This window comes from Miniopterus natalensis, chromosome 13, assembly GCF_054644295.1.
Source record: "Miniopterus natalensis isolate mMinNat1 chromosome 13, mMinNat1.hap1, whole genome shotgun sequence".
Classification (NCBI taxonomy): domain Eukaryota; kingdom Metazoa; phylum Chordata; class Mammalia; order Chiroptera; family Miniopteridae; genus Miniopterus; species Miniopterus natalensis.
In genome coordinates, this window is record NC_142093.1 from 58,208,195 (window position 1) to 58,343,993 (window position 135,799).

At 47.5% G+C, this 135,799-nt stretch overlaps 1 protein-coding gene across 1 annotated transcript; it reads right to left on the minus strand.

Moving 5' to 3' along the window:
- Window positions 1-7,067: 7,067 nt before the first annotated feature.
- LOC148091711 (protein Daple-like) lies at window positions 7,068-65,323 on the minus strand. Its single transcript, XM_087823775.1, is given in 34 exon segments — window positions 7,068-7,146; window positions 7,148-7,277; window positions 7,280-7,378; window positions 7,381-7,772; window positions 7,774-7,885; window positions 7,888-8,011; window positions 10,403-10,471; window positions 10,474-10,553; window positions 10,556-10,693; window positions 11,353-11,424; window positions 13,525-13,587; window positions 15,443-15,547; window positions 15,751-15,938; window positions 22,658-22,747; window positions 24,807-24,946; window positions 25,722-25,929; window positions 26,029-26,139; window positions 26,368-26,538; window positions 28,394-28,537; window positions 31,381-32,030; window positions 33,369-33,506; window positions 37,987-38,165; window positions 41,265-41,409; window positions 42,051-42,197; window positions 50,006-50,164; window positions 50,478-50,559; window positions 51,284-51,468; window positions 51,909-52,049; window positions 53,285-53,368; window positions 54,174-54,232; window positions 59,001-59,070; window positions 62,061-62,169; window positions 64,406-64,506; window positions 65,264-65,323. Coding segments are annotated over 34 exon segments (4,824 nt in total).
- Between the last annotated feature and the right edge of the window lie 70,476 nt (window positions 65,324-135,799).

The window sequence follows — 135,799 nt, forward strand, 5'->3', positions numbered from 1 at the left end:
AGATGAGTTTGGGGGCGCACATTCAATCTATAGTGCCTCCTCCACTCCACCCCTCATCCTTTCCCCCTCCATCCCCCACTCCTCCCTTAGTCTAAAGTATATTTTTATATCATTATTTTCTGAATCGCATTTGTCTTACTGGGATGCTTGACTGTGGGACTACGCACTTCGTCAGGAAAACTCCACTGGAATATGGTTTTACCCTATGGCCCCAGCAAGACAAATAAATCACATTGGGACAATATAGTCCAACTTCAGCGTGGGCTTTTAACATTTTAACTCCAACACTCCCTCTCACGCTACTTGTTATTCTTGTCTAAGTTGTGTTCTTGATTTTACACTCCCAGTTTCTGTTTTGAAATTTTATATCTGATGCTTGCTTAGATTTTTCTGAGGTTTGACAGAATTAGGTGGGACCCAACAAACAGCATCTGCGTCCCCCAGAAAGTCAGCCAAGACTTTGTGGCGGTCATTAGAGTTCACTACAGACAAGCCGGTGTTGGAGACTGTGCTTGAACAAAGGGACCCCAAACACCCACCTGATCGCACCCCTGCCACCCGGCACCAGCCTCCCATGGGCGCCTTCTCTGAGCCACCTGCAGGAGGACCAGAGAGCCCGGGGCCAAAAGCCCAGGGAGGCAGGAGCCCGGAGCTTCGGCTGCACAGGACGTGTCTCTTTTCAAGCCCCCAGCCAGGCCCATCCCCAAGGGAGCGACTGGAGTGTGAAGGGAGGCCTGGTCTCTCCCCCACGTGGCTGGGCTTGGCAGTGCCCCAGTTCGTCTGGGAAGGGGGCGTTCCTCGGGCAACAGACTTTGAGTTCTAAAACCCAGACAGTCCAGGACAAATGGGGACAAGTCTGTCACCATGGGTGCAGAGCTCCCTCCCTGTGCAGGGGGCATCAGAGATGGGGGAGAGCGTGCCTGTCCTAGCTTCCCCTGCATTTCGTCTTCTAACTTTAGGCTTCTGGAGCCTTAGCCGCACCCTCATCCCCTGGGAGCTCCTGAAAACACCGCCGGGGTGGCCCACTCAGAGGATCTGAATAAATTGGCCTGGGCTGGGGTCTGGGGGTCCGCATGTCTAACAGGTTCCCGGGGATGTGCTCCCTCTGGCCTGGGCTGCGCTCTGAGGACCACTGCTCCAACATAGCGAGAGGTGACACTAACGTCCCCACTGTCCCTGCTCAGGAGCTCTTCAGGGCAGCTCCCCATCCTCGTGAAGCTGATCCCCAACTCTTGCTCATTTTTTTTCCTCCTGGACCTGCAATTTTACCCCTCAGAATGTTCTAGAAGTGTCGGCAGAGTTAAATAATTAAATTTATGAACTAGATATGAAATAATAAAATATAGTAGTAGAAACTGACTCTTGATTTTATTTCCTGCCCCAGATTATGACGTCAGGTCTCTGGAATGTGATTAAATAGCAACAGTGGTTTTCCGATAATGCATGCTCAAAGCTATTCCAATACTAACATTCCAAAGGCAGAGAAGCCTGCAATTCAAATATGTTCATTCCCAGAGACAAGGAATGAAATTGCTGCAGATCCACATTATAAAGTTCAAACTCAAACCCTCTTCCCTGTGAGCTGTCTGAAGGCATCGGGGTGAAAAGGCATCGTCTTCATTTCTCATTTGGCTCCATCTCAGCCAAGGGTCTGTGACGCTGTGAAATTGGGTCCAAGGGGCTCCCAGCACCTGCTGCCTGGACTGCTTCTTGAACTGCCTTCAGGGCCTTCGAGAGGGATTAGTTCAGCCCCTAGGCTCTGATGTCTTCACTTTTGAAAGGGTCAAGGAGCCCCTGGGACTCAGGAAGCACAGCACTGGCCTAGCTCAGCACCTACAAAAGAGAATCCAATTTCCATCCTGTCTCGGTTGGTTCGGGCCGTTGTGACACATACCACAGGTTGGGTGGCTTTTGAACAACAGAAATGTGTTTCTCATGGTTCTGGTGGCTAGAAGTCCAAGGTCAGGCAGAGGTGTGGTCGGGTGAGGCCCCGCTTCCAGGCCGCAGACCTTCCTGGGGTCGTTTTTATAAGAGCACTAACCCCATTCATGAAGCTCCACTGTCTTGACCTGCTGGCCTTCCAAAGGCCCCACCTCCTAATGCCATTGCTTTGGTCATCAGCACTTCAACACAGGAATCTGGGGGGCACCAATGTGCAGACCGCAGCACATTCCGCAAGCAGTAATTCAGGAAAAATTATATACTTAGATTTGCAGACCCCTGCAGAGACCCAGTGATGTTTGGGTGAGAGTGACGTCTGGCTCCTAGCTCTTCTCGATCTCAGGCTCTCCACTGGTGCTTGGAGCCCGTGGTTTAGGATGACACTGCATGGTGCACACAGGAACTAGAGACACACACCATGGCTTCCAGTTCTGCTATCACTCTCTTAAAAATCCTGACTTTTAAACCAAGGGTCTGAACTTTACATGGACTGGGCCACATAGTGGTGTAGTCTGTCGACAGATCACTGAGTGAACAGGCCAAAAAGAGGGTGACCATGCTGGCCAGGGTGGCTGGTCTTGATTACCAAGGAGGATATTTTATTTTGCCATGATACAGTGCAGGCAGAGTGTTTCTGGAACTCAAGGATCATCAGCATGGCTCTCAGTACAGCAAGTCCACTGACCAAAGTTAATAAAAAATTATAGCAACCCCAGTGAGTGCTCACACCCTTGAGAATGATGTCCAGCCCTTGTGGGTGAAGATCAGCCCTGAGCCCACTGGGCTATCACACCCTTGAAACTGAAGACCAGCCCTGGAACTAGTAGGCACTCACACACTTGAGAATGAAGACCAGCCCTGGGACCACTGGGTTTCCACAAACTGGAGAATGAAGACCAGCTGGGGGACCACTGGGCTCTCACGCCCTTGATAATGAAGACCAGCCCTGGGACCATTGAGCTCTCACACCCTTGAGAATGAAGGTTTCGGTCATACCACCTGATCGACAAGCCTTGGCAGCTGAGATGCTTTCAAGAAAATGGAACGGGAATGAGAAGGAAGATAATGGATAAGCCAGGCCTTGCTGCTAGTAGGACGGTCATAGTCACTGTTGGCCTAAAAATAAACGCCTTTCAATGTAAGAAGAAAAAAAAGAATAGCTCTTAGGCAATCACTGCGTCCCAGTTAGGAGACAGAGGCAGTGGGTATTTAGGAGAAAGGGAGCGGGAGCAATGGCGTCAGTAGAAGGAAGACGCCTCTCCCGGTGCAGGTTAACATTCACAGTGATGCTAATTCTAAACGACGTCTTTAATCTTCAGTCCAGTGGTCTTCAGTCCAGTGGTCACAATGCCTGCTTTCTTATCTTTGCAAAGAGTTCTTTGGGACACAGTGTTGCCCTGGGCCCAGTCCAAAGGTGATTTTGCCCTGTTTTAACATTCAGGGTTTTAGGTGTAAGACAGGCAAGGGGATGGCAGCCTTGAAACCATTTGAAAGCATCGGAAATAAGTGACAGCACAGAGGGAAATCCCTGAACCAGAGGAGAGGCGAGGACACTGGCCTTGAACAGTCAGAAATCTGAGGGACGGTTTCAGTTTCCACAGGCCTTGAAATGAGGTATTTAGCCAATTTAACTTACATTTCAAGTAACAGAGCCTCCACCTAATACCAAAGGGTCAAGCAGCAGAATTTGCTCTGTAGCTCAGACCAGGGGAGCTTTGTGGGCCGTCCAGAAAGCGATTTCGTTCATGACACTCCCGTAGGGCAGGTAAGTGCTGAGTGTGCTCCATGGCGGGGATCCGAGTGAAGCCTCTGGCTTTGGCTTTGGAAGATATTTCAGTAGGCCTCACCTACTGGAGCTTTAGAAGCTGAACTGGGGTGTCCCTCTATTTCTGTTGTAGTTATCTTTTCTCCTGTAACACACAGGTAGCTAACCAAAGCTTCTAAAGGGACCTGCCGTTCCCTGCTCTCAGGGTCCAAGCCATGAGATTGCTGTGTGGGGACCAGTGTGGTGGTGGAGGCAGGGCCTCTGGGCTGGTGCAGGCCCCTGAGGTCTGGGTGGGGCGTGGAGGGAGTCGTATGTCCCTCACTGTCAGATTCCTCCTCCTCCTCACCCTCGGTGGTTACTGCTGCCCCCCCCAGCGCCTTGTCTCTTCCCTGCCATCTGAAACCCCCTCAGTTGCCTGCCCCGAACCCCCCACCCGCAAGTATACAGCCCAGTGAGAACAGCCAGTTCAGATCCTTGAAAATACTGGGCACTATCGAGGCTGACTGAAGGGGAATGGGAAAGGCACTCACGGGAGTGTCCTGATGGAAACCCTAAAACAGGCTGAGAACAGAGAGCACATGTCCTATTCCTTAGTGATGTGTGGGAGGAAAGCCAACTTTTGGGATCTGTTCTTTATGTACATGATAATTTGTGTTTCATTTATGCCTGAGTCAAAGCTGCCCTCTGCCCAAATGAATCAGACTTATTTTAATTTATTCCATGATTCCCTTTTCTTCCCAGTCCCATGACTAAGCAGTGCTCTAACCTCAGTCTCTGCCTCACAGTCACCCCAGTTGCTGAGCGTGGTTCCAGTGCTTTAGTTATGTGGACATTGTGACTTACTCACCCTGGAGCCCACTGGGTACAGCAGTGTCAGCTCCTTTGCAGCTTGAAAGTTTAAAGCACCACCTGCCTCAATGTGCTTGGGAATATAGGGTAGATCTTTCTTCCCAAAGTTTCAGCAGGTGCCTGGAGGGGAGATTAAAAATGAGCAGCCAGGCAACAGGCCATGATGGAGGGAAGAAAAGGAGAGATGTCTGGGCCACTGTCCAAGAAACTAGCTTTGATGGAAGCCAGGGTGGGGGACCTGGTTGTTGTTCCTTAGAGAACTGTGTAGGTTTACACATATCTCTGTCTCCAGGAGCTTCTGGCCCCTAGACAAAGGGGACCTGGAGGTGCAGAGCCAGATAATGGCTGTGCATTAACTCCTGACAAGCTCACCTGGGCTCCAGAGCAAAGTGGTACCTCGATCTAGGGAAGGAAAGAGGGAATCATCCTTTACATCTGGCTTAGGCTCTGGGAAGGATCTAGAAGGACTAGTGACTCCAAACACAGTGGGGCATTTGTGAGGTTAGGCCCACCCAGGAGTCCTGTGAAGAGTTCACCAGTTAAGCATGGAGTATACCCAAGGATTTGGCAGGCAGAAGGCTTAAGGTCACCACGTGGGAGTGTTTTCAGGGTCCCAGCTTTGTTAGTTCTTCCATCCATCTGGTCTTTCACCTGGTCTCCATGCATACCCTGGTTTCAGCATGAAGCAGACATCCCTGAGTGGACGGCTGGTAAAACTCACTCTCCTCGCTGAGGCACAGCCTCTGGGCTGGGGTAGCTAGGACTCTGGTGGGAAGAGTTTGCTGCTAATGTGTTTATAGAGTGAATGTATTTCATTCAAATCTGTGTTCCTCTAGGAAGGATTTAAATAAAAACTTAAAAAAAAAAAAAGCCAGCCTGGAGGGGCTCCGTTGGTTGAGCATCGCCCTGTAGTCCTGTGCACCCCAGGGCTGTGGGTTTGATGCCCAGTAAGGGCCCATATGAAGGCAACCGATCGATGTTTCTCTCTCACATCGATGTCTCCTTTCTCAAAATCATCAAAAAAATATGTCCTCAGGTGAGGATCATAAATGTGTGTGTGTGTGTGTGTGTGTGTGAACTTAAGTGTAATAGAACCATGAATGAGCATGTGTGGAAGAGGGGTTTCCTCTTGCCCTGGAATTGCCCACTGTGTCCAGTTATGGACAAAGAGGCACTAAGCGCCAGCCCCTCAGCAATGGGCCTGATCACTCCCTTAGGGCTTCTACATCCTAATCTCCACCCCCAACACTCACACTCAATAGTGGGGGGGGCAGAGTGGGAACCGACAGAGGGGGAGTAGGGTGGGGTCAGCCCTGAAGGGGGCATGGAGGGAGCTGCCTGGAAAGTGGAACCCAGGAGTGAGCTCACGGGACTTTCAATGAATGTTTGTGGGAGGAAGGAGTGAATGGCTGAGCGACTGGCAAGTGTGAGCACTGGAGAGCTGTTCCAGAGGGGTGAGAACCATGAGAGAGGCTGAGAGCTCCAAGGAGTGACTGGCCAGCGGTCAGGTCCTGCAAAAGCCTGCATGGGACACAGCTTGCAGGTGCCGCTGCTCAGTTTGGCTCAAAGCATTCTCGGTGGCAGCTCCTGCTGAGCGGTCGGCTAGGACAGACTGCAGAACCTCGGGAAAGGGGAAAGGAGGCAGGAGGGGACACTTGTACAGAAGAGGTTTGGTGAAGAAGGAAGGGACATGGAGGCAGCAGCTGGACAAAAAACCATTAGAAGATTGGGCCCGGTGAGGATATTTACATGCCTTCCTCCCACCCTCACCTTTGAGCATCTATTCTGAGAGGCCTCCAAGGCCTAAACTCCAGATCTAGCTCTCCCTGGTGGAAGAGCCTTGGAAAAATCCAAAGGATGACTTTAAGCTGAGCTCCTGTTGTGATATAAATCCCGTATCAAAATGGGATTCGACTTACAGGAACTTAAAATAAACACAGGTCCAGAAAAAACCCGCTGCATGGTGAACAGGAAAACCTCACTTTCACATTCTCTGACCTTGTGGCAAAGGGAGCTGTGGATTCCAGGGGCCAGGAGACTGGGGGCTGACGCAGGGAGTCCCAAGAGCCCAGATAACCCGACACCCGTCAACACTGCCATGGATGAGCAGTGAGGACAACTAGGACTCAGTTCCACTCTTTCTCATATTATTACAACCCCACCCTTGTGTCCACCATGAGTAGCTATTTAATACAAACCCCAAAGCACCCCTAAAATCGACCCCATTTCTTTCCCAGCATATGAACTCAAAAGGAAAAAATCTTTATAAAACCGAAACCACCAGGTTTAGTACGTTCAAGAAGAGCACCTTTAGTAAACAGGAAACTGTGTGTCAGGAAGCTGGCCAAATACACACGGGAGCAGGTGAGGCTCCCCGTGGCAAAGTTCAGTGGAACATAACTATAGGGTGTCCCCCCAAAAAGTTTCACAGGTGAGACTCCTGATGGGAGTCCTTTTAGGACACCACGGGCAAACGGAAAGAAGGCCGTCGTCAGAGGGCAGATGGGTGGTTTTAAGGCTCAGGAGCTGCTGGTCCAGGAGAGCGTGGTACACAGCCGTACTCCATACTGTTCCACACTGTATGTTGGTCCACCCGGCTCTGGAGACACCGGCCTGGTGCTCTTTGACTTGTTCCCATGACTGAAGTCCTCAGGGACCCAGCTGGCATGGGGAGCCAAGTGGGGAGGCCTGCCCGGGCTCCTGGCAGGGAGCCCCTCCATGGCCCTGTCATGGACCCATCATGCCAGCTGTAGTAGGTAAAGTCCTGGAGCTGGGAGTTGCTGCCACCACCGCCAGTGGCAATGGCTGGGGCTGTGGTGGATGCTGCGGGGGAGCCAGCCTCTCCTCCTTTGGGGGAGCCAACAAGAAGCACCTCATGTTCAGTGGTCGGCTTCAGGGCCCTGGGCCCTGACAGGAGCTAGCAGTCTCTCCCACAAGTGGGGTTCTCTCCTGGGCTAGGCTGTGGGAGCTGGGGGTGTGGGGCTTTGTGGGTGTGGCTGCTTGTTTCCTTGTGCCCTGAGGTCTCAGAATCCCTGGATTTTCAGGGGGCTCCAGTTTGCAAACCTCTGGCCCACTGGCCAGAAGTAGGGTGGCTGAGGCCTGACAGAAGGCCCAGCTCAGCGACACACTCTGGATGGCAGGCATGTGGGAGGTTGGGGGCACTGTGGCCTGCTGGGGTCTGCCCAGAGACAGGCTCTGGCAGGCTGGGCCTGCCTCAGGGGGCACTGGGTAGGGCCTCAGACTCAGCAGGTCTCAAGTTGGGCTTTACATGCTGCTCCAGTTCCAGTAGCTTCCTCTTGGAGGTGCTGACAACCATCTTGATGGTGGGGCTACAGAGCTGGCGGGCATCCCAGCCCCTTCCCTCCTGGCAGGTGGCCCGGGCTGGCCTCGGATGGTTGGGACATCGGCCTTTCTGAAGAGGTAACATAGCAGGTCATCCCGGCAGCTGAGAGTGTCCTACAGAGAAGAGGGGAAGAACTGAGAGGCTGGAGAAAGGCCAGGAGAGTCCTGGTAGAGTCTCATTCACCCAGGACACCCCTGTGCAGGCCATGTGGCCAGGACTGAAGTTTCTGGCTCCTGCTTGGCCTTTCCACACACACTACCCATGGTCAGGATGGTGGGGCTGGGGCCATACACGGATCAGGAAGAAAAGCCAGGCAGCCCCCTAAGTTCACCAGCAAGAAAACAGACCCAGAGAGGGAGAGGACTTTCCACAGACGCTTCCACTGGATGGGACGGTCAGGGCTGGAGCCCTGAGCACAGCAATGGTTTTCATCTGTTCCTCATTCCCACCAAGCAGAGCCTGGAGGAGCCTGGTGGAGGTGTCTCCTGAGGCAGATGGACACCACGAGAAGAGGAAAGGCAGTGAGTGCATGCAGAAGAGGAGTTGGGGTTCACCAAGGATGGAGTCAGACCCCGGCCCGCTGGACCCATGTCTGGGAGCGTCTGTCTGTGGGATGGCTCAGCAGCACAGAACCACCTGCACCTACCAGCAACTCCTGGCCCAGGAAGACATCTGGACGCTCAACTTGACAGAGACACAGTCTGCTGTTTTGCGTGCAGGTTGGGAGTCACATATCCCGGGTTTTTGTACAGTGAGACCTGTGGTCATTAATATCAACAGGTAGCACGTATCAGCTGCTTCCCATGTGCCAGGCACTATGCTAGAAGCCACAGGTGTAATCGTAAGAGAATGAAACCATCCCCCTCCCTCCCCCAAAACCTCATTCAGTTCTCAAAGCACCCTTGCAAGGCTGTACTAGGACAACCTGTAATAGGTAAGGCAATGGAGGTCACAAAGGTCAAGCAGGTCCCACATTGAGAAAGGGACAGATTGAGGACTGGAACCCACAGCTGTCTGACTCTGCAGCCACCTTCCCACCACCCAGCCCCTCTCTGCACATTTCGAAACCTTTGACACCCAGCTTCATGAGTCTGCCCTCTCTGACCACCCAGAGGGCCCATCTCCTCACACCCCTCCCCGCATCAACACTCACGGAGTGGAGGCCTGGCACGGGCACCATTGTGACTTCCACGTCTTCAGGCCTGTTCAGGGAGGGGAGGGCGACAGGTTAGTGGGGTGAGCACAGTGGGGAGATGGAGGGAGGTGGGGGCGGCTCTCAGGGGAGGAGCATACGTTTCCACAACCAGCTCCTGCAGGGAGGATGCTTTGGTCTCATTTAGGCTGAAAAGGACAAGCCATCATCTGGGCACTTGGCAGGAATGCAGATTCTCAGGGAGCCCCCCTCTGCGCTCCTGACTCAGAAACTGCAGGCCGGCCTGGGTCCAGGCAGCCCAGGGGAGTGTGGCTCAGGCCTGCATGTGGGGGCCACGGCTTCAGACCGTGACCTTCCTGAGGGCAGGGCTTTGGTTTTTCTGCAGCTCTGGGCACAGAGTGCTTTGTAGACAGAAACAAATGGAGAGCAGAGACCAGGATACATATTTCCTTTCAGGCCGATGCAGGACCAGGCACAGGGCGAGTCTATGATAAAACTTGCTGATGAGCCGGTTTACTCTGTTGTTTTGAGAGCAGGCATCCCCCGGGCTGCCTACACATAGGACACGCTCCAGAAATACCGACTGAACAGATACTTTGAATTCGCTGTGTCACTGGGCTCTACTAACGCAGGCCACAGAACTTACAGTGTGGCCAGAGAAAGTCCCACTGTGTGTGTTTAAGGGAATGAGACTGTAAGGCACGCATTTCATCCATGGGGTGACCCAGAAGCGGTGACCCCACAGCTCCTGGCCAGAACTGTGTGAGGTGCCCCTGCGGCTGCAGGAAGCTGCCCTGAGCCAGGAGGGTGTCCCCACAGCTGACGGCCGGGGGCAGAGCTGCAGCACAAACCTCAGGGCGCTCGAGCTGTGGCCACCTCTGGCTTGCGCCTTGTTTTTGTATGGCCTGTGAGCTAAGAACAGTTTTACATTTTAAATGATTAAAATATTTACTATCTGGCCCTTTACAGAAAAAATCTGCCAAACTCTGCTGGTGAAGGTTCAGAATAGGTAGGTGTTCAGGGCTCTGCCGCACACCTAGTGGGAGATGCTAACTCTCAAGTGGGTGCTGACCACATCTTCAGGGGAGCTCCAGGGGTGGGCGCACACCCTCCCACCCCCATGTTGGCAACACAGTTCTGTCGCTCACTTCACAGGGGAGGAATCAGTCTCCTGGTCTGGGCTGGCTGACAGCACGCTGTGATTTCCTGGCTAGTGGTTCTGCTCCCCATCTGAGCCAGGCTGCACCACCCCCAGTCCCATCCCTCTCTGTGACTTTGTTGTTAAGGTGCCTACCTCTGGTCCTGGTCCATCTGAGGGAGTGAGGGAGGAGAGTGCTCCCAGGCCTCTCACAGCAGTGGGGGAGCCCTGGTCACTGTCCTCCAGGAACTCCTCCAGGGTGAGCATCTCACTGCTCTGCTCAGGGAGGTACAGGGCTGCACCCAGGCCTGGGGCTGGGCCGCACCCCTCTTCTGGATTCCCTTCTGGAGGAGAGGCAAGTTCCGGGGTGGCGGTACTCATGGCAGCTGAGGGCAGTGCGTCCTGGGGTGTTGGCATCCCGGGGCAGGGTGGCTGTGTCCTTGCTGCGAGTCAGGTCTTCACTGCTGAAGCTCTTGGATCTGCAGTGGAGCTCATCGGAGGAAACTGGGTCAGGGGAGGGGACACAGAGGAACACACTTCAGTCTCCTAATCTCGCTTGCCGGCCTCCAGTGGGCTCTGTGCTGCCTCTGGCTCCCTGAGCACAGAGAGAGCCCTGCCTAGGAACCCAGAGCACACTTCTCCCACGCTGGCACTGTGGGCGTCCAGGGCATTCTGGAATTCTCTAGAATTTACACTGGCATTTAAAAACAAAATAACTTGGGATAAAAGTGGAAAGTTCCTTCTAAAGCTTAATTTATCAACAGCTGTAAGTACCATGCTCATTAGCCTGGGACAGTGCAGACCACTTTCTGCACTAATAAACAAACTTTAAACATCAAAAAGGAATCAAAGTCACTCACTGTGTCCTCTGCGCATCATGTACTGGAACTGCTGGCACTGTCCCCATCCCGAAGCTGAAGTGACTCAGACTCAGAGAATGGGTTGCTTTCCCAGGTGCACAGAGCTGGTCAGTGGAGAAGGGATTTGAACCCAAATCTGTTCAAACCCCCAGGCCTGAGCTTGAAGTTGCGTGATGTGGCCCTATGAATGCAAACGCAACGTGCTTTGAAAAACCTAACTGTATTTTTTATATCATATAAACAATATACACCCAGAACCAAAGATCCAGGTCCGCTGAAAAGCACACAGCAGGCAAGGTGGACTTACCCTCAGGCTAGGAGGGGAACTGTCACTGGTCCAATTCCAGCTGCTCTCTAGGCTACCTGGCCAGGGCACTGAAACGAAATGACAACACTTAACCTACAGGGCTGATGCCAAGTACAGCCCACATTAAACCATCCAATCCGAAAACAACTAATGACCCTGCCCAAGTTCTGGCAAATGGCCTCAGGAAGGACAGATTTTGAGTTGCTCTCGACTCTCCCAGGAGGAGTCCAGCCTCACCTGAGTGGTGGGTACCACACACAGTGGGCTCTCAGGAACAACAACTTCTATGTGTGTGAGGTCTAGGGCTGTGGCCTCAAACAGTTTTGTTAATACAGAAAATCTCACACAAAACTCCAGTATAGACAAAAGGTCTGCTCTGGGGTTGGGGGTTGGGGGGAGCCCACCATTATTACCGCATGGAGCTTTCTGGAACACAGGTGGAGACACCCTGCCTAGACCAGGGCAGTGCCGCCTGGTGAGGGCAGGGGCCAGGACATGGCAGGTCATGCGTCCACGTGTGGACAATGTAGCCTGTGCCGTGCGCAGCCCACTTCCCCTCCGTGGTCCATGGGGGCGGGAACAGGGCCCTCAGGAGGAAAGAAGTCTGCACTCTTCTTGGTTCGCTGCTCTTCAGCTCCTCTCTGTCCCACGTTTACATCTGCCCCAGAGGGGAAAGAAATCAACCTTCACAGTGACGATTTGGGGGAACCAGGCTCACCCTCTGCTCCCTCGGGTCAGAGGGTGAGCACCAGCTGCAGGGAGGGGGCACCGCCCCTGCCAGGGGCAGGCTGTCCCTTCCAGGCCTGCAGACCTCCCCTCCTGGCCCACTTCTCCAGCACACGCAGAATCAGGGGCCTGCCCCAGGTATCATCAGTGTCTGTCCGGCTGCACACGGACAGCTGGGGGACAGGGACACGCTTCATCATCCCTGCTCACATCTTGTGCAGAGCTGAGCTGCACTGAGAACCGGGGACTCACCAGGAGATGCTCTGCTTCCCGGCCCACCAAGCCGTCTGCTCTGGATTGACCGGGTCCACAGGGCACCCAGGTCCCAAGTGCCGGCGGGCCCCGCAAACAGCAGGCCTCTGGAAAACACCTGTTAGCAACGGCGCGTGGGGCTGAGCCCCAAATACTTGGTTTTCCTGAAGCGCATAGAAGCAGAGCAAGTCCCCTCTTTGAGAAGGGAAAGTTTCAACTAAAAAATCCACCTTTCTCTTTGAAAAGGACGTGTCACTGAAAGGCAACCGCGATACAAATCAACGGGATCCGAAAATGCCTGTTTGTCCGAGCCCTTGCTGCAAAGCCCTCTGCTGCCTTCTCCTTTCCTCAGCTGATGAAGCATGAACCTGGCTGCTCGGGAAGCTCACGAGAGGGGAGGCGACTCCTTCGTCCTGTTACCCTCCACCCAGGGCCAGGAGGGAGGGCTCCGTGGTGTCCAGCAGTTTCACCAGAGCCTGCCCTTGCCGGAAGCTGTAAGTGTCTATGTCTGAGTGATCAGTGCCAGCACCATTCACCGCTTCAGGCAATGGAGAGGGCAGGCGATGACGCTCGCTCCTATGCTTACTGTTGATCACTCCAGAAGCTGAGTCCAGTGTGAACTCTCTGAGGCTTTGTTTTAATTAAAAATTTAGCTTCCCACCCTTCTAGGAGTTTGTTTTTCAGAAATTGCAAAAACCCAAAGCAACTTAATTTTTGAGAAGGCTGGTCTAATTCACCATTTCCCTTCTGCAGAAATTGACAACATGCCTAAATCAGATGGCAAGTGTTTCTAACAATTTCTGAGATCAAATTTACAACTTGGAGCTACTCTGGGCAACTAAACTCCAGGTGAGGATAGCGTGACCTCCATGCAATCAGTGCTCTCTGCATGGGTCACATGACCTTTCTTCAAGCAAGGGCAGCCAGAGCCTTAGAAGTAGGGCACTTGGTAGGTAGTGACTTCCCCATCACTGGAGGTATGTAAGCAGAAGCTGCATGCTTAGGCCCATAGGAGGCCAGGGAAGGAGTGTTGAGGAACTGTGGGTCCCCTATTTCCACTTCAGCATAACAGCTCCACTTGCACCTATTTTGTGTGTGGACTTCCACAGAGAACAGCTTGAAGGACAAATCCTATTGACGGAAACAGGTCTGAGAACCCAGGCTGAAGGGCACATGCACCAACTACTCACTGTGCTGCCTGTGGCTGGTGAACTTGAGCTCCAGGGACCACTCACAGAGCTGCCATCTGAATTCTAGCCTATGGTGAAAATAAGGCTGAGTCAGGGGACCTGGACCACCCATGGGGAAACTGGGGTCCTTTGTCAGAGGCCACCTCTGACTCCTGCCCAGCACCTGAGTGGTGGCTGTGTCCAGCGCCTGGAAGAGGGAGACGTGTGGACCCTTAGGACCTGCCTGTGCTCTTGTCTGTACTCTCCCTCCCCCCACTGCTCCTGCTGGGACAGCCTGGCTCTCTGCCTGTGCAATGACTGGGACAGCAAATGGAAGCAGTGTCTGGCCTGAGGATAAAGCAGTAGAAGGAGCTGATACTTAGTACCCTGGGAGCCCCACCAACCGGGAGGGGGGCTGCACCTAAAGCAGAGGCTGTGAAAGCAAAGCTCTCCTGGGGCCTTGTTCTCTTCAGGTGGCTGGAGGAAGCAGAAGGAAAGAATCCACCACCTGAGGGAGGATGCTGGGTCCCTAGAGAGGGAGCCCTGCACCAGCAGCTCCTAACCAGAAACAGACAGAACCCATAGGCCACCAGGCACTGCTCTTTCCCTGGGAAGGACTACACTGCCCTGTGCTGACAGCAGCCCCAGATTTCCTCCAAAATGACACCGGGGTCTCCCCCATTTTGCAGACAGTTCTGCATCCACCTGAGCATGAGAACCATGCTGCCAGGGAATCACAGTGGGCCACACTTTGTTTGCAGTGTGACAGGCCCTCAGACAGGCTCTGCAGGCATATGAACAAGTGTGGGCTCTGGCTCAGGGTGGGATCCCAGTGGAGACAGCCCCTGGGTGAGCCTGGAGGGCCAGGCCTGGAGTCCCACAAGCCGCTGCAAGTCTGAGGGGAGGTCAAGCTGTGCAAGTCAGCTCCTGCTCCAGCCAGGCAGGGTTTCTGAACCACAGAGCCTGGGAGACTGGGGCAGACTACTGACTGCTGACAGTGGACACCTGAGCATGGATGACCAGCCATACATGGCACAGTTTCCTTGACACCCAACAGTAAGGGACTGCCATTCTCAGTGTCTGGTCAGGAGCGCAGGAGGACTGTCTGGTTGCCTGTGCTCACCCAACTCTTCTTCTCCCAGGGGTGCTTCTGATTTGTAAACAGCAGGGACCAGGTCCTGGAGCTAACCTAGGCTTGCCTTGAGGGCAGGGTCCCTATCTTTTCTTGGCTTGTCAAACCAGGGTTCTGCAGGCCATACTTCCAAGAGTCCAGTGGGTGATATCATTATGAAAACTAATATCCCTTCATGTTCTCATCAGTTTCTAACACCCCAGGGGCAATCATTTTCAGCTCTTCCTGCTGTCTTCAGATATTTTCATCTCTAAGTTATAAGCAGAGTGTCTCTTTCAGTTTTAACCTTTATTTTTCCCTTTCTGTTTGCATATTTTAAGTGCTTTTCCCCGACTGTTCCATTTAATAACATCCAGGTGGAGTTCCTGGGAGCATCAGGACAGCGCTGCTCTGCACAGTGTCCTGCTCCAGGCATCTTAAAGCTTTTGTCTCTGACCATGACTCTGTCACCTCTCACACTAGTTTCTCTCTGGTGTTGCAGGTCCTCCTCAGGTGTCTGGGTTCTCTGAACCTTCATGGGCTTCACCTGCCAAGATGGGACTAGACTGTTCTGCTGGGAATTTCTCCACCTACTCAGGTGACTTGAGGAGCATTTGACTATCACATCCTGAGGTGTGAACACTCATGGCTACGGCATCCTAGGAGACGTTCAAGTTGTAAACCCTTCCCTGAGTCCCCCCATTTTTCAGTTTAGGACACCTGCCCTCCACTCTATCAACCGACCTCCAGTTCAGAGATGCTGCTAGGTCTCTTCCCTGGAGAATAAACCTCCAGTGCTGCCTGAGTTTAGCCCAAACTCTGGCTCACCTCCGTTCTGGAGCTCCTTGGTGCCACCAATTCCTGCACGGCGGAGGTGGGTTCTGGGCTTTCCCACTAGGGGCTGAAGACTGGGCCTCCAGATGGTGATGTTATCTGCGCAAAGTCACACAGCTGCAGGCAGAGCTGAGGTCAGGACCTGTGTCTGTGTGACATCAAACCTGTCCACAGCTTAGCCCATCCGCTGACCACCCTTCAGTCTGAGAGACCCCTCCCGCCTCTGGGAGCTGGGGTCTCCAGGAATGACCTAGGGCCCCAGATGCTCATGCATCTTGGTTCTGGAGGGACCTGTGACTCACCTGGGGTGTCGCCTGGTCCCAGGAGATGGGGGTGGAGCTGGAAGGGGTAGTAGTCATGGCTGAGGATGAGCAGGTCTGGGAGCCCAGCTCTGATGGCCGGGGCTTCATGGTGGGGGTAGCCAAGGCCTCCGTGCGGTGAAGGCTGCCTCTGTGCAGGGCCACTGGCTTCGGTATTAGGTCCCTGGGGCCTGGGGCAGAGAAAGACAGTGAGAAATGGGGTCGCAAGATCCCATGCCAAGGCGGGGCTGTCACCCCGAGTCCTGACAGCAGAGGCAGCAGGGCGCACGAACCGCAGGGAGAACAGCTGGGCTGCGCCTCGTGGGCTGTGGTCTGCACAGGAGGCTCAGGCTGCAGGCCTGTGCTGGGGTCCCCGGGAGGCCGGCCTCGGCTCCAAGGATAGATCCCACTGTGAGCCCCAAGCAGCTGGGAGAAAATAAAGGACAAACTCAAGAGGCTCAACAAAACATTGAAAAATCCAACACATTAACCATTGGGCACACCTGCTGTATACCTGTGTGTCACTCGAATCCCTGGATTAAAAGGACCTTGACAGGTAGGTGTCTGCTCAGGACCACGGTCAAGGACCTCAAGGCCCAGAATGTGCACCCTGCCAATAGGCATCCGTTACGATCTGAGAGAGGACTTTGTTGCCACCCAGTAACTTGTCTGAGGCGTCTCCATCTGTGCATGGTGAGACCGATGTCTCCATCTCTGCATGGTGACACCGCCTGCAAAAATGACATTTACCTTGTAGTTGTGCTTTTCTGCCGTCTCTGAATTTCCTACTGTGAACACATACTCTCCTCAAAGTTAAATAAAACCCTATTTTAAAAAAAACATTGAGGGATAAACAAAAAGATCTTCAGTACCGAATATCAGGAAAGGGGACGGGCTCTCCAAGTACAAGTCATAAGTTTCTGCAGGTGGAGTTCCTGGGAGCATCAGGACAGCGCTGTCTGCACAGTGCCCTGTTCCACTCAGCCCATGGCCTGCGGACCCAGAGCCACGCCAAGGTCAGGTTCCTGCCCCTCCCCACCCTCTCCCAGGGACCTGTCCCCGCCCCTCAGCCACTCAGTGTCTGGACTCACTGGGAAGTCTCAAGCACCCAAGTCTCACAACTTGAAATCAGGGGAAAGTTTGGATTTTGAAAGATAACCTTGGTGGGAAGCAAGGCAAGTCTGGTGGAGCGAGTCAGACAGGCGTCCACTGGGTGAAGGTGACACGAGGAGCAGAGGAGAGGCGGAGATGGGCAGAGGCAGCGATGGCAGAGAAACCGCGCACTTCCCACAGCTGCTGGGAGACAGGCGGACAGACAGGTGGACGGAGGACAGGACGCAGGAGCCCAGGAGTCAGAGCAGGTACGTGAGGCCAAGTCAGCGCCACTCGACTGACTTCAACATGGTGTAAGTCATAAAATAAATTTAAGTGGCAGCGAAGAATCGATTGGAGGGAAAATATGTGAGTAATCACAGAGGTGATACAGACATGCCAGAAATTGCGAGATGGCACAAGGATGGTGACAGGAAACACTGCAGGAGCTAGTGGCCCCTGTGGACCGTGTCCCGGCCCTGACGGTGACCACGTGCTGATGCTCTGTCTGTCCACTGCAGCTCTAACACCTGCATCCAAGATGTCAGGGGACCTCAACAGGGTCATACAGTCTCACTCCGGGCTGATCAGTTCTGCATTGCACACGGCCGGGCAGGACATACAAGCCTGCCGGTGGGAGAGAGGGTCAGCGCCTGGCCAGGGGAGTGACTGAGCATGGACATCCCGGCCCGAGGACCTGTGGGTGATGTCCCGAGGCTCCCCTAGCATTGTGCTGCGCTGGAGCACGATCCAGAGGGTGACAGCTCATCTTCTTTGAAATCGGAGTCCACACTGGCTGCTCTCAGCTTGGCTGGGAATTGGGATCAGGAGGAGGGGTCCACTGTGTGTCATCTGGCCTTTAGGTACTGATTTGTCGGTTTTTTTGAATTTCAGAAATGAAGGAGGGGACATGAGAAGACACTGGTAGAGGGAAATATTGGAAATCTCCAGTGTCTGAGGAAGGGAGAGGCTATTAAGAGGAGGCTGGTAGGACAGAAGCCGACCAGAACCGCAGGCGTCTAGAGAAAGCCGGGCGGGCCGCTGGAGGCTTGTCTTTGTCCTTGGGTTTGCCTCTCAGAAAGGGACTCTTTCTGCGCCTTGTTCCTACATTGTCATCCCCTGGATAAGCCAAGAGAGGAAGGAAAAAACACACAAAACGGCAAATAAATGAAATGAATAACAGCAAATGCCACTACATTAGCTAAGTGTGCAGGGAAATCGGAATCCCGTCCAGCCCAAGGGAGAAGGAAACGCCACCCAGGGCAGAGCCAGGGCCAGGGCCCGGGGCCACTGCTGCCCGGGCTCCGTTTAGTGAGTTCACCGGCGTCCCGGAGCCTGTGCTTCACTGAGCAGCGAGGGGAACTCCATGTTCCCCAAGGAGCCGACCCGTTAGGCTATTTCCAGTCCCAATGTGCTGAATTACTGAATGAGAACGCATATAAATTTAGGACCTGACTTTTCCTTCTCATTTGTTTTAATGACAGGCTCCCTGACAATTCAGCTCACACACAACTGGCTCCTGCTCCTGGTACAGACCTTGGAACACTTTGTGATATGTTCCTGGCCTGCTGCAATGAGAGAGTCCACCTGAACCTTTCTCTAAGAATTCTTTTTTTTTTTTTTTAATCCTTACCTGAGGAAATTTTGTTCTATTGATTTCTAGAGAGAGTGGAAGGGAAGGAGGATAAGAGGGGAAGGGAGGGGAGGGGAGGGGAGGGGAGGGGAGGGGAGGGGAGGGGAGGGGAGGGGAGGGGAGGGGAGGGGAGGGGAGGGGAGGGGAGGGGAGGGGAGGAACATCAATGTGAGAGAGACACATCAATTGGGTGCTTCCGGCAAGCACCTTGCCCAGGGACGGAAAACCTGCAATGGTGCATGTGAACTTGACTGGGAATTGAACCCACGATCTTTTGGTCCAAGGGCCCGCACTCTAACCACTGAGCCAAACCTGCCAGAGCCACTAATAATTCTTGTACATTTAAGATAACCTCTCATGGCAAGATGAATTTGAAAATGATGAAAATACCTCCTTCTGATACCAAAACACCCTCAACATTTAGACCCCTACGCATCCTCTAATCCAAACCTACACTTTATGACCTTTAAATCAGTCTTATCAGAGCAGACACTTGGTCTAACTTCCTGAACCTGGTCTCACTTTCTGAACATGCCCAATACATTCAGATAACTGATTTATCCCATTTCTGATTTAGGATTAAAGTCCATGGTGGAACCTCTTGTTTCTTTCTCCACAGCACCCGTGGTGGCCACAGCTCACACCACAGGATAAGGGACAGACTTCAATGCTGATGCCCAGGTCTGTTCAGCATCTTCAGGGACCAAAGCAGCTTTAGCTGCAGGCACTGCCCACAGTGGTTAAGAGTTCAGGCTCCGTAATCTGTCAGACCCATGTTCGGACCCCGGCTCCAGCACATATTCTCTGGGCAAGTGCTTAACCTTGTCAAGAAGGGGACAGTAAGCGTGCCTGCCTCACAGGGCAGTTAGGACTGGAAAATAGATACAGCGCATAAACAAGCTAAAGGGGTGCTGAGCCCAGAGAAAACACCCATTCCATGGCTGCCGTTACTAATATTTACCACTAACCTGCTCACTCATGGATCCAAACAACAGTTTGGCTCAGTCAAGCATTTTTTTCTCTGAAAGTTTTGCTAGCTCAACTAGGCTGCTTTAGTTCACTAGCTCACCTTAGACAATACACAAGTTGAGGCGATAAACATAAAAAAAATTAAGTAGCCAGCATGAAAACCTGAGGCCACAGAACCAGTCTAGATAAAACTAATGCTAGTAAGCTTCAACCTGCAGTGACTGTTTTAACCAGTTCATCTCCTGTAAAGACCAGGAATGCAAGCATTAGTCCCCAAACTGTGTGTTTGTGTGCATGCTTCACTTTTGCATTTTGAGTGACACACCAGGACTTGAAGTGGTGACTGTCATCTAGCAAGGCATGTGCACATGTCACACTCAAGGGGCGGCCTTTGGGCTGCAACGTCGGCCCCTGAAAGTGCACTAGTCTGAGGCATGGGCCTGGTCTTCAGGAAGTCCTAGTGTCCTTCATAACATTTAAATTTCTCAGGGTGCACGTTTGGCAGGTTTATAGGTAAATTATCTATAAAATGATATTTAAAAGCAAATTTCAAAATTAAACCATGTTTAAGGCAATGGCTTTGTTTAATCGATGGTAAGATGCACATTGTTTCCCTAAGCCTTAGCCTCTCTGAAATCAGGACTTAGCTTCGAACATGTCCTGCAGTCACCGTCGGCAAGGTGGCAATTCTGACAAAACAGTCGCTGCCACGACCAACTTATTTTCTTCTCATGTGCGCACAATTGCACAGCTTATAACTGACAGCTTCTTAGATCTGGTGAAATACACCCAGCACATTTCAGAACCTCTGGCAGACTCCGGATGACACCCTCAATGACAAGGTGCCTGCACCCCATGGTGTCAGGACCAGAAGACAGATCAGGTGTGAGAAGAAAACCCGACCTGCTCTTCACTGTGACGACAAGGTCAGAGCCACACACGGCCTTGCTGAAGACCTTGCGTATGTCCATTACGTGTTAAATGCATTGGGATCTCCCTTCAGAAACGCTTATTCTAGGCCTGGCAGACACGAGGAAACCCAAAAACACACACTATGGAGCCTGTCTCTGCGGTAACTTGTGGGCACCAGCTCTGGGTACTCACGTCCCTACCACAGTGCACACCGTGCATGAGGCTTCTCATGCTAAAGTGACTACCTTGCTCTGGGACCGAACTGCCACAACACTGTGGTGGGTTTGTGTTTCCTACTTGGTTGTTAACATACCTAAGGAGCCAGATGTGCCTGCATGGAGCACACCCCCTTCAGGCTCCTATGCACACGTTTGCACCTCCAGCACGCTATCCCATTGGTTCTACCCTGCCCAGGAGGGAGGCCTGGCACCCCCCCTTCACTTCACCTGCAGCCGGGTCAGGCCCTCCTACCTTTTCTTGCGGGCCCGCTGGGGGGGTCTTGCTCTTCTGCCCAGTGTGAGCACGATGGGGTGGCCTCGAGGGGCTCCTGCGGACACGCAGCACTGTCTGGGGGGGACTTTGGTCCTTCTCTGGAACGCTTTTTCTTTGGCTTGATGAACTTGACAAAAGCTTTGGCTTTTGTCCAGCGGGTTTTCCTAGTTAGATGTAGATTTTTAGGTCACAGCCAACCCTGGCCACCCCTCCAATGGTCACTGGGTGCCCTACAGCGAGCTGGGATTTCCATCACCCGCCTGGGAAGTTGGCTGTTAATTAGGGGTTCAGAATGAGGGCCCTCTTTGCCATCACCACAATGATCGTATCTGGGGCTCAGAGGTAGAACCTAATTTGCCGTTAATGAGCACAGACCCAGGATGGGGAGAAGCGTTCATCGTGGCAGAAACCCACGCTAGCCTCTCGGGAGACAGAACCTCAAACACAGCCCCCAGCTCTTGGCTGCCTGTGCCGAGTACAGGACGTGGTTCTGCGCTAATCTAACCCATGTTTGCTCCAAGTTCCCAGCAAAATGCCACTTTCAGGAAGAGCCAGGGACCTTCTCGTTTGCTGCCACGGTTAATAATAAGTGAAATAGGCTGGGATACTCTGCCCATTCCCGGCACTGAGGAATCTGGGTGGGGGAAGAGGCAGGGCAGATTGGGCCGTTTGAATTGAAAACTGTGCCCCTTGCCCATCCAGCGTGGCTCAGTGCTTAGAGAGTCAGCCTGTGCGCCAATGGGTAGTGGGTTCAATTCCCAGTCAAGGGCATGTACCTGGGTTGCAGGTTCAATACCGGGCCCTAGTCAGGGTGCATGGGGAGCAACCAATGGATGTGTCTTTCTCACATCGATGTTTCTCTCCCTCTCTCTCTCCTTCTCACTCTGCCTCCCTCCTTCCCTCCCTTCCACTCTCTCTAAATATCAATGAAAAAAAATCCTCGGGTGAGGATTAAAAATAAATAAAATAAATAAAAACAGTGAATTTAAGGGTAATACATTGCAGCTGACTGGAAATGGAGGTCCTCTGACCTAACAGAACAACCCCATCTGGGTTTGAATCCTGGCTCTGCATGAAACAGCACTGTGTGCACACAAATCACTCTATTTCCTCATCGGTGCCTCGATTCCTGTCAACAGAGGGGTCAGGCAGAGGCTCTGAAATTCTGTGGTTCTGTGACTTCCACAGAGAGGCCTTGCAGGACTCGCAGGGATCGGACTTCAAAGTTGGGCTGGGGCAGAACCGTCTGAAGGACCAGCTCCCGGGGCTCAGGCCCGGGACCAGGGGAAGCCCTGCTGGACAGGGACCGAGCCAGCCCACAACCAGCCTACTGTTCTCTGGAGAAAGGAAGTGTTTGTGGATATCCCTGGGGTCCCATGAATCCAGAAGAATTTAGGTTCAAGGCCAGGAGGTTCCTGTGCCTGAAGATCATGTGTGCTGGTTCAGGTGTCTGACCCAAGCTTCCTTCCCAAAACAGAAACATGGTTTTCTATGTCCTGAAATCTTGAGACAAAACCTGACACTCCTGCTTTAATGGCTCTAAAACCAGAGACCCCTTTCCCCCTTACACAGGCTCATGGCCAGCTGGCATTTGCCATACCCCGTAGGATAGCCATGAGTATGGAGGGTGGAACTGAAAGAAACCCTAAATCCTGTCTGTGCTGGAAGGGACCTGCACACAGGTGACCTGTCATACAGTGGAAGACACGGGCCCATCCACTGGCCACCGCTCCAGGTGGCTACAGCGTCCCCTCCTCGTGAGAGAGCAAGCCCTCTCTTCTGTTTAAGTCACTGGAACTTAAGTCAACTCACTGCTTTGGAGCCGGATCAGAGAACTGATGCGGAGCCATGAATTTATCTTCTATGTTTTCCTTTTGTCTCTCTAAGGCATCTATTTCGTCTCTGTAAATAGAGGTCAAAGAAAAAACAATCTGGCTTTTAAAATAAAACACATGAATTGACCCATCAGTCCAGCCTGGGACCTGGCCCAGAAGAGCCCGTAGTTTTCTGGGGTTCAGGCATCATGGTGCGCATGACCATCACGGTCGCAGAGGTGGGGATGTGTGAATGGAAGCATCAGACATGGTCCAGGAACCCTGACACCTGGAGGAGACCTGCTGGAGCACCTAGGACCAGGCTGTATGTCATCTTAGGAGAGCAAACCCCGGATCACCTGAAACTTCAAGCTTGGAAACCCCGAGGACTCTCAGGCCAAGTCAATTCAGGAAATTATGCACTCAGGGGCAGATACAGGGCTAAGCTGGCATTTGCAGGTGCAGACTTGCAAGACCTTCCATGGTGGGGAGGGGTCTGCCCTCAGTCAGTTAGATGGGCATCAAGGTTACAAAAGTCAGCTTAGCAAAGTCAGACCTCTGACCTCGACCCATTCCAATGTTGGTTTCTGATAACACTCCCACGGAAGCAAACTCAGAGCCTCTCTGGGGCCAGACAGAGGAGGAGAGGAGCAAAGCGGGCCTGGAAGGACCAGGCAGAGTGGCTGGGCTGCCCTGGCTGAGCGCTCAGTGCTGCGTGGGACTGAACTCAGCCCCTGCAAAGGAGCGCTGCTCCCGAGGAGGTGGAACTTCTGGTCATTTTCCCAAAGGATCCAGAAACCCAGGGTGTGAAGCAAAATCTCTTAATATCTAAATGCTGGAAATCAGTTCACATTTTCAAAAACACAGAAAGGACAAAAGAGGGCACCCTGCTCATGAGGAGAGGGCACCTGGCCTTCCTGAGGCAGATGGCCTGCTTTTGTTCTACCCTGTCCCCAAGTGGAGCACGTGGTGATATCCATACAATGCATCCCAGGGGGCTGCTGGCTCCTGTCCTACTCCTGCCTCTTGCAGCTGGTGTGGCCTTGGCAGCTCAGACCCCTGGTTTCCTCGCCTGAAAATGAGTCCTCTGGACCAAGGCAGCTGCTCAGGCTGCTCCGGTCATGAAGCTGCCACAGTCCTGCCTAAACCAAAGGCGTTCCCAGGAGTTCACTGTGGGTGAGCACCCTTGAAAGGTGGTAGCTCGCAAACCACAGGGCCCCTGACCATCGACCCTGCTCTGCTCCCAGCGCCCTTGGCTCCACATCTGCTATTCTCGTCTGTGTTATTCTGCTCCCACAGCCATGCTGCTTGGCCTTATGCTAGAGCGTTTTCCTGTCTGGGTTTGACGGCCTGCCCCCTGCCCCTCTGCCAGCTGCACAAACTCATGGAGGGCAGACACCGCAGCCCTCCCAGGGCTGGGAAACAGTCTGCTCAGAGAGGGCTCAGGAAGCCCTGGCCTCCTGCAGATACCCTCTAATGCAAAACCGTCGCCAGATCATCCCCTTGGGTACCAGGTTCCCTCATGAGTGCCCCCCCACTGGCTAGCCTTCCCCCATCCATGTCAGCAGCAGCACCCAACTCCCACCACCACACTTCCTTCTACGCCCCCATGGAGCCCCTCAACACATGTCAGGTGTGTATGTAGCTCTGCTCACATCCCATCTCCCATTCTGGTTCCTGGCGACCAGGTAATTGGTCCTGTGCACCTTGTAGGGCCTCCGGCAAACCCAGGACCCTGTAGATATTGGCAGAGGGAGGACAGTCACAGCGCACCACAACCCATTGCCCAGCCCATGAAGAAAAAGCGGACATAGGAAGGGCTCAGCCTTCGACCTGAATTCCTTCCCTGGGGGCCTCTCTTTGCTGCTGTCCTATTTTTTAAAGTGAACTTCATTCCAAAAGCAGATCACGAAGCGTCTGGCAGAGGGCAGTGTCTTTGAAAAGCAAAGGCCAATCACCCCACTTGCAGAAACCTAGGACCATCCCAGGGAAAACGAGAGGAGGATGCCGTGGTAGGATGGTCTGTCCCCTCACCCTTGGGATGTGATGCGCCCCAGGGGTTCTCTGCCCTGAATGTCAGGGTCTAGGCTGGAGCTGGAAACCAGGACTCCTCTGTGGACAGGTCCCAGCCCGCCCACACCCCTTACATGTTCTGCTGCTCCTCATGGTACTGAAGTTGATTATCCAACTTCTGCTCCAGAAGCCTCAGGTTCTGGTCCATCATCTGGATCTTTTCCGAGAGGTAGTGATTTTCTTCCTCCAAGTCCCCCTTGAGATCAAACAGCATCTAAAACACAGATCGACAATGTCTCAAACGCCATGCTCCCCATGACTCATGCTGGGAATCTACTTCCAAAGAGGAAGAGAGCCACGTGCACAAAGATGGCCATTTCGGTATTTTCTACGCCAGTCAGAATGACTAATGCGGTCAATGATCTGGGGACGGCCAAGCCTTCTGTCACTGCACCATCCAATCAGGCAGCCGCTGGCAACGCGTGGAGGCCGAGCTCTCAAAATGCAGCCAGTCTGAGCTGAGATGTGCCATTAGGCAAAATATACAACAGATTCTGAGGACTTAACAATTTTAAAAAATAATGTTACATATCTCATCAATATGCTGGTGGCTGGTGTGGTCCACTTGGATGAGGACTGTCCCACGCGCCAAGAGGTCTCAGTTTGATTCCCAAGTCAGGGCACACGCCTGCATTGCAGGCTGGATCCCCAGTAGGGGGACGTGCAGAACTGAGTGAGAGGACCCGGGTCAGCACTGAGCAAAGTGCTCAGCTGGAAGACAGACATGAAGCAGTACTGGGCTGTCTCCATGCACTGCCTGACCCTGCAAAGAGCCACGGCCTGATGAAAGGTGTTTCCTAACACATCCCTGCCAGTCATGGAGTTCGTCCCTTCAAATACTCCTGGCTTCCCCTCGGCCTCTGTGTGACATTCACACAGTCTCTGAGCACAGACCCCAATGAGGGCCCATTCCCACCCGGCCGAGACCAAGGCTGTCAGCCCAGGGAATTCAGCCCGGCGTCCCGAGGCCCACCAGCCCTGGGCCTCACCTCGCATTGTTTGCGGGCCTTGGTGAGCGATGTTTCCGTGTCCTGGTGCTGCTCCTTCAGCTCGTGGTACCGGGCCTGCAAGCGGTCCACCTCCAGCTCTGAGCTGTCCAGGGAGGCTTGCAGCTCTGTGCTGTGGGCACGCAGTTCCTCCTGCTCCCTCCTCTGCTCTTCATACTGGGCCTGGCAGCGGTCCACTTCCAGCTTGGAGCTGTCCAGGGAGGCTTGCAGGTCCTTGTTGAGGGCGCTCAGCTCCTCCTGCTCCCTCCTCTGCTCTTCATACTGAGCCTGCCAGCGGTCCACCTCCAGCTTGGAGCTGTCCAGGGAGGCTTGCAACTCCGTGATGTGGGCGCTCAGCTCCTCCTGCTCCCTCCTCTGCTCTTCATACTGAGCCTGCCAGTGGTCCACCTCCAGCTTGGAGCTGTCCAGGGAGGCTTGCAGCTCTGTGCTGTGGGCACGCAGTTTCTCCTGCTCCCTCCTCTGCTCTTCATACTGGGCCTGCCAGCGGTCCACCTCCAGCTTGGAGCTGTCCAGGGAGGCTTGCAGGTCCTTGTTGTGGGTGCTCAGCTCCTCCTGCTCCCTCCTCTGCTCTTCATACTGAGCCTGCCAGCGGTCCACCTCCAGCTTGGAGCTGTCCAGGGAGGCTTGCAGCTCCATGTTATGGGTGCGCAGCTCCTCCTGTTCCTCCTTCAGCTCCTGGTAGTGGGCCTTCCAGTGCTTTGACTCCAGCTGGGAGCTCTCCAGTGAGGTTTGCAGCTCCTTGTTGTGGCTCTGCAGCTCCTCAAGCTCCTTCTTCAGCTGCTGGTGCCGGATATCAACCCTGGGGATGGAGAGACACAGGGCCAAGGGCTGAGGAGCACTCCCAGGCTCCGTCCCAGCTGTACAACCTTACTCAAAACCACAACCTCTCTGGGCCTCAGTTTTTCTCATGTGTAAATGAAGGTTGAACAAAATCAGCAATTTTCAAACTGTCTGTTGGGGTTCTATAAGGCTGTCCCTGGTGTCCCACTGTTGGCTTGGGGGACAGGACAGGCAGGCTCGGACACCACTTCAACAGAGCGTCACTATTAGCACTCTTTATACTTAAGGCGTTGGCATCCCTGCCTACATGGATAAAGGGTTCTTTTATTAAAACACTTTTAAAAAACACTGAGCCAGAACAATTTTGCTCTAAAACTCTATGCCTATGCCCAGCTCTTCTCCCCAATTCGAAGTCCCTTTCTAATTTCAACTCCTGAGATAAATGAAAGATGAGATTCTGGGTACTATGTAAACCCAGTGAAATTATGGTCATCATCATAATTACCCCACTGGGTTTCCTGGGGGAAGATTTATACCAGAAACTCCAATTACCAGAGGCTCATGGACTCAGTTTGAACACAGATGTGTCCAGTTTGGCCTACACAGTTGTTTTTAATTAATTGGTTTATTAAGATTTAAAAATTTTTAAGTTTCACATCAACATTCAGATGTCTAGCTTCTTGGGGGAAAAAAAGCATAAACAAAAGCCCTTGGCCAGCCTCCCATTTGATGCCTTCATATGGTGTGTGCTCTCCACGAGGGTCTGGACTGTCGCTGACACTTCTCCCCCATGTCCTGGACCTGCCTGGCCACCAGAGGCACCTGAGTTTGCAGCCCTTCAGGACATTCTAAAACAAGGCTGTGGGGAGGAAGGCTTCCTACAGTCATGACTCTGGATTGAGACAGGACCTGGACTCGAAACCTGACTGTATCAACTAGGAGCACTGACCTTGAACAAGTGACTTAATCTCACTGAGCTGTTTCTTCACCTGTTCAAGAGCTCAGTCAATTCCCATGATTCCCAGTATAATGTTCTTTCATCACCGTGAACACAGAATCAGTGTCCACTGAACTTGTTCCCCATGTCCCTGTAAGTCTCAGGGCACACTTGTGTCAACTGAACAAGACATAAAGATGCCTGTGTAACATACTTACAGCAACAGCACTGTGACTCCTGCCTGCATGAGCCTTATCTACCACTCGTGTCCTCCCTGTGAGGCCCGGTGCAGCACTGCACATGGGAGCAACTAGGCAGCACTCAGCACTCCATTTGGGGGCCATTTCAAACAGCAAAATTGCCACCCAAAAGCACAAAATGAGAAAATCATGGCACTAACTGGGCCATGAGCAGGACGCTCATTTGCAGTGTGAGCGCTGGCACAAGGCAGGAGTCAAAGGCCTTGTCGGCCTCAGCTGCAAATGTGCGCATCAGTCAACACCAGTGTCCTGCACTCTGGGCACATCCATGAAAGGCCACAGGTGCCAGTCTGGGGGTTACAAGGACATTTCAGCCAGTAGGTGATTCATACACAGGGATTTCGTGAATGAGGACTGGCTCTCCCTCTCTCCCTCACGGGCCCGATCGCTGGAGTTAGAGGCTGAGGGTGCCCGGGCCCGATGCCATCATCATCATCACCAGTGTGGGAGGTGAGGCTGTCCAAGAACAGACAGGGCACCATCCCAGGTGTCCCTAGTCCTTCCATCCCAGCCACCAGCTGGCGTCCCCTTTTACCTTCTTACCATCCAGCAGTTGACAGGGTTGGTAAAAATATACCATCACCAGAGGACTTTCTGGAGCTTTGCTCAGCGGGTGCTGAGTGAGTTGGTCTGAATGAAACCGTGGCAGACGCTGCTGCGTGGGGCGGGGCAGTTACCTGTCCAGCTCTTCCCGCAGCCTCCGGTTCTCGTCTGTGACGTTGTCGTTGACCCTCTGCTCCAGCTGCAGAGCCTCCCGCTCAGCGCTCAGCAGCTTCTCCAGCTGCCCCAGCGCCGCCCCATGTCTCACCATGTCTTGATGCCTGTGGAGGGAACACACCCACTAGGAACAGACACCCCAGAAGACTGCAGAGCCTCCCAAAAGCAGCTTCTCTCTGCAGCGCTGAGGGGGATGCGGATGGGCTGGGAGTGGGCCTGGGCAGCTGAGAAATGGGAGAATGGCAGTTGGGACAGCCTGGGGCCAGCTCTGGGGGATCTCCTCCAGCTGCGGAGCTGAGCTCTCCTCCTCCCACCTGAGGTGTCTCCATGGTCCCTTCTAGTCCCTGTCACAGCAGCCTCCCTCTGCTAGTCTGCTGAGAACACCACGACTGACCAGAGGCTTGCCTGGTGGGGCCCAAGCAGCTGCCAGGGGCGAGTTGCACATACACATGCACACACACAGACACATCCTGCTCCTCAAGGCACTGCCAATCCAGCCCTTAACCTCCCCCATAACTTCCCTCTCAGTTTGGGGCTTTTATTTTCTTCCTGCCTCAATCTTCATTACAGAACAGTGTCTCTGGAGGGCAGTAGAGCACAAGAGGGAGGCCCTGACCAGCCCTTGGCCAATCCTCTAGTGTCCAGGGACAGCCTGACCCTCCTGCCCGCTGGAACCTCTCATGTCCAGGGAACCTCTTGTGTCCAGGGATGGCTCAGGAAGCTCTCCCCCAGGCTGACCTTCCTGCCTGCTGGAACCTTCCAAGTCCAGGGATGGCTTGGGAGCTCCCCACTTCCAAGGTGCTGACTGAGTCATGTGCAGCCCTCCACCCACCCCCTATCAGCTGTCCTTGTACCATCTGCCTGGAGCCAACACTTGTGGAGACTCAAACTCGGAAACCAGCTCAGGCGGCTGTTTCAAGACAAATGTGCATATGGCCTTTAGCCACGGGCAGAGGCTGCCCCGAGTGGGAGGTGAAAAGTGGGGGTGGGCTCTGCCTGGCTTGCAGGGTGGTGATCTTTCTCATCCAGGCTAACGATTCTGGAAAAACTCATCCCCATTTGACAAAGAGGGCCATGGACCATTAGGGTCCCGACTCCTGCCTCCCAGTTGTGTCTTGGACAAGCACACTGGTCAAGCATATTCCAACCATTAGTAATTGCCCTGCTGCAGGGAAGACACTGAGTGAGTCTTGCTCCCATTGAATCCCTAGTACGGGGTCTGACATCAGCCAGCGTGTGCTGGGGAACGAATGAGTGTCCGTGTTGTGTCAAATGGAATGAATGCAGAGCCATCATCCTTGTCTTCCAGGCACCTGCACCACAAACCTGTAGCCCGGCTGCAGACATACCAAGGGTTCTCTAGCTATCTTTCCAACCAGCGAAACCTGCAGAGTAGCACAGTAGGTCTGCATGTTTTATGGAGCAAGAAGCTACAGGAAAAACAGCAATGAACTCCTCCTTCAGAGCCAGTCAGATTCCACCTGCACAAACCGTCCCGGTCTGAACAGACATTAGGAACACATCATGACACTTACAAATATAACATTAGGTACATCATGACACTGTTATAAATATAACAGGACATTAGGTATATCATGACACTGTTATAAATATGACAGGACATTAAGGATGAGGCCTGTAAGCACCTGGTGAGGGGTGGGCACCACACCAGTTTCCCATCATTAGTCAGCTGGGTGCATTCCCGCCACATCTAGACACAGGACCCACATCCAGTAGATGCTCACTAAGCATCACGTGAACACAGTATGGGTGCGGGAGGAGGAGGAGATGGAGATGCCAAGAGGCTCATGACGCTCATTTTGGCTGGAAGGAGCAGGCCTAATAGGAGCAGACATGCCAGCACCCCTGAAGGATGGAGACCTGGGTGGAAAAGGGGGTGGAAGGTCCCAAAGAGAGTCAACAGGAAGTGCTAGGTAAGTGAATACATGAGTGTCATCACCCCCAGGCTCACGACATCATCAGATGCCCTCACCAGGCTTGGCTGGCTTTGCGGCCTCCCTGGATCCCTGCGAGGGAAACTCCTGCCCTTCAGCTGCTCCCACTAAAGACCCAGCATCTGCTTCGCGTCTTGTGAGGCAGAGTCACAGGAAACACCGTCAGCAGGGACGTCTCACAAGCACAATGTGTGGACGACAGCTCCTTCCTGCACTGCTCCAGGTGTCTGAGGGGATCCCCCGTCTCCCGCCTTTGAGTCCCATGCACATCCACCTCTCCCAGGCTCTGGGTCCTGCTGCACCTTCCCGGGGCCTGGCGCAATCAGGATCTGCCTGGCAGGAGCTCGGGTCATGTTGGCGGACTGCATGCACACAAAGCCCCCATTTGTCAGGAGCACAAAGTTAAGATTTATGCATTTCAACACACATCAGTTTTACCCCAAAGAAAAGGTGCATGGAGGTAGAGAGGAGGTCACAATGAACCGAGAAAGGCAGTGTTGACAAGGACTGAAGCTGGTGATGGCACACAGCGCTTTCACTGCACTATTCTGTGTATTCCTATCTATTCAAAAGTTTTCAAAATTAAAAGTTAAAAAAAAAAAAAAAGCCCAGACTTTGAGACTTTGACAGGGAAGAACAGGCCCGGGAATCTAGGGAAGCACATCACTGCAGACAGGCAGCTCGGTGAACATCCCCCGATATTCTTGGTTTGGAGACAAAAGGAAGAGGGAGTAGGAATCCTCAGGGGAGCAGGGCCCCCAAAGCTGACACGTGGTTTCCCTGAGCTGGGAGTAGTGTGCACACCCTTCCCCCTGGGGACCCTCCTGCCCCTGTCTCCAGCTGCACAAAAGCCACACCGCTGAAGGTGAAGCTCAATGTACTTCTATTCACTGTGAAGCAGCAGGTCCAGAGGAAACTCGAGGGGCCAGAGCGAAGGGGGGACAGGAGCCCAGGGGAGCCCGCCAGTCTGCCTGCCAGCAGCCGGCACGCACCTATCCTTTTGAGACTTGTGCACCAGCTCCAGGGTGCGATGCAGCAGCGTCTTCTGGCGGCTATGCTCGTCCTTGAGGGCCTCGTACTCCCCTGACAGGTGCTCGTGGAGCGAGCCCAGGCACGTGTGCTCCTGCAGCAGGGCCTCATAAGCTGCTGCCAGCTGCGCCTCCTCCTCGGGCCTCCCCAGCTGCTTGGTGGCGAGCTGCTGGGCCTCCGGGCCCTGCTGCAGGGCCTGGCTTTCTGCCTCCAGCTCCCCGAGCTCCTGCTCCTGGGCCTGTGACTTCTGGCTGCTGCTCTCCAGGGTCTGCTGCAGCCTCTGGTTCTCCAGTATCAGGTCCTGGTTCTCACACTCCAGGGCGTCGGTGGCTGTCTTCAGAGAGGAGACCTCCCTGGCCAGCTTCTCCTTCTCCTTCTCCAGCTCCGCCACCTGCTCCACCTGCTCGGTCATCTGCTCCAGGTCCCGGTACAGCTGCTGCTTCACCAACTGCAGCTTGTTGAGGCTGGTGCTGGTCTCTGCCACCGTCTGGTGGAGGTCTCTGCTCCCCTTCTTGATGTCCGTCATGCAGGCCTCACTGGTGACCTGGGACCTCTGCCGCAGAGACCGGACCAGTTCGTTGAGACAAACCCTTATTTGAGCAAGATCATCAATCTGCACGAAAACACAATGAAAAAGACACAGGCAGCTGTGTGAACATATTTCAGGGGTTTGGGTCCAAACTAGGGGACTAAAGTGTAGGCCTGGAAAGACCACGCCACCGTGGCCCCGACAGAAGTTCTAACATTTCCCAGAGGCCTGATATGGACACAAGGTGAAGGGCACGGAGATCCCCACTGAGACAGTTCAAAGTCAAGCACATGCACAACAGCCAGGCTGGTTTAGAAACATAAACTACATCTCCTCCTACTTAACACAGTGAAAGTGATGTCCCTGGGTTCTTTCTATCCTGGTCGGCAGGGGCCCGAGGAGCTGGCCCACCCCTGTGGCCTCTCCTTAAGACCTCTCCCCACAGACATTGCATGTGACCTTCTCTCTGCCTTGAACACACACCGCCCTCCAAGCTCTGGCCTTCAGCAGCACGGGCTCCTCTTCACCCTCCAGGGCTCAGTGTGTGTCAGCTCGTAAGAAAAGCCCTGCACCACTATTCTAAATGTCCTGTACCTCGCAAGGCACTCCCAGGACTCTCGCACATTCCCTTAATAGCACACATCTGAAGTTACCTGGCTTGTCACCTGTCATTCTGACTTCTAAACTGTAAGCCAGATCAGGGTGGGGATTGCGCCTGCCCTGGGATGATACACAGCACCTTGTCAGCACCCTCTTCAGCACCATGAGAGAGGCTGAAACTCAAGTGCTTGATCCTGAGCCTCCCTTGCAGCTAGGGCTAGTCATGTGTTGGGTCTGGCCAATGAGATGTTGATAGAGAGTCCTGGGGAGACCTTCCCTCTGTACCTTCACCCCCTACCTTCTTCCTGCCCATTTTTGGGGGAGGTACAATAGTCTCTGCCAAGACCAGCAGAGCACAGAGAGACAAGCCTGGCTCCTGGTGGCCTCACTGAGATGCTGTCCCACCACTGGACTGCCTACCCTGGGACTTCTTGTGGTGGGAGGCAAATTAGCCCTGGAGGTTTGCCAGGGTGATCAGTGTGACACTGGGCATTTGGAGAAAGTTCATTCTTTGTCCTGTGGGGCTGACCCATAAGCTGCAGGACACTTAGCAGCATCCCTGGCCTCTACCCAGCATAGCCAGGAGCACCTCCTCCCTCCTCCAAGTCATGACTATCAAAAGGAAGATGGCCAGTGTCCCTGGGAAGCAACATCTGCCCCCAGCACCCTGCTGTGGCTGAGAATTGCTGTCTGAGCTGCAGCTGAGTGAGGAAACCAGAGCCCTGTGGGTCACTGATAAATTACCAGGCCATGACAATGGTCCTGGACTCTTCCTCTGGCAGGCAGGGCCTCCAGGGGAGTTGTCTGCTCTGGAGGACCTACCTGTCTGGCCTTGTCAGACTTTAGGATCTCCATGTTGCTGTGCAATCGTTCTCTATCTTCCATCAGCTCCTCGCTGAGGGTCTCCAAATCCTGGCTGCTCTGCTTTTCTCTCTGCAGCTCCATCTGCAGCTCTTCAATCTGCAGAGCCAAAGACCAAGCCCACTGAAGAGTTAGTTTTATGAAGTGAACTGTAATTTAAAGAAATCCCAGTGCTGTCAGCCCCACAGATGCTTTAACAGGCCTTTTCTCAAGGAAAGACCTTCTTCCTGACATTGGGGAGGTCCAACAGCCACTGCCAAGGCCCGAAGAGCAGGGAGAAACAAGCTGGCTCCTGATGGCATCACTGGGCCACCTCCCCACATCAGGCCTTGTTCTGCAGTGACCTTCCCATACCCTTGACCACTTCTTCTCAGCCCACAGATTGCACCTTCAGCTCATGGTAGAGGAAAAGTTCTTGGCCTCCATTGGTCAGCTTCCCTCCCAGCTCACCACTCCTCACTCTCTCTGCTTCCATCTTAGGTCCTGTCTACTAATATCCTTGGAGCCAGGTCACCTGTCCTGGGGCCAGCAGCCACACCCACTGGATATCCTGGAGGTACTCCACCTGGTTGGGGATATTCCTATTCACCCAGCTTCTCGGAGTGGTCCTCTGCCATGTCTCTCCTTCCTCTCACCCTCCAAGTAAATGTGTCCCCAAGGCCTGTCCTCTTTCTACATGTGGCTCCCCCCTCCACAGCCCACTGCCTGCCACAGGCCACACCACCTTCCATCTTGCCTGGACAATGGCCCAGTCCCCAGCCCTGCAAAAAGTTCTTCTGCTGGGACCCACCAGTGCCCAACCTCCCTGAACAGGAACGGCCAAGATCAGCACTTCTCTCACACTGTGCCTGACACCTCAACAACGTGATGGACACAGACTCAGACTCCGGAGGCCAGGGCGGGACCTGAGGTTCCGCTCCCAGGTGAGGCCCATGCTGCTGTCCTTCCCATTGACACCAAACTCATCACCAGCTGGGAGGTGGGAGAAAGGGTTGCTTCCTGCTACCAATGTGACCACTAGTGGGTTTCCATAACTGACACAGGGCCAGCAAGCAACAGGCATCATCAGGAGCCTCTGTCAGTGTGAAGTGCTCAGCACACAGCTCACAGGCCGCAAGTAGGAGGCAACAGCTGATCCCTTGTGAGAGCCCTGTCCCCTCACCCGTCACCAGAGCTTCTGACATAGTCGATTGGGGCTGGGGCCCAAGAATCTGCATGTTGACTTGTGACCCTGATGCTGCGGGTTTAGGGTGACTGCTCTAAATACTGGATCTCCAAAGTCAAAGATGGTTCTCAAAGCCTTTATTACTCCAGACCTCAGGACACCAATTAAAACCTCTTGGGGTCAGTCTCTCAGACCCCGAGTGGCCCAGTGGGCAGCCAGGACCAGGAGCCTACTCTCTTCGCCTGTCTGGAGTGTGGATGGCACAGGTAGCTTTACAAAGCTCCCAGAAAGATGGCTGTTCTAATGTCAGCTCTGCCCTCTTGTCTGGGGGAGGGCCACCCTGCCTTTCTCTCACAGGTAAAGGTTTCTGTCTCCAGACTCCTCTGGAAACAGCAGCCAGGCTCGCTTCTTCCCCGTGAGTGGGGAGGGCCGGGCACACTGGGGCTCCCATTCATGTCCTCACATCTCCCTGTCAGCATACCAAGCCCCCTGCCTCAACTTGGGGACTCTCTGACGGGGGAGCCTCACCCAGCCAGAGCCAATGGCAACATGCGCTACAACATGCCACGTGTCTGAGTCTTTCTCAGAAGTAAAAATGTCCTTCTGGTCGTTCTTCATCATTGCCCCATTTCCTAGCACAAGGCCTGGACTCAGCAGAGAACCAAGCATCTCCTCAGTGGCAGGGCCCATACCTGAGAGTGGCTCTGAGGAGGAAGGCCCTGGACAATTGTCACCAACCATCATTCAGGGAAGGGTACGGGGTCAGAGAAATCGAGTAATTTGTCCAAGCCCCACAGTGAGGATGTGGCTGAGCTCCATTTACAGTGGTGGGCCAACCCCAGCCCTGCTGTCATTCAGCCGGGGCCTGTGGAGTATGCCCCCAACCCCACCTCGCTCACCCTCCACCCCTTCCCTCCCAGAGAAAGAACGTTGCTCCAGCCTTTGTGTATCTGACTGTTGTTGCTTCTGGTCTGAGATGTGGCTGCCCCACGTCACACCCACACTGCTGGCCAGCCCCCCCTTTCTCTCTGTCTGATCCTTTCTGCCCTGCACTGGAGCCTTTGTTGCTGTCTGTCCCCAAAGGACTCCATTCCCCTGGAGAGCTCACTGGCTGAGATGCGAGTGGCCCCACAGGGTTTCTCGTCCCTCCCAAAGCACCGGACTTGGGCTCATGGGGTGAGGCTGTGGTTCCCAGAACCAGCCTATCAGCCCCTGTGCTGCCCTACTGTTCCCACGACAGGCCCCCAAGGGGCTGCCTCTCTTCCTCTGACAACCAGGGATCCTCGTTGAAGAAATGAACTCTTGGGACATCAATGTGGTTAGATGAGGGAGTGGCACCTTCTGTAAGGTCCACAGAAGTGTCCTGAGTTACAGGGAAGGATGCTAACTTCGGGAACTAAGGTTTAGAGACATTCAGACCAAAGTGAGCCTACAACCTGGGTGCCACGCTGAGTGGTGGGAGACCAGAGCTGGCAGCAGAGGGCCAGGGACTCCAGGCTACAGTGTCCTGGCTGACCCTTTTCCCTCCTTCTTGGACAACTCCCAGAGTGGCCATGCTGTCTAGATTTGTCAGAGGCTGTGCCTTCCCTCTCCCAGGAAGGTCAGTGTTGGGCCATGTCACCTGCGGTACTTAGCTGATGGCCGAGAGGCACCACCCACTCCATGTTAAGGGGGACTAGTCACCTGCCAGGCTCGGGGGAGAAAGCACAGCCAGCCCTGCTGGGTCAGGACATATGCAGCCGGGTCCCAAGCGAGCCAAGCAGGAAGGGAAGCCCGCAGGATGGAAGGAGGAGCCCTCCACAGAGCAACGGCCACCTTCCCAGGGCTCCTGGCACCTGGCACAGGGCAGCTCTGGTCTGGGAACTGTGGCCTTGCCTCTCTACCAGGGACTCTGAGCCAAGACATGGCTCCTGAGGGCTGTGGCAGGACCATATGGTGTCCTACTAGGGAACTGATGCAGAGAGGAAGCATGGGTGGGACCCAAGACATGGGGGGCTAAGGAGTCGTGCCAGGGTGACGGCACCCACCACCAGCCCTGCTTGTGCAGAGGAGGGACTGAAGGAGGAGAAGCACCAGCGGCATCTCTCGGGCCTGCGGGCGCTGGGCCACAGGTCACATCACAGGCCTTCTGCAGCAGACCCGGGAGGACCCGCCGAGTCGGAGGTCTCATCTTTCTAACAAAAAATTCTTATTATTTCAGCCGAGGTTGGTCTGCCATTTAGAGACATTTCCCGCGCCAGGCCCACGTGAGCCTAAGAACCCCACACTGTCCAGTGGCTTTCCCTGTGCGGGCTGCACCGAGGGACATGGCATGAGTCAGGCTTCCTACTGTCCCACAGAGAAAGGACAAACTATTTGCCAGCTACTGTGCTGCAAGGCACACAATGCCTCAAGGGGACAAGGAGACTGAGTCATGGAACCCTGGATGTCCCACGGGAGGCCTGGGCAAACCACTCCACAGGAGGGGCTGCCCTGAGCCTCACCCAGAGATAAAGTGCCAGCAGAGCTGGACCCAGGTCTCCTGCCTGTAGCCCGTGTCCTTCCTGCTGCCGATGCAGCTTCAGCAAATGACACTGGCGGGACTCATGGGTAGGTTGGGGCAGACACCCAGACACCTGAAAGCACCAGTCCCACAAGGTGGTCAACAAGAATTCCCTTGCCCTTCCCTCATCCAGAATGTGGTCAAGCTGTGTGCAGAGCCCACAGTGCCGCCCTGCCATCCCCGGTGTGGCTGTAGGAACTGATCCCCTGACCCAGAGTGGCCAGCACAGGAGGCCATCCTAGCCTCTCCCAGCCCTCCTTGCTGTGGCAATGGGGTCCTCCTGACTGTAGGACCAAGCCTGTTCCCCAGATGTCCGTGTTGCACTGTACTGCTGGGGAGACCCGGGGGCTGTCCAGAAAAGAAATGCAGTTAAGCCACCTCCTCCCTCATCCCACCGATGGGAAGGAGAGTGAGCACGGACCTTGTTCACCCGCAGCAGTGCCCCGAAATGGCCCATCAATGATCCCACACTCAGGTGCGCGTCTCCCATCACTACTCCTATCCAACGCCCACCCGGGGCTCTCCAACAGGGCGCTGCTCTCTTTCCATTAACCGCTTACCATGTGCTGGACCCTTCATCTACACTAACTCACACGACCCTCACACCACCTATTAGGTGGGTCCATAGTCAACCCCATTTCACAGATGAAGGCAACAAGGCACACAGAGGTCCATCTTGTCTGGTCACTTGCTGCAGGGACACATCATGATGCCTCCTGACTCTTCTCAGTGATTAATTGCCCTTGTCCCTCTGCTACCCCTGTGGCTGCCCTGGATTCTTCATTTCTCACAGCTGCGCAGCCTCACCAGCACCTGGGGGCTCCACCTGGCCACCTGCTTGCCCGTGGGTTCCAGACACCACCCATGGTTACCTTCTGGCTGAGCTGCTGGTTCTCCCTCTCCAGCTCCTTGCACTTGAGGCTGCTCTTCTGCAGTGCCAGGGACGTGTCTTGCAGCCCCTGGATGGTGCTCTGGAGGCTCTGGCCCTCCTCCAGCTTCAGGATGTGGATGGAGCTGCATTCCTTCAGCTCAAATTCAGACTTCCTGGAGGCTGAAGTTCAAAGTCGTGTCAGAACCCAGATTCCAGGGGCCTCCATTTCCCCTCTCTGCCCCCGGGCTCAAGATAGCCATCAGCCCAAGCCCTAGGCTTGAGGGGTTGGGATGGTCTCCCACAGGTCATCTGGGTACCCCCTCTTTTTCACAGTGTGCTGTTGCGATCAGCACTTGAGGGTTCCTCAGACCAATATGGCCCCCTGCTGGCTCAGCTGATATCTCCCAGGAGGGCGACCCAGAGCTGAGGAGGAAAGCAGGTGACAGTGAAGAAGCCAATGCAAAAGTTCAAGGCCATGGAACTGCTGGAACCACTTTTACCAAGTTCTAACCTGACTGTCAAGTCAAGGATTTCAGGGACTAACAGAGATGGCAAACAGATGTCATTTTCTGTGCCAGCTCTGAGTGGTGGGAGTCTGGGTAACTCAGCTGGGGCGGGGAGGGGCACAATAATTGACCATTATGTCCGCCAGGGGTGGTAGAGGCCATGGGGAACATATGCCCAGTACTTGCCATCCCCATAGAAGGTCCTTTGGACAGAGATTTCATTTTGTAATTTCACAATTACATTGGAAAAGGAATGACATAGTATATCTAAATTGCTTTAAGAGTCCGAAGCAAGATAAAAACATAAGTTAAAGATAGAAAACTTTACTTTGCTTTTAAACAGCTTAAATGCAGAATAGAAAAGGGAGCACAGATCCAAGGAGTATGGGGGTTCTGGGCCCCTTCCTGCCACACCAGGTGCGTGACTTTAGGTAAGTCCCGGGGCTTTTTCATGAAGAAAAAATGAATGTATATGAAAGCCCTCGAAGGAGGGCTCAGGGTTATTCCCTTGCCTGTCCCTCCAGTGCCACATGCTCAGCCCTGGGAGCCTATCACACTGTATTGCTAATAGTGCAGCACCTCCACCTGCTGCTGCTTCACCACCCTAGGGGCTGGGAGAACACAGGGGCGGCTTTCACAGCAGGCACATCAAGCTGGAAACAAAATGCGTGTGCCCAGCAACTCTGGACCATCACAAGGACAAAAGTGTCTGCATCCTGCCCTGTTTTCTCATCTCCCACCAAGGAGAGCAGTGCAGACCCAAAAAGCCAAAACATGCTAAAAACCCCAGCAGCAGGCAGCTCAGCAGTGCAGCAAATGAGCCGTCATGGTCCTGACTGTATCCCAGCGCTGACCACACACAGACACGCACCATCAACACAAGGAGACACGTGAAGGGCTTCGTCCTGACAAGGCTACAAATGATGTTAACCGACTAAAACACCTGTAATCCACATACTGCCGTCATTTGACAGTACCTCTGCAGCATTCACTTTTAAAATAGCATTTTTTAAAACTGTGCTGAAATATATTCATTCAACACAGAGCTCACCGTTTTAACCACTTTTAAACAAGCAGTTCTGGGGCATTAGATACATTCCCACTGTCCTGCAACCATCACCAATGCCCACCCCAAGCTTTTCCATTGTCTCACCCGAAGCTCTGCACTCATGGAAATCATTGTGAAGGTTCTTCAGGTACAACAATGGAATTCACTGCAAGCCTCATTTCCTCTCCCATAAAAGCCAGTGCCTCAGGCTATTATGATGACAGCAGTTTATTGGGAAGACAACCAATGGTTCTTTACTGGGTGCTATGCTCATGAGCACCCCAAGAACCAGGGCAATGGGTTATCTTCTACTAAGGCAAGGCGATAAGAGCAGCCTTCTTTTGTTGGTGCCCGTGGGCCAGGCACAGCGTGTGCTTTGCTGTCTCCTCTCAGAGGATATTCACAGCAACCCTGTAAGGCAGCTTCATTGCCCCTATTTTGCAGATAAGAAAACAGCTTTAAAAGGGGTCGCCTAGCTAACAAGTGGAGGAGCCAGGACTCTAGGCCAGGCCTTTCTGCCTCAAAAAGTCACCATACCACCCACGCAGAAGTACATTCCATTTTGTTCATGAGCTTCCAGTGAAGCAGTAGAAGTGGGAAACACGGAGAATAAATCACTGCCACTGACCTGAGGGGCTCACAAACTACCTTGACCAGTCTGAGTCAGTGAGGCTTTCCAGCCCCACCAGCCACCCTGGTCTCTTACAGAAACACATTGGGTCTGAGATGGTCCCTGCCAGCTGGCACCACCTCTGTGTTCCTCCAAGGGGCAGGGGTCCTCCCGGATGAACCTGAACTCCCAGACCCCGAGGGACTCCCTGTTTTCCTGAGGGACTCCTCGGCCCCAGGACTGCAGCCACATAAACCACAGAAAGAACTAACATCTCACACAGATCAATAGATAGTTCGATGAACTGATTTTAGGTTTGGAACTGATGGGACCCCTGCAAGAGAAGAAATATCCAGCTGTTTTCACCAGCTTTCCCATTATGCTTAGGACTGTTAATCAGAATTGAAAAAGCAGCCCCCTCCCCAAACCAGCCAAGAGCCTTCCTGCTCTGTAAAGTTCTCAAAAAACATTCCTTGCACCCTCAGGTGCATGTTGCTATGTTTGTAACCAGGAACTGGCTATTGTTTGCCAGGCACTGAGGCTTCCTGATGCACTGGCACCCCCCAGCCACCTACCCCTGGCCAACTCAACACCTCCTGTCGGGGGTGTTGGGCAGGGCACAGACACAAGAGGGAGAGAAAGAGGCCTGGGTCCCTTGAGAAGCAGCCACTTAGCAGCCCCTACCCAGGGAGACAGAGAACAGACAGAATCCATCTTGCCCAATTATGCAAATGAACAGAGGAAATAATGCCCAGGGGACATTTACAGTGAAGATTAGTCACCCCTGGGATGTCTCCTGCCCTCCAGAGCTTTCAGTCACCCATGGGTAGATCTGAGACATTCTCTGCAGTCAGCTTGCTGTAGTCTGTGAGCTCCTGGCACTGTCCATATGGGAACTGAGAAATCTGGCAACACTTTGTATTGCATGCCAGACCCTTCATGTTCTCCTGGGGAGAGCTGTGAGGGAACAGTTCTAAACGACCCTTGAATAGAATCCTATGTCCTTGACGTGAGGATGGGCTGACACATAAGACTCAGAGCCAAGGGCTCAGCTCCCTGAATGAGGGAGGCACCACAGCTGGGCTGGCTCCTGGGCACCTGGGGCTGCGGCCTACCCTCCGACAGGGGTGCGTCCTGGGGCAGCTGCTCCAGCGCCCGGCCCAGGTGGGCGGACTCACTCGAGCTCCCCCGCTGAGCAGTCATGAGGACTGTGCTCTCCTCCAGCAGCTCCTCGGTGCGCTTGTTGTGTGCATCTTGGTCCTAATGCAGGAAGAGAGGTGGCGTGAGGATGCAGCCTGGGGCACCCCCTGGACAAGCCCCAGCCCCTGTGCATCCACCCTCATTCCCCCAGATGAAGGGCCTCCGTGCACCTGCTCACTTCCCAAAACACAGCTGCACAGAAATGACTCCTGCAAGGCCCAGCTGTGAGAGTTACAACCACTAAGAGATGTTGAGCCAGGGACCTGGGTGATGAAGACACCTGAGGTCTCTAACTGAGTGGTGTCTGAACAAAGTAGCTACAGCACAGGCCTTAAAGCAAGTAATGTGATGAAGGCAGCTGTGAAGCCCCTGAGCAGGCCTTGGGCCTAACACACTCGGAAAGGCCATGGGACTCACAAACCACAGCTCAGCCCGCATCGCACACACCAGCAGAAACCCTTTTTGCGACACCCATGTATATCCATCCTTACAGAGAAGCAGCACAGCGGTCAAGCCCTATCTGGTTGGGGGACCCAAAGTGGTGCCCACTCAAGCCGCTGAGCTTAGCAAGCGTCTCTCTCAGTCAGCGGGTCAGCATGTCAGCAGCAGCACCAACCCAGTAGCTGAAAATCAGAGCAGGGCACCGCATAACCTGACACTGCCCCAATCTGTGTTACATGGGTCACAACAGCTTGTAATACCAATTCCAGGTCCCGCAGCTTCTGTGTCAGCTTCAAGTTCTTCTCCCCCAGCTGGTAAAGTTCGTCAAGCTGGGCCTCAGCCACAGCCAGCTGCTCCTTCATGATGGACTTGGTGTCCATCAACGTGAAGTTATCTTGTACCAGCCCCTGGTCAGCAAAAACATACACGAAACTGTCAGATTCAAGCCCCTGCTTTGTGATGACAGCATCCTTCCAGGCATCTGGGCCCAAACCAACAACCTAGGGATACAACTGCCACCACAGGAAAAGTCTGTCTCCACTTTTGAGCCCCTGAACCTTTTCCACGAGGCCAAGCCAATGGACCTTCTCTATGAAAAAATCCATGAATCAAGAAGCTATTTAAATCCAGGAAGGAAACACTTCCTCAGTGTCCCCTTTTCGCCAGCCGAGGTGTGAGAGTGCCTGGCATGTGTAACCTCTGTGGTTGGACAAGTGCACCTGCTGACAAGAAGAGGACTTCATTGAACCTGGTTCCTTAACGACAAAGTGGTGGGGCTGAGTTGTTCCCGGGTTTCAGGGCTGAGTGTAGGTCTCTATTCAACATTCACTCCACTGATCTGGGTCCTGGGAAAAAAAGGCTATTCAGACAAGCTTTCGTTCAATACACGGTTCCTATTTGAATATTTTACACACGCCCCTGGGAAACCAACAGCTCTCTGCAGTTTCCTGGAAATGAGGAGTCTGTAAGACACAACAAATAAGTACTACGGGCCTACTATGTGTCAGGCACATGCTGGGTGTGGAACACAAAGACTTGTCCCTTGCAGGCCCCTCACAGGAAGTGTCTGCTGGACTCACTCCTGTCCCAGGTGCCCAGCACATGGGGGAACCATTCAGCTCATTCCTGCACCTCTGCTCCCTAACCCCGGAGAACTGCCTTCACCACTCAGGAAATTAGGGGGACTGAGTCTCCCCTGAACACCTTCACAGTCTGCAAACATGCATACACGGGATCCTGTCCCTTTCTCTCAGTGGGCAGTTTTCTGAGGCTTGCCCCACTCACAGGTTCTAAACTGGGAGTGGTTGGTAGCTCCTGCTTACCCACCACCTGTTCATTTTCCCTGCGTGGGCCAGAATCCAGGGTTCCTGGTAGAGGGGAAACCATGCACCTCACCGTCAGTGGACATGGTTCTGATCAGACCCTGGCAGCAGGAAGGGTTTGGTCATTAGGACTCTGGATTCACCAGAGTACCCTCTCTCTGCCTGTCTCTGGCCCTGCACTAGGCGCTCTCTGTCCCTGCCTCATTCACTCTTCACAACAGCCCTGAGAGGGAGGCAGGGACAGTCACTTCCACCACATGAAGAGGCTGACTTGGGTAAATTAAGGAATAAGCCCCAAGTTACAAAGCCAGCAAGGGATAATGCCGGGGCTTGAACTCAGGCTGCGGAGCTGAAGACCTGTGTACTCTCCACTGCCCTCAGCTGCCTGCAACCCATCTTTAAGAAGCCCACATGGGTAAGAAGCCCCAACTACTCAGCGACGTGAGCTGGAGCACATAGAGGGGCTCCAAGCAGGGAGAAGGCCCAGCTTTCCCTCTTTGACCACTGCTCCCAGCATTCTCACCTTGTGCTCCAGCCAGTCTACCCACCAGTACTCGCACCAACCACCATACTCTCAGGCCCTGACCTCCCATAGCACAGCTTTCCCCTTTAGCCTTACAACTAACTCCTACTCAGCCTTCAAAACCCAGCCAGAGTTGCTCCCTCTGAGAAGTGCTTGCAACTCCTCTCTGTCCCACCCACTGTGTCAGATGCTTGGGCTCCCAGAGTGCCCACTATGAGGCAACACTGAGCGGGCCTGTCCGCCACCCCTCCACCCCCCGCCAGCTAGTCCCACAGGGCAGGACTATTCTGTTCTCGTGGGCCTCCCAGAAGCATTCAATGACACTGTCAGCTGAATCACGCCATGGGGGAGAATCAGAGGTGGCAAGTGAGTTGGGCCCTGGAGGATCTGGAGACAGGCAGGGATGGACAAGTGTCCTGAAGCAGAATGCAACATGGAACAAAATGATTTATAGTTACTATTCAAATATGTCTCAGTTTTCTGGCAGCATCAATCTTCACCATGTATTGGGCAACAGAAACATCTAAACTTGCTTCGCAAACCCCACCACCTCAGAAGTGAGAGACTAGACCCCAAGAAGTGGCCTGAGTCCTAAAGACCTGCAGGAGGGAGGAGCCATACCTCTGGCAACTGCCCACGGCCACTGCCTCCAAGGGCCTGACCCCAACTGAACCAGATGCTAGGCTTGACCTAGCCCAGCGAACAGCTGAGGGGCTACATTTAGGAAGTCACAGGTCAGGCCTGACAGTTGGATCCTGAGTGGCCCAGAGCTCTGATGGTGACTGGGAGTGATGACTGGGAACGTGGGTTGATGGGCTCTGACTCCTGGGTCTGCCATGTGCATGGTTAGCTGTGGGACCTGAAGCAAGTACAGGTCCCTGGACTGTGGATCCCTCCTTCCCACTATGGACATGAAAAAGGGGCTGATGTGTGTAGATATGACGCGACAATGGACGTGAAATGCCCCGCGCTCGGTGCCTGAGGCCCAGCAAACAGGCGGGTTGCCCATTACAATCACTTCCTGTCCCTATAAAACACTCACCAAGCAACCATCTACCAAGCAACAGACAGACCCTCGTTTTCCAGGGGGAGATCAAAGAAACAACTCTCTCCTCACCACGCCCTAGGCCGCAGCACCCAGGGATGTCCAAGGTGTCCACGACAACCGAAAGCCAACCCAGAGGTGTCCTCAGGGGACGGAGATCGCCCCTCACTAAGCTCCACCTGCTCACCGGGTTTGCTGCCATCCATTAAACTTCATAGAAGACTGGCCTGTTTATAGCTTCACCTGTGAGCAGCATGGTGGACTGAACCATAAACCAAAGAGCAGTCCCATCCTGCTCTCACTTCTTAGTGTACCTAATTTTACCTAAATGCCTTAGAAGTGATCAAGAGACAGAGAAACTCAAAGTCCCAAGCGGAACACAAGATCAAGGTGTGTGAACGAGGCTGTGGCCGCCCCTACCCTCGACGAGTACCCTCATTTCTCCTCTCGCTGCACCACCTTTGCCTCCACGACCCCACCCATGTTTGCCTTACTCAGCAAGGCCACAGTCCTGGAGGCAGTCAGATGGGCTTCACTGCCAGGGCCACATCCTTACCAACTGATGTTGAGTAAATTATTAATCCTCAGCTTTCTCATCTGAAAAGGAGAGGTACAGTGGCTGCTGAACCTCATAGAGCCACCAGGAGGCTTCAATGTGATGATGCAGTTAGAGCTTCACACGGTCCCCGCATGTGGAAGCAGCTCCATAAGCTGCTATCACTGCTCATTTTCAAGGCCTCACTGAGTGCCCGCTGTGGGCCAGACCGTGCGTCTGTGAAGGACCGGGGTGTAAATCCTTCTGGCTTTTCAGGTTGTGAGTCTGTTACAACTACTCAACCCTACAGGTGTAGCAAAAGCGGCCAGGCAATATGTGAACAAATGGGCATGGCTGGGTTCCAATAGGCCTTTACTCATAAGATCTGGCGCTGACCGGGTTTCACCCCTGGACTGAGTGTGCAGCTCAGCCATCCCTGAGCTAGACACATGCTGGCACTGAGACTCAAACTCAAGGCCATGAATACACTCTCTTCAAGGAGCTCATGGTGTGCATAGGGACAGGCAGGGAGATGCATCATGACAACGCCACATGGTGACCATGCTTAGAGGTAAGGGGTGAACAGGAAGCGTGAAGCAGGAGGCTGGAGGATGCAGCCTGCAGAGTTTGGCCCACACGCCCGAGCTGGCCTTGCACTGGGGGAGGTGGGGTGGGCGGAGGAGACCTCAGTGGGCACCAGGACACCTGACGGGAACTCACTGTAGCTGGAGCAGAGTACCACTGGGGACCGGAGGAGGGTGAGTACCAGGCAAGGGGAGAGTATGGAGTTTACCTAAGAGCACTGGAGAGATGCCTGAGGAGCTTAGCAAGGCTGCTCCAGTGTGAACAAGAGGAGATGGAGGCAGAGTGGCCAGTCCGGGTATTTGTGGAGCCTCTGCACTAGCGAAACTAAGGCTCCCGGGCAGGCACTGGGCCAATCTGAGCAGAGGACCCGAAGCCAGCGCCGCAGCCACACTCACTCTCCCAACACCTGCCTCGGGCCAGGGGCATGCTGGGAGATGGGGAGGTGGGCTCTGCAGGTGGGGAGCACCTGGACCCATGGGGTGGCACAGGGAGAAAGAAGAACCAAGGTTCACAGGCTCCGGATTAAGTTCCTGGGTGGGTGGGTGGTGACTGCAGCTTAGCAACAGCTCGGCAGGTTTGGGGGAGGGTGACCGTGCATTTCGACAGCTGAGCTTGGGGGGAGGGGTCCAGGCCACACAGAGGTGGGGAAGGGAGGCTGGAAGCGCTCACTGGACATGAGCCCTGATCCTCAAGCCTGGCTGTGGTTGAGAGGGGAGGTGCGGAAAGCCAGAGAGGGCGGGGAAATGCAGGAAGCAGTGGTATCCCTTCCTCCCAACAGGGACAGAGGGGGGCTGATTTAGCTGGGGAGGGACTGGGCAGAATGGGGACGGTTTTGTTTTGTTTCAGTTAAGGATGGGTATGCCTTGGAAATCTTAAGGATGGGACTGAAATCAATAAATATATCTTGAGCACCTTCTATTGAAGATGACAGAGAAGGGTTTAGCTGTTGGAAGCCCAGGGTGCAGTGAGTGACTATGCCTTGGCCGGAGGGTGAGTGGAGCTGGGACCCCATCTCCTAGGGCTAGATGGGCAGGAAGACCAAGCCTACAGAACATCTTCCCTCCCAAACCTGGGCTGTGGGGAGCCGCTGTGGCCCCAGGCACGGAGGTGCTGCATCGGTGAGCCGCAGATGTGCTCTCCTGCTCCCTGACCCAGACCTTGAGGCACCAAGGTGATATTAATTTAGCTTGCGGCCATAAATTCTAGAAAGGCTTATGAGGAAGCTGGCCCTGGCCTGAAGGGTTAAGGGACAGTCAAGCCACATACCAAGCCAAGGACTCGATCCTCCCCAAAAAGTTTCCATTAGAAGCCGAGACAAAGGTAGTTACCAAGGTCTGAGCTCCTGCAGGAGGCAGGATGTTTACTCTGAAAGAACATTCATATGTCCTTAAAGGAATTACTCTATTGGGCAAGGGGAAGGAATGTGGGGGGGGGAGGGGGGTTGCTATTCAGCAAAAACAACAGCGTGGGTGTAAACTGAGCTTGGAAAATAAACTCGGGGCTGCAGCAGTCATGAGAAGCAGTCCTCCCGATCCCATCGTTTTTGTGTCTGTCTTTTCTCCATCCTCACCCCTTCCTCAGGACCGTTCGACTCTGCCGGTGGGCTCCGGCACTGGGCACTGGGGGGATTTCTTAAGAGTGTGTGAACATGCGCTGGCCGGTGTGGTTCAGTGTTCCAGCTTCGGTCTGTGCACCAGAGGATCTTGGGTTCAATTCCCAGTCAAAAACACATACCTGGGTTGCAGGTTCAATCCCCAGTTGGGGCACATGTGGGAGGCAGCCAACTGACGTCTCTCTCTCACATTGCTGTTTCTCTCTCCTTCCCACCCCACCCCCTTCCACTCTCTCTAAAAATCAATGGAAAAAATATTCTCACTGCTCAGGGGTGGATTGACAACAACAAAAACGAGTGTGTGACCACTGTACCCCAGGCCCCATCATTAACCCAGCTCCTAGTTGCCTTGCCAACAACCCGCCCAGCCCCTCCCTGCACGGATCGAATCCAGGGGCCCGCCTCTGTGGACAGGGATTTGCCAGGATAAACTCACTAGAAATAATACCTAAGCTCCCACCTAAGCCACACGATACCAGGTGCGAGGTGCTCAGAGACACCTAGACCACCACTCCTTTCATAGATGGGGACAAGGCTTGCCCAACACCCAGCAAGTGGGGTGACAGCTGGGACTGTGCCCGGCTAAGTCACCGCCTCTGGAAGCAAGCACTCCCCAGGAAACTGTAACTGTTCCAGGGGGGCTGAGACAGGGCCCCCTGGCCCTCACCCTGCTCAGGATGCACCTGGCACCTGCATGTCTGCTCTTTGCTCTCAGGAATTTCAGCCAATGACAAAACATGGGACGAGAGGACCCTCCCAGGCAATCTCTCTCTGTGTCCTCCAGCTTGTGCCCTGGCAGCAGAGGTGGGACAGCTGTTTGCAGAGGGAAGTCAAGGGACCGTGCTGTGCACCCCACTTCCCACTGCGCCTAGGGTTCCCCAGGCTGGGTCGCTCGCTGCTCTAGTTGTTTTAAACTTATGTAAACCAGACTAAGAGCCACACAGAAGCTGCCTGAAGGTTACAAACAAAACAAGGAAATCTGAGCTCATTTTTCTCACCAAAATTAACCTTGACTTGGCCCTGAACCCCGAGTCCTTTTCCTCCCACGTGGTATCGACACCCTCTCCCTTTCATGTGTTTCTCAGTGGCGACCCTGGGCAGGCTCTTGAGCAGGTCCCCGGGCCATCTGTGGCTCCCCTGGGACCTGGAGGAGGGCCCCTGCGTGGTGGGTGTCCACAGACATGAGCCAGCGTGACTGACAATCATGCTCGCTCTCTGCTCTGCTGCCCGTCACAGGGACACTGTCACCATTCCCAAGGAGACAAAGCCTCATAGCTTTTCCCTTTCCTGCTCTCTAGACTGCCAGGCTTTTCATTGCCGAGAGAGGGGTTTTTACTTGACTTGTGTGGTGACCACCAGGCGCCTTGTGTGCGCCAGGCCCCAGCCACGCAGTTGGAGACCCTGTCCCTGCCCTCAGGGCCTCGAGGTTCACACAGGACATCTGGCCAAGCAGGGATGCAGGGAGGGCTGCTGACATCTGCAGGGCTGTGGGGAGCTTGTGCATGGCTCACTACGACTCTCCCACCTGTGGCATTTCCAGGACATGATGTGGGCCATGTCCCAGAGCTTGTCTGTGCTGAGATCTGTGCTCTTGCCACCAGCAGGGCCAGGGGACCATTTCCAGGACAAAGCCGAGAGCTGGCCTCCCACTCCCACTCTGCTCGGGCAAGGCGGATTTGGCACAGCACCCAGGGTGCCTTCTTCACAGGGGAAGGGCAAGTGTGTCACTAACATTCCTGGGAGACCAGACACACTCTGAGTAGGTGGGAGAAACAAGCCCGGACCACAGCCATCCCCAACCCACTGTCACCTGGCCCAGGGACCCCAAGGCCTATGCACAGCAGGAGAGTATGTTGAGGTCTCAGCCTGCAGCCGCTGGGCAGGGAGGACAGCCTGTGCTCCCCGGATCTGTGTTCAGGCCCCTCCAAAGCTTCCTGGCTGGCAATGGTGATGATTTCTTCCGATCCAACAGGCCCACTCAGTGAGCTGGCACCCTGACTTCACCCAGCTCACTCACACTGCCTCTACACCCTGGGATCTGAAAAGGGAGCAAAACTCCCAAATCTTTGGAAACCAGGGTCTGGAACCAGCTGCTGACATGATGCAGTTGGGGTGAGTGGTCAAAGTGTCAAGTAACCTAGCCTGGGTCTCGGTCTCTGTCCCCCCTCAGCCATGAAACCCTCCTCTGAAGGGACCCAGACCTTGCTGTCAGAGTAGGCTAACCACTGAGAGCTTAACATGGGGCTTGCCGAACACCAGGTATTTCACTGTAAGAGCCTCATGAAGTAGTACAATTATCTGTCTTTTATAGATGAGGAAACAGTCCTGCCAAGGTTTAGTCACAGAAATTGCAAGAAGTCTTAGAAAAATAATTTGTGAATAGACAGGTCGTCCCTGGGCCATGAAGCAGGAGAAGGAAAATTCTAAAAGAACCAGGGCCCTTTGACCATGCTCCCGACCCCGTTCCTCCCACTAATAGGGGGAGGCCCTCAGGGGTCCCACAGACAGGCTGAGTGCAGGGAAGGGTCAGCTGGAGAGGCGCTGGCTCCCCTTCCCTGGTCCATGACAGGGATCCCAGGTGGCTGGGGCTCACCTCCATGCAGGCCTTGTGCAAGTCTTTATCTTTCAGCTTCCCCTTGAGGTGCGCAAGCTGTCTCCCTCGCCTCCCCACGAGGCGCCTCCTCTTCCTCAGGGAATGCAGCTCACCCAGGTGGGCACCAGCAGACTGGGCGCTGGCGGCAAGCTGGAAGTTCTGGGAGGTGGGCAAAGGTAAGGGTCCTCACTCAGGTAACGTTGGGGAGGGAAAGGGCCAAGTCCCTGCAATCCCAAGAGAAGCCAGTTCCTGGTGGCCAAGGAGCTCCAGCTGCAGGCCGCTGCATGGGGGACCCCATGCTGTCACTAAAACACATCACCCCCACAGCAGCTCTCAGGACACCTGGCTCTCAGGCAGGGTTGCATTGAGCAGGAAGGAAACAGGTCCCGAGGTTACACTCCTGGACCTTGGGCCACGGTCACTGGGGTGTCCTAGCCCCCACCCTCTCTACACACGACAGGCTCCCACTCACCTCCTGCCTGACGTGCTGCAGCTCCAGCACCAGCTGACCCACCTCATGCCTGGTGGCCACCAGCTGCTCTGTTTTCTGCTCCCTGAGGGCAATTCAGAGGACGCTTGGTGAGGGCTTCCTCAGAAGCACCCAGAAAGCCCACCATCTTGAGAGACCAGAGGGGGAAGGAAAGGGGACCTTGCTAGTGGGGGTGAGGAGAGAGTTTGCATGTGGGGCTCAAAAAAGCTCCCGACTCAAATGTCACTTTTAGGTTTTCAATGCCTGCTCTCGGGCTACACACATCAGACACTGAGTTTTCCTCTGAGGGTGCAGGACAGGTCAGGAGCCCCCAGGAGCCACTGTGCCCCTCCACCACCAGGCAGGCAGTGAGGCCTACTGACAGGGAGGTAATGGCTGGCAGCCCCCAAGACGATGGGCCAGGTGACATCACTAGCTGCAGGAAAGGGGAACAGACTCACCAGAAGGGGCGAGACACTTCCCCCTCCAGCCAAGGACACACATACCAGTGTGTGGCCACTGGAGCCCCACACAGGGCCTGAGGGCAAACAGCAGGCTGCCTCTCTAAGCCTGTAATGTCTGGACTGGCAGGAGCCCAAAGCCCCCGAAGAACCCCTCCTGTGCTGCACCAGGTGGGAGCGAAATTTTCCCTGGTCAAACGGACTGAGCTGGGAGCAGGACCCAGCGACTCTGGGCTCAATACAGAGCTCTCCTGTCCACTGCACTGCATGGCAGTGACCCACATGTGCTAGAAACGTGCTGGTGACACACACAGAAGAGCAGACAGGCCAGGGCATTGGAGGACTCACAGTTTCTGGCTGACGTGGCAAACCCTGGCCTTGGTGTCAGCCAGTTCCAGGGCCAGGTGATGCCCGTGCTCGCTGGACAGGACACTGGTTGGGCCGGGTGCGGACTCAGCACTGGAGGCCTGGAGGGGGCAGGGCAGCTGCTGTGCCCGGAGGTGGTCCCGCTCCTGAGTCAGGTCCACGATTATCTGCAGCAGGGCAGAGAGGGGGTCTCAGTGCGTGCTCCTGTGCCCAGCACAGTGCCTGCTCTAGAATTTGGTGAAAAATTACCAAAAAGTGTAAAAGAGAAAATGGCAGCCGACACCGACACTGCAAAGCCAAGAGGGAGACATGAGAACAATGATGTAATTTTTTAAAAAGCGATGACATATTTAGTAGACAGAAAGAGGCGTGAATGGAGCACGACTCCAAGTTCAACTTCTACCCTGATGCAGGTGATTCGGAGGTAATTGTGCATTTCAGGGAGAGTGCCCACGTCCTGTCCCTGTGGAACCTCGGTCAGGGGTCGGGGTGGTGTGCGGGATTGAGAGGGAGAGTGAGGGTGAGGAGAGTGGCCCATAACTAGGACCCCAGGCCCAGGCCCCTCCCCACCTGTCCCACCAGGCTGCTGAGCCCCTTGCAAACACACCTCCCTGTATTCGTCTCGCTCATCTACGAGCCTCTTCACGTGAGACAGCATGTTCTTCGAGGAGGCCTCCAGCTCCTCCCGGGACACGTCTGGAACCTCCAACATGTTCAGGTCCAGCACGTTCTTCTGGTGTTGGGTCCCCTGAGGGCACACATGGGACGGTGCTGCAGCGGCTGGGCAGGGAGCAGCTGCGAGGGCCCAAGAGCACCTACCTCCCAAGGGCAGCCCTGAATTTCATCATCCCTCAGGACTCTTTGGGCAGCATTGCAACCCCCTTTTATTACAAATATCCTGCTGGCTGAGCAGAAAAGACAATGAGTGGCAGACCTAGTCCCCAGGTACATACATTTTCAAAACATGTGGACACACCAGGGAAATCAAAAGGCAGAATGGTTCTTAGGCTGACAGGTGGCCACTTGCCCACATGAATGGCTAAGTGTATTTACCACAATGCTGACTTTCCCCTAGACTACAGCAAGCTGCATGCATCTCCTGCTCCAGTGCTGACTCAGAACCCAGAACCCAGCACCCATGGTGCCTGGCGGCTGTGGATCCATCAGCCCAGCCTGTCCCCGGCACCGGCATAGGGAGCTGTGTTCAGCTGCCCCTGCCAGTCACACACCTGCTCCTATGTGCTCCTGCTCCTGTCTTTTTCATGCCTTAATCTCACCTGTCCAATCAGACTGAAGGCTGAACCTCATCTCCCAAGATACTTAAAACATACAAGGCTGCTTCTGGAAGGGAGGGTGTGGGAGTGTCAGGGAAACCCATTTTCAGGTACGGGCTTGCCCCACAGGCCCAGTTTCCAGGGAAACCACTTCTCTGATGTTACCACCTCTGCCAAGGTCAATGCAGAGGGGCCGTCCTCAGTGCAGAGCCCTTCTCACCCCAGCCCAGGAGAAGAGTCTATGGTGACAGCCCTTCTGGGACCTGGTGGTTCCTAACCTCCCAGGTGGTGGCAGCCTGTTTCTCTGCCATGTCACTGACACAGAGCATCTTTCTCCATGAAGATCAACCATCTGAAGCACGGTGACATTTGCCAGAATATATTTTGAGGGACTGTACATCAAATTCGAACCCCAAACGACTTGACAGTACTTAAAAGTAGTCTGATTCCATATTAGGCAAGAAGAGGAGGCAGAAGACTTGATTGAGGAGGTTTTAAAGAATATTTTAATCTTTGCCCCCATTTTATTTTAGCGTGCTGATGACTAACCTTCCCAACAGGATGGACATTTCTGTGGTGTCTTTCCCCTAGTAAAATCACGAATGGGTGACATAGTCTTTAAACTTTTCCCTGGTGGAGAGAGCCTACCTCCTGTCTTCATGGGAGTGGGGTCCACAGCTGAGCCCCATGAAGCCAGCGACACACCTACCTCCTGAATATGGGCCATGATCCCGGCCTGGGTCTCACTGTCCAGCTCCTGGATCCGGTTTATATACTCCTCTCTCCTCTCACACTGTGGAGGGTAACCCGTGTCAATGGGAGCATTTTGCCAGTGAGGCAACCTGGACCCAGCCCAGCACACAGTTTCCAAACCAACTGCCTGCCCAGCCCCTGGTTTCCTCCTTTATATTCCTCCAAGAATGTGTCCTCCTACCGCCCCTGAGACTGGGATTTCTCTAGAAGTTGCTCTGAACGCCTACATCCGAATCACCTGGGTTGCTTGTTTATTAAAAAAAAACACATCAGGTTGAAGACATAGGGTGAAACACTAAAATATGCACGTGAAACGAGCTCTCCAAGAGATTCTTAAACTGGTAAAGATCAAGAACACTGGGTTTAAGCCTGGGAGCGGCAACCTTCTATTTCAAAGTGCTGGGTGGTAAAAGTATCCTGGAGTCTGGGGGTCGATTGGTGTCAGCTCTACCATTGTGGTGCGAGAGCAGCCAGAGGTAACACATGAAGAAACCAGTGGGACTCTGTTCCCGTGAAAGTTTATTTTCAAAAACAGGGTGGGTCACATTTGGGCCCCTCCGGCTGTGTGTAGATTCTGACCTTTGTTCTAGGTGTCTCTATACTGGGGAGAATTTGCAAATGGCACCCTGGGCTGAGGAACCCCCACCTGCTTGTTGCCAAAGGTGCACTGGTACTAGCATTGACTGCCACCTATTGAGTGGTCCCTTCTCTGAGGAAGCCAGGAATGTGTCGTGTTGGGCTGAAGGGAGCTTCATTCCTTCCTCACTAAGGGGGAGCTTTGTCCCCACAAACCCAAATACGAGGTGGCTGAAGACAGGCCCCTTCCACCCCTGCCCAAGCCCTACCTGGACAGCAGAGCCCAGCACCAACACCAACAAGTTCTTGACTTCCTCCATGCTTCTGCCTAAATCCAAAGAGCAACATATTTTATTAGGCTTGTCTGTTCATAAAATCTCACTGGTGAGACACCAGTCTGCTGGGGAGCAGGGGGCGGGGGACCAGATAAACTTAAAAAAATCATTTCTCTACCCATGATTTCGACTTGGGTGTACACATTCCGTCTGTTTTCCATGTATTGGTTTGTATATTATTTAAGCCAGATGAGAACTCTGTACATAGCTATCTGTGGTCCTTTTCCACTCAAATCTGTCATCAATATTGTCCCAGGATAACCCATGAACTTCAGCATCAGCATCTCTTTTTAGTGAGTGTGGGAAGCAGCGCCCAGTGGCAGAGGCCTCTCCTCAGGGAACACTGAGCCGACTCTAAAAGCGGGATGCGCACAACTCTGCCTTTCACCGTGCCCACTTCAAACAGACCATCCCCCCCAGGCCTGGCATCCTGCTCCGGCCTCCCCACACTCACATCTACCCTGCCACGGCCTCCTCCCGCTTCTGCGTTTCCATGTTTGGCTCGAATGTTCCAAAGAAAACCCCAGACAACATACAGACATCACTTTTGATGGCCTCACACTTATTTTGTACAAAGGCCACAGACTTACTCAACCAATCCCCTTCCAGAGGCTCAGTTTTTCAATGTTTTCATCTAAATGATGCTAAACACCTTAGCGGCTAGCTAATTTTTAAGAAGAGGGAAGAAAATTAGTTTTAAAAATATATTTTAAAGCGAGAGGGAGGGAGAGAAAGTAAAGATGAGCATGGATGTGAGAGCAGAACATCAATCGGCTGCCTCCTGTACGCCCCCTGCTGGAGATAGAGCTGGAAAGCCGGGCATGTGCCCTGACCAGGAATCGACACAGCAACTTTTGGGGCATGAGATGACACCCATCCAACTGAGCCACACTGACCAGAGCTTAAAGGCAAGTTTTTAATGCAGATTCTTATTTACTTCTTTAGGAGAAACTCACCCTTTAAGCTTCTCCTACTGCCAAATTGCCCCACAGAAACGCTTTACCATTTTACTGTCTCACAAGCAACAAGCTTATGATAAGTCCCATTTGCCCTGACCCAGACCAACACTGTCTTGCCGCCCCTTCTCAGCTCTGCCAAGCAGATAGCCCAAACATGTCCTCTGTCATCATTTTACACTGTCTATCTGATTATGCGTCTTCGTGTGCTTATGAGAACCAAACACTTGATAAACAGAGTCAGATGCTGGGGCTCTAGACTTGGCTTGGTTAGCAGGAGCAGTGTGACCCCAGGAAGCTGTACTCTGGCCCCCATCCTCAGTTTCCACATCTCTGAAATGGAGACAGCTGGCCTGGGTGATGTGCAGAGGGGCTTGCAGGTAAAAAAAAAAAAAAGAAAAAAAAAGTATAGTTTTCTAACTTTCTAATCATATCCTGCTCTATTTGGGGGAGAAGGAAAGTGCCAGAAATGGCATTGTCTTCTTGAAAGACTTACCCACACCCACTCACACTGTGTTAAAATGGCCCAAAGTATTACCACGGACCCCGGGATGAAAAACACAAACTCGTGCCCCGAGGATTAGTGCTGTGGGTCATTTCGGGTCCCTGGGTGTAAGGTGTGGATGGAGTGACAGGCGGCCTCATCCCAATACCTCCCAAATGAGACATCGCTAAGAACAACCTTCCTGAGATGGAGACACTATGGCTGAGTCTCAGAACTGAGGACTGGGTATTCACTGACCTAAACTGCACCCTCCTTGCCTGGGGAGGGCGGGAGGAGCAGGAACCAGACCACAGGGTCTCTATGGACCATCCAGGTTCCACTCTAGCATATTAGGAATATGCTGGATACGGGTGGGTGCTGCAGATCCATCCCCTCCGGTCAAACCCTCGCCTTGCTAAGTGTAGAACCTCCTCAGTGTTAGGCATGGAAAAGCCTCAAAGACTCCTATGGATTCTTTTCCCTTGAGGCTTTCATTGGGCCTAGGAGGCTCCAATCCATAGTCGTTAATAAATATAATCATCACACTGACTCACTTCTCTATTGGTGCTGAGCTGATGATCAGTCACAATTTCAGTTTTGATAAAAAGAAAAGGAAATGCACACATGAGTGTTAAAAGCCTCCAGTCAGCCTCACCAACATCTTTCCCAGCTACAGTGCTAGTGCCCAGCCCATATGCCCATGTGATGGTCCCTCCTGCACTATCAGTCCCCTCCCCTAAACCCTTGGTGGATATTAGAGGTACAGTCCCCTCCAGCCATCACCAGCTCCTCTCCCACAGTGATTCACCTTTCCCAGGCCAGGAACTTGGCGCTGTAACCAGCAGAGCTGATATAAGGGAGAAAGTGTTTGGAGGGCTTGGATCAGCCAAAAAAGAAGGCAGAGTTCACACAGAAAATCTTTATGTATTCTGTCCAGAGCAGAGGCCACAAAGGACCTATTATACCATACTTTAGAATAACTTAAACAGCCCTGACGACCCATTTTCCCAGCCACAACTGATGAAAACAGTATTAAAAGTGGAAACAAGTGTTCGGTAGGCCCACTGCTAGTAGCAAGAGTGTAAGGAAGGAGACTAGAAAACCTGTACATACAGACACACACACAGATACACAGACACACACACAGGTACACGGACGCACACACACAGGCATACACACAGTTACACACACACACAAACACAGGAACACAGACACACAGACAAACCCACAGACACACAAGCTCAAAATTACAGTCTGAGGCTGCTCAATGAAAGACCAAAGGGTTCTGCTCCCTTAGCACCTGAGTCCATGCAGTGACAACCCTGAGCCATGCATTCATTCATTCATTCATTCATTCATTCATTCATTCATTCAGTTCGTTCGTTCACTCACACCCATTAGGCATCAAGAGAAGCTAAATCCCATCCAGGGCACTGTTAGAAAAGCACGGAATTCCTGTTTGCTGAGTTTTGTTAGCAGAGGGGGAAATGGCTTAAAGGTAGAGAATTAATTTTAGGAAAATCTTCATGGACAAAAATTATTCAAAATAAACTTTTGGGCCATAAGCAGGGCTCTAGGAGATTCCGCTTTGCCTCCTCCGGGTGGGGCAGCCCTGTGCTTGTTCTCACCAGGCTGCGTGAGTAAACACATGTGCTTATCACAAACACATCCTGTGATTTTTATCCCTACAGATTCCTATGAAACTTATAAAAAGAGAGAGAAAATCTGAAGTTCCCTCATTTCTCATGGGAGGCCGATGCCCAATTTCTCTCCAGGATTCTAGGAGTAAGAAAAACTGCTATTTTCATAAATCTACCAGAATGTGGGTTTTGAATAGTTTCAAAACATACAAGAGACTGTCTACTGGGTTCCTGCCAGCGATATTGGCTCAGTGACACAGTTAAGCAGGCAAAGAGAAGAAACAAACCTACTGTAACTCCCTTTCCAAGCACCCATGTCGTCTGGGTGCTGGGAGCTTTGTCATAATCAAAACAGTCCTCTCAGCTCAGACCAAGGAAATCAACAATTAAAAAAGCTGAAACCCAGCCGGCGTGGCTCAGTGGTTGAGCATCGACCTATGATCCAGGTTGCAGTTCGATTCCTGGTCAGGGTACATGCCCAGGGGCGTGGAGGAGGCATCTGATTAATGATTCTCTCATCCTGATGTTTTTCTCTCTCTCCTTCTCCCTTCCTCTCTCTGAAACCAATGAAGATATATTTAAAAAAAAAAAAAAAAAAAAAAGGTGAAAAATGCTAAGGGAACCTGGAAGGAGGACATCTAGTCTGCAGTAAGAATCAGGCAGGGTTTCTTAAAGGAATGACCTCTGAGCTGAGACCCAAAGGATGAGGAGAGATCTAGGATGCAGGCGAGCGAGAGCACCCCAGGCACAGGAAACAGTATGTGCAAAGGCCCAGAGGTAAGAGAAGGTGGTGTTTGTCCAGGAGCCGTGGTGCAGGCAGATGCTCACAATGCGGCAGGGAGGAGATCTGCCGCTATGTTTAACTCACCAGGGAGCTACCAGACAAGTACGAATTAAGCTCCGACTTTCTAGAAGATGCCCAGGAGCACATTTCATTCAGTCTTTCAAGGTCACAGTGAGTGTGCGAGGCTAGAACTTGGAACCCTTGCCCTCTCAGGCCTCAGGGCGCAGTGGGAGACAAGACAGGATTCCTGGTGAAACCTACCACAGACTGAAAGAGCATCACAGGGACCGTGGAAGGGAGATGTGAGCTCCCTCAACAGATTCGTGTTTTTTTGGTAATCCTCACCTGAGGATGTTTCTCCCATTGCTTTTTCAGAGAGAGTGGAAGGAAGGGAGGGGGGACAGAGAGAGAAACATCGATGTGAGAGTCACATTGGCTGGTTGCCTCCCACATGCACCTCAACTGGGGGTAGGAGACAAACCCACAACCGAGGTAGGTGCCCTTACTTGGGAATTGAACTCGTGACCCTTCGGTGTGAGGACTGACACTCCAACCACTGAGCCACACTGGCAGGGCCCTCAACAGAGTCTTACTTTCTTACCAAAGGGCACCCATCCCGTGACGGTGACATTGATTCCACATATACTAAGGAGGAGAGGCCCTGGAGAGCCCACCGCAGCAATGGCCTTGCATGCCTCTGCACTTGGACTTGGTCTTAAGGAAGAAGTGTGCTCTTGGCTTCCTGCCTCAGAGTAACAAACCCACCCTTTAAAATCGCATCGAAATGATGCCGTGTTTTCACTGTGCTGGCTCCAAGCTGGCAGCTGGAGCTCCGTGTCCAACAGCTGCCCAGAGCCAATGGCACTGCCAAGCACCCCGGAGGCAGCGTTCACTCACCAGACAGCGGGTCCTTGCCGATCACCACGACATCGGGCAATCTCATGAGGATCACCTGCCTGAGAACATCCTACAGAAACAAAGAGGAAAAGGTACCAATGAGAACAGGAAACAAAAATAAAGGACTAAGATGACCGGATGAGCGTGCAGCCACTACACGGCGACTTTAACACACTATAGAAGAGGAAGGTCTACTTAGGATACAAACAAATGTGAAATGTCAAAGCTAATTCACGTCTGCCTCAATCGTAACCAGGCAAGCCTCATGTCTGCTTCTGCACAGAGACCTTGGGGAGAGAAGACACTTTACACGTCAGGGTGGCAGGGGCAGGGTGAGCATCTGTTTAAAAGATGTCTTTATTTTTATGGTTTGGTTTGCTTGTGCAACTGAAAATACAGAGTGAAAATGAGAGAGATGCTGCTGGGTCTCCATAGCCTGATGACCCAGGATGCTGGCGCCCAGCAGGTCTCTGGTACACGCTATAGATGCGGATACTTCCATCCTGTACAGCAGCGACTTCCCTGGGACAGGGATAGGTCACAGCTAATCTGCACCCATCAGAAGGTTGGTGTGGGAAACAAGCTGCCTTCTGGCCCTCACACCAAGGGCCTTTGACAGCGGGGCCAGGCACCGGCCGTCAGCCATGCCCATGCCTGGGCGTCTCTGACAAGCCCTCCTTGGAGTGTGCGGGCTCACACCCAGACCCACCACTGCGTTCCCAGAGCGCCTCCAGGGCAGGTTGTCTTTGCTGTCCAGATGGGCCATGGTTTTTACAAAGCAGAAGATAAAAAATCTAATTTTATAGGAGACAAGTAAGGGGGGAGGTTCCAGAGTATTCTTGGCCTTACGAAAGTGGTCATTATAGAAATTCTTCACCAAAAAAGCTCTTCTTAAGCCATTTTAAAAGGTTTCCCACTTTCCTCAGTAGTCCCCCTATTGAGTAGCTCACTGCATCTCTGCATTCAGCATCCTGCCAGCGAGCACTGGTGAAGAAAGGGCCGATTACACAGCCGGCCCCGTGGAGCAGCCCAGAACTCTCTCTGGATCATCCGATGAGAATGGCGGCATGGGACACGCAGGCCGGGGGATGCCAGAGCCTCCAAACAGCATGTGCATGGACTCTATCCCCCCTCTTACTGTCTTTCTGTGGCTCCTGTCTGTACCAGAACTTGGGGGGAGGGATGCTACCACGAGGTGCACCTCACCCCAACACAATGGGCCCCTCTCCATTTGGTGCTGGAGGTAGTTTAACTTTATTGTCAGGGGTCACATGTCGCCGCATCAGAGAGGCTGGTGTTTTTCTAAAAATGTCTCAGTGGTGAATACCTGGCTTGGACAGAAGTCTGAGCTGTGTAACAGCCTCAGCCCTCCTTCAGGCCTTGGGAAAATTCAACATGAGAAAACTCTTAAGTGAATGGCTCATGAACGTATTCCACAGTCCCACCCAGGGCAAAACACGCACCACGAGCAAAATCAGCAAAATCCACTTTCCAGCTGCTCAGTCAGCACAAGGAAGGACTCCTGCCACATGAGCCCTGAGTCCTGGAGGCTCTGCCCCCCTCTTGCCTTCGTACACAACTCAAGCGCTCAGCGCAGCTTCCAGAAGGTCCACGTGTTACCGATGCTTGACCACCCAGAGCCCCGTCTGGTCTCGGCTGCTTTCCCCGACTGCCCCCATGCAGCTGGAGTTAGGAGTCTTGTCTCTGGCCCTGTCAGCACAGTTCGCGTCTCCTGGCCCTTAGCACAGAGCATCAAAAGCACTCACTCACCATGAATGGTGCCTGCAGCCAGGAATCAGGCGCCTTCCATGCCCAGGCCCAAGTTCAGTGGCAACACCACCCCCTTCACCCAGCTGCCCCCGCCCGTGGCCAGCACAAGGGCGGCACTAGCTGAAACCCAGCAGCCTATAACATGCCCGGCCCTGAGTGTGGCTCCCCTTGGCCAAAGAAATGAAGCCACTTCAGCCCCACAGTCCCAGCTCTCCCAGGACCCACCTCGACCCCCAGGGCCTCCTCAGTGCAGCTGGCATTTCTAACTAAAAGGATGGGGCCGGCTGTACGCCTCCTAGAGGTTTCCCAGGGAATCACGGTGCTGTGCTGCCAACAGGCCATGGAATGAACACAGCTGAGCGCTAAGAACAGGTCCCAGGCACAGTCTGGCCCAAGATCTCAGTGGAACCCCAGGGTGAACCTGGGACATGTTATTGAGCACTCAGTGGTTCTTGAACCATGTTTCCTGGGGTCCCAGGAACCCACAGAGATGCCCTGGAGGGAGAGGACAGGGCTGAGCAGAAGGCACTAGGGTCCCCCAACCCCCACATCAATCAAAATCATTGAACTTCACCTCAGATCTTAAAAAACTTCATATGGGTGAAAAAGTTTCAGTGCCAAGAAAACCAGGGTCCTGGGGGACAGTTTAGGTCCATATTGCTTCAGTGCTGGCCATATAAACACCATAAACATCAAAGATTTCACCCAGCCTTCCCAAGGCCCTTCCCCATCAGGCCCTCCTACGCACTGACTACCTGCTAATGAGGTATGGTGAGCACTGGACAAGTGGACACTCCACACGGTGAACTCTAGAGCTCCTGTGTGCAAGCTCAGGGCTCATCAATTACAGTCCCAAACCCAACATAACCCTTCTGTGCTCCCATATCTCCTTCAACCCCTTGAATTGCTGCTGTACAAAGATTCACTGAGCTGTGGACAAGAACCACATCAGGGTGCCCATCCCAGAGCCCATCGCAACCACTCCCAGTGCAATTGGTGCTTGGGGTCACAGTGGTACCTGAGGCTCATCTTTGGGGCTCTGTCAGCACCAGACACTAATGCTCTGCACATCGCTTGAAGAGAATTCCCTGGACAAAGTAAAGCAACCTAACACCCGACCCTTCTCACAATGCAAAAAAACAACATGCAAGTGAAAAAAACAAAAGAAGTGTCGGCACGCAGGTGTCTGCCCTTGAACACAATGTCCTCCCGGCTTCCTGTGGGGAAATCATGTGAGTGACAGCACTGCCAAGGGCACAGAACTCCTGGGGAACTGAGAGCTGCCCTCACCTTGTAGAAGGTCTTGATATTTCTGACCAGCATGCTCAAGTTCTCAATCCGAAGGTTCGCATTGTTGTTGACGTTCTGGTGGATGGGCTTCTTTCCAGGCCTGGGATCACTGGGGGAAGAAACAGGAGAATGGAAATGGCATCTCCCAGCTTTGCCGCACCCCCCTGCCCGGTGGCGGATAGTCCTCTCCAAGTCTAGGTGGGTGTGAGACTGTAACGAGTGTGGCTCCAGTAAACCTAATTCTGCCACTGCTGAGCTGTGGACTTGGATGGGCCCCATCACTCCCACCCCACAACAAGGCCCTCAACCTCCTCAGGCCTTTAATCACAGTCACTGCCATTCCCACTGTTAATAGCACCCACAAACCACCACCAGTGCAGACCCCAAAAGTTACACCGTGTCAAAATCAATAACCTACCCCAAGATATATTTCAAGATTAAAAGGATTAAAAACTGAACATACCAAAATGTATGAACTATCAAGAGAGAAAAGGGGGAAAAAAGGAACATTTTCTGATTTACATCAGTAAAAATCATTAATTTTCCACTTCACATGAGTCCTCTCCTCTGTCACCAGCATGGGTCTCAGGCAGGTCCTGCCTGTGATTTTACATCCCAGGGACACAAGTCACCTGGAAGAACTGGCATCATCAGAACTGGGCTCTCTATGGTGCCCAGAGCAGCCTACGAGAAATGCTAACAGTAGTTGATGTGGGAAGCCCCAAAAGTGTCTTTTACTTTCCACTCCCAGGCAAAAGTCTAGTCTGGTCGTGATGAGACTAGAAATCTGAATCAAGTGACTTATAATTCCACTCATCTGTATACGTGCAGGATATTTCTCAAAATTCTGTGTAAAAAGAAGGTTTCCTATCTGAAGAGAACGGGCTCAATAGGACCATTTAGCTGCCACATCTCCTGCTTTTCATGACAAAGCCATCCCCCCACGTGACTGTCCCAAGACACAGGCAAGGATATCTAATTCAAATGAGGGCTGTGTTCACGGTTACATCTGTCCCCAGCCCGGTGATAACAGTGCTGAGAAATTTCATAAAGTGACACATGTGCTTCTTAACATAGCAGAGCTTAGAGAACATGCAGGGCTTTTCTGTTTCGTTGTTACTGTCACCTCAGCTTTCCTTTAGGTCAGATGGGACCACCCCAACTGTGCCAGGAGCCAAAGGGCCTCAGCACACACCGGGATGCTGGCTGCACCTAAAAGACACTACACGCACCCCGGGTAGGGCCGGGCTTCTGCTTCCCCCATCAGTTCTGAAGGCAGCAGCTAACTGCAACAACACTGCAAAAGAGCCCCGACATTTACTGTGCAAGAGGCCCTTCACTGAATTTAGCCTCAGGCCAAATGTGAACTGGCAATGAACTGGCATTTCTCAAAGGAACTGCCAGCAGGCTTTCCTGATTTACAGGCAAGTGGTAAAAGCTTCAGGAATTCCAAAGGTCAGGGAAGAGCCCGGCCGGGCATGGCTAAGTGGTTGAGCTTCAACCTGGCATCCTGGCAATCGGGTTTCGATTCCCAGTCAGGGCACATGCCCGGGTTGTGGGCTCGATCAATGACTCTCTCATCATTGATGTTTCTATCTATCTATCTATCTCCTTCTCCTTTCCTCTCTCTGAAATCAATAAAAGATATATTTAAAAAAAAAAGATCAGGGAAGAAAGAAACAGTGCCCGGCCTTTGTTCTGCCTCTGCCTGGGTGTAAAAGCTGAATGGAAAGGCTGGGGACACTGCTAATGTTCTTAATTAAACAGTCCTGGGCTTGGGTAAGGGCAGGTTGAAGTTTCACTCATCACTGCTCCAATGGAATCCAGTAATTTTCAGGGCCTAACAGAATGGGGGGGGGGGTAGCCAGAACTGGACTATCCAGGGGACAACCTCAGGAAAACTCATTTTCGCCAATGGTTTTGGAGCAGTGCTGCCAAAGCTAATAGATATGTCATTTAGAATCTAATCACAGGCTTCTGAGAGCGAGACCTTAGTCACTCACAGATGCTCCTGACCCACCGACTCCTCTGTAACCAGACACTGTCTGTTACTCTTCCTGGATCCCCAAAAGGTTTTTGTTTTAATTTCATTGCTTAAACCACATTCAGTACCCGAGCTGGAAGTTAACTGCCCCACCTACACCAAGTGTTTGACAGTCCTTCAATTCCAAATTCCCGTCACCAAACAAGCTGCCAGCCCGCTGTCCGGGAGCTCTTCTCGCCCCAAGGAGTGGCAGCAAAGGCACTCGGACTGAGACGCCCCTGGGCCAGGGGAAAGACCCTCCCATAGCAACCGCAGGTCCCATTTCTACACCCTTAAGGCAACACTTTCGTAGACAACTTACATTTGGAGCATGACCTGGTTCAGAAAGATGCCATCCACCAGTTTCATGTAGAAACTCAAGTTGTCGCAGTTGCCGCTTCGGAATGGGTCCAAAGTCTGAACCTGCGAGGAGGGGTTGGGGAGAAGGCAGCACAAGTCACCCCGAGCACATCCTAAAGCTCTGCAGACAACCACAGGCCTGCGGGCTGAAGGGGTCCCCCAACGCCCCCCATGCTTCAGTAGGCGCAAGGCCCCCTTTCCCCAGGGCCCCCTCACTTCCTTCTCCGGGCGACAGACAGGAGGCAGCAGGGGGGACACCTTCCTCCCACTTTTCTCCAGCACCCAGAAGGGGAAAAACAAAAGTAAAGGGAACTTTTCAACAAATTTCTCCTGTCTCTGATCTATTGGAAGTCACTGTGCCCACCCCAGACTGTACACATTCCCACTCTGAGACCCCCAATCCCACCCATCACGGCCATTCAAGGGCTGGTCTTGGGTTCAAAAACTAACTACACCAGGATATTTGGGGAGAGTGAGTCCTATTCCTGAGTGGTCAATCCACAGGGGCCACGGCGACCACATCGACCCTGTCCACTCCTGGACTGGCAGCCCAGCACCCCGGTAGGGACAGGTGTACCCACGGGCCAGGGCTGGGGCACTGAGGGGTCCTGCACAGGGAGCACCGGCTCCAGAGTTGGAAACACCTCCGGACCCCAGGCCACTGTCCGGACCCCAGCTGGGAACACCTGCTAAGACCCCTGAGTCCCCGGACTGCCTGCCACCCGCAGCCCCCACCCCGGTGGGTCAGGTCTGCAGTGACCCGAGGGGGGTGGGAGAGGAGCCTGGGCACCAACACGGGCTGGGAGCCAGGGGCACTCACCCAGGTCACCAGCGGGCTCTGCAGGAAGAGCTCCATGAGCTCTGAGACGGTCACATCCATCCCGAGGCTGCGTCCAGTCGCTGCGCCCACCGGCTCTGTGCACACCTCTGTGCCCACCGGCTCTGCGCCTCGAACTCTAAACAGCTCTATGCCCCAAATTCTAAACGGCTTTTCACCCCACATTCTAAACCGCTCTTCGCCCCGCATTCTAAACTGCCCTTCACCCCACATTCCAAATGTACAGCGGTTTGGGCCCAATGCCAAGTGCTTTGAAACATGCAAAAATCATGACACTCTCCCTATGACACTTAAGGCCTATCTGGACACATAAAATATAAAGGTTACATATCTACTTTCTACATGATTATTAATGGAAATTAACCACAGAAACCTAATTTTGTCTATCCCCATTTTTTAAAATTATTTTTTTCCATCAGCTGAATTACAGAAATGTAATCAGTTCCTTTGAGGCAACAACACACTCACTTTATTTTGCTAAGTCTTGCCCAGTATCTCAGCTTGGGAATTCTCCCCATCGGCAGGGAAAGGGGATGCTCCGGTTAGCAGTTCATCCGTCAGGACAGCTAAACTCCACCAGTCAACTGCCTGCAGAACAATGTGATAGAATAGTAACTAATATGTAATTTATAGGAAAGAAAAATGAAAAAAATAAACTTGTATATTTGAAATATGTATTTTTTCCATTGCTTTTCAGAGAGTGGAAGGGAGACACACAGAGAGAGAGAGAGAGAGAGAGAGAGAGAGAGAGAGAGAGAGAGAGAGAGAGAGAGAGAGAGAGAGAGAGAGAAACATTGATGTGAGAGAGACACATCAATTGCTCGCCTCCCACAAGGCACCCAGGCCGGGGCAGGGGATTGAGCCTGCAACCAGGGCACGTGCCCCTGGCCACAATTGAACTGGGACCCCCCAGCCTGAGAGCTGACACTCTAACCACTCAAACTGGCTAGGGCTGGAAAATGTTTTAACAAAAAGATTTTGTACATAGCTTTCCATTTAAGGAGTATTAAATTAGCACATGCAAGAAAGACATTTAGAGAACAAATATGCTGGTACCTCAGAACAGAATTTAAACATTTAGGCCATCAATCAGTGAGATAAAAGTGTTTTAATCATTTTCTAAACTAGTAATGGTTTTACTTTGGTTAAATTTTAATTTAAAATAAATTTGAATTATTAAGTAAATGAAATCTTTGGACTTATGAGAGAGGTAAAAAAAGTACTGATTAACATTTTTATTAATTACCCAGCTCCAATAAATACTATAAAATTACTTAAAGTCAAAGAACAAAAATGAAAAAAATCCCACTCTAAGATGTTCTTTTTTCATAACCACCTAAATCAATTCCTTTTGTAAAACCTATCCCATAAATCTAACAGTCTTCATTTGCAGGAAGCATGATGAGATTTAAAATAATGTACATCAAAATATGATCCAAATGGGAAACAAATTTATAAATGTAGTTAAATCATTAGCTGTGAACTGAGGACACAGCTAATAATGCCGCCTAGGGAAATGGCCTGAGGTTCCCTATGTTCAGCCCTTTTCTTGAGCTCCACCACTATTCTGAACTCCGCTCCTCCTGCCACATCCTTTGTGCCTCCACATCCAGGCCCCTAGAACCTCCAGAAATCCCTGATCTGCCTTCTTCTGAGCTCACCACCACCCTCCACAGAGCAGCCACCTGGGTTTAACGCTTTCTTTACTTCAAAACCACAGGCACCTGGAGTGAGACACTTACTTAGCAGTCCTGCTACTATCAGAAGCTGACTCATTACCACCCAAACCTTAGCATGTTCTCCCTAAGGGTGTAGTAAGTACAAAGCCTGTTAGAGGAGCCCTTTGCGTCTGTTATGAGAGCTGAGCACTTTGGGGATGCATTTTATCCAGCAGACAGCCCCAGATATCAAAAGAAAATTATATAAACTAGCCTTAGGACCCCAGGCTCCCGCTGACCAACTGGTAGAAATAACTTCCAGTTTTTAACAACTGAAACAGGGCAGAGAAAGAGCAAGAAAGCCATCCTATAGCAACAGGCAGCTCAGCTTTAAGCCATATGTCACCTCAAGGGCCATGCCCCCTCTGTCACAAGTTCGGCCACTGGAAGGTGGACTGTCTTGGGGTCTGGGGGTCCCCGGGACGAGAACCTAACCACACATGGCCTTGAACTGACGGGACCCAATGATCCAGTTGGCCCCCCGTTAAGAACATTATCTATGAAGGGACAGGTGACCCTTGATGTGACAGGTAAACCCATTACACTTTTATTTTATTAGACTGCTTGCTCTGCTCTCACCCACTCGCCAGGACCCCTTTCTTCCAAAACCTGTGTGGTCCCTGGGGGATGGGGATCCTCAAGGCTACTCAACCCTCAACTGCAGCCTCAAGAATCTCATTTTCAGTCATGTCTTCCTAAGCCTCCAGATAATATAATTAAAGAAAAACTTATAAAAATAAGTCTCTGAAATGCTCCAAACTCTCCCAGAAGACCGGAGTTGCACAAGCTGCAGAAGCTGCAAAGAGGGAGGAGTGCCGCCCTCCCCTGGTAAAGGAGAGAAGTGTCAGCTTTAAATCCAAAGTGCAGGAGGCCTGGGAGCTGCAGCTCTGGGGACAAGCTGCCTGCCAGGCCTGTCTGCTCCTCCTCCTGCCTTTTCTTAATTTTCCAAAGTCTTTGGTAACTTAAAAACTTTGGAGCATTGCTGGGTTAAATAATAAAAGTTATGAAACATGTAGATATTTTAAAATAACATGAAATACTGAAACATTGATTGCTAGACAAGTTAAATTCACCTGCTTTTAGCTTTTATCACACAAAATCTCAATGGATTTGGAACTGTTGTTGTAATGTCTTGTGCTTTTTTAAAGGTGTGCTTGAAAATAAGAGTATGTTTAAGTGTATTCATACATGTCAATCTGAGAAATGCTGGTTGTTTACTTTTTGGTTATCATTGGGAAATTAAGGTTTCTAAAAACTAAGAATTCAAATTAAATGGGAAACATTATATGAATTTAATAATAGAAGGCACAAAATATAAAAACACATATTTTCAGGACAAGGATTGAAATTAAGTTAGTCTAATGATGGTTATTTCTGAATGGGTAAAACGTTTGTAAAAGGTTGTGAAGATTGTAAACATTTATGAAAGTTTGAAGTCTGACGGAAGACCCCAGTCAGGCCCCAGTCCCCTCCTCAACCTAATTTCTCTCTGGTGGACCTAGAGTTGCTTTCATTGCACTTTCTCTCCCACTTGTCAGTGTGGGGAAAACTTACCTGTCCAGCTACGGAGTAAGTCCGTTATGGAGACACACGTCATCAATGTGGAAGTGAAAGAAATCTGCCCTCTGGACACAGAGTCACCAGCCCACATGACTGACACCTGGGTGACGGGGCCCAGTGAGCCAGGACCTGATCACCCCTGATATCGAAGGGACCCCTTCACTCCTCGTATTTCTAACAGCTCCACTCTTGTCATGTCACATCTTAGGTCACTAGGGCTCTGACTTGTAAGTTTCCAAAGCAGCCCTGCCCAGGCTCTCTCCTGTCGCTTAAGGCCTTCGATTGAAGCCTAGACTTTCTTTATTTCCACTGCTCATTCACAGTCCTTGACTCTTACATTGAAAGTCTCAACAGGTCTTCCCACTTGGTATTTAGGAACTTCTCTCCCCTTTTCTAGCCTTCTTAAAAGTTATCAAAGGCAAGGGGAAGATCTTATGTCTTCTCTACAAAAATTAATAATTTAAATCATGCATATGGTCTTCCTGTATTTGTCTGTATGTGATGTGTAGTGTGTTTTCTGCCTCTGGATGGCACTGCTAGGATATAATGTTTTATTGGCCTACAGAGATTAAATACTTATATAAATTAAATAGGATCCTATGGTCTATACAAAATGTTTAATATTAAAACCGATTTAAGTTTAATTATATCTTTTAAAGTTATTACCATAATATATATACCTGTGTTTTACCTAGATTTCCAAAAGATTTATAATGTAAACTTTTGGTTAAGTATATTTAACAGCCTTCCCAAAATTTAAATTTCAAAAGACTTTTTTAAACAGACAAATGACTTTTGTGTTATTACAATGGGCCCTGAAATACCTCAAGGATTCATCCTCTCTCCTATGTTTTTAAACCAATTAGGCCTATTTAATATGCTTGAAAATTACCTGGGAAGCTTTGCCAAATAAGAATTAATAATGATAATAATAATTATTATATATATTTGACAAATATTCTAAAACTTCCAGTCTGCTCTAGAAGGAACTTACAAAGATTCAGAGCCGAGCTCAAACAGGAAATTCTCAGGAGGAACAGGTATCCTGCCAGTGACACTGGACAGGCGTATAGCAACAGTTCCCTCTGGAAGTCAACTGGCAGTAGTTATCAAGATGTTTGTAAACCACATATTGGGGTGTTCATGAATTGATTCCCCTGCCCGCACCACCGAATTCACCTTTCACATGTCATTTAAAGAATCTTGATATATTGAAAATTATTTCTTTTATACTTACACAAATCAAAATTTCAATAACAGTTGAATATATGAACTCATTCTAGTGAGATATTAACTGGATGCTAAAATTTTAAACTCCCTGCTTCCAAATTTTAGGGCCAACATTTCAGAAAAATGATGCAAAACTGATGAGCCTAGAGCTATGTTAGACAAAATACAGAACAACGCTGTGGAAAAGAGGGCCAGGCAGACAGAAACCACAGAGGAGTGAGTGCAAGTCAGGCACAGTGGTGAGCATGCTGCATACATTATATCTCATCTAGTCACCTCAAAGTTGTCAAGCTGTTCCATGAACTCCCAATGACTCAGCTGTCTTTTGGACCCAGGTATGCAAAAATTCTAGAGTAATATAAGGTTTTCTTTCATACGAATTGGTTCTGTGCCCTGGTTGGTGTGGCTCAGTTGACTGGAGCATCATTCCATAGACTGAAAGGTTGTGGGTTTGATTCCTGGTCAGGGTACATACCTAGGTTTCGTGTTCAATCCCCAGTCGGGGTGTGTATGGGAGGCAACCAATCAATGTTCCTCTCTCACATTGATGATTCTCTCTCTCTCCCTCCCTCCCTCCCTCCCTCCCTCCCTCCCTCCCTCCTTCCCTCCCTCCCTCTCCTTTCCACTCTCTCTAAAATATGTAATAACATACCCTTGGGTGAGGATTTTAAAAAGTCTACTCTGAATTTGATATTTTTAAACACACATTTTTATCAATCATAACCTTACATATATTTGAAATCTAGTAGCAAATTCACAAGCGGCAGACATCACTGGCAGAGAATTCTTCGTGAGCATATACGCTTGAGTTTTAGTTCCCTAGAGTTCAGGTGAAACAACCCTGACCCTGGGAGGCAAAGGAAAAGTGGTTTTTGGAAAGTACAGCTCTGCCATCATATAACCATATGACTTAGGGATAGGCAGTTCCCTTCCCATGCGGACCTTACTGTCCACAAAGAAATGATATGCCAACTGTCTCCTCTGTTTCTCAGGGGATCAAATTATAATGTGATAATAAGTTAGGATTTTGGAAATAGTAAAAGAGCTATTTAAAAGTGCATAATACCATTTACAATCTCAAGTTTGTGTCCTCAAATGACATTTAATCTTTTCCTTAAACAAATGCATAAAGAAAATGGTTTCATGGCAATGCAACTATAGACTAACTGTCTGAAAATTAGATGCAAGTTCATTTGTCTTTTCAAATATTGCCTCATGCATTCAAAATCACTATCTAAACTCTGAAATACAAATGACTAAGAGAAGGCTCAACATTAATTCAGGAAATGAAGGAAGAGAAACTAGACAAGAATGAAAGGAAAATAACCAAGATGTAAGCATAGCAAATTCATATGCAGGGCCCATGAGTAGGTTTACAGTTCTGAGTACACGAAACACAGTGTATTCTTGTTTATTTATCCTTGTACTGTTTAGTTCAGCTGTAAACCTACTTTTGCCCACCCCTGTATATGAATATATATCTAAATCAAACTATTACTCTGAAAAGAAGAGGTGAATTTGATAATGATAATTGATTAAACCTTAAATGGTGTAAGTATTTTATTTCCACATGAATGGAAATTATAAATCAGAAATGTAAATACATGAACACAAAGGAAGACATCAGGCTGCAGGAGGAAATGATCTGGGGACAGCTAAGTTGCCCTGGAGCACAGATTGAAGTTCTGAGTCCTTTAATGTTCGGCCCCTTGAGAGTTTGGCCAGGGTCCCGTTGGGGACTGGGTGAGGAGCTCAGAGCTCCTTGGTGCAGTCCTGGGAGAGCAGGAAGAGTGCACACCCCTGCCCTTCCCTGGGACCCCTGTGCTCCCAAACCTCTTCTGCCACAAAACTTGTCTGCCTGTGTTCCAGATGTTTAGGCAATTGCTGACCACTCTGTGATAAACTCATTCACTTTTCACTGAGCCCACACCTGGACATGCATAGAGGCAGCACGTGAGAACTGGAGAGGAAACAGGAAGGAGAGAGGCACCAGGGATGCAAAAGGAGAAATAACCTTTGGTCACCTTGGTCACTGCTCTTGTTTCTCAGGCTAGATATTCAGGGCTCCTGAGTCCAGTTCAGAAGACAAAGTACTGGGCAGGGTCTAAGAAAGAATATTAGGAAGGAGGGCACTTAGAGCCAGAGACCCTTTTACCCCAAATTTTATTTTGTTCATTAGATTCCATATATAAGTGACACCACATGGCATTCGTCTCTTTCTGGCTTGCTTCACTTAGCACAATACCCTCTAGGTCCATTCATGCTGCCACCAATGGTAAGGTTTCATTACTCTTTATGGCCAAGTCATGTTCCATTGTACACATGGACCGAGAGAGTCTGCTATCCACTTGTCTACTGATGGGCACTGGGACTGCTTCCAAATCTCAGCCATTGTAAATAACGCTGAGATGACCACATATTACTTCAAGTTAGTGTTTTGGGTTCCTTCGATGTATTCCCAGAAGTGGAATGGCTGCATCATAAGGCAGTCTACAGTGTTTCCACACTGTTTCCACAGTGGCTGCAGAGTCTTTTGTTTGAGTTGGAGAAAGCAGTGCCCAGCTTTGGGCGGGGTGCCCCCCCCCCCCCACTCAGGACAACCACAGTCCAGAGCCCTGCCTTGGTCTGCCAGCATCAGAAAGCTCTATGAGGGGTGAAGGGAAGGCCAGGGTCACCCAGCTGCCACTTGATGGGGGAGAAAGGCAGGGTTCATCACAGAGCAGAAAAAGATTCACCTGCTCCAAAGGAAGATGGGGAAGCAGGGGCCTTGTGCAGGAAACCATGGAGAGCTGGAGTTTGACAGTGTCCCTGGCTGATGGCACAATCTAAACAGCTTGATTTTATCCCGGTAGCTGGTGACACCATGAGAAACCCAACTGGCAATGCTCTAAGCAGAGTTCTGTATGATCCCCTAAGACAGGAGTGGGGCAGGGCTGATGTTCTGAACAGGAGGTAACATTCATAATAATATTCCTTATTATGAATATTACCTCCTGTGACAGAGCACTGCTACCTGAGACCTTTCCGTCTCTTGTACCCGAGGCAGGTGCCAGTACTGCGTGTGTCTTCTCCAGACATTGCAGTCAACTCCTAGGCTGTCACTTGTAAAGGACTCCCAGACAGACCCCTGTGCACTTCTGGAAGAGTCTGGATTATGTTATAGGTCCATGTACGTGTTAAATGAATTTGCCCCATTACTTATCTGACCTATAAGACAGAGCTTTGCTCAGTAGGAACAGTAACAGCAAAGTACAAATGATGATTTCCTCTGTAAGTCTGATGCCCACAAAAAGCTGTGATCAATTTGAAAGTTACTGAACACCAGGCACAGATTAGAGAAGCAGTGTTATTGGTGTTTTTTAATTTTATATATCAATTACAGTTTACATTTGTTATTCTGTATTAGTTTCAGGTGTTAAGCACAGTGGTTACATAACCGTATACTTTACAAAGTGGTCCCCTGATACTTCCAGCACCCACCTGACACTGTGCATAATAATGACAGTATAACTGACTGCATTCCTGTGCTGTAGGTTACAGCCACTGACTATTCAATAATTAGTAATCTCTACTCTCAATCCCTTCCTCTTTCACTCAGCCCGCAACCCTCCTCTCCTCTGGATACCATGAGCCTAAGAGCATGATTATGAATTTGGTAAATTGTTTAAGATGCCAATACTCATTAACTACTCCTCTCATGATTTTCAGCTTCATGTTCATGTATTTAAAAAGCAGTTTCCTGACGGAAAGCTTAACTATGGGAAAATGCAAAAATGATATTTTTTCCTGCTATGACTGGGAGAAGGAGCTCAAGGCTGCCCCCCTTTCTGTGCACCTCTGCTTCCTGCCCAGCACCGTCCAAGGGGGTGATGAAATGTGACTTCTCAGAGATGGAGGCTGTCCTTACCCAGGCTGGATCTGTAACTGCCAAGCAGATACTGAAGGGAGGTAACGGAATCACTTCCCGCTACTCCCTCTTGAGCAGCTTGTCCCTCTGTTCTGTACATGGCACGCCTGTGTCCCCAACATTCACTTGCTGAATCCTTAATCCCCATGTGGTGGTGCTTGGAGGTGGGTATATGGAAGGTGGTGAGGTATATATGAGGTCATGAAGGTGACCGCTGGATTGAATTAGTGCCTTTAAGAAGAGGAAAAACTAGAGCCCTCCCTCTGGTCTTAGCCACAGAGGAACACCAGGAGATGGCCATCTGCAAGCAAGGAAGCAGGTTCTCACCAGACACGCCATCTGCCACCACCTTGGTCTTGGACCCCCAGCATCCAACACTGTGAGGAAGGAAGGCCTACTATTTAAGCCACATACTTTGTGGAATTTCTTAGAACAGCCTCAGTTGACCAAGACACTGTCAGGAACCTTCCTCTACCTCCAAGTCTGGAGGGAGTTTGACAGGACCAATTCTGCACCACTTCTGAGCACATCCCTTTCCAGAAGCTCAGAGATTGTCCCTTATTTTGAGGGTCTGGCCGTGGGGGTGACATGAGGCCTTCCTGTTCTCTGAAGCTTTCTCCTTTCCTTCCTGTATGTCTTTAGCAGAAGCAGCCATGTGTGTGTGGGGGGGAACTGACCTTTCTGTCCAATTCACCAACCAAGAGGAGGGGAATCCCAGTGTCTTGGGAGGAGTAGGAGGCCTGTGTGTCCCAGTCGCAGGTGTGGTGTGTGCTCTGCCAGCTCTGACTTGACTTCCTTCCTGGTGTCGTCACTAGTCACAATATGATAACACCACCTACAGGCTTGGAGCTGTTTGTGACTCGGCAAAGATTTTTAATGCACTTATACCTCAAGGAACTTACTGTGGATGATGCTGTTAGATAAACTAAAAAGATAAAAGCATGAATGGTGTTTTCCAGATGGCCTGTGGATGGCATGCTGTTTCCAACACTGTTGTTTTCGTGCCTCTGGCACATATTAGTGCAGTTCAGAACTCTATTAGGAGGCTGACTAGGCCTTTGGGCACTTATTGTTTGGAGTATTTGTATCCCACAGCCATGAACCCAAATGCATAATATGGATGGGAATTGAAAATAATATAAAATCTTAAAAACTGGTTATCTTGAACCTTAAAATTGAAATTCAGAAAGATGCTTCTTTGCCAGGCCTTTTCAAATTCATTACTCAGAGTCCTGGCTTTCATCATTCTTTTCTCAGCTCATCGCTCTCTCTTTTTAAAAATTCTTTAAATCCTCACCTAAGGATATGTTTTTATTGATTTTTAGAGCAGGAGGAAGAGAGATAGGGAAACATCTATGTGAGAGAGAAACATAGACATTTACCCATGCATGTGCCCCAAACTAGGATCAAACTCTCAAGCCAGACATGTGCCCTGACCAGAAAGTGAACCTGAAACGTTTTTGGGATATGGAATGATGCTCCAATCAACTGAGCACTCACCAGGGCTTGTCTCATCTCTTTTTCCCTGACTCACAACTTGCTCCAGTCATTCTGGGCCACTGCTGTTACTAACGAATAGTCTCATTTTCCCACATCCCATCTCTCTGCTCCTGATTACTCCAGCTCAGAAACCTTCAACACACTATATGTGGATTCCTTTCAAATTAAGGTCTGTGAAAAAATAATAATAAATGCAGCCTCTTTAAAATGGAGTAGAGCTGCCATGCCAGAGAAACTGCATTGAGTGTCTTAAGTCTCCAACCTTTAATGTTATATCATATCGGGAGTGGATTAAACTCCTGGCTGTGTGGATGAGATGTTCTTCACCCTGCATTCTCACCCAGCCTTACCCACATAAACACTTGAGCATTCTGAGAGTACATGCACTCCTGGGCTTGGTTTTCTTAGAAAGTGATAATAAAATAGTTGATGCTCTCAGAGGAAATGAAAGATGCTTATTATGGCAGCTTCAACTGGGAACATTAGGTAGGAGTAACAAAACAATCAGACACTTGAGAATCCCCTATAGGTAGGATACAAGGTGTGTAGAAATAGACAAACTTATCAAAAGAGGGGGAACAATAACCACACTAGTGCTCATTTAAGAGGAAAGGTTCTCATTACATGATAGAGGAGGACTTGGCACCATATACATGTCCATCTGCCCAAAGCCATCTATAGGGTCCATGGAATTCCTACCAAGACAACAATGGTGCACTTCACAGAACTAGAGCACATATTCCAAAATGTACATGGAATCACAAAAGACTCAGAAGAGCCAACAGCAATCTTGAGGAAAAAAGAACAAAGTTGGAGTAATTATGCTACCTAATATCAAGCTACACTGCAAGCCATAGCAGTAAAAACAGCCTGGTACTGGCAGAAAAACAGACATATAGATCAATGAAACAGAATAGAGAGCCCAGAAATAAACCCACATCTTTATAGTCAATTAATATTAGACAAAGGAGGCAAAAACATACAATGGGTTAAAGATAGCCTATTCAATAAATGATGTTGGTAAAATTGGACATATATATGCAAAAAAGGGAACTAGACCACCTTGGTATACCATACACAAAAATAAATTCCAAATGAAGCCCGGCTGGTGTGGTTTGGCTGTTGAATATTGACTTATGATCCAGGTTGCAGTTTTATTCCTGGTCACTGCTCATGCCTGGGTTGCAGTCTCGATCCCCAGTTGGGGGCATGCAGGAGGATGCCAATCAATGACTCTCTCATCACTGATGTTTCGATCTCTCTCTCTCCCTCCCCCTTCCTCTCTCTGAAATCATTAAAATATATTTTTTTAAAAAAGAATATATCCTACAAGGCTATATTAATCAAACAGCATGGTATTGGCATAAAAACAGACACATAGATCAGTGGAACAGAGTAGAAAGCCCAGAAACATACCTATGACTACATGGTCAATTAAGATATGACAAAGGAGGTAAGAACATACAATAAGGTAAGGATAGTCTATTCAATAAATGGTGATGGGAATACTGGACAGATATGTGAAACACAAGGAAACTACAACACCTTCTTACAAAATACACAAGGATAAACTCAAAATACATTAAAGACTTATATGTTAGAGCTGAAACCATAAAAATCCTAGAAGGAAACATAGGTAGTAAAATCTTGGACATTTCTCATAGCGATAATTTTTCTGATATATCTCTGTGGGCAAGGGAAACATAAGAATTAAATAAATGGGACTACATCAAACTAAAAAGTTTTTGCATAGAAAAGGAAACTATTAACAAAATAAAAAGACAACCCACTAATGGAAGAATATATTCACAATACATCTGATTGGTTAATATCCAAAATTTATAAAGATCTTATGACACAACACCAAAACACCATCCACTTAAGAAATGAGCAAAGGCCCTGAATAGACACTTCTTCTAAAAGAACATACAGATGGACAATGGACATATGAAAGGGTGCTCAAAGTCACTAATCATCAGAGAAATGCAAATTAAAATCACAATGAGATATCAGCTCACACCTGTCTGAATGTCTACCCTCAATAAATCAAGAAACAACAGGTGTTGGTGAACATGTGGAGAAAAGGGAACCCTAGGGCACTGGTGGTCTGAATGCAGGTTGGTGCAACCACTGTGGAAAACAGTATGGAGGGTCCTCAAAAAATTAAAAATAGAACTGCCTTATAATCCAGCAATTCCATTTCTGGGTATATATCTGAAGAAACACTAATTTAAAAGAATATATGCACCTTATGTTTATTACAATAGACAAGGTATGGCGGCAACCCAAGTGCCCATCAATACATGAGTGGATAAAAAGCTGTAGTACATATATATACATATACAACAGAATATTTCTTTGTCATAAAAAAGAAAATCTTACCAATTGGGACAGCATAGATAGACCTAGAAAGTATTGTGCTAACCAAAATAAGTCAGAGGAAGACAAATACCCTATGATTTCACTTACATGTGGAATATAAAGAATAAAATAAATAAACAAACAAAATTGAAACAGACTCATAGACATAGAGGTCAGACTGATTCTTGCCAGAGGGAGGAGTTTTGGGGGATGGGTGAAATATGTGAAATAGGATTAAGAAGTCAAAGTGATAGTTACAAACAGTTACAGGGATGTAAGGTACAGCATAGGGAATATAGTCAATAATATGATAATAATGTACAGTGCCAGGTGGGTACCTGAAATACTGCGGTGGCCACTTTGAAATTACACGATTGTCTAACCACTATGTGGTACATCTGAAACTAATACCAAGTAATATTGAATGTAAACTGTAATTGAAAAAAATACAGTTCAAAAAATAAAGTCTTAAAGAATAACAAATATATAAAATAAAAAGTAGAAGAGTATTACTCTTTTACCATTTTACTACCATGTGACCTTGACAAGAATTTCACATGACTACGGCCTCTTAAATCATTAATATGACTAATGTACTTAAACAGGTTGGCATCAGGAATATGTAACGCAGGTATATGGTTAGTCTCCACATCCTGTTAGGTGTGCAAGTTGATCCCAAGGTTAGGCTCCAGCACTGTTGTTATGTGCCTTAAACATAATGTCCCCAGCCTGCTGCAGTCAAGTCTCCAACAGCAGTGTACTCGTTACTTACTGCCTGTTGCTGAGAGTCATGTTCCTCTTTCCCTTCATCTTCCTCTTCTGTTTCCTCATCCTCTTACCCACTTTCTTCACTTTCTTTGTCATCGTCGTCTTCATCTTCTTCAGAAAAATCACCTTCCTCTCTTTCATTAAGTGCCTCAATTCTGCAAAAAAACAACTACGATGATGATCACATGCAACAGTATTTTAGAGAAGATCAAGCATCTCCTATACATAGGAGTGTCCCCTATTTTGAGCTGAAAATCCAAGAGGAGGGAAAATTCCCAAACTCTTTTTATGAGGCAAGCATCATCCTAATCCCAAAATCAGATAAGACACTACAAAGAAAGAAAATTACAGGCCCATATCTTTGGTGAACATAGATGTTAAAATCCTGACTAAAATACTAGCAAACTGGATCCAGCAATACATTAAAAAGTTCATACACCACAACGAAGTGGGATTTATTCTGGGGACGCATGGTTGGTATAATATCCACAAATCAAAAAATGTGATACATCACATAAGCAAAATGAAGGACAAAAATCATATGATTATATCAATAGATGGAGACAAAGCATTTGACAAAACCCAGCACTCACATCTGATAAACACTCTCAGCAAAGTGGGAATAGAGGGATCACACCTCAACATAATAAAGGCCATGTATGACAAACCTACAGCCAACATCATACTCAATGGGCAAAAACTAAAACCATTTCTATTCAAAACAGGAACAAGACAGGGAAGTCCACTTTCACCACACTTATTCAACATAGTACTAGAAGTCCTAGCCACAGCCATCAGACAGGAAGAAAACATAAAAGGTATCCAAATTGGAAAGGAGGAAGTAAAACTGCCATTATTTGCTGATGACATGATATTGTACATAGAAAACCCTAAAGATTCCATGAAAATACTATTAGATTTGATAAATGAATTCGGCAAGGTAGCTGGATATAAAATTAACATCCGGAAATCAATGGCATTCTTATACACCAACAATGAACTTTCAGAGAGAAAAACAATACCATTTACCATTGCAACTAAAAAAATAAGATACCGAGGAATAAACTTAACCAAGGATGTAAAAGACCTGTACTCGGAAAACTATGTGAAACTAAAAAAAGAAATAGAGAAAGATTTAAACAAGTGGAAGAAGAAACCATGCTCATGGACTGGAAGAATTAATATCATTAAAATGCCCATACTACCCAAAGCAATTCATAAATTCAATGCAACTCGTATTAAAATACCAACAGCATAATTCACAGATCTAGAACAAATATTTTGAAAATTTATATGGAAACCACAAAGATCCCAAGTAGCTGCAGCCATCTTGAGGAAAAAGAACATAGTGGGAGGGATCACATTACCGAACTTCAAACTGTATTGCAAAGCCATTGTAATCAAAACGGCCTGGTATTGGTACAACAGGCATATAGGTCAATGGAACAGAACAGAGACCCCAGAAATAGACCCACGACACTATGGTCAGTAAATATTTGACAAAGGAGGCAAGAGCATCCAGTGGAGTAAAGGCAGTCTCTTCAATAAGTGACGCTGGGAAAATTGGATAGATACATGCAAAAAAATGAAACTAGACCACCAACTTTCACCATACACAAAAATAAACTCAAAATGTACAAAAGACTAAAATGTATGTCATGAAACAATAAAAGTCCTGGAAGAAACCATAGGCAGTAAGCCATAGACATCCCACACAGTGGAATTTTCACTGATACATCTCCTAGGGCAAGAGAAACAGAAGAAAAAATAAACATACAGCACTACATCAAACTAAAAAGCTTCTGCACAGCAAAAGAAAACAGCCTCAAAATACAAAGGAACCCGACGGTCTGAGAAAACATTTGCCAAGGATATATCTGAAGGGGCTAATTTCCAAAGTGTACAAAGATCTCATACTACTCAGCAAGAGGAAGGCAGACAACGCAATTAAGAAATAGGCAAAAGACCTGAATAGAGATTTCTCCAAAGAGAACACACAGATGGCCAAGAGACACATGAGAAAATGCTCAACATTGCTAATCATCACAGAGATGCAAATTAAAACCACAATGAGGTATCACTTAGCACCTGTCAGGATGGCTCCATCAACAAATCAACAAGTGACTCATGCTGCTGAGGATGTGGAGAAAGGGGAACCCCGGTGGGAGTGCAGACTGGTGCAACCACTATGGAAAACAGTATGGAGCTTCCTCACAAAATTAAAAATGGAGCTGCATTTTGACCCAGTGATTACACTCCTAGGAATGTTTCCTAAGAATCCTGAAACACTAATCAGAGAGAATATATGCATCCCTATGTTAACAGCAGCACAGTTTACAATAGCTAAGATCTGGAAACAGCCCAAGTGCCCATCAGTAGATGAATGGATAAAAAAGATGTAGGATGTATACACCATGGAATACTATGCAGCAGTAAAGAAGAGGGATCTCGTACCCTTTGGGACAGTATGGATTGACCTGGAGAAAATTATGCTAAGTGAAATAAGCCAGGTAGAGAAAGACAAACATCACATGATCTCACTTATATGTGGAATCTAAACAACTTAATAAACTGATGAACAGAATAGACTCAATGACATGGAGGCATACATCAGACTAATGAATGTCAGAGGGATGGAGGAGGGTTGGTGGCTGGAGTGGAAGAAAGTAACCAAAGAATTTATACACATATATGCACAACCCAAGGACATGGGCAATGGTGGGGAGAGGGACTGGGGAGGGGGAAGGGATGGAGTGAAATGGGTCATTAGGGAGAGAAAGGCACATCTGTAATATTTTAAACAAAAATAAAATTAAAACAAAAGGTTTTAGAGTGCAGAGTACACTACTTGGTACATACAGAATACAAAATAAATTAAGTTGCCTCTTTTTTACATTTGTAATCCTTAATCTAATCTTATCATTCCAAAATTTAGACCACATATAGAAAACTGCAAGAAATCTTTTAAAATATATTTTGAAAATTTCACTGTTACCTCAATATTTTTCTCATTATTAGTGTTTTTAACTGTACTAATAAAAAAGAAAAAAAAAGGAAAGAAATAATGCCTCAAACAGTTTCAATGCTGTAAACACAGCTCATTGCAACGCGTATGCTTTACCTTTGGTAAATATCTCGCCTTTTACTGGCTTCTAGAGTTCCTTTCAATTGATTCCCTGAAAGCAAACTATCAACCTACAATAAACAGAGACTGTTTTAAATATCATATTCTTAAATACCATGTAACCTTAGGAAATAAAATTGTAATCGTTTCCCCAATATTTTTGGATGAACACATAGAATAACGTGGAAAGAATTTTACAGTGAACACCCATATACCCACCAGCTAGGTTCTACATTAACATTTGACTATACTATACTCATTTGATCCATCTGTTCATCAGCCCTATTTTGTTATGTATTTCAAAGTGAACTGCAATTGTCAATACATTTCCCTGTAAATAATGCACCATGGTATCACTAACTAGAGTTCAACATTTGCTGTAAAATTTACATACAATGAAAGGGACAAATCTTACATATACATTTGTGTGCACCTGTGTAACCAAACCCCATCAACGTATAGAAAAGGACCTTTACCCCAGAACATTCCCAGGAAGTATGGACTCTTTTGTGGAATCCTTTCACAGCGTGTTTCTGAGATACTTCCATATTGTTTGTTGTGTGTATCATTAACTTATTCCTTCTTATTGCTGAGTAGTATGCACTGTATGAACTCACCACACCTTTGCTTGTCCTCACTCTTTCTTTGTAATTCACACCCGAGGATATTTTTCCCATTGCTTTGCAGAGAGAGTGGAAAGGAGAGAGAGAAACATCGATGTGAGAGAGAAACATCGATTGGTAGCTTCCTGCATGTGCCCCAACCAGGGCCTGGGATAGAGCCTGCAACCAAAGTATGTACCCTTGGCCAGAATCAAACCCAGGACCCTACAGTCCAAAGGCCAATGCCCTAACCACTGAACCAAACCAGCCAGGGCCATCCTCATTCTTACATCTTACACCTTGATTTAGTATTTTCCAAACACTTCATGGAACACTGCCAATGTCCTCACAAAGCAGCCACATACCTGTTGTGTTCTTTTCTATAAATGATGTGAAGTCAAAGTGTGTAAGAAAGAGGAAAGTTCTCTAGCTTCTCTGCTCTTGCTATTCTGCATCTTGTCAGGGTCATGAATGAGCTGGGCTCTTGTACCCTGGACACCAAGTTGGAAATCTGTTCCGTGTTTTCCTTTAGGCATCCTCTGTAGGGACAGAGAGGAATGAGCTCACACTATCCAAGGCCCTTCCCAGAAGCAGGGCATTAAGGACTCCTGAGCCAATTCTTCTCCAGGGTGACAATTGTCGTTAGCAGCTTGTTGTTTTAATAACAATTTCTGTTATTCTCCCAACATCACAATAAACTACAATCAGATACAGAACCATATTCAATATACAGCCAAAGTTCCCCGTAAGCCTGTGACTCGTCATGTTTTATTTTTATTTCCACCAGAAGAGTATTTTGTTTTTGTTGCACCGCTATAATTCCAATAGAGTCACTTAAGAAATATTTATCCATCAAATCGTTGGTACTTTTTAAATGAGAGTCCAAACTGGATAAAACATGAGCATTCAGTAAATCTCTTCTCTGCCAGTGATAATAAAATTATTTTATTTAGTGGAAACAACACTTGGCAATTTTTTTAAATGTAAAATTAGCAAAGTTAAATAGGAATTTCAGAAAATAACCCACTCTTTTACTTTTTAAGTAATATATATTTGGTATTGAAAATCATGAAAATATCAAAATGGAGAGAAACGTAATAATTATCACCATGCTACCAGCTATCATCCTAGCAGGTTTCCTTCTATCTTTTTCCTACATATATGGGGTGTTCCAACAAAGTTTACATACTTTTACAGCTGGTAGCTCAATTTTGAAAATGAAATGTGTTTTCATAAACACAGCCTTTATAATTATTCAAAGTGTGTGTGTATTTATTTTGGGACACCCTATATATAAAAAATTTATTGAAATATTGTATATTCAAATTTATATTTCTCAATCCCTCTTTCTCTCTAATACCAATAGAAACATTTTAAAAAGTAAAACAGATGAACAGAATAGATTCAATGATGTTGAAGCATAGATGAGACTGACAAATGTCAGAGGGATGGAGGAGGGAAGAGGGTGGAGGGGGACAGAGTAACCAAAGAATTTATATGCATATATGCCAATCCAAGCACATGGACAATGGTGGGGATTGGGACTGAGGAGGGGGATGGGACGGGGTGGATTGGGTCATTGGGGAGAAAAAGGGACATCTGTAATATTTTAAACAAAAATATAATTTAAAAAAACGCCACAAACACCTAAGAATAACATGGGGTTTCTACTGCCTGCTCTAAAAGTATCTAAATAGAGATAATTTTTTTAAATCAAATTAAATACATTTGTGGCATAAATGAAAAAAATAAAAATAAAATAAAAATTAAAAGTAAATAAAATAAAAATGCCCCAGACCTTTCCTCTGCAGTGGCTTGGTTATCTCTGAAGCTAACTTACCTCAAGCCCCGCACTTACCTGTGCGCCTGCTGGGGTCCGAGTCCCTCGCTCTCACGTGCACACACGGGCACTGCCCTCTGAGTGGCCCTTTAGCCAGAGGTCCCGTGAACAGCAGCAGCCCCGCGGGCAGACGGCAAAGGCGATGGGGCCGGGAGCGGAGCGGTGCCCACGCGGGTGAGGTGGGCAGTGGTTATGGTTAAAAGGCAGGACTGGGAGGGGCGGCGGGTTGAGGGGCTCAGGCCACAGTCACCATTTCGGGAGGCGGGGTCCCCGGCGTGTAGTGGGCGGCACGAGGGGCAGCCCCGGGTGGCTGAGGGACGCTGGGATGGGCGCGATAGGGCGGGGAAGGTCGTGGGTCAGGGCTCCCAGGACTCGGACACCGGCTCTCGCCCTGCCAGAGCCCGGCCTCCCCGCCACCCGCCTGGAGGAGCAGCCAGAGGGACCCGCTGCCTCAGCTCCAGGCCTGAGCCGCAGGGACTGCAGGGGGTCGCGAGGACACTGTGCCAGCATCTCCTTGACTCTGTGCTGTGCGTCACCGGTGACCAGGGAAACGACCCCAGTGGCCCTGGCAGGTGAGGCCACGCTGGGACGCCATCGTTGTGTGTCTGCCTCACAGCCCTATGCTGCAGGGGCGGTGCAGGGGACCATGTGGGCCCTGGTCACCTGTCGCATCCCTGTGCCGCTGCCGCAGGCCCTGAGCTTGCAGCCCCCTGCGCGTTGTCCCCTCTAACTGGCCCACCCAGAGCCTGGGGTGGACACGAGGGAGTCCCACGCGCCCGAAACCCCACCTCCCGTGATACCACCGTGTGGACACAGGACTGTGAGGCCACGGGGTTACGGCCCTAGTTTTCTGATGCCAGTTTTGCTAAAGCAACCTTGATAGCATTTTAAGCATCTTAAACTCTTAAATTAACTGCAAGGAGAGCTTTCCTCCCGGCCCTGTGGGATACCCAGTTCTGTTGCACACACTCCTTTCAAAAGGCAGGTTTTAGTCTTTGCCATTTGGGGTATTGCTGAAATTTCATTTCATTCTATTAGCAGTTTGGGGAGGATTGTGATTCTTTCTGTTCTACAGCAAGCCTGTGAGGAAACAATATCCCCATTTTGTAACCATGAACATATACCTCATTTTTAAAATATACTTGAACTTATACAGGACTAATAATACTAAACTTGGTGAAAATTTAGAGGTAAAAAGAATCTTAACATAAATTAGTTACAACAAATAAAATATTTGAACCCATATAAGACTATACTAACTAAAGGGAAAACTAGAATATTAACTTGATATAATATAGGTTCCTACAATAAAAATATGAAAACTTTATATTATTCCAACTGACTATAAAAGAAGAACTAGAATGAAATACACTAACACAACAAAACTCATTAAAAAAAGTTATATACTTACAGTTTCCTTATGAGCACCCTGCAGGACTCAGCAGTTCCAGTGCCCAGGTGAATAAGAAATGCCTGATCCCAAAGCTCCCAACCTGGGGAATTTGGCTGAGGCTGACCAGTTCAGAACACTGACAGTGAAGACCTATATCGGGAACAAGAAGAAGGCAGCGTGGCCATCCACAGTTTCTGTTCATGTCCACAATGTCCCCTCCCCCCTTCCTTCACGACACATCCATTGTGGCCTGAGGGGTCCTTTCCATGGTCCAGGGCATCCCAGGGTTGATAGGACACTGGCCATAAGGGATCCCCCTTGTCTGTGCTGCTTTCCCAGAATCCCTCTGGCTGCGAAGACAGGCAGTTCACCTTTTCTCTGGGGACTTACATACCTTCCTGAGTCTGTCACTCCTTTTGACATAGGGAAGAAAGCTTAACAGAAGTGTAGAGAGGAGTTGAGATCAAGTTGCCTTTTCCCCTATTCTTTTTAAGGTGACAGTGTTGAAGAAATCCCACCTCTCTTTTATTTTTTATCATCTAAAGCAATGCTGCTTTGAAGGAAAAACTGGAAATCTTCTAATATTCCTACAGGAAGGGTTTGCATTTCTGAAGGGCTGCTTTACTTCTCAGAGCCTATTTGGTTTCTGTTTAATTTCTGCAGGGATACAGCAAGTCTGAAGAGTGTTGCTGCAGCAATTATAGGAACACTAAGGAAAGAAAGCTACATTCTCAGATACTTCAGAGGGCAATGAGGATTGTGCATTTTACCTGCACAGAACAATCCCCCTTCTTAACTGGGATTGTCCCGTGATTGTCACACTGAGAAACAAAAGGAAAGGGCATTAAAATGGAAATGGGGAGGAGGGCGTTTGTTTTCAAGGTCTGATTTGGAAAGTGTGTGACTGGTGCCTTCCCATCCTTCTGAAGTACCTTAAGAATGCCCTGGATTTGAGTTTGGGAAGAGGAGCCTTGGTACCTGACAACCCTGCACAGGGGATAAAAGATAAGTATGGAATCCCTTCCTCCAAAGGGCTTCAAACAGCTCAGGTCATGGGGGCTGTGCTCCTAAGAAGAGCAGGTGCCTATTTGGAAATTCTCCTGAGCCCTCCCCTGGTGTATATCTGTGATTCCTCTAAAGATCTGGGAACCCCCAGGGGTGAAGGAAGAGTCACAGTAACTTCTAACTCTATGAAGACATGTGGAAGATGTTTCTTTTACTGTAAATACATACAAGTATAAAAGAAATTATTCATGGTAATACTTTTAATATAACGATGCTGTGTTTTATATAAACTTTGTATACAGATTTATCTAGCTTTGTTGCTCACAGCTGCCCAGTGATGGATATTTACCTTTCCCCTATCACCAAGGAGGAACTGGCTACAGAGCACAGGCTGGGAGAGGGAAGAGGGTGACATGCTGAAACCAGGTTTCCAGTTCTCACAATTACCTGTATTTGTATGTGTTTTAATTAATTTTTTGTTAACCCTAAGACTATTTTGTCCATTGATTTTTAGAGCATGGAAGGGGGAGGAAGAGGGAGAGAGAAAGAGAGAGATGCACTGAAGCCCTAATTCCAAAATCTAGTACATCGGAAGGTGACCTTATTTGGAAATAGGGCCTTTGCAGATTAATTATTAAAGATGAGATCCAACAAGACAGGTGTCCTTAGAAGCAGACATAAACAGGAGAACACACATGACAACTAATGCAGAGATGTGAGTTAGGCAGCTGCTGGCCAAGAAACAGTAAGGGCTGTCCTGAAACCATGAGAAGCTAAAAGAGGCAGGGAGGGATCTCCTGATAGATTTTATGGGGAGCACGGCCCTGCCAACCCCAAGCTCAGAAGCTGGCCTCCAGGACTCTGAGACAGCAAATTTCCATTGTTTCAAGCCACCCGGAATGTGGTATTTTTATGGCAGCTCTAGGAACCTGACATGGATTTGTAACCCCAGTGATTCATTAGATCTAAATCTAGTCACCTCATAAATGTGCCTCTTATGTCACTCAGTTGAATTCTCCAATTCTCCTCTGGTAAACAGGATCTGGATGAAGCTATACATCCAAGCAACTTCACTAATTAAACTCTACATTATAAAAATATAACCCTTATCCATTAGCCCTATTATCTGTTCCTTCATTTTAATCTGTTGAGCACCACCTCTGTGCCAAGTACCAAGGCCCGCAGTCATGAACAAGATTCCTACCACAACCTTCCTGGTGCCGAGACCCCTGAGACACTCAGTGACCAGAGCCACCCCCACCCAAGCATGTCCCCTCCACGCTTGCTGTCTCAGGGACCCACCTGACCGCTGCAATGACTTGGTGGAGGATCCTCTGACTGCTGCAAACTGCGAAAGCCCATTTTTAAAGCTGGCATCATTGCATTGTTGTTAGTTTTCAATACATTAGTATGTCTAAAATACCCAGGGAAGTGACTCAACAGAAAATATTCAACATTCCCTGTTATTAATATACACAAGGGCTTTTCCAGAAATATGAGATACGATTTAATTACAGGCAAGCAAATCATTTCACTCTGCATGTGTTGTCGCCATCTGCACTTTCTGAACCTGGATATGGAACGTGCTTTAAAGGTATCCAAAATTAATTTGAAGACCCCGCAGGCTATCTCCAGTTAAACAACCGGGTAGAACATATCTGAGCTCAGGGACTAGGAGGCATTCTCCAGGCTGTGACATGGGGACATTGCTCATTTCTCTTCATGGTGCACAATATGCCATGATTTCAACCAACAAAGTATTCCTGGTGTCTAGGCAAGCAGTAAGCAGGAGACACACCCCAGAGCGAGGCCCTGCTCCTTCCTGCCACAATTGATACACTGTTGCTAAAGAGGCATCTGCAGTGGTCTGAATAAGCATCAGTGGTGTTAAGTGTCTCACTCTTACATTGTTTCTCTCCAGTGATGCTGCTTTATATTGGGGGTTGGATTAGATTCTCCTTCGCAGGGATTATTCACACAGGTTACTGTAGATAAGATGCCAGCCTTTCCGGGCTGCCGGCTAGTGCACTTGGCTCCAGGTGGGGCAGGAGATGCACTGAGGGATTCTCTTCCCTCCCCAGTTACTATCATGCATGCCTCCTCTGTGACTTCTATAAACATTGTCAATGAGTGATGGAGGGGGAATGAAGGCAGGAGATAGGCAATGTGAGGAAGACAAGGGCATCCCAGGGTTGTATTCCAGTCCCTTAAATACAGGGAAAGGAACATGCCCCAGGGCTCAGAATGCTTCGTGTTGAATCTGAAGCAAAGGTCCTCAACAGAGGCTGTAGAAAAGTCATATAAGAAAAGGGGTATTGTCAAAAAAAAACCTAAAATGTGAAGCTATCTGGATCAAGGTCACTGAAGACCCTGTATTGAAGTTGGCACTTGAAGGACCGTTGCAGGTGGCTGCAACTATTTGGTTAAATCATCACATTTTGTACACTGGGCACCAATGATATTCCCAAGGAGGCTGTAGGTACAGGCAGAAATCACCTCCTCAGGGTGAGAAACTGAAAGAAAACGCAGCTCAGACTGAATGTGGCCTTTTGAAAGTACAAAAGGGGAAAAAAAAACAACAAAACTTTTGAAAGTGAACATTTTCTTCTTACTCCATCAAAAAATTACTTGAAAATATAACCATCTGGAGTCCTTCAGAGTGAAAAACCTGAATTTGTATTGTCTACTCCAAGGCAACTTCAATGAAGACAGAGATGGGTAATTAGGAGCAAACGATCAAAGGAAGGAAGGAATGTCAACAAACAAAGGGCCTGCTCCTGACTTGATTTATAAGATAGTCAAAACTTGGACAAGTCTTTTTCAAGATAAAAAGAAACAAGGTACAAAACATTACAATGAATGCAAAAATTGGCACACATAATTAGAGGAGGCATCCAAAAACATATTATAAAGAATATTATCTGAGCCCAGCAGTTGAGCATTGACCTAGGATCTAGGAGATCGCGGTTTGATTCCTGGACAGAGCACATGCCCGGGTTGTGGGCTCGATCCCCAGCAGGGGGCATGCAGGAAGCAGCCAATCAATGACTCTCATCATTGATGTTTCTCTCTCTCCCTCTCCCTTTCTCTGTCTGAAATCAATAAAAACATTTTTGAAAAGGAATATGATCTGTGACAAAGACAGGACAATCCATCATTTATAACAAATTTCTTAACTTAGATGACATACCTGATTATGTTATAAAAATGTCTCAGAAACATAAACATTACATAAATTGATCAATAGTGAATAAAAAAAATGAAAGTATATATTTTCACGAAAGGTACCCGTGAAAGTAGTGTCAGATTTATGATTTATGAAAAATACTTTAAAAACCAAGTTTAAATCCCCAAATTATATAAACAGCTCACATCAAAGATGCAGATACAATTCAAAGTTTATTTTATAGAAACAAGTAAGAAAAATCTACCAGTAGTCAAAAATGAGAAACGACAGAACAAATAAATATTTAGGCCAATCCCACTAATAAACAGCATATAAACATCCTAATTAAAATATTAGCTAATACAGCAGAGTCTGAAAACTGCAATGTGGCATCGCCGAGTGTGTCCTGTCCAATGAATGTTCAGCAGCAGAAAACACACCAAGCTTATGCGCTACATTACACGATTACAGATGATAAAACGTAAGATTTTATGTCCAAAAGCTGTTTTCTAAAATATTCCACCAAACTTTGATTAAAACTTTAATATGTAAAATTTAAGTGAGCTAGAAGTAAAAAAGGAACTTCCTAGACTCAATGTATTTTATCCACCAGAAAACTATAGAAAAGCATCACATTTGTGGTGAAATATTGGAAGCATTTCTTCAAAATCAGTAAAGAGAGAAGAGAGTTCACTATCAGATTGTTAATCAGCATTGTACTGGGGCCCTTGGTCAATCCACCAAGCCAAGAGATAAAAAGATAAAATATATAGATATTGGGAATAAGTAATAAGTCATATACATATTCTAAAGGAGTGAAAAAATTCTGTTATATTCAGAAAATAGCCACAAGGCAATTTTGCATAGCTTTATTGTATGCTGGCAACAACAGAATTTATAGCAGATGATAAGATCTGCTTACCAATACCCACAGAACTATAAAATGCATAAAGTTAACCCTAATAAAAATAAGTATAAGGTCTATATGAAGAAAATAATAACGTTTTACTGAAGGACATAAAAGAAGATTTGAATGAAAGGTGATCCATGCCCTATGCTGAATAGGATGATTCCATATTGTAAAGATAAGAAAACTCCAAATTACTCTGTAAATACACTGCACTGTAATAAAGCTCCTATTAATGGTATTCATGAATCTCAAGATTATCCTAAAGCTTCATTTAAAAGGAGGGAAAGGCCACAAGCACCACAAGAACATTCAAATAACATAAACAGGATAAGACATATTTGCCTACCATGTTTCAAAACTCATTATAAAATGTGATTAAGAAAATATAATACTGCCATAGAAATGAAGAGATGATGGTCCCAAAACAACCCCAGGAGAATGGAGGGCAAGAAAGGTCATAATCTGGACTGGGAACACAATGTGCTGGCCATAACTAGGTGGGTAAATCATCTCTCAAGAGAGAAAATAAATTAGATCCTTTCCCCCCAGAATTGACGGAAATACACGCAGGCATAAACATTTAGAAATGTAAATGGGAACATTGTGAATAAATGAGAAGAAAACATGTCATTATTTAATGTCGGAACAGGAATAAGTATTTCAGAATACACACACACTCAAATAATGTAACACAAACACCATGGAAATTAATATATTTAATTAGATATTGAAATAATTGTATACTAAAACTCATTAAAGAGTATTAAAGGCCACAATGGAGATAATATTGGTGCTATATATATATACGTATTTTTGCATATGTATCCCTGTGTGATTACATATTCTATATCAATGTTAACATCAATGTATGTACTAACACTATATATGTGTGTGTATTTAGGGTGTGTTTATTATTTGTATTTAAATAGTATGTATTTGTACTATATGTATATACACACAAGCACATACACATCAATAAAAATCTAAGAGTAATGGGCAAAAGATCCAGACAGACAACTCAAAGGGTCACAAAAGAGGAAATAAAAATGGTCATTAAAGCAACAAAAAGATGCTTAACTTCACTAACAATCAGAAAAATTAAATTCAAATAGCAAAGAAATGCTACATCCATTGTTTTGCCTACAAATGGGCAAACATTAAAAGTTGGTGTCAGTTTGTGAAGGACAAAGGACAGTTCTGCTGAGGGGCCTCCTTTGGCACCACCCATTAAAGTTGTAGCTGTGTGTGCTTTCACCCTGCAATACCACCTCCTTCCTTCATACAGAACATTTCATAAAAGTGCATATGTGTATTTATATGTATTTATACTTATCTAAATATACATCCATCTACAGTAGCACCCCTCCTACATCCTTCTTATCAATTTAGCCTGGAATATATTCTTCACATTTTCCTTTGAGATGCTAACTTTTTATTTAGTTATTTTATTTCCTGACTTGCTAGACCAGACTGTGGTTGTATGGGATGAGAGCAGGAATCAGTCAGTTTCCTCACAGCATGACCTCAGTACCTGGAGCAGCAGCTGACACATAGTAGGCTCAGTAAGAGTTTCTCCAAACAGAAATGTTATCTGATATTTATTGGTTAACAGATCACAGGGGCAGTAGGTCAGCAGGATTAGCAACACTGTAATGGAATGTCTGTGGTTAATGCTCAGTATCACCGAGCTATCTATTAGCAAGTACTTACACCCTTTAGCATGTCTGCAAATCAGAACATATAAATGTGTCGTATATTCGCTGGGTATTAGAAACTGTATTAAAGAATTATGTAACTAGTCTATGCTTGATAAGTGCGTCTTCTACCTCAATAAAGCCTTTTTGGGGAAGAACAGAAATGAAACAAATGCTTAGAATTAAAAACAATAAAGTAGAAAGGTCAATTTTTCTTCCTAATAAAAATTCTGGAACCACCAAAGTGAAAAATCATGTCCCTTCACAGCACCTGCTCTCAAAGTGGCTTACAATCCAGTGGGGGAGACAGCGCGGTGCCCAGATCACTGAGGGGAACAAGGGAGGTCAGAGGGAATCGCAGTCCAGTGGGGTCTGTGCGCGTGTGACAAGGACAATTAACAGCTGAGCAGCAAGGAATTCATAGAGATTCATCATTATCCAGCTTTCAAATCCGAACAGTACTCATTTGTGTGGAAGAAAAGGGGTCGTTTTAACCCACCATCCAAAGTCCTTGACTAGGGTCTGGGCTGAGGATGGCTCTGGGGGGTACTTAGTCTTCAGCCTATGAATTGGTTTCCTGGCTCAGAAAGTCCTCTACCTGCAGGAATACCTGAGAAGAGCTGCAAAAAGGGGCTGTATATAAATCACATTCTAGCATCAGAATCATTTCATAAAGCCATATTCCCAGGTGATATTTCTTGGTGGATGGGAAGCCTGAGAGGTGCGATCAGCACCCGAGGCAGGACAGCAGGAATTCCAGGCAAAAAATATTTAGAGATGAATGTCCTACTTATTGGCTTTGATGTTTTAAATCCATTTACCACTGTGCATCTGAAATGTAATAAACCCTCTCTCTGAACCATGTTTCTCCAGAATGTGATAGAAGCTTTCAAACGGGAAAACCTATTCTTCAGAAGAGGCCATAAAAGCCAGTAATGCATTTCTAAATGTTGAGAAAGCTTTTTGTTAAAAAAAAAAAATAAGAAATCATAGGGTGAAAACAGTGAAACTGGGAGCCCGGCTCTGAAATTTCGACTGAATGGGCTGTTCATCTCCATCCTTGCTATTTGCTTGCTTTATGTTTTACTCCTCGAAATAACAGGTGTGCTAAACTGCTCATATTGGTTGGTGATTTGGGCATTCTTTGTATGTATCTTCTCACAAGCACCTTTTACCATTAGAGGTGAAGCCATCTCAAAGAAACGGCCATGGAATGAACATTAAATTTGGGGTAGTAGATATCCCTGATATGTGTACAGAAATATGGCATTTAAAACGCTGTGAGGGGATACATCATTAGTTTTGTAAAAATCAATAATGGTGGATAGGAAAAACGCAGCGGGATTGGCAGACAGACAGGGAGTGAACAGTGAGGTCCCATCCATCTCCAGCTCTCGTGATTATGAGATTAAATATTAGTGTCTAAAACAAGGGAGGAAAATGCCAGCTCTTGAAATACCAACTGTAGACCAGAGAACACTGAGTAAATACCTCATTAGGCAAATCCAGGTTCATAAGGTAGCCAAAAAAATGGGGTCCATGGGCTCTTTCCTAGGAAGCCAGTTAGAAATTATCAGGAACTGGACTTGAAGGAATGGAAAAAATGTTAATGCAACAGCTAAAAGTAATTTTTGTGGAAGAACATTTTATTCTGTCACTGATATCTTATTTAATGCTATGCTGAGACAATGGAGACCAAAGAATAATGAAAAACCCTTCTAAGGGAATTAATAAAGAGTATTAGATACCCACTGCCCCATCCCACCCTTTTATGAAGAGTGATTCCTACCAGGAAATCTCAAGTGCGACGACAGAAAGGGCAGATGAGGACCATCTGCAAGTTTGAAGCTTCCACTAGCCTCAGTGGCCAGGCATGTCCCTTGTCTGCTCCTGAGACCTGTATCAGTAACAGAGACTTCCTGACCATTCAGGGTACAAGAGGGACTCGCCCTCCAGTGCACGGAACCTCACACCCACCCCCACACTCACCAGATGGGGCCAGTGCAGACACACCCGTCACTCCTGAACCTAGCATGCACATGCCTGGGACATGGGAGGACTCTGGGGTGCCTGGAGAAAACCCAAGCACATATGGGCAGAACACGCAAACCCCCACTCAGTGAATAAATCTTGAACCATGCTCAGTGATAGGGTCCCAAACCAAAAGGCTGCATGTTGTATGATGTCACTCATACAAAATATACAGAATCAGCAGATCAACAGAGAAGCAAGCAGATCAGGGGCAACCAGGGGCTGGACAGTGAGGGGACTGGGGAGTGAGGGTGGGGCTTCTTCCCAGAGTGATAAAAGTCCCTTAAAATTGATTGTGGTGACAGTGAATTGTTCAACTTTTTGAATTTATTAAAGAAAACGGAATTGTACGCTTTAAAAGTGCACATACTGTTATGTGGAGTCTATCTCAATAAAATTTTTATTTAAAAAAATAAGACAGATGAACATATGGGCATTAGAAAACATTTTTCATAAGCATGTGATTGTAAATCTCTTTATTCTCTACACTATTTACATATACTACAAACATCTGTAATGTGTCTCATGTTCTTCTGGTTGAAAAACACTGATTTATTCTGCTTTATGCCATAGACCAAGCTGGGAAATTATCCATCATCTTAATAATACGATGCTGAATTAGCTTGTATTACAAATGGCCAGATAATTGAAGCACATTTTTGTCTATAAACATAATTTTATTTCTCTAGCTGATCTATCATCTGTGTTTAATAATTTTTTTATACAATTTTATAAATTGATGAATTAGATGAGATGACAAAACCTGATTTTGTCGAAAAGAAGACGCTATTTTCCTGGACTTTCAATATTTGGTACAACCAGAGATATAAATGAAGCAAATATATCCAGAAATTCCCGTGAACATGCAGGTGCCCAAAGCGTGTGGGTGTTCCTAAGCTACTCCTATGCCCACTAAAGTAGTATAAGAGTTACAGAAATATGCACAGCTATTCAAAGTTAAATTTTGTAAAATTGTATGGATCTTGACAGCATTACGCTTGGCCCTGTTTTCTTCTTTTCTCTATAATTGTATATAATTGTAAGCCCTGGCTTATCAGCAGCTTCAACACTTACTGCTTTTTCACTTGTAGGTAGGAATGCGGTAAATGTGCTGAGGACTGATAAAGGGGAGGCGAGATGAGAATGACCACATACAGCAGCCACAGACACCATCTGGGTGGCAGGAAGCGGTGGCTTGCCTCAGCTCAGGCAGTTGATGTTTTTACTTCTATAACAACTCAATCTACAAGAAATTCTTCAGGGACCATTTCATGCCCAGGTTCTATGTTGTGCTGATAATGTGGAAGTGGGGGAAGACACCAACAAACTCTAACTGAATCGCATTCCGAATTTTTCGTTGTCAATTCATGTTTGTATTACAGATTATAGATTGAGGAAGGATGAAAGAAATCAGGTTTGCTCAGGTGGCTTTTCCTTGTGTCTGGGGTTCCTGGCCACGGGTTAGTGTGTCATGTAAAGATTTGGCTGCCACTGTACCAGTCTTCCTTCCACCTTGTTAACAGGTGGCCATTACTAAGCATCAGAAGATTTAGTCATCCTGACCAGCTTAAGAAGTGTCTGATCCAGAGTCTAAATGCATTCTGCACCAAGGCCCTCCCTTGGTGTTATGAATTGAATTAATTGCTGTCAATGGAAACCAGCTGTTAACTCGGTTATAGAAGCATTTTCTTTTTTTTTCTAGCTGGGGTCCAGAAATCTGACACATTTTGTATCAATATTAAAGACCTATTTGGGGTATGCTGGCCCACAGAATGTCACTGGGGAAGGAGAGGATCTGGCCTGGTGAACTCCCCAACTCCACTCCCCTGACCACGTATGGCCAATGAGCTGTGGCGTTCCTGAACCCACAGTAAGTCCCATTCATCCGAGATGCTGGAGGACAACGGCTAGCTGAAATGGCCACACTGCCTGTGAGGGGCCTTGAGATGTCATTACAGGGAGAGCCATCATAGGCCATTTCCAAAGATGTGAGTGCTGTAAGAAGCAGTTTTCCTAGAGCTGAAATTTAAAGAGATGACGGGGCACAAGAGGCAGGCATGGAGGTCTGCCAGGGTTTTGAGCTGTGCAGTCCTGGTGGCCTTCTCCAGTGAAGTCACCTAGGTTTACTGTGCCCCATGCACTTCTAGAAGATTCCTACATACCCTTTATTTAAGACACCTTCAGGTGGGTTTCTACTCCTCATGACTAAAAGCTATTTGTACAGAATGGTCAGCAAAATAGCACATAAATAATAGTTCCAGAAAAATCTACTGTTTGAAAAATTTATACACATTTCTATTTCCTTCCCTCCTTTCCCTCCCACCTTTATTGCCCTGAAAATGGCAACACAATCTTCTCATCTCAGTGGGGAAACACCCTCTCTTTAGAATTCAGTGGTAATAATCCTGTGGGGAATAATAATTCTAGATCCACTGTACCATGTGAATTAATCTATTGCTCTGGTATGTCTGCTCCACAACACAGGCTGGCGCTGAAAGCTCAGAATGAACTAACTAATTAGCGAGACTGCAAAATCTAACATCTCTCAGTGATAACCTCTGCAGAAGAAAGGGAGGCATTAGGCTCCTGTAGTAACTGCGGTTGAAGTAGAACCAAGTTTAATAGGGCTAAGTGTTCTCACTACTCATCCGGACAGTCTAGTACAGGCCCACAAGACACTTGTGGCCCCCAGAGGCTGATTTGAGGGTCTGTTCAACAGAAAACTGGTCTCTGACCAAAACGCTGTCTGCCTCATTCACAATCCAGCTAAAACATACACATTCCTTTTTTTTTCTCCTATATAAAGTATCTCCTGGTACTAGGTTAAGCCTCAGAAAAAGAGGCAGTCATCTTAATCACTTTTGGTCACAATGAAATACAGTTAAATAAATGTAACTTAAAAACAAACAAACAAACAAACAAACAAAAACTATCGTAAAGACACATGTGGCCTTCATGGTCCCAAGGACAGGAACAGAGCAAAACTCCTGAGGGAACAAAGAGTCCTTCCTGGGCTTTCTTGGCTCAGCCAGAAAATGAAACCTTTCCTCAACCTCATCTCTATTGCCCTAAATAGGCCCCCACACCCCCATGTAATTCCAAGACTCTGGGGAGCCCCATTTCTAACACGCTCCATTTTTCGTGGTCTCGTAACAGTGACCTTGAAGGTGGAGGTTCATGTGCAGGGGCCCACTGAGTACATTCGGTAATGACACCTGTCCATCACTTAGCTCAATTTCTTTAGAAGAAAGCATTTCTTTCTCAGAGCAAATCTAAAAAAAACAATTTCACAGAAAGATTAACTCTAAATATCTTGTTCCAACATATTTATAATTTACAATACCTCTATACTTTACGTCTGTAGTTTACAAGTGGGAAAAAAAAATGGGGAGAAAACCCTGACTCTTCTTTAATCTGAATGCTTTCTTAACCTATTTTTACTATACTTTCCATATATGTTTGAATGTTCATAGACACACACACACACACATATATACGTTCTCCTCTGTCTCTTTCAGTTGAAACTGAAATTCTGTGAAAGAAAACACCAGCTATTGTGCACAGGATACAAGAGAGGGGGCTCCCTTTCCCAGAACCGTGACTTATAGGAATATGGGGAAGCATCTAGATTGCTTCCCCTCCACAATAGGCCCCTATAACTTCCACCATTGATTTCTCCTCTGGAGCTGCAGCTCCGAGTGGCGGGCGTTGGGAACCAAGGCCAGGCAGCAGCTGCGGCACAGGGCAAACCAGGTACCGAGCACCAGGTGGCTTGATTTTAAGCGCAAGGCCTGGAGGTCTACACAGCAGGTACACAGTTGAAGCAGTGTCTTCCTGGGACAACACCTGAAATCTGAAAGGGCCTGTTAGGGGAGTGTGACACTCAGATAAGGCAGCCGTCACTGCAACAGGCTGAATCTAAGGGACAGATGTGCTTTTAAAAATCCAATCACATGTTTTTATTTGCCAGTATTACAAACAGAAAAACAAGCCAACTTGCTTTCTCCCCACTGTGACCTCCTTGGGGCTAAAGTGCACTCTGCCAAAGCATAAACTGTTCAGCTACAGGCAACCCAAAGTTTTAAAGGGATACACACTGGTCAATGCCCGGCTGTCAGTAACCAGCTGTGTATCTGGAAACGGGCACAATACAGCCCCTCATTAACCTGGATGCTAGGAAAGTCCCATGAAGAGATCAGACTCAGAATTTACTGCCATGGATTTGTATACTGGGCTTCATCACCCTGCACAAGGAATTGATAAGCTATGTGATCAATGAATCTCTACAGTGTATGGCATAAATTGATAGGAATCTGGAGAAGAGAGAGAAAGGTAATAATAATTTACCTTTTATGTACGGATCTGTTTCTTAATATTAAGGGCTCTATAAATCAGCGAGAGCCAGGTTAGAGCTAGAATACAAAAAAGAAAACGAATTACTAAATGTAGTATTTAAATTTTAAAAATTTGGGGAAAAGTTAACGTTGTTTTAGGTAATTCTAAAAAGACTAAAATAGCTGGAAGGTGTTCCTTTCACAGTCTTGTCTTGCTGGATGTTGTTGGCTGCTCTGTTCTCTAGTCATTTTGCTTGTCACCTAGTTAATAATTCTAAATAATTACACAGATGTGGGGAGCTGTTGTAGCCCCAGGCATGGAGGAGCTGCCTGGGTGAGCTGCGGATGTGCTCCCCTGCTCCCTGGGAGATGTGGGTGAGCTGCTGTGGCCCCCAGGCATGGTGCCTGAGTGAGCTGCAGATGTGCTCCCCTGCTCCCTGGGAGATGTGGGTGAGCTGCTGTGGCCCCAGGCATAGAGGAGCTGCCTGGGTGAGCTGCAGAAGTGCTCTCCTGCTCCCTGACCCAGACCTTGAGGCACCAAGGTGATACTAATTTAGTTTGGGTCCTTAAATTCTAGAAAGGCTTCTTAGGAAGCTGGCCCTGGCCTGAAGGGTTAAGGGACAGTCAAGACACATACCAAGCCAAGGACTCAATCCTTCCCAAAAAGTTCCCATTAAAAGCCGGGTCAAAGATAGTTACCAAGGTCTGAGCTCCTGCAAGAGGCAGGATGTTTACGCTGAAAGTGTGTTTGTGCAGCCTGGAAAGAACTACTTTGTATCGGGCAAGGGGAAGGAATGCCGGGCGGGGTGCTATTCAGCAAAAACAACAGTGCTGGTATAAATTGAGCTTGGAAAATAAACTCGGGGCTGCAGCTGTCACGAGCTGCAGTCCCCCCGATGCCATCTTTTTTGTGTCTGTCTTTTCTCCATCCTCACCCCTTCCTCAGGACCGTTCGACTCTGCCGGCACGCTCCGGCACACAGGAACTTATTTCTTTGTCCAAGTTTCCCACAATGATTTTCAGTAAAGAAACTTTAGCCACACCCTATGCTGTTAAGACAGTATTTCGTTTGTTTTAATGTTTTTTTTATTTTAGAGAGAGGGGAAAGGAGACGGGGAGAGAGAGAGGGAGAGAAACATCAGTGAGAGAGAGACATCAACATTGATCAGCTGCGTCCTTCCTGCACATTCCCTGCTGGGGATCAAACCCATAACCCAGGCATGTGCCCTGACTGGGAATCAAACCTGCAACTTCCTGGTGCCTGATAGAACACCCAACCACTGAGATACACTGCGGAACAGTACACTATTTCTATTTGGAGTAGCTCCACTCATAGCTCTCCATTTTCATTATTGAGGATCCAAAGCTGCTTATCAACATAAAGTACATGTGCTCCTGGTGTTTACCAGAATGCAGTCTCAAACTCACCACCCTCTCCACTGTGAGACATGAGAAATGTGTCTCATGGGGTCTGCTGCCAGCAGTTACTCTGTATTTTATATGTCATCCCTACGTTAGACTGTCTCCAATGTGCAAACTCAAACTGCATTGTCTTCATTGCCTGTAGATCCCCTTGGTCTGAATCGGGTAGGATGCGATGACCTCTGCTCGTGGGGAGGGATATCAAACTCCATGTTCACTAAGAGTAGTCCTAGTGTTTGTAGAGACAAATGGAAAACTGGATGAGCATCAAGACTCCAGAAACATTCTCACTCAAATGCAGTCAATGGACTTTCAACAAAGATGACACATCAATAAAATGGGAAAGGAAAGCCTGTTATTAACAAATGATTCTGGAACAAGAAGATATTATTGGAATAAAAAAAAAGCCTCCACTCCTAACTCTACGTGCAAGATGAGTTTTGACATTGACCACAAAACAGCTCAGAGAGATCATCCGACATAGTAGACACAAAAAACGTGACCATCCACCCCTGCAGCTCCCCAAGACCTGGAGGCTGTGGAGAAAGAAGGTGAGGAGACAGGTGGCACAGCCAGACCCCCGAGACAGACCACTGAACCTGGAAGAGCAGATTGACAATTGGAAATCTGAAACTAGCAAAAATGTGTGAGGGAGAAAATGATGGAGGAAAATTGCAAATACTATCATCAAAATATTTATACAGATAGAATAAGCAGATGCATCCATGAACAGAGACGATGACGTTTAAACGTTTCACATTTAAGAAGACTGGGAACATTATTGAGCAAGTGTATGATACAAAATTCTAAACAGCTATGAGTTCAAGGAAATCCCACAAGTAAGGCTGCTAAGAATGTACCCTTGTGAGTAAACAACAGAGTTGTGGAAGTAAACAGTTATTTATAAAACCTGACCTTGTCAGGGGGCCACCAAGAGGAGTCCAAAACTAGGGGTGTTCATACACTCTGTGACCTACCCTGACACTGTAGTTGTGATATTTATAAATTATGTTTAATGACCAGCAATAATTTGAGAATCTGAAAATGTGTGCACATAAACACACTTTGGAGAACCTTTAGTGTGAACTGGGGTTTCCTGCTCATTACCAAACAGCACCCTGACTCCAGTTATTCCTAGTATCCCACATCCTGTTCCACCATGAACCCTGGCATTGGTCTTGCCTCTATCCTGCCTTATACATGGTAGACTCACTCAGTTTCTGCTCCTTTCTTCCCTTTAGGATCAACCCCATATTACCAAGGAAAGTGTTTTCATGTAGCATTTATTGTGAATACATGAATAAATGAAGGGCTTATGTCAGTTTAGACCAATGTGAGTCCTTAACATTCTGTGGTCTGCCGAGTCAAGAGCAGACTAAAGACGGTCCCTAAATAACAGCAAACTGACCTTTAATTTCTAGTCAGTACAGGGCATTGTCTGTGCTGCCCATGTCACCACAGTCCAGCTGGGGGCTGGTCACAGCAGTGCTCACCCTGCAGTTTTGAAGGGAAAAGAGCCATAGAGAATTTATTGCCCAGAATCGAGGTATGAATATGTATTTACTGCCTGGCCAAGGTGGCTCAGCAGTTGAGCATTGACCCATAAACCAGGAGGTCAGGGTTTGATTCCCGGTTAGGGCATATGCCCTGTTTCTGCCTCGATTGCCAGTAGGGAGCATGCAGGAGACAGCCAGTCAATGACGCTCATCATTAATGTTTCTCTCCCTCTTCCTTCCTTTCTGAAATCAATATTTTAATTTTTTTAAAAAAATATTTCTAAGGAGGTGTATCACCAAAAAAACACCAAGCTCAGTGTTTAAAACTCTTCCCCAATTCTGGAAAGAAAAGACCACTTTAAGCTTAAAATACTGACTCCTGCATCACAGAAACTGAACAGTAGACTACAACAGGAACTCTGAGTTCATACTCTTGTGTAAATAAATATAAATAGAAGTAAATATGTTTTCCTCTAAAACAATTGAAAACCTCAACTGTGTCACTGAATAATCAATTTAGAAACTGTGGATGATGGATGTCATTTAAACACAGTTCTGTTAAGATGGACTGAACTCATAGTCAGGGCTGGGGGGCAGAACAACTCCTCTCCACACTTAAACCACTGAGACTCGACATATCCAGCTGTCGGTGGAGGGCAGCTATGCATGAAAAATAAAATTCTGAGTATCTTACACCCTGAGGAATGTTGATGCCATCAAGTTTTGTTGAAATAATGAGATTTATTCCAAGTGTTTAAATATATTCATTAAAGTGCTCCATAGCATAGAAAGGATACTGGGTCTCTCCTGTGTTTTCTGTTTTCTCTAATTGTTAATGCTTGTGACAGTTTATATCCTGCTACCATAAACAATAAGGTTTTCAATCTCTCCCTGGATGTCGCATACCAGTAGGTCCAAGAATTCTTATTGTTTTTGGCAGAATGCAGTTCAGTCCTCTTTTTTTATTGGTTTTGTTACTACTTGCCCAAGCATATTTTTGCCATTGATTTTTAGAGAGAGTGGAAGGGAGCGTGGGGGACACAGAAAAACCAATGTGAAAGAAACACATTGATGCGTTGCCTCTCACACAAAGCTGACGGTCTAACCACTAATCCACACTGGCCAGGGCTGTCTTTATTTTTGACTTTTATTGGTGTTATGATGTATGCATGCTATAACATAATTAGATTAGTAGCAGTCCCATTTGTTGCTTTCTTACTCCATGCAACACATTGGGCTCAGCACTTCACACACAGCATCTGATTGAATCCTCACAGAAGCCTGACTCTGAACATGAGCTGCTGCCCTGGCTCCCTATTGCCGCTGTCACAAGTTACCAAAGACTTGGTGGATGAACACAAGTTTGTCTTACAGAGTTGGAGGCCCAAAGTCTGAAACGAGTCTCACTGAGCTAAAATTTTCATTTCCAAATGGCATGTACCTAACAACTCCTTTATAATTGTAGTTTATCAAGTATAAAACAAAATACCTATCAGTGGGTGACTGCTTAAATAAATCATGATTAAATTACATATTATAATGAATACCACTATATTAAAAGCATATCATGTGTAGCATATATTTTTATCATATATGTTGATATAATCAATCATGTACATCTGCAATGGGATATAAAGCAGCTAATCAAAAATTTGACACTGATCTTTTATTGATATGAAAAATATATAAGGGTAAAAAACAGGGTTATAATGCCACAGCTACTGCATAATCCCATGTAAGAAAGTGTATGTCGCATGCATGTATGTGTTAAATAGTTATGCATAGGAGTGAGTGTGGAAGGATATGCCTCAGAGTGTGAAGTGGTGATCACTAAATTTGGAATATAATTGATTTTCCCTTTTTCCTCTATACTTCCCCGAGTTGGCTGATTTTTATAAGCATACTGTATCTAATAACCAAACAAAAAATAGAACTACTTTTCCTTTTGGAATTAAATCACAAGTCAAAGTGGATGTCATGAATCATGGTCCAAAAAAATAACTTAAGTAATACAGTCTATATCTAAAGTTCCATAAGTAAAACTAAACAAACAAGTCACATCCATGTGTTCCTGAAGGTTGGCCGATAGCCATACCCAAAGTTGACTACATGTAAGACTGGAAAGCACACAGCTAGTTCTGCAGTGTTTATGGGAAAGTTCTGTGTTATTTAAATAACATAATATGCACTCTCTCAAGCTGTAGCTTTGTTTATATTTTCTCTAATATGTTCTCAAGTGGTAAAATATATTTATAGCTATACTTGCCAACTTGATCTTTACAAATAAGAATTTCTTTTTTCTTTCCAAAACTGCATCAGAGACTATAGGCATGTGAAGGTAACTTACTCAGCTTATGTGGGAGTCACATGATGCAATAAATTCCTACCCTGTTCACAGAGGAGTTTTAATTCTGTGAAATGTTTACTTTGGGGTAAAGATTTATTAAGTTGTGCAAGCGTATATAAGCTTTACTCCAGCAGTGTTGATGAGAAAACATATGATAAATTGTGTTATTTGTATCATTTTTATTTTCATACAATGAAGAATTTCATTGGAAATCTGTTCATGCAGTTTCATTTCATTACTGAGGCTGTATTACCTACTGGGATGGTGACAAGATACATGATTTTAATTTAGTTTTCTAAGCTTTTGATGGAGAATACTATGTAACTTCTACATAACATATCAGATCAAAATTTACTGTTCCCTTTCCATCCAGTGAAAGGGCCCCAGCCACACGGTTTCTATGTGCTGGTTTGACTGCCACAATACTCTTTTCTTTAGCTCTCAAAACAAAGACACAGGATTGTAGGCTCTGAGCAGCTCTAATATGTATGATAAAGGTCCTACTCCTTTTCTTTTAAAATTAAATCAGACTTTGAAAATACGTTTCCAAGCAACAGATTAAACTAAAAATAATCACTTCAGATATAAAATGTCAAGATTTCAAGAAAAGACTATAAAACTATTGAAGGAAATTTAATTGCCTTACAAATGACTTGTGCTGACTCATGTATAAACCGTAAGGGACAAGATTTTATCATGAAAATTGTGCCAAGGCCCCAAGTCCAATTTCTATCAGTAAGGGGTTAAGGCCTTAAGCACTGCACTGTCCTCATTATGAAGGGAGCTTTCTGGTCTCCACTTCCAGCGGGTCCTGAGCGGGCTTCCACTGGATAGGGGGTGATTATATACCTTGTTGCTATCCATTGACGAGAGGATTAACTCCATTTAAATGAATTCTTTCTCAGTATTTCAAATTATCCTTAGACGGTCTTGGCTTATGTTTAAATAACTCAGGAACTTATTTCATGAGGAAAATCGAGAAACAAACTTCAAATTTCAGTGTTAAGCTTTTCTTCCTGAGCAATAATGATAGGGTGATGGGGATAAGATAGTAACCACAGGCACAGCGCACCTAATGGATGTATGATTATGCGAGATAGCAGAGAGCCCATCAGAAACCATGGGTCTCTCCCTGCTCCATTTTAATTCCATTCCACAATGATTTCCCTAATGAGAGTTTGTAAAATAACCTTCTCAGAGATAAGTTCCAGATATCTCTGTAAATTGGATAGACTTTATTAATAAATTGGTCATTTCATCAATCATTATGTTACTAATACACACAGAATCCAGCCCATTTAGATAGCAGGGATGGATACCTGCAGGGATCTTCCTGCAAATAGCTGGAGTCCACACAGAGATCTGAAGTTTTGGTGACACTGCATTACCATTTTCCTCTTTGTAATATGTGTGTTTTCTCACAATTGAAGAATTAAAAATATATGTAAGTTTTACCAGTTAATCAGCTGTAGACTCCAGGGGCAATGAGTAGATTCACACTGTTATGCAACCATCACCACATCCATCTCCAGAATCTTTCATCTTCCCCAAGTTAAACTCTGTCCTTATTAAACTATAACTACCCATTTCCCTTTCCCTCACCTGTGGCAACGACTATTCTAATTTGTTTCTGTGAATCTGACCACTCTAAGTACTTCACATGAGTAAAATCACATGAAGTATGTGTTCTGTGTCACTGGCTGGTTTCATTAGCATAATGTTTTCCATCTTCCTCCCTATGGTAGCATGTGATCGAAGTCCCTTCCTTTCCAAGGCTGAATAAGATTCCACTGTATGCAGAGACCACATTTTGTTTATGCATTCACCTATCAGTGGACAACTGGGTTGCTTCTACCTTTTGGCTTTTGTGAATGACATGAACATGCCTGTACAAATACCTGTTCTAGTCCCTGCTTCAATTATTTTTGATGTATACCTAGGAGTGGTGACTTAATTTTTAATTTTTGAGGAGCTGCCATACCATTTTCCACAGAGGCAGCACCATTTTATATTTCCACCAGCAATGTACAAGTTTCTCAGTTTCCTCATATCCTTGCCCACACTTATTTTCCATTTTTGCGGGGGGAGGGTATTGTTTTTAATAACCAACCTAGTGGGTGTGGTGTTTTTGTCCTTTTAAGGACAGACATCTGGAGAAGCTACTGTTGAAAATGTCAGCATCCACATTATAAATAGGAAACATTTGTATTATGTATAGCATGGAAAATGGCACGTGGACCTACTTAAGGAAGGCCGAAGGCATCCCTCCTTCATGCTGCCCCTCAGACCAGTTCACTCCTCCGTTCAGGGAGGTGCACACATGGCTCACACTTTTCTCACCATTATTCCAGCAACAGGAAGAGTACAAACAGTCTGATAGAAGAGACAGATATTAAATAAGCATTTAAAATAGCCCTTATGGGACAAGCCCAAAGAAGCTCAGGCTCAGGATGCCAGGGACACTTTCTCCAGGACATGGCAACTGCCCACAGCTGAGTGAATACAAGTGAGCCAACAGCTAGAGGAACTAGGAAATACCCAGATGGAAGAAACCAGCTCCAGAATTGAATGTGGTCCTTCCCAGCAGATTCCAGCAGCTCAGTGTTTGTTTACTCACCACCGTGAACAGTAAACCAGGCAGAAGCAGGACAAACTGGCTGCCTCAGAAACACACCTCTACTAACGAAGGACGTTCACAGAAAGGTCCAGGTTCCAGTGAATTCAGAACCCAACCATTACTCTTAAATTTTATACAACACATGTCATATATCCATGGATAGAATTACCTGCTTTTTCACCCCAACACATGCCCGGCTGGGGTTTTCAATGAAAGAGGCGAGTGTGGTACGAAAGAACTTACTTGCATCTCCTGTCCTTCAGCTTAGAAACACGGGTCATGGATGCTCCGGGGCAGAGACAAGGAGGTGACATAGGAGGTAGAGCTAAGCCATCTGCAGAGCAGGGGAGATACTCTTTACTAAATGTCCCTGAGACCAATGCCAGCTGTCACAGGACACAAACTCAGAGCAGGTATAACAAACACGGGTAGTGTGTTGGTTCCCCCCTGGCGGTTTCCAGTACTCCAGGCTGACGCTTGGTCTCCCCCTGCAACTCCAAACTGTGCCTCTAGGGTCAAAAGACCTTTTTCCCCAAGTCTAAGTCTCGACAGGAGGCCTTCTTCTAAGGACAGCAGTGACAGTGGACCCTCCTTAATGCAGTACCGATTAGCGTTAACTAATTCCACCTGTAAACACTACTTTCAACTAGGATCCCCCTCTGAGCTCCAGGGCAACCTTGAGCTTGGGGAGGATGCTACTTGGGTCTGCGCAAATGTTACTATGGAACTCAAAGCGGGGAGAAGACATGGGTGGGAACTGCCTGGAAATACAAAGGTCCACAGAACAGTCTCGGACTAGGATTCCTTAACTCGTGGGCAAGAAGCCAGGTTGTCCCTTAGTGTGAACTAAGCCTTGAACCCAGGTATCTGAAGTAGTTTCAAAAGCCTCCCCACGCGGACCTGCTGTAGCACCGAGTGTCAGGTGCACTAAGAAGTTAAGGTTTCAACCCCGTTTCCATCACGGATGTTGTCCCCCGAAGTCACATGCAAATAATAAGGGGCTCCCCCTCCGGCTGAGCTCACCTGCTCCCAGGCTGCCCTGCATGCACTGCTGCAAAGGGAACAAGGTCCCCTGAGAAGGCCCATCAGTGGCACGTGCGCTCCTGCCCCTGTGCGCAGGGAGGACACCGCGTGGGAGCCTGCGGGGCAGGGGCAAGATCTCCCCAGAACCCACCCAAGCCCCAAGCTGCTGAGCTGCTGCCTGGAGAGCAAAGCGTTGAACAGCAAACCTGTGAGACCTTCACCTGAGAAAGGCACTCACCAAACACCTGGCTCGGAAAGCCTGCGGCTGTGCCCGCCAGAAACCAGAAAAGTCCGAGCTGGGCTGCAGGGAGCTGGGAGGCTGTGCTTCCAGAGCCCTGCATTTAAGGGACACATGTGGTTAAGGGGCCCACGTACTTAAAGAGCCAAATAGAGCCAAATGGGTTAAGGGCTCACGTGCGTAAAGGGCTCAGGTGTTTAATGGGCCAGGTGTTTAAAGGGCCCGTTTAAAAAACCCACCGGTTATAAGGGCCTGAGGACTGAGGGGCGGCGCTTGGATGCCCTCCTGGCCCAGAGCAGAGTCTGCAGCTTGGAAGCGCCTCCATGCTCGCCGGGGCCTGAGTGGAGCCAGGGGGCCACAGGCTCACTTCCGGAGGCCCCCTTCCTGCGACCCATGACCAACTTCCGGGACGCCATTTTCTCCCTGGCCTGGCCCCAGCACCGCTTCTGTCGCCAAGCCGGACCCACAGGACTCCACCCAGGTACAGTTCCCAAGTTACCCTGTGTGCTTACCTTCTGGTTCAGTGGCTCCTCTCAGAGTGTGTGGGGAACGCAGGTCAGGGGAGCACGGGGGCTGGGCCTGAGGGAGCACAGGTCTTAGGGGCAGCGACACTTCCCACCCAGTAATTACAGCCTGGTAGCACCTCAGGGGCCGGCGCGGAGGCTGCAGTTTGAAAGCGCCTAAGGCTTCCTGGGAGGAGGTGCAGTGCTACATGTAGAGCCAGGCCTGCGGGCGGGGCTTGCAGGCGCCTAGTTGGCGGGGGGGGGGGGGGGGGGGGGGGGGGGGGGGGGGGGCTCTCCGCGCCCTCCGCGCCCTCCGCGCCCTCCGTCGCCTAACCTGAGCCAATGCCCCACAGGCTCACTTCCGAGGCCCACTTCCGGCAGCGCCATTTTCGCCCTGGCCTGGCCCGGCCCTGGCGGCTTGGCCTCAGCACCGCTTCTGTCTTGAAGCCGGACTCACAGGACTCCACCCAGGTACAGTCCCCGAGGTGTCCTGCGTGTACTTACCTTCGGATTCAGTGGCTCCTTTCAGAGAGTGAGGGGAACGCGGGTTAGGGGAGCCCGAGGGCGGGGCCTGAGGGATCCTTGGTCTTCCCCGCAGGCGGGAAACAGAGACGCAGATGCTTCCCAGCGAGTGAATAATTAGAGCGAGGCAGCGCAGTGAGCAAAGGGGGGGACAGGGCATGGCCGAAACCATGGCTGCTGAGGGTCAGCGGCATGCCCCGCCCTGAGCCGAGGTGGGGAGCCCTTGAGGGGTGGTGCATAGACACCTGCTGAGGAAGCGTTTTGAATGTATAAAGTCCCAAATGCATGGAGCTTAAGGTACAGAGGTTCCTTGGGTGGTCCTGAGCTAGGCTGGGGTGGCCTTCAGAAACACGGTTTCCCTGGCGGCCTCTAGGGGAGGTCGAGCTCTAACCTACCGGGAGGTGCCACGTGGGCGGAGATGCCACGCCATGAAGATCAGTGACACCCAAGGAGGACCTGACGCTGGCTTTTAGATGGAGGAGCCATGATGGCGAGAAAGGTAGGCAACCCTCGGGTCCAGGCCCCAGGCCCAGCTGTGTTGACCTCAGTTCCGACTGGGAGCTGAACCCTGCCCACAGCCCAGGATCTTAGAGGTGGCTTCTCACATAGACCCTCCAGTAGGATCCTGGCCAGACACCCCTTTATTTCAGCTGTATTAGACCCCCAGGAGAGAACCAGGTAAAACCAAGTTGGACCTGTGACCCAGGGCGACTATGAGATAGTAAGTAATGTTTTAAGCCACTAGTTGTTATGAAATAATTGGAAAGGGCACAATCCGGACGGTAGGGGATTGGTTGGGGAAGGAAAGGAACCCCAAGTATGTCATCCAAAGAATGAATATGTTGGGATGTCTTAGAAAGTGATTGACAGCAACAGTCCTCAATAAGAGCCTTCAGAAGGTATTGAGGTTTTGTCTTTGTTTTTGGAAACTTGGGATCAACCAGAGCCCATGGGCTTGAAGTTGGCCCAGTTACAGACCCCTTCCTCAGAGTGAGCTGACAACTGGTTCCCTGTGGTTTTCAGCTCAGGGTCCTTGATCTATGCTCTTGGATGCTGAAGGATGGATGCTCAAAGAAGCTACAGGGCCAACATGTCCTTCTAGCAATAGCTTGTTTAGTTCTGTCTGTAAACCATAGCACAGGAGATTATGAATCTTTCTGAACTACTTTTGGCAAATCCCTTTCCATGATATAAGCCATCTGGTTCTCAGGAGGTAAAGGTGTTCCTTATATATGGCTGGGAACCAGATGTAACCCTGAGAAGAGTTAGGTAACCTACCCAGTGTCAGATTGCTGTTACTCGGTAGAAACCAAGTGCGATGCTCATTTGCATTGCCATTTACTGTACTTGTCCTTCTAGAGGTTAGTGTTTCCTGGTGGAGGAGTCTCCAGGGAATGAGATAAAGTGGTCCATTAAATCATTGATCAGAACTCTTCTAGAGAGGAATCAGTGTTTAAAAGACTTTTATTATTAGTATTTTCAGCCAGTCAAAACTTAAATTGTAATCTTAGGAGGTTATGTATATTTCAGCAAAGGTTAAGTCACTCCCCTAAGATCTGCTGGACAGAAGAATAGTTCCCAGTCCTAGGAGGTCAGCAAGTCCAAAAATAGACATCTGCGTGTCCTTTAGCAAACTGATATTGTTAAATGGAGGAAATAACACATTCAGTTCTATACGCAGGGCTAATCCCCTAATCACTCTGACTTGCTCTTACATCTGGAGTGTTGAACTGACTACTGACTCCTGATATGTGGGGGCCAGGGTTCTGCCTGATTGATTCTGCTTCATAATCAGTATCGTTTCTGCTTTGACATTGTGTAAGTTGTGTACCACACTCATATCATGTAGCACAGAGCTTGATATTTTATCAGATCCATCTGGCCTAAGCACTGTTGGCTTTTTATGTTTTCTATTTTTTAATTCCATAAATATAAAAGTTTTGCCACTTTTCAACCACCCTTAATAGTTGGCTGGTAGTTGCCAAGGGGTGAGGGAGAAGGGTTGGGGATGGGTGAAATAAATGTCAAAGTACATGAACATTCAAATGTGCAGAAAGCAACATAGTGAGTTTCAGTTTCAGTTAAAAAAATCTCAGAAATATGTTCTAGGACTTGGAATTCGAATTTGAGAAACCAACTTTTTTTGGTTTGAGGTAAAAGTCCTTTGGACTCTAATATCCCCTTTGAAGTAGATGGAGTCATCCCCACTGTTGTGTGAGTGAGCCCACACATCCTTCCCAGGACCCAAAGAGGCCTTTTAGGAAAAATGCCAGAATAGGTGGTCTGGGAGAGCTGGAGAGGCGGAGGGGAGAAAGCACTGATGGCATGCAGTTCTCAGGGTTCCAGGAAAAGGGACTGGTTAGTTATCTTGGCATTGGGCATTGGAAAACTGAAATTCTTAGATGAAGTGATTTTAGTTAGCTTCTTACTGTATTTAAGCAGATGCAAAATGTGTAGTAATTTGCTTTGAAATTTTCTCATAAGATATATGTGACATGTTAATTTATTTGGTCACAGTGGAGTAAAGGGAAAGGAAGCATCAATTGTGTTGAGCTTACAGGCCCCTTTCCCCTTGAAAAGTCAGGCTTGTGTTTGTTGAGAGCCTCCAGAAAGAGCAGAGTCAGCCACCTAATACTTAGTGTACCTTTGGAATGAAATGTATGACATGTCCAAGGATGTATTCCTATGTGAGTTTCTGTTCTCCATTCCTCTTGTCTAGCCAAGAGATGAAAAAGAGATTTTATTTTGCATGGTACCTCCAATCCACTGATTGGCATTGGCTCCCTGAATGCAAATCTGAGACTAATTCTGAGATCAAGCCCTGTTCAGAGGTAAAGAACATCAGGGTTGATTACCAGGAGCACCGTGGACATGGAGAAAAGTGTTTGTGTGCCCCCTGTGTACCCAGGACAAACCCTAGCTCATCTCATGGTTTCTAAGTGTCCTAGGCTGAGATGAAGAGGTTCCCACCACATTAAAATCTTCCCATTAACAGCTGATGCATTGGGAGCTTTACATATACTACCTCTAGTGAGCCCTGCACACTCACACATCCACGGAACTGAAAGCACTCAGTGTTCCAATAAAATATGCAAAATCATATTAACTGACATAAAAATAGGCCACGTTTGACATGCGCTTTTGTTGAGAGCATCCTTTAAGTGTGTGCTGTTATCCCATTTCAGAGCAATAGCAGACATTTCTTCTTTCTTCTGAGTGTGTTGTATACAAAGGTTAGACTTGAAGAATTAACTTCCTACTGTGCCTCTCTGTTGTTAACCCTCCACCTCCCACTCAGTACTTTACTCACAATGAGAGCTACTACTTTGCTTTGGTGCATACTCTATGTTCCTGCAGTCGTTATATCATCATCATTGCCTGTCAAAGGCCTCTCGTTCTTGATATCTTCCTGAAATAAGCAGGGAAACAGGCACAGCACTTATTGTTCTGAACCATGGATACTTTAATTTTCACTTGAAATTCCTTAGGAGACCATTCAAAAGCATTAAAATAAAATGGAGTTTTCTTCTTGTAATTTGAGAACTCTGTACAGAAATAGTGGCAGTTATGTATTCCATTGGGTGGGTTTACAGTTCACTGTACATAACACTGTGGGGCACTTTAACTATTCCCTCAGGTCTTTACCCAGAGATGCTAGTAACACCATAGTCCAGGTAACAGTGATAGAGCTGGGTCCTCCAGCCTTTTAATCCCAGTACTCCTGGCACTGGATTTATTCCTACGCTGCATTTTCTGTTAGCTGAAGGACCAGGAGGGGGGTGTGCCTAGAAGCTCATCTCCAACTGTATTGACTATAGGACTTGTGTAGAGAGGCCTCCCAAACGGAAGTCTATCAGATTCCAATTCTGTGAACACAGTCTCATTCCTGTTTCCTTCTCTTTCCATCCTATCAGAAGACAGGAGAAGATTCTAGGCTTTGGACCACTTGTGGAGCTAAGTGTTAGACACTTTGGGTGGTAGGTTTAGATGCTTGCTCCTGAACAATAAGTGTAAGCAATCACTTCCAGGACAGGAAGCCCATGTTGCACAAGTTGGACATGGAGAGAGAAAAGTTTTGGCAAGTCAGACCTTGCTCCAGAATGCTTAGGAAATGGAATATGTTACTCTTCAGGAAAAGAGTTTCTTTGGGTAAGTTTCAGTTTTATTTAACATGTGATAGTCATTCCCAACATTTTTAATCTTCTATTTCAAACGAAAGTATATATTTCAAAGTTTATAAATACTAATAAGGATCACCAGGAGAACCCATGCCTGTCATCTTCTCAATCAAAGAGAGCTTAGTAGATGTGCTTGGACATTGTTGGGAGTATATGCTCCCTGGAGGAACTGAGACGTTCATCTTGGAAAGTACTTAATGTAGCTACTGCTGTCACCACTATTGGTAGTAATAGCATCAGCACAAATTTATTGAGTGGCTCAGTGTGCCAAGGATCTTACAGTAAATCGTCTCATCCAGTCATCAAAGAAACATGAGGTAGATACTGTTATTTTCTCCATTTGACTCTCACTAAAGTTATTGAGTTTTATAGTCATCAAATAGCCTTCCCAGAATCAAGGAGCCAGTGGTGTGAGAGCCAAGCTTCCAACACAGTGTTATTCAGATGCCAAGGTCTAAGTCCCTATTCCTCTATTTCTCTCTTCCTTTATCCTTTATTCCTCTGCTTCCAAAAGGATGTTCAGGCAAAAGTGCTTAAAACCTCAGAAGGGAGAGTATTGCCCAAGGACTAGTAAGAAAATTGGCCAGAGTAAGGGAAGCCCACAGTGGAGAAGGGAGGTTGGGTATCTGGGAGATGGCAAGGCTGCTGGCAAGGAGATGAGGCGGGGTGCAATGGGAAGAGCTGTAGGGCTCTGATGTGGGCATGTGTGCAGGTGGGACTACAGGTGTGGGAGCTTACAGCATATGTGTAACAGGAAAGAAGATTTGCTATCACTGCAGTATGGGTCTGTCTTGGCTACTGTTTTTTTGTTTGTGTTTTTGTTTTGTTTTGTTTTGTTTTGGCCACTGTTGTTATTAAAGAGATTACTTAAAAAGTAATGCTAGAGGGGGAAAAATCTGGATAGGCAAGATGTCATGTGTGGAACACCAAGAAGTATGAAAACTTCAGGTGAGACTGAGATTTCCTTCTAGAGGGTTGGTAAAAATGAGGAATTGCCCACAGAATGAGGAAGCTGTGGGAAAGGACATCAGTTGCTGTTTCATCTCTGAGTAGAGCTTCCCCACAGCTGAGTGGTGAGGAACTGCTTAGAGTGGCCCATGGTGGAGGCCATGGTTTCAGGGTGAGGACAGATTTCATTTTGCCCACGAAGCTTTTCTCCCAGGTTTTCTGTCTAAACAAGGTAGTGCCCTCTCAAGAACAGCTTTGTTATCAAACTTCCTAATTATCTGTTGTTCTGCTGGATTCTTGGTTGGCTTCAGTTTCCTCTACTAAGTTCTTAGTCCGCTTTCAGTTTTCATAGTACCTTGTAGAGAAGCAAACTTAAAACTAGAAAAAGATACATACAGTGGTGTTAAACCTCTTAAATATCTGCTGCTGCAGTTCCGCCCCTATCTTACCTGGTAAAATTCTAAAAATATATCTGTTATATAAGAGCTTTGATTACAAACGGTAACATTTTACATGTAACACTTATTTTACGTACAATTTTTCCTGTATAACATCCGCTGTTTGAACATTATATCAAATGTATGTGATTCATTGTGTTAGAAATTAGGACAAGTTTTCAGTAGAACTCTTGACATAATTTTAACCGTTTCTAAGGAAAGTGAAAACATTCTGAGATCTGTTTTCTTCACTCTCCAAAATACATATCTATGTACTGTTTTAAATTGAAGCTTTATGTGGATTTATAAAGTGCTCAGTTTGATTTGTTTTAGAATACATCCAAGATAAACATATCTTTAAACATATCTTTGAGGGAAGATTCTATTGATGTTACTGTCAATAGCCTAGCATAGTTGCAAATTACAAGCATTTCTCTAGTTGATTTAAGCAAAAATCATGTTTATTGGAAGATAGTTGTCAGCTCAGAGCACAGCTAGGAAGACTAAATGAGGCAGGGAAAACAGCAGGAGAGAGTGGAGCCAGGAAGCCAGAGGCAGGCTGGAATAGTGCCCAGAGGAGCCCAGTGCGGACACTGTCACAACCACCTTTGACTGTGCTGCCACAGCTAGTACCACTTCTGTCACCAAGATTCAGTGCCGCCACTGAGCACTCTCCTCTGCTATCCCCAGAGACAATTACCAGGATCTCTGCTCTTTGTTTTCATTCTGTCGAGATATAAGTTGTCAGTTGGAATAGTTGATACTGAGCCTGATCACAGGCCCACAGCCTAGCTGGCCTTTCTTACTTCCATTGGGAAAGGGCTGCCTTACACTAGAACTCATCCAGGAATTTCAGAAGCATTGGAAGGTACAGAGTATTTCAGAGGCTGGCCATTGACAAGAATAACCAATGTGTAATGCAGAATGTTTTTGTTTAAATGTAGTTGGATTGGTCAGGTTTTGTTTCTCATTTTGTTTTTTCCTCAGTAATACTAAATAACAGAAAGACTCCAGCATGTAGAGGCTCACTCACAGTTCTGTGGGTCAGCTGGGGCCCTTCTGGACTTATGGGGGGTGGGCTGGGTATTGGGTTCAAGTTTGCTCCAAGCATCTCTCTCTGGTGCCAGTGACCACCCAGGGCAAACTCTCAGAAGTGATGGCGGAAGAGCAAGTGCCAGCCTAAGCCCTCAAGTGCACTTGGAGCCCTCGCGGCATCAGCCCATTCACCGAGGTTCTTTGGCCAGACAGTCACATACTGAGCCAAGTTTAGGAGTCAGGATGCATCTTCAACCACTGTGGGGAGGCCCTGGAAATGCATGTGGCGGACGGCTTGATGTTTAATTTTGTCCCAGGGATGAAATGAACTAGGGAGATGTAGCTAGTCTATTGTAGTTGGAGAAGTAATTACCATTTAGTCCAACACAATTGGAAGGATGTGTTATTGTGAATAGCATTGACGTTATTGTGGTTCATAACTTTGGCATACGAACGTTCATTTTCCATTCTATCCTACTTGTAACATGTTTTTGATGACATTGCCCCCCCCTAAAAAAATAGTTCCATCTTTCTAGTTTCTCCTGTTTATTAAAATTCAAAGGGTAAGAGAGCTATGAAAGGAATTTAGCCATACAGGCTCTGAGAGGGGGTTGCCCAACATTGTGAGTGTACTCAATGCCAGTGAATTGTTCACTTTAAAATTGTTAGTTTTGTGTTATGTGAATTTCACCTCAGTAAAAGAAAAAGCCATTCACACTTCAGGAGGAAAAAGTTAGCCCATGGTCAGTACATAAGTGAGTCAGCATGGCTATATTCCAGTATATGGTATTGTAAACTTTATACTACAATAGGAGAAGGCTGGTCAGATTGGCCACCACTTGGGATAATCTGAAAAATAGTTTTGATAGTGATGTGAAAGCTGGATAAGCTAGGAGTTGGGTAAGTGTAAGGGTTAGATAGATGTAAAGATGGAGGCAGGGAAGTGAGGAGACTATCGCAATAGTCCAACAGTTTTTTCACTTTGGGGAGATCATAGAGCACTGTGAAAAGCTCTTGCAACTGTGGCCCGTTCATCCCCCTCAATGTTTTTTATGAACATGGCCATACATTTTGCCTATAAATGCCGGTTCACAATCCTATGCTGAGAGACCCTGTTGTGGTTGGAGAAGATGGGAGTTCAGATCCCTGAAGAAGGGCAGTGAGGAAGTAAGGGGTCCAGGCACCTGAGAAGTGTCATGTTCCATACAAAAGTCAATACGATGGAAATTAAAAAGAAGCCATTGGGATTCTCAGGGAGCTCATTGACTTACCTCAGCGGGAGCAGTGTCCCCAGAACAGTGGTAGCACACGGCCAGCGATAATAGGACAAGAGTGAGTGAGGGTCAAGTCGCACAGGCAGAAGTGTACACTAGCTTCTTGAGAGGGTTGGCGTTAAAGGGAAGAAGGCAGCTCTAAAAGCGTGAGCTTCAGGGCTGGTTTTTAATAGGAAGGGAAAGATGTGCGCCTGTGTGCAGGCTGAGGAGGCAGCCATCTTCATCTCCTTGGAGATAAGAGAGCTGTAGGTGGAGCGGGGGCGCATATTGGGATCCAGCAGGCAGGTGGCAGATCCTTTTTGGAGGAAGAGAAAGGCCACAGAGATGGAGCCAATAGGCGCCTGCAGGTGAGTTTAGAAGTGGAGCAGCTAGATGAGTTCCTCCTGCCTCTATCCCTCCTCCGTTTTGTTTTAGCAAAATCAGGTTTTCCAAGAACAAGAGAGAGGGGAGAGAACTTGGCAGTGTCTTTTCCTAAACGGCCCCCTTTTCTCTGTGAGATAATTGACAGGAGCACCTGCTGAGAATGAGAGAGGAGGTGGATGTGGGGTCAAGGGCTTAGAGAATTGCAGAGGTTTAGGGCAGGGGCTGAGGGCAGGGATTTCTGAGGGTCCCTAGCGGCAGATGTTTAGTAAAACTGATGAGTTCCTAGGACTCAATCCATGAATGCTTATTGAGTGTGTTTCATGTGCCATGAGGTGACTCATCTAAGAATATTTGATGCTTTTCTAATTTTTCAGAATGAGTGTACAGCCCAACACTCTTATTCAGAAGGGTGACAGCAGCAGTGGGTTCAGCAAGTCGATTCCTTGTAGTTTAATTCCATGGCACAGGATAATCTACAGTAGGTTAGTCAGTGCACAACAGGGCGACCTTCACACAATCATTGAAAAGTTAACCTAAGTATCCTAAAGTAGAAGATAATTCCTAATTCATCCAAGGGTTCCTGTGAATCCTCTGAGGCTTATTAGCTAGACGGGACATGTGTTCCTCCTGCCTCTCTCCCTCCTCCATTTTGTTCGTTTTAGCAAAATCAGGTTCTGTAAGAGCAAGAGAGAGGACTGCAAGCTCAGAAAACACAGTCCTTGCAGTGGAGGTGTGAGTGGCCCCTGAAGTTTGGGGTGATCCTCAAGCCATTGCTTGTTTACGGCCCAGTGACCAGCTCTTATAACAGAGGTGTTCAGCACCCACTGTGAACAGCCCTGGGCATTCTTGGGTAGAGCGTTCTTTTTCTTTTTCTTGAAGTATATTCAGGTGTTCATCAGTGACTCAATATTTATAGACATTATGAAATGATCACCAGATGCTGAGTATCAACCCTGTGTGTTGACCTCCTTTCTGCTGAAGTCCAGCTTCCTCCTTCCATCTGTGCTTGATCCCGCCTGATGCCACATGGTTTTGGAATCCATAGTGCACCGGCCTTGTTTGAAAAGGTCACTGATTATTAACAGGCTTTTGGAAAGGAAGTTAGAGATTATTGGTTTTCAGTTGAGACAATTCTCAATTAAGACATTTATCCATTTTCCAGAAAACTGGAAAGAGCATGACAAAGGGCAAACTCTGAGGAGAACCTAGTCCATTGTATTTTATTTCTCAGATTTCTTGGTCTTTTCTGGTTTAGCTCTAGAACCATCTCCTAAAGGGGATTTATTCTATACTTTGTTTGAGTGCCTCATTTTACTTTAGAATAATGCTTGTAGGATTGACTCGATTATTAGAACTCTCTGGAAAAGTTTTTGCTACTTAGTGGAGGGAATGGTCAGTTTAATCAGTTATGATGTGAAAACTCCCCCCCACCCCAAATAAACACTTTTAAAATGTAAAATTTTTCTCTGGGGGAAAAAAAAAGAATACATTAAGATTGCTCTTTCAGATTCTGTGGCCATAAACTAATAAATCTTGAGAGTTAGTATAAAAAATGGAAAGAATCGTGATAGCTGTCACAGGAGATTACATAGAAGTGTATGAGTCCCTGATTTTCTTCAAGAAGCCTTAATTTGGTGAGGAATTTGAGGTTAGATTCAGCGTTGCTGCCTGAAGAGTAATTTTTAGCCAGCAGTGTGCTGAGTACCTGCTGTAGGCCTGGCAGATACTGTGGTTGAAACTGTGCATGTGGGGAGGGAACTAGAAAACGGCGTCTGAATCTTCAGAACTGCATTGACTCCAGGGAAGGGAAGCCACATGCATGTAAAACAGCAGTGAATAGTACAGGACTGTTTGATGAAGCACTGAGTCACACTGGTACAATGATTTAAGAAACAGGTACACTGTGGCTGGGGAGCTAAGGTGTATTGGGGATAAGAAAGAAGATCTTACTTGGGGTGTAAGGCAAGTTCACATGTACACACGTTATCCTGGAAGTGGTCCTCGGCATTTCCTACATATTAGAATCACCTGGGGAGTTTTTAAAATGGCAGCATCCAGCCTACACCCAGTACCAATGAGATGCAGATGCTTTCACCAGTCCAGAAGCTCTCAGAATCCCATTGTTTAGGGATTTTATGGAGGGCCTGTTACTCAAGCAAAATTAATTAAATCATTGACCCTTGGTGACTTAACTCAACCTTCATCCCACTTCCTCTTCCCAGAGCCCCAGGGCTGGGACTGAACTTTTCAGTCCTCTCTAGTCATGTGTTTCCTTCTTGTCACCAGCCCCCTTCCTGAAGCTATGGGGTGCTGTCACCAAGAGTCACCCCCTTAGCATAAACTCAGGTATGGTGAAGGGACTTGTTCTGAATAACAAAAGATACTCCTGACACTAAGGAAGTCCCAGGGGCCTAGACCAAGGGTATTCTTCATCACACTACAACTAATTCAATCATAACTTATGGGAGTAGGAACCAGGCATCTGCCTTTTTAAAGCCCCCAGACACTTCCAGTGTGTGCAGCGATCCTTTAAACACTCCATGTTAAAAAGAAAAAACCTTAGCCCTACTTCCGGGCAATTAGGTCAGAATTTCTGGGTGTGGAGCCCAAGGCACTCTAATGTGCCCTCAGGCCTGGGAAGCTTATGTAAAGTAACGATGGGACCTTTACATTGATGTGGCTCCAAAGATACTTGGACATAGGGAGCTAGAGTGCAAGGAAAACAACTACCTGCAGTTGTTCACTTGGGGGTCCTGGTCAAGTTGTAATAAATCTAGGAGTCGCTACCATTACAAGCAAGAGGGGCCCAGGACAAAGACTTGGGAACACCCCAGAGGCAGAAAAGGCCAGTGTAGAAGAGAGGGGTGTGAGCCAGCAGACACGGGAGTGCTATTGTGGGATTCACAGAGGACGTTTTAAAAGGTGAGGGGGCAGTCTGTTTGGAAAACCATGGGGAGCTGGTGTAAGGTGACCAATAAGAAAAGCCATTGCTTTTGTAATAGTTGTATCTTGAGGTGATTGATGGGGGACCAGTTTCACTAGAGTGTATTGGGGGTGGAAGCCAGGTTCTAGGACCTTACCCAAAGAGGCTACAGACCCACAGGAGTAGACCCCGGGTGCCAGGAACCTTTAAGTGCTAGGAATGTGCAAACCAGGACAGGAGAGAACTTGTGAGGGCATCAAGGTCAAGTGAAGTATCTTGAGGGGTTTTTGTTGTTTTTTAAAAATATATCTTTATTGATTTCAGAGAGAGGAAGGGAGAGAGAGAGTTAGAAACATCTAACTCTTTGTTCACCTGGAAGTAATGTGTCTTCACCAGGAAGTAGTGTGTCAAATTTTTCTTCGGTTGTTTTTAAGATTTTTTTTCTTTGTTCAACAGTTTGGATATGAGGTGTCTGGGCATGGATTTCTTTGTGTTTATATTGCTTGTGGTTTGCTGAGCTTCTTGAATATGTATGTAAGTTTATGTTTTCTGCCCAATTTAAGAAAATTTCAGCCATTGTTTCTTTGAATATTTTTGCTGCCCGCACTCTTTTGCTCTCTTTCGGGGACTCTGATGACATGTTTGACCTTTTGTGATTGTCCCCCAGTCCCTGAGGCTGTGGTAATTTCCCTGACTGCACTGTCTTCTCCTTATTTTTCGGATTGACTAATTTCTATTTTCCTATCTACCAGTTTTGTTTTCAACTGGTTTTAGATTTGTAGGGAAGGTGCAAACATAATACAGAGGGTCTCCTTATGTCCCTCATTCCATTTTCCCAAAGGTGAACGCTTGCCTATTGCATTGTTTGGACAATGTATTTGTGTGGTTTGTACCCCTCTCGCAACTCAGTTGACCAAATGCTCAGTTGTCTATGAGGACGTATTTAATGTTTTCTTGAATAATGACAAACATATTTAACTTTTAGACTCTTGGGTCACATTGTCTTGTATTTTTCTCCATATACTCTACACCACTGTTAACACAATGGCCTCCAACATTTTTAGATCGTGCATTGCATTAGTGAAAATAATGAATAATTCTCTAGAATGTTCTTTTGTAATTACATTTATAAGTTTATATGTGCTACTGTTAGCTATTTTGCTTGGCTCCTAAAATTAGAACAGGCCGAGATTTTTAAAAATACAGTGCATGAATAGAAGTTTCCATTTTTTCTTTCCACCTTCCAATGAATCATCTTGCATACTGAAGTTTGTAGATTATTGGCTTAAATTACCATCTTGGTTTAAATGTATCCCTCTTCTTCTGACAGAAATGGTGCCTAGTAAGGAAATGGTGCTGTTTTGTATATTGTTTTAACATTGATTATCCTGAACTATGTAATGTAGGAATTTTCCAGTGTGTGATTTAGAAAGAGCTGAGCTGCTTCTGAGAATCTCACAAAGTAAGTTTACTTGAAAACTGTTTCTCTTAAAGCAAAGCTACGGATTAAACTTCTCTTAGAGCTAAAAGAACATTAATCTTGTAGCCAGTAACCAGGGATTTTAGTGTTTTTATACTGGAACAGATGCTTGTTTCAGATCTGGAAACAGTATGAAGTTGAAGCCAGTTAGCAAGGTACTTGGGAAAGCTCTCATTAGGTCCCAAGGGGGGAAGCCTTTGTTCTTGGGGAAGAGGCTTAATTTCAGGGGTTAATTACAGGGACGGTTGGAACATCACTCATGGCTGGTGCAGGTCAGAGAAAAAAGTTCACATCTCGGTGTTACTGACCACGAAACACTTTCTCCTGGTCCCTGCAGAAGTGATATATTGTTAAGCATCCCAAGAGCACAAGCTTCTAGTGTAAGTTTATTGGAGGAAAATGCCCCCTGTCCATATGATAGAGTTAGGTAGTTATTTTATTTGAATCTGAGGTAGGTGACAATTAAGGACTTGTGGTAGTTATTTGAGCAAATATGCTAGGAAGTAATACTTGGGAAAGTGTTTAAGTTTGCACATAACAGTATGGCGTGCAGTTTGTGGATTTCATGGTTGCGTGAATGAGTTTAGGTTTTCACAAGCTAGATTGGTATAGTGTTGCAATACCAGCTGGGTGAACATGTGATGGTTATACAATTTTTGCTTTGCTGCTATCTGTTAAACTGTACATGTAAGTCTCTTTTCTCTTTGCATGTTACATTCCCTGATAGAAATGTTTTTAAACATTTTAGGGAAAAAATGTAATGAAATAAATACCATACATGGACTTTGTTTTCTTTAGAGATTTCTGGGTAATATGCTTAAACGTCTGTCCTTTGTCAAGTTGAAGCATAAACATGAGAGTGTTTGCTTCTCAAACACATGGAATTCGATAATTAACTTTTATTTAGAAAACCCTTTCCACCTTTGAACACTTTAGGGAACAAGATTTCCAAGTGTATCTTGCTAACAGCCAGGAACAGCTGCATTTATGCACATTGTTTCAGATGTCTTCCCTGTGACATCTGTGGAAGCAGACAGCTTCTGTCACCGAGCAAGCCATTACTATGTGGCACGTTACAGCATGTGATGTGTGGGGGCCAGTCCCACTGGAACGGAACCCCTGGCAGATTTGTACAGAAACACTTGACTTATACCTGAATTTTAAATGGAACTTTGTTAGAGAAATGGTAAAGATGGAAACTTCAATTTAGCAAAAAGTATAAAATCCGTTACTTAATTTTTGTCTACACATGCTTACGTTAGAGAATAAAAAAATGATTCCTTATTGCAGATTTAATTTGGGATGCGAGGTAACAAATCAGTCACGAACAGGATGGCTTCCTGGCAGGGCTGTCCTCACCATCACAAGTAGGAACTGAGAGGAGTGCAGAACCGTGCCATTCATGTGAGCATGGAACAGAGCCCAGGGTATTTGGGTAGCATGGGGTCAGGGGACAGAGGGAGGCAGCAACACCTGCACACCACCCACCTTGGTCTGTTCTCTTGCCAGAGTGTTTTTTGAATTTATTTCACTCAAGTTTCATTTCTCCCTCCTCCAACCCCAGTCCTTTCGTATGTACAATTCATAGGAAATATCAGTCTTTTGAAAATCAGCCAGTTAATTACAGGTGACCATGGACTAGTTTTTAACCTTATAGATGTTCAGATGATTAAGTGTGGCAAAGGAGAGTTCTTTTACTCTAGTTCAGACGCTCTTAGTTTGTACTAATAAAAAGCATTCACAGGGAGAAAGTGCAGACCTGATCTTCCCTCACCCAGTGCTTCCACTTAGGGATGTATTATCTCATTCCAGATAATTGGAAAAGGATATTCAAAATACTACTTTGTGTAAGATGGTTTTTGCCTGCATTCTATTACTAGGAGTTCAGAACACATCTGGAGAGAAGGAGGCCCCGGGACACTGAAGCACACTCTTTGGGTTGGCACAGTGACATTACAGTATATGCCAATTTGTAATGGCTCTTGGAAACAGGCAGTTTTAAACTCTCCCTGAATTATTCTCCTGAGAAATTATTCAATTAAGTACAACTAAATTTAATGTTTAGAATTTTTTGTTTAAATACAATAGGAAGCTAGAGGAAAATCTTTGCTTCATACTTGTGCTCACATTTTTGTCTAAAACCAAGCTCCTAAGAAACAATTAATTGTCCTGCAGTCCATTTCTAGAAGAGACTGAGGTGCCAGATCCCCCTTCCCACTTTCCCACTGGGAAGGTCTTGTTGCTGCCTTGGCAGTTTGGGGCACCAGGGTGGTTGTGGCAGCATCTGAAGAAGCATCCGGGCGGGGAAGGCTGGAAGGATTCCTCTCCGTCTTCTAAGTCAGTGTTTCTCAACCTTTAATGAGCATCATTATCCCAAGGGACCTTGTTAAAATGTAGATTTTGATTCATTAGTTCTGATGTGGGGCCCTGCTTGTCTAACAAGCGCCCTGGGGAGCCCCTGCTGCTGGCCCCAGGACCACACTTGGCGGAGTGAGGATCTGAGCAGTAAAGGGGGGATGTTGGGGGCAAACCTGGACCTAACTTTGATTTCCAGTTTGTGGCTTGGCCCTGAGTGCGTTTGTGTAGGTATGACTCTCTTCTTTCTGGTTGATCCGTACTTATTTCTCAGAATCCTGGTTCTCATGCACATCCACAGGGCACTCCTTCCCCACTGTTTTGCAAATGAGGACTCATTTCTAATCGATTAATAGCAGGAGATAATAGATTCAGTTCTTCCGTCACATGTCTTCCTGAAATCCAGAAACACTGTCGACCTCATTTTCTCTGATCCATCTTTTTGTGGCCACATTATTAAAGAAAATAAGAGATAACCTGATGTTCTTTCGCCTGTTCCTAAACATAAGCAGAGCCTGGGGAATGAAAGAGTGTGTGATTAAATGTAGCTTTGTGATTTTCACCCTGCACCATTGCTTTCAAGGTGTGGCTTCCTGGCCCAAAGGTCCAGGACTTGGCCACTCAGCTTTCTCAAGGGTGGTCTCATTGGGACGTAGTAAAATCCACACTAGGTGAAACCTCTTGAAAAACTGACTCATAACTCAGGGTAGTTCTTTGTCCATATATGAGAAGATGTCCTACAAGAGGACTACGGTAATTCAGACTGGCTTTCCCCTTCCTTGTATTGAATACTAACTTATGGTCAGAGAACTACCAGATAAGTGGATATTGCAACATCCTCGTGGTGGCCACCGTTTATGCTCTTCTGATATTCCTACCACAAGTGGAGCCCTGGGTGCTCTCTCCTCGCACCAGTGTGGTGACAACTAGAAATGTCATCTTCAAATTCTCCCTCTTTCATTCCATCCTTTGTTTTTTCTGTCTCAATAATTTCTTTGTAAAGTACAGTTCTGATCTTGTCACTTGCTTGCTAAAACCCTCCAGTGGCACTTCATTGCATAAGTGCTGTTTCCAAGACCTTCATGATTTTAGTCATGGTCACCTATAGTGTTTTTCATTTAAAGTTCTTTGGACTTAATTTTTTTAGGTCAATTTTTTTTTTTAATAGAATAATACCTCTACATAGTTTAAAAAATCAGAGAGACTGAGACGGCTTAGGAGAAGCAGGAGATCTCCCCATCAGCCCTCCCCTCCTCAAAGTCCTTTCCCCAAGAAGTAGTAACTTCTTATTTTCTAGCGGTTTATATGTCCGCATCTGTAGTACAATATTTATGTTTCAAAATAATGTGCTGCTATTAATGTTATCAATCTTAGATTCTGTTGACTTCCTCCAAAGGTAGATGTTAATTAACTTACAGTCTCTCTATATGTACATACTTCCCCCTCTCCCATTGCTCATACATTTTAGTTAAATTGGTATTTACAAGATTATGACTGTGTTAGTATTGCTCATGCCTGAGCCACAGTGTGTACTGGAATTAGATGTTATTTCATTATACCATTTTCCCTTTAAAGTCAGTAATTGCCCTTCTTATTTTTTAAATTTCCTTAGTTGTCTTTATGATACATATTTTAACCTACCTCCCTTGAAAAGCACAAAAACAAACCTCTGATAGAATTGTAATATTCCTTTCAATATAGACAAACACTGTTGGTAGCTGTCTTAATCCATTCTGGCTGCTGTGACAAAACAGCACAGACTGAGGCTTATAAACAACATAAATTTATTTCTCACAGTTCTGGAAGTGGGAGTCTGAAATCAGGAGCCAGCATGGCCAGGTGAGGACCCTCCTTCAGCTGAAGGCTTCTGTGTCCTCAAGTGGCTGAAGGGGCTAGGGATCTCCATGGGGTCTCCTTTATAAGGTACTAGTACCCTTTATGAGGACTCGACTCTAGTTCGCAAAAGTACCTCCCAAAGACCCCATCTCCTAATACAATCACCTTGGGGGTTAGAATTTCATATATGAATTGGGGGCAGGAGGAGGGGGGCCATAATTTAGGCCAGATCAGTAGTCTCAGTTTCATCTTGTGATTGGAGTCTGTGCCTCCCTGGTCCAACCTGAACCAACCGCTCTCACTAAGCTGCCTCCCTGCCGGAAAGATGTCCCTATGCCTCTGCCCCGGGAACAGAGAGTCTTTGTCTCTGTTTATGTGTATTTTCCTGTTTTCTGGATCTCGGGTCTTCCTCTTGCTTCCCTCCCCCCTTTGTGGTGAAGCACATTCTCCAGGAACTTCCCCAAAAAAAGGTGTATGGGAGGTAAAAAATGTAAGTCCTTGTGCCTTTGAAAATCACTTTCTTCTACCATCTTGAAAGAATGACTTCCCTCGGGGTGGCGGGCGTCTTGGAAGCTTGAAGGCATCCCTCCACTAGCTCCCTGCTTCTAGGGCTGTGGGTCAAAAGGCCCACTGCTCCAGTTCCCATCACACGGGAGCTAGCTTCCTTCTTTCCCTTGCCCTCTGGAAGCTTTCAGAGTCTTTTCATCTCCAGCATCCTGAACTTTCCCAGTGAGGCGGCTGTGACTTTTTTCATTCATTGTTCTCAACACTTCTTCCTCAGTTTTCAGCAGGGCACTCACATTCTTAAATTTGGAGGAACTTCCTTGTATTATTTTATTGTTAATTTCCTCCATAGGATTTTTCTCTTTTCTCTCTCTCTCTCTCGTTCCTGTTGTCAATGTTAGGCCTCAAGAACCGATCCTCCATTTAATTAAAACCTTTTTCTCTTGTAGGACATTGCTTTGTCTTACTGCTTTACCTCTTATGGTTTACAGTATTCCAGATGTCCCCCCAGGCCTCCCCCCCGAGCCGCCCTCCTCCTATCCCCGGTCCCCCAGGCCTTCACCACACTATTGTCTGTGCCCATTGGCTATGCAGATATGCATATCAGTTCTTCATTACTGATTTATCTCTTAAATGATGTCCTCAGCTCTACCTTCCTTATAATTCTTTTCTTCTCCCTTTCTCAGTAGCCTCTTAAAAAAGCATTTTATTCTGAAATCATTATAGGTTAATAGGAAGTTAAAAAGGTAGTACAGTAGCCCCATATTCCCTTCACCCACCTCTCTCAGTGGTTACATCTTCTATTATAACACGGTATGCAAACCAGGAATTTGACATTGGGATAGTGTGTGCATATAGTTCAATGTCATTCTATCATGGCTAGGTTCACGTAACCACCACAATCAAGACTGAACCTATTGCTATCCTAATTTCTAAGAACAGTTGTCTTGTTCTCTGAACTTTCCTCTTTTATGCTTTGGTTGTAATTTTGTGGATACATTGTTTTCTTTTCTCTGAGGGGTGTGTGTGTCAGTGTGTGTGTGTTTCCCATCCACTCATTTTGGAACCTTTTTTTCAACTGTCGATTCTAAATACTCTTATTTTAAAGCAAGGCACTAAGAGTTGATCAGAAGGCCTTTTGTTGGCTGGAGCTTAACTGGTGGGCCTCACTTCAGGGCAGTAGAGGGGGGACCCAACCCCTTCCTTATAGGAGTTTCAAGTGTCATAATATATACATCTTTTCTCTTGGGCTAGTCTGTTTCTGGATGATAAGCCTCCAGTCTCCTCTTAGGGGGTGTCTGCCCCTAGCGTTCTGGGTGCTGATTAGGGAGAGATTCAGGGAGGAAGAGAGGTGAGCTGGAGCTCACACATTTCAGTAGGCACAGTTTAATTTAGTGCTCCCCGTTTTATTATACCAGACCCACTTCCTCAGAGGTGCCCAGTATCCCAGACACAGAGCTCCCCAACAGGGATCCAGACCTCACTGGAGAAGGTGTGGACTTCACAGCTGAGTTGATGGCACAGGAGTTTGTTGGGTTGCCTAGGCCAGAGCTGCTCCACAGAAAATGCTGCTCTGGGGTTGAAGGTGAACTGAGGCCTGCCAGTGAGAAGCCACTGCCAGGACTGGCGAGCAGGAAACACCTCTTGGGGCTGAAGGCAGGTGGAAGCTGGTAGGCAGGAACATGGCAGGAGTCCTGGCCCTGGGAGCTGGCCCGCTGGCAGGATGGTGCATGCTGTCCATTTTGGAAGGACCATGGCAAGGTGGTCAACAGGCAGAAGCTCTGAATGCACTGAAGGTTTGTCACTCCGGGTTCAAAGCTGGGCCCAAAACCACTGGATGTTGTTTGTACCCATAGTCACTGGTACAGGCACAGCAGCAGGAAAAACACTAGTACATCAGACCCTGTGGTGGCCTTGTCCTCTTGCATTGTCCCTCCAGTGCCCCCTACTCATAAGGTGTAACATCATGCTCACTGCAAAGGAGAAATACTTCGAGTTCAGCCCATTAGTGGCAGAGTCAGCAGTGAAAAATGGTGAATTTGGAGCCAAGAGGCAGTAGATTTGGTTACTGGCATAGAGGAATAAAATGGAATGCAGAATACCAGTCTATTGATACATCTTATAAAATTAGGACATTTTCAGGCCAGCAGTTTTTTAATCAGTGGACCCCTGTTCACCATTTTTTGTTCCACTACACTTCATATAGTACTTTGTGTTCGGACTTTTTTTCTGTGCTGTGTTTTTAAAATACATGTAAAGTAAAACACTAGGATTATTAAAACTGTATGTAACCAGAAAGTCAAAGATACGTAGGTGGACTGTGGCTCAAGAGAACTGCCTATAAATTCTGGCCTCAGGAAAATGTCATAGATTTCCTCCTTTTACACACCCTTTTTCAAGTGGATAAACACACCTAAAATACATCCAGAGTATGGAAACTAGTTGGGGGAAAGGTAGGTAACTTCTCTGCAAAGGAGGAATGTTTTCTTCTTAAATGGAAAAAGTTTCTTCTTTGCTGGGTGAGGATGGAGAAAAGACGGACACAAAAAAGATGGGATCCGGAGGACTGCAGCTAGTGACTGCTGCAGCCCCAAGGTTATTTTCCAAGCTCAATTTATACCCATGCTGTTGTTTTTGCTGAATAGCACCCTGCCCCACATTCCTTCCCCTTGCCCGATACAAAGTAATTCCTTTAAGGCCATATGAATGTTCTTTTGGAGTAAACATCCTGCCTCCTGCAGGAGCTCAGACCTTGGTAACGATCTTTGTCTCGGCTTCTAATGGGAACTTTTTGGGGAGGATTGAGTCCTTGGCTTGGTATGTGCTTGACTGTCCCCTTAACCCTTCAGGCCAGGGCCAGCTTCCTAATAAGCCTTTCTAGAGTTTATGGCCGCAAGCTAAATTAGTATCACCTTGGTGCCTCCAGGTCTGGGTCAGGGAGCAGGAGAGCACATCTGCAGCTCACCCAGGCAGCTCCTCCATGCCTGGGGCCACAGCGGCTCCCCGCACTTCTTCAAGTGGTGAGTGTTTTTTTTAAAGAAAATGAGAGTACACAGTTCATTTCAAGCTCATGACTGGTAGATGCCATGGTACTCAATCTCCGAGAACCTAAGGCTTGCCAGTATCCGGGCTTTATGAGGGACCTTCTGTAAGAAAGGGAAATGGGGAGCAATCTAGGCAATGCTCCTGTGGAATGGGAAAAACACAGACTATGTTTAGTCTGGAGTTAGACATAGACCTGAAATTTGAGACCTGAGAGGCATGAGCTCCTGAGCAAAGCTTTTGAATTGAAATCCAGAGACCCATCTTCTTGTGCGGTACCATTTACTTGTGCGGTAACTTGGACAAGTTACATAATCTATGTGGGCCTGTTTGACATCTGTAAAATGCAGTAAAACTTTCCCTATCTACCTTTCAAGATCGTGAGGTGTATCAGATGCAATCATAAATAGCTACAGTGCATTAAAATTGTGTTACCATCATCATAAGTATACTTAAAATTCTTTATCTATGTGAAATGCAATTGAAACAGGGAGCGTAATCTCTAACTTAGAAATAACACCATTTTATCAACTTCATTAAAAGCTAGTTTGTTTTGTTGAGATCTAAGAGGAAGAACCCAGAAATAATGTTTGAGACTTTCTCCATTTCTAATGGTGTCTTTTTGGCGTTATCTATTTTACTTTCTATGTTATAAGAATTTGAACATGCTCTAAATATTCAGTATTATAAATATGCTGTAAATATTCAGTTGCAGGGCCAGATATGGAAATAAAAGGCTGTGACCTCCCCTTAGCATTTTTGAGTGCCAGAGGAATAGAAATTACTCAGAGACACATATCTTTTTGGATTTGAGATATATGCTATTTTTCAGAGGGAGTGAAGATCTAATAGTTTGGGTCCCTTTAAGCAGTTTTGAGAGGGGAAAAAATGTTAGCAAATGACCTTGGCTCCATTGAAAGTTAAATTCTTGACCACAGCCATGGTATTAGATAATCATGGTAATGACAAACAAAATATAGTGTAACAACAAGTAACAACTGTGGGAGTGGCTGCCTTTCTTGGTCCAGGGACTTGACACCTGTGCAGTTTTGCTTCAGGTAGTGCTCCTATTACCGTGCCTTGGTCCTTTGTTAGCCAGCAAGGCGGTGCTCTCCCAGACCTTGGCGGTGGTCCTCCCCCCTTCCCATTAGCATCCACCACGTGCAGCTGGATTTCCAATCCTTAGGTTACAGCTTTGCCCATCAGACCTTTTTTCTTGTGGTCTTCTAATATTTAGTGTTTCACGGGAGCAGTATGCCAGTTTAATTTTTTTAATTCTTTAATTTTCTTAATTTCAAAAGCTGGGAAGCTTCTCTCCTTTGTCTGCCATTTGAATGCCTCATCATTTTCTATCTTTTATTCTGAAATTCAGAAACTTCATGAGGTATTTCGAGACGTTTTTCATTAATATTCAGAGTTCAGTGAGTTGTGTTTTTTTTAATATTAAAACTTAAATTTTTTCCAGCTCAAAGAAAATTTATTTATTCGCTGATTGTTCCTCCTTCAGTTTTCCTAGATCCTTATCCCTGTCTCTTAATTTTTCCTCCCATACTTTGTCCTCTCTACCCTTTTTCTGTGGCTTCTCGGAGACAGTTGAAGCTTGTTTCCTAAATCTCTTATTGAGATTACAATCTGTCTAACCTTCGTTGTGGTGTTTAATTTGACAATTGTGTCTCTGCCTGGACACAGTGTTTCTAGCCATCTTAAGTGGTGGCTCTCTGTTCTGCTCATGTTGATTTAGTGTCTTCCTGAGTCTGGTTTTAATAACAAAGAAACGGATGATTTGTCCTTTCCCCATCCCTCATCCATGCTGCCCTAGAAGAGTGATGGGAAGAGGACAGTCCCCCGAACACCTCTCATGTTTCCCTCATTTCGAGCTCTGTATTCACACCTGCTGGCTGTTCACTCCTCTTCTCTCCGAGTGCCTGTCTGCTGTTGGGGTGTGTGTGGGGGGTGCTGGCTTAGCCTAGGCCTATGCGTTTCCAGGCCTAGATGCAGAAGGAGTGAGAGGCCGGGGATGGTAGTGGAGAGGAAGAAAGAAGGTGCCTGTGCTTTCTGCCTGGCCCTGCCCTCCTGTTCCTGCCCAGCTGCTTGAGTAGGAGTGGCCAAGGCCATTTCTCCTAGGCCCCCAAAGCCTGGGTACTCCCCAGAGGCCCTGCTTGGGGCACTGGACTTTCCTACTCACTGCCTTGCCCTGGAGTGCCAGAGGTGGGTTAGGGCTTTTCCTTGCTGAGGCACCCAGTGGTCTTTCTTTTTCTGGCTTCTGTAATATATTTGATGCTTTTTCCCAGTACTAGGTGGTATTAGAGGTCATCTGCCCCCCTTTAGTTTCCATTATAGTTAATAGAGGGAGTTCAACTATTACTCTAAAGAAAAGCTCTTTATTCAGTTTGTTTTTGATATTTGTCTTCCAATGTTACTAGCAGTATAAGTGAGAGGCATAATAGCATAACAACTTTATAGCTGCCAGCATCCATTATGGGTACAAAAAGGCACCAGAATCATCCGAAAATGTACAGCACACTTTCTGCCTTTACATAGAATTTATTGAGATTATAATTGGGAGTAGAAAACATGAAATATAATTGGAGTCAGGTGTTTTGATGTCATATAATATTTGTTACTGCTTTAGAGCCTGCTAATTTTGCACCCTACCTTACACTGCCCATTTTTTTCATTCAATGTTGGAATGGCACTTGGTGTGTCAAATTAGCATCGTAGACATATAGGCTCCTTCGGGAAACCGAATGCAAATACTTACAAGGAAGCAAAATACCAGTTTCTCTTTGGAGGCTGTACTGTCAGGAATCTGAAAGAGTCGGCTGGTTCTTTCTCAACCTGCACTCTGAAACCTGTGTTTCATTTGCTCCTTATAGAGTCTGGTTACGGGAATTCCCACTGTCCTCTTTGCCCTGGGAAATCTCCTGAGATCATAGTAACTGACAAGGGGAGTAATCCTATCAAACCAAGAGTGGCAGTATAAACCTTTAGAAACTGATCTGGCAACATGTTTCAAAGTCCATGCAGCCACCATAGTCACACTTTGTTAACTTTGGGAAATGATACAAAAGAAGGTAAATAATAACAGAAGGAAGAATTCATTGACATTATGTAGAAATAGAGAGGCATTCTCAGTATTTCACACTGGGTGATTTTAATGAGTGCTTATTTAATGAATGAATATTTTTGTAAGAATTAGAAATTGTAACTGAAGGTGCTGTAGCAACATGAAAGAGGACAAAATATACCACGTTAAAGGGGGCAGAAGGCTTATATATTGCAGCTATATAAAAATATATATATTTATGGAAAATCTGGGGCATTTAGATTTTTTTTATTGTTTTCACCCTCATTTATAAACTTCAATTACATAACTTTCATAACTTAAAAATAGAGTTGTTTTAAAGAAAAAAAACAACAAGCTCTAGTAATCAGAAGAGATTTACCAACCAAAATGAAAACTTTGCATTTGGTCTAATATTAAAATGTTAACTCCTTCACTGTTTACTGACTTTTGCTGAGCTTATCTGTTGCAAAATTTTTATTTACCTCAAAGTTTTGAATACTTACAAATTCAAAAAGAAATCTATCAAGAAACCCAGTTACTAAGTAACAGCTAACGTATTTAGTGTCATACAAGGAATATTTTCTACTGAACTTTCTCATAGTGACAGAGGCTTACTAAGTAAGCCTGAGTGTTCTATCATATATTGGGACCTTAGAGCATGTCATGAAATTCTGGCCTTTATTGGTTGCATGAAAACAGTGTACTGAGTAACTATAGGATGCACAAATGTTACTGTGGAATATTCTGATAGGACATGAGGAATGGATCGTAAAAATCCACTTGTATGTATGCTACTAAAATAAACTCAGCTGTGCTCTTTGCTGACTAGACAAAAATGAAATGATATATCTGTGTCCAGAGGCCTCGTGAGAGCAGGAGCTCAAGGAGCCTGAGCCCGTCCCACCACGGCTCTGTGTGTAAGGCCTGATCTGCTTTTCGGTTTTCATTTTTGGACAGTTTTATCAAAATACATTTTACACAATAGAATTTTATCATTTTAACTATTTTTGAGTTCCCAGGTCAGTGGTGTAAAGCACAGTCATACTGTTTTGCAGCCATCACCACCATCATGCCCATCACTGCTCCCATCTTCTGCAACTGAAACTGTCCCCACTAAACATCCCCCATCCCCTCGCCCACCCGCTGCCTTCCACCTCACCTTCTATCTCTGACTCCATGGAACTAGGGACATCCTGTGAGTGGAACCTCACAGTGTTTTTCCTTTTGAAACCGTTTTTTTCAATGAGCAAAATGTCTTCAGCATCCATCCAGGATGTAGCATGTGCCACAGAGTCCCTCCTGTTTTTTAACTGAATCTATTGGGGTGGCATAAGTTAATAAAATCGTATAGGTTTCAGGTGAACAGTTCTATGATACATCATCTGTATATTGTATTGTGTGTTCACTACCCCACATCAGGTCTCCTTCCATCACCGTTGATCCCCCCTCTACTCTCTTTACCTCGGCCCACCCCTTTCCCTCTCGTAATCCACAGGCTGATGTCTGGGTCCACCAGGTGTTTTTTTTTTTTTTTCTGTGCTTAATCGCTTCACCTTATTCACCCAGCCAAGCAAATACCCTCCCTCTGACAGTTGTCAGTCGGTCGGTTCTCTATCCAGGTGTCTGTTCCTATTTTGTTTGTTAGTTTATTTTGTTCATTAGATTCCACATATAAGTGAAATCCTATGGTATTACTGTTTCTCTGCCTGCCCTGTTTCACTTCCAATAGTACACTCCAGCTCCACCCATGCTGTCACAGATGGTAAGATTTCCTTCTTTTTTGCAGCTGCATAGTAGTCCATTGCGTAAATGCACCACATTTTTTTCTCCACCCATCTCCTGGTGGGCACTTGGGCTGCTTCCAAGTCTTGGCCACTGTAAGTAACGCAGCAAGGAACATAGAGGAGCATATATTCTTTCAAATCAGTGTTTCTAGTTTCTTGGGCATATTCCCAGAACAGGAATTACTATGTCATAAGGAAATTCCATGTTTTAGAAAAATGTGCTTTCATTGGTTTCAGAGAGAGGAAGGGAGAGGGGGAGAGAGATAGAAACATCAGTGATGAGAGAAAGTCATGGATTGGCTGCCTCCTGTGCGCCCCCTACTGGGTATCATGCCCACAGCCCGAGCAGGTGCCCTGTCTGGGACTCAAGCCAAGATCTCCTGGATCATAGGTCGATGCTCAAACGCTGAGCCACGCTTACCGGGCAAAGAAATTCCATTTTATAATTTTTGAGGTAACTCCCATACTGCATTCCACAGTGGCTGCACCAAATGCATTCCCACCAGTGATGCACAAGGGTTCACTTTGTCCACGTCCTCACCAGCACTTTTCATTTGTGGATTTATTGATGGCACCCATTCTGACAGGTGTGAGGTGATATCTCATTGTGGTTTTAATTTGCATCTCTCTGATTAGTGACATTGAGCCTCTTTTTATGTCTATTGGCACCTGTGCGTCCTCTTTGGAGATGGGTCTATTCAGATCCTTTGCCCATTTTTTTCATTGGATTGTTTGGTTTTTGGTGTTGAGTTTTATAAGTGCGTCATAAATTTTGGATATTAAGCCATTGTTACATGTATGTGGATTGTCTTTTCATTTTGTTGCTGGCTTCCTTTGCTGGGAAAATATTTCTAAGTTTGATATAATGCCATTGGTTTATTTTTCTTTTGTTTCCCTTGCCGGAGGAGATAGATCAGAACAACTATTCTCATGAGAAATGGCCGAGATTTTACTTCCTCTGTTTTCTTCTGAAATTTTTACGGTTTTGAGTGTAACAGTTTAAGTCTTTAATCCATTCTGAGTTTTTTTCTTGTGCATGGTGGAAGAAGGTGATCTCGTTTACTTTTTTATCCATGTATCTGTCCAATTTTGCCAACATCATTTATTGACTAAATTATCTTCACCCCATTTGATGTTCTCCTGTCCTGTGTAAATATTAATTGACCATAAATGGGTGGGTTTATTTCTGGGCTTTTTATTGAGTTCCTTTGACATATATGTCTTTTTATGCCAGTACCATGCTGCTTTTATTACTATGTCCTTGTAGTTCAGTTTTGTATCAGGCAGCATGATTCCTCCAACTTTGTTCTGCTCTCTCAAGATTGCTGTGGCTCTTTGGGGGAAGGGTGCTGTTTGTTTAGTTGGTGGCTTGGTTTTGGTGGTTCCATGTAAATTTTTGGAATATTTGTTAGACTTTTGTGGAAAAACTCCATTGGTATCTTGGTAGGAATTGGTTAAATCTATAGATTGCTTTGGGTAGTAGGACATTTTAATGATGTTAATTCTTTCTCTCCATGAACATGATATAAGCTTCCACTTATTTGTATCTTCATTTTTTTTCTTTTTGCTAATCCTCACCTGAAGATATTTTTCCATTGCTTTTTTAGAGAGTGGGAGGGAAGGACGGATAAATGGAGAGAGCGAGACAGAGAGAGAGAGAGGGAGGGAGAAACCTTGATGTGAGAGAGACACAGTGATCAATTGTCTCCCACATGGGCCCTGACCAAGGCTCGGGATCACAGCTGCCACTCAGGTATGTGCCCTTAACCATGGAATCACACCTTTGACCCTTTGGTTCTCAAGCTTATGCTCTAACTAGTGAGCCCCACTGGCCAGGGCTTCAGCTTCTTTTTCCACTATATCATAATTTTTGGACTACAGGCCTTTTACATTCTTGGTTAATTTCATTTTTAGATTTTTTTTTTTTTTATGCAGTTGTAAATGAGATTGTTTTCTTAGTTCCCTTTTGATAGTTCATTAT